Below are 144,179 nucleotides of genomic sequence, written 5' to 3' on the forward strand. Positions count from 1 at the left end.
GGATAAAATCACTGCATAGGGCAATATACAAAAAGGTGACCAAAACTGTCCGAAAACTAAAAGTGCAGATAGGAGCAAATTATCACTCATCCTAAAGATAACTGGGGACCCGGAATGCAGCACTGACAGTAAAAAACTTCTACCTGTTGTGGGAATGCTAACCCTAACCCTAGCTAGGGTTTCAAATGTGCATTCCAGCAGGGTGTCTCAGAAGCCCTCCAAACATCAAAGATGAATTTTTTCCTCAAACCAAAAAAATCTTTCTCAAACTATCAAAACGGTTTCTAAAACCTCTAGGAAATGTATCTTCTTTAAAATTCTGTCTGGTTTAGGCAAATTTTCATGAAGCTCAAAAATGTTGTTAAATGGTAGTTAAATCGGCACGCTTTTAATGCCTGGCTAGGGCTAGGGTTACAAGAACCATAGAATTTTGCCCGCTGTTGCACTTTTAGCTGCACTTTAAATGACAAAATGGAGAGAGTTTACCCATTAGAACAGGTATTCCTTACACTTTTCATCTGGCTCAGTTTTGGATAAAATCAATGGATAGGGCAATATTCAAAAAAGTGACCAAAACTTTCCGAAAACTAAAAGTGCAGATAGGAGCAAATTATCACTCATCCTAAAGATAACTGGGGGCCTGGAATGCAGCACTGACAGTAAAAAACTTCTACCTGTTGTGGGAATGCTAACCCTAACCCTAACTAGGGTTTCAAATGTGCATTCCAGCAGGGTGTCTCAGAAGCCCTCCAAACATCAAAGATGAATTTTTTCCTCAAACCAAAAAAAATCAGTCTCAAACTATCAAAACGGTTTTTAAAACCTCTAGGAAAAGTATCTTCTTTAATAATCTGTCTTGTTCAGGCAAATTTTCATGAAGCTGAAAAATGCTGTTAAATGGTAGTTAAATCGGCATGTTTTTAATGCCTGGCTAGGGTTAAGGTTACAAGAACCATAGAATTTTGCCCGCTGTTGCACTTTTAGCTGCACTTTAAATGACAAAATGAAGAGAGTCTACCCATTAGAACAGGTATTCTTCACACTTTTCATCTGGCTCAGTTTTGCATAAAATCACTGGATAGGGCAATATACAAAAAGGTGACCAAAACTGTCCGAAAACAAAAAGTGCAGACAGGAGGAAACTATCACTCATCCTAAAGATAACTGGGGACCCGGAATGCAGCACTGACAGTAAAAAACTTCTACCTGTTGTGGGAATACTAACCCTAACCCTAGCTAGGGTTTCAAATGTGCATTCCAGCAGGGTGTCTCAGAAGCCCTCCAAACATCAAAGTTGAATTTTTTCCTCAAACTCCAAAACGGTTTTTAAAACCTTTAGGAGATTTATCTTCTTTAATATTTTGTCTGGTTTAGGCAAATTTTCATGAAGCTGAAAAATGCTGTTAAATGGTTGTTAAATCGGCATGCTTTTAATGTCTGGCCAGGGTTAGGGTTTCAAGAACCATAGAATTTTGCCTGTTGTTGCACTTTTAGCTGCACTTTAAATGACAAAATAATGAGAGTTTGCCCATTAGAACAGGTATTCTTCACACTTTTCATCTTGCTCAGTTTTGGATAAAATCACTGCATAGGGCAATATACAAAAAGGTGACCAAAACTGTCCGAAAACTAAAAGTGCAGATAGGAGCAAATTATCACTCATCCTAAAGATAACTGGGGACCCGGAATGCAGCACTGACAGTAAAAAACTTCTACCTGTTGTGGGAATGCTAACCCTAACCCTAGCTAGGGTTTCAAATGTGCATTCCAGCAGGGTGTCTCAGAAGCCCTCCAAACATCAAAGATGATTTTTTTCCTCAAACCAAAAAAAATCAGTCTCAAACTATCAAAACGGTTTCTAAAACCTCTAGGAAATGTATCTTCTTTAATATTCTGTCTGGTTTAGGCAAATTTTCATGAAGCTGAAAAATGCTGTTAAATGGTAGTTAAATCGGCACGTTTTTAATGCCTGGCTAGGGTAAGGGTTACAAGAACCATCGAATATTGCCCGCTGTTGCACTTTTAGCTGCACTTTAAATGACAAAATGAAGAGAGTCTACCCATTAGAACAGGTATTCTTCACACTTTTCATCTGGCTCAGTTTTGCATAAAATCACTGGATAGGGCAATATACAAAAAGGTGACCAAAACTGTCCGAAAACTAAAAGTGCAGACAGGAGGAAACTATCACTCATCCTAAAGATAACTGGGGACCCGGAATGCAGCACTGACAGTAAAAAACTTCTACCTGTTGTGGGAATGCTAACCCTAACCCTAGCTGTGGTTTCAAATGTGCATTCCAGCAGGGTGTCTCAGAAGCCCTCCAAACATCAAAGTTGAATTTTTTCCTCAAACTCCAAAAACTCAGTCTCAAACTATCAAAACGTTTTTTAAAACCTTTAGGAGATGTATCTTCTTTAATATTCTGTCTGGTTTAGGCAAATTTTCATGAAGCTGAAAAATGCTGTTAAATGGTAGTTAAATCGGCACGCTTTTAATGCCTGGCTAGGGTTAGGGTTACAAGAACCATAGAATTTTGCCCGCTGTTGCACTTTTAGCTGCACTTTAAATGACAAAATGAAGAGAGTTTACCCATTAGAACAGGTATTCTTCACACTTTTCATCTTGCTCAGTTTTGGATAAAATCACTGCATAGGGCAATATACAAAAAGGTGACCAAAACTGTCCGAAAACTAAAAGTGCAGATAGGAGCAAATTATCACTCATCCTAAAGATAACTGGGGACCCGGAATGCAGCACTGACTGTAAAAAACTTCTACCTGTTGTGGGAATGCTAACCCTAACCCTAGCTAGGGTTTCAAATGTGCATTCCAGCAGGGTGTCTCAGAAGCCCTCCAAACATCAAAGATGATTTTTTTCCTCAAACCAAAAAAAATCAGTCTCAAACTATCAAAACGGTTTCTAAAACCTCTAGGAAATGTATCTTCTTTAATATTCTGTCTGGTTTAGGCAAATTTTCATGAAGCTGAAAAATGCTGTTAAATGGTAGTTAAATCGGCATGTTTTTAATGCCTGGCTAGGGTTAGAGTTACAAGAACCATAGAATTTTTCCCGCTGTTGCACTTTTAGCTGCACTTTAAATGACAAAATGAAGAGAGTCTACCCATTAGAACAGGAATTCTTCACACTTTTCATCTGGCTCAGTTTTGCATAAAATCACTGGATAGGGCAATATACAAAAAGGTGACCAAAACTGTCCGAAAACAAAAAGTGCAGACAGGAGGAAACTATCACTCATCCTAAAGATAACTGGGGACCCGGAATGCAGCACTGACAGTAAAAAACTTCTACCTGTTGTGGGAATACTAACCCTAACCCTAGCTAGGGTTTCAAATGTGAATTCCAGCAGGGTGTCTCAGAAGCCCTCCAAACGTCAAAGTTGAATTTTTTCCTCAAACTCCAAAACGGTTTTTAAAACCTTTAGGAGATTTATCTTCTTTAATATTTTGTCTGGTTTAGGCAAATTTTCATGAAGCTGAAAAATGCTGTTAAATGGTTGTTAAATCGGTATGCTTTTAATGTCTGGCCAGGGTTAGGGTTTCAAGAACCATAGAATTTTGCCTGTTGTTGCACTTTTAGCTGCACTTTAAATGACAAAATAATGAGAGTTTGCCCATTAGAACAGGTATTCTTCACACTTTTCATCTTGCTCAGTTTTGGATAAAATCACTGCATAGGGCAATATACAAAAAGGTGACCAAAACTGTCCGAAAACTAAAAGTGCAGATAGGAGCAAATTATCACTCATCCTAAAGATAACTGGGGACCCGGAATGCAGCACTGACAGTAAAAAACTTCTACCTGTTGTGGGAATGCTAACCCTAACCCTAGCTAGGGTTTCAAATGTGCATTCCAGCAGGGTGTCTCAGAAGCCCTCCAAACATCAAAGATGAATTTTTTCCTCAAACCAAAAAAATCTTTCTCAAACTATCAAAACGGTTTCTAAAACCTCTAGGAAATGTATCTTCTTTAAAATTCTGTCTGGTTTAGGCAAATTTTCATGAAGCTCAAAAATGTTGTTAAATGGTAGTTAAATCGGCACGCTTTTAATGCCTGGCTAGGGCTAGGGTTACAAGAACCATAGAATTTTGCCCGCTGTTGCACTTTTAGCTGCACTTTAAATGACAAAATGGAGAGAGTTTACCCATTAGAACAGGTATTCCTTACACTTTTCATCTGGCTCAGTTTTGGATAAAATCAATGGATAGGGCAATATTCAAAAAAGTGACCAAAACTTTCCGAAAACTAAAAGTGCAGATAGGAGCAAATTATCACTCATCCTAAAGATAACTGGGGGCCTGGAATGCAGCACTGACAGTAAAAAACTTCTACCTGTTGTGGGAATGCTAACCCTAACCCTAACTAGGGTTTCAAATGTGCATTCCAGCAGGGTGTCTCAGAAGCCCTCCAAACATCAAAGATGAATTTTTTCCTCAAACCAAAAAAAATCAGTCTCAAACTATCAAAACGGTTTTTAAAACCTCTAGGAAAAGTATCTTCTTTAATAATCTGTCTTGTTCAGGCAAATTTTCATGAAGCTGAAAAATGCTGTTAAATGGTAGTTAAATCGGCATGTTTTTAATGCCTGGCTAGGGTTAAGGTTACAAGAACCATAGAATTTTGCCCGCTGTTGCACTTTTAGCTGCACTTTAAATGACAAAATGAAGAGAGTCTACCCATTAGAACAGGTATTCTTCACACTTTTCATCTGGCTCAGTTTTGCATAAAATCACTGGATAGGGCAATATACAAAAAGGTGACCAAAACTGTCCGAAAACAAAAAGTGCAGACAGGAGGAAACTATCACTCATCCTAAAGATAACTGGGGACCCGGAATGCAGCACTGACAGTAAAAAACTTCTACCTGTTGTGGGAATACTAACCCTAACCCTAGCTAGGGTTTCAAATGTGCATTCCAGCAGGGTGTCTCAGAAGCCCTCCAAACATCAAAGTTGAATTTTTTCCTCAAACTCCAAAACGGTTTTTAAAACCTTTAGGAGATTTATCTTCTTTAATATTTTGTCTGGTTTAGGCAAATTTTCATGAAGCTGAAAAATGCTGTTAAATGGTTGTTAAATCGGCATGCTTTTAATGTCTGGCCAGGGTTAGGGTTTCAAGAACCATAGAATTTTGCCTGTTGTTGCACTTTTAGCTGCACTTTAAATGACAAAATAATGAGAGTTTGCCCATTAGAACAGGTATTCTTCACACTTTTCATCTTGCTCAGTTTTGGATAAAATCACTGCATAGGGCAATATACAAAAAGGTGACCAAAACTGTCCGAAAACTAAAAGTGCAGATAGGAGCAAATTATCACTCATCCTAAAGATAACTGGGGACCCGGAATGCAGCACTGACAGTAAAAAACTTCTACCTGTTGTGGGAATGCTAACCCTAACCCTAGCTAGGGTTTCAAATGTGCATTCCAGCAGGGTGTCTCAGAAGCCCTCCAAACATCAAAGTTGAATTTTTTCCTCAAACTCCAAAAACTCAGTCTCAAACTATCAAAACATTTTTTAAAACCTTTAGGAGATGTATCTTCTTTAATATTCTGTCTGGTTTAGGCAAATTTTCATGAAGCTGAAAAATGCTGTTAAATGGTAGTTAAATCGGTATGCTTTTAATGCCTGGCTAGGGTTAGGGTTACAAGAACCATAGAATTTTGCCCGCTGTTGCACTTTTAGCTGCACTTTAAATGACAAAATGAAGAGAGTTTACCCATTAGAACAGGTATTCTTCACACTTTTCATCTTGCTCAGTTTTGGATAAAATCACTGCATAGGGCAATATACAAAAAGGTGACCAAAACTGTCCGAAAACTAAAAGTGCAGATAGGAGCAAATTATCACTCATCCTAAAGATAACTGGGGACCCGGAATGCAGCACTGACAGTAAAAAACTTCTACCTGTTGTGGGAATGCTAACCCTAACCCTAGCTAGGGTTTCAAATGTGCATTCCAGCAGGGTGTCTCAGAAGCCCTCCAAACATCAAAGATGAATTTTTTCCTCAAACCAAAAAAAATCAGTCTCAAACTATCAAAACGGTTTCTAAAACCTCTAGGAAATGTATCTTCTTTAAAATTCTGTCTGGTTTAGGCAAATTTTCATGAAGCTCAAAAATGTTGTTAAATGGTAGTTAAATCGGCACGCTTTTAATGCCTGGCTAGGGCTAGGGTTACAAGAACCATAGAATTTTGCCCGCTGTTGCACTTTTAGCTGCACTTTAAATGACAAAATGAAGAGAGTCTACCCATTAGAACAGGTATTCTTCACACTTTTCATCTGGCTCAGTTTTGCATAAAATCACTGGATAGGGCAATATACAAAAAGGTGACCAAAACTGTCCGAAAACTAAAAGTGCAGACAGGAGGAAACTATCACTCATCCTAAAGATAACTGGGGACCCGGAATGCAGCACTGACAGTAAAAAACTTCTACCTGTTGTGGGAATGCTAACCCTAACCCTAGCTGTGGTTTCAAATGTGCATTCCAGCAGGGTGTCTCAGAAGCCCTCCAAACATCAAAGTTGAATTTTTTCCTCAAACTCCAAAAACTCAGTCTCAAACTATCAAAACGTTTTTTAAAACCTTTAGGAGATGTATCTTCTTTAATATTCTGTCTGGTTTAGGCAAATTTTCATGAAGCTGAAAAATGCTGTTAAATGGTAGTTAAATCGGCACGCTTTTAATGCCTGGCTAGGGTTAGGGTTACAAGAACCATAGAATTTTGCCCGCTGTTGCACTTTTAGCTGCACTTTAAATGACAAAATGAAGAGAGTTTACCCATTAGAACAGGTATTCTTCACAGTTTTCATCTTGCTCAGTTTTGGATAAAATCACTGCATAGGGCAATATACAAAAAGGTGACCAAAACTGTCCGAAAACTAAAAGTGCAGATAGGAGCAAATTATCACTCATCCTAAAGATAACTGGGGACCCGGAATGCAGCACTGACAGTAAAAAACTTCTACCTGTTGTGGGAATACTAACCCTAACCCTAGCTAGGGTTTCAAATGTGCATTCCAGCAGGGTGTCTCAGAAGCCCTCCAAACATCAAAGTTGAATTTTTTCCTCAAACTCCAAAACGGTTTTTAAAACCTTTAGGAGATTTATCTTCTTTAATATTTTGTCTGGTTTAGGCAAATTTTCATGAAGCTGAAAAATGCTGTTAAATGGTTGTTAAATCGGCATGCTTTTAATGTCTGGCCAGGGTTAGGGTTTCAAGAACCATAGAATTTTGCCTGTTGTTGCACTTTTAGCTGCACTTTAAATGACAAAATAATGAGAGTTTGCCCATTAGAACAGGTATTCTTCACACTTTTCATCTTGCTCAGTTTTGGATAAAATCACTGCATAGGGCAATATACAAAAAGGTGACCAAAACTGTCCGAAAACTAAAAGTGCAGATAGGAGCAAATTATCACTCATCCTAAAGATAACTGGGGACCCGGAATGCAGCACTGACAGTAAAAAACTTCTACCTGTTGTGGGAATGCTAACCCTAACCCTAGCTAGGGTTTCAAATGTGCATTCCAGCAGGGTGTCTCAGAAGCCCTCCAAACATCAAAGATGATTTTTTTCCTCAAACCAAAAAAAATCAGTCTCAAACTATCAAAACGGTTTCTAAAACCTCTAGGAAATGTATCTTCTTTAATATTCTGTCTGGTTTAGGCAAATTTTCATGAAGCTGAAAAATGCTGTTAAATGGTAGTTAAATCGGCACGTTTTTAATGCCTGGCTAGGGTAAGGGTTACAAGAACCATCGAATATTGCCCGCTGTTGCACTTTTAGCTGCACTTTAAATGACAAAATGAAGAGAGTCTACCCATTAGAACAGGTATTCTTCACACTTTTCATCTGGCTCAGTTTTGCATAAAATCACTGGATAGGGCAATATACAAAAAGGTGACCAAAACTGTCCGAAAACTAAAAGTGCAGACAGGAGGAAACTATCACTCATCCTAAAGATAACTGGGGACCCGGAATGCAGCACTGACAGTAAAAAACTTCTACCTGTTGTGGGAATGCTAACCCTAACCCTAGCTGTGGTTTCAAATGTGCATTCCAGCAGGGTGTCTCAGAAGCCCTCCAAACATCAAAGTTGAATTTTTTCCTCAAACTCCAAAAACTCAGTCTCAAACTATCAAAACGTTTTTTAAAACCTTTAGGAGATGTATCTTCTTTAATATTCTGTCTGGTTTAGGCAAATTTTCATGAAGCTGAAAAATGCTGTTAAATGGTAGTTAAATCGGCACGCTTTTAATGCCTGGCTAGGGTTAGGGTTACAAGAACCATAGAATTTTGCCCGCTGTTGCACTTTTAGCTGCACTTTAAATGACAAAATGAAGAGAGTTTACCCATTAGAACAGGTATTCTTCACACTTTTCATCTTGCTCAGTTTTGGATAAAATCACTGCATAGGGCAATATACAAAAAGGTGACCAAAACTGTCCGAAAACTAAAAGTGCAGATAGGAGCAAATTATCACTCATCCTAAAGATAACTGGGGACCCGGAATGCAGCACTGACTGTAAAAAACTTCTACCTGTTGTGGGAATGCTAACCCTAACCCTAGCTAGGGTTTCAAATGTGCATTCCAGCAGGGTGTCTCAGAAGCCCTCCAAACATCAAAGATGATTTTTTTCCTCAAACCAAAAAAAATCAGTCTCAAACTATCAAAACGGTTTCTAAAACCTCTAGGAAATGTATCTTCTTTAATATTCTGTCTGGTTTAGGCAAATTTTCATGAAGCTGAAAAATGCTGTTAAATGGTAGTTAAATCGGCATGTTTTTAATGCCTGGCTAGGGTTAGAGTTACAAGAACCATAGAATTTTTCCCGCTGTTGCACTTTTAGCTGCACTTTAAATGACAAAATGAAGAGAGTCTACCCATTAGAACAGGAATTCTTCACACTTTTCATCTGGCTCAGTTTTGCATAAAATCACTGGATAGGGCAATATACAAAAAGGTGACCAAAACTGTCCGAAAACAAAAAGTGCAGACAGGAGGAAACTATCACTCATCCTAAAGATAACTGGGGACCCGGAATGCAGCACTGACAGTAAAAAACTTCTACCTGTTGTGGGAATACTAACCCTAACCCTAGCTAGGGTTTCAAATGTGAATTCCAGCAGGGTGTCTCAGAAGCCCTCCAAACGTCAAAGTTGAATTTTTTCCTCAAACTCCAAAACGGTTTTTAAAACCTTTAGGAGATTTATCTTCTTTAATATTTTGTCTGGTTTAGGCAAATTTTCATGAAGCTGAAAAATGCTGTTAAATGGTTGTTAAATCGGTATGCTTTTAATGTCTGGCCAGGGTTAGGGTTTCAAGAACCATAGAATTTTGCCTGTTGTTGCACTTTTAGCTGCACTTTAAATGACAAAATAATGAGAGTTTGCCCATTAGAACAGGTATTCTTCACACTTTTCATCTTGCTCAGTTTTGGATAAAATCACTGCATAGGGCAATATACAAAAAGGTGACCAAAACTGTCCGAAAACTAAAAGTGCAGATAGGAGCAAATTATCACTCATCCTAAAGATAACTGGGGACCCGGAATGCAGCACTGACAGTAAAAAACTTCTACCTGTTGTGGGAATGCTAACCCTAACCCTAGCTAGGGTTTCAAATGTGCATTCCAGCAGGGTGTCTCAGAAGCCCTCCAAACATCAAAGATGAATTTTTTCCTCAAACCAAAAAAATCTTTCTCAAACTATCAAAACGGTTTCTAAAACCTCTAGGAAATGTATCTTCTTTAAAATTCTGTCTGGTTTAGGCAAATTTTCATGAAGCTCAAAAATGTTGTTAAATGGTAGTTAAATCGGCACGCTTTTAATGCCTGGCTAGGGCTAGGGTTACAAGAACCATAGAATTTTGCCCGCTGTTGCACTTTTAGCTGCACTTTAAATGACAAAATGGAGAGAGTTTACCCATTAGAACAGGTATTCCTTACACTTTTCATCTGGCTCAGTTTTGGATAAAATCAATGGATAGGGCAATATTCAAAAAAGTGACCAAAACTTTCCGAAAACTAAAAGTGCAGATAGGAGCAAATTATCACTCATCCTAAAGATAACTGGGGGCCTGGAATGCAGCACTGACAGTAAAAAACTTCTACCTGTTGTGGGAATGCTAACCCTAACCCTAACTAGGGTTTCAAATGTGCATTCCAGCAGGGTGTCTCAGAAGCCCTCCAAACATCAAAGATGAATTTTTTCCTCAAACCAAAAAAAATCAGTCTCAAACTATCAAAACGGTTTTTAAAACCTCTAGGAAAAGTATCTTCTTTAATAATCTGTCTTGTTCAGGCAAATTTTCATGAAGCTGAAAAATGCTGTTAAATGGTAGTTAAATCGGCATGTTTTTAATGCCTGGCTAGGGTTAAGGTTACAAGAACCATAGAATTTTGCCCGCTGTTGCACTTTTAGCTGCACTTTAAATGACAAAATGAAGAGAGTCTACCCATTAGAACAGGTATTCTTCACACTTTTCATCTGGCTCAGTTTTGCATAAAATCACTGGATAGGGCAATATACAAAAAGGTGACCAAAACTGTCCGAAAACAAAAAGTGCAGACAGGAGGAAACTATCACTCATCCTAAAGATAACTGGGGACCCGGAATGCAGCACTGACAGTAAAAAACTTCTACCTGTTGTGGGAATACTAACCCTAACCCTAGCTAGGGTTTCAAATGTGCATTCCAGCAGGGTGTCTCAGAAGCCCTCCAAACATCAAAGTTGAATTTTTTCCTCAAACTCCAAAACGGTTTTTAAAACCTTTAGGAGATTTATCTTCTTTAATATTTTGTCTGGTTTAGGCAAATTTTCATGAAGCTGAAAAATGCTGTTAAATGGTTGTTAAATCGGCATGCTTTTAATGTCTGGCCAGGGTTAGGGTTTCAAGAACCATAGAATTTTGCCTGTTGTTGCACTTTTAGCTGCACTTTAAATGACAAAATAATGAGAGTTTGCCCATTAGAACAGGTATTCTTCACACTTTTCATCTTGCTCAGTTTTGGATAAAATCACTGCATAGGGCAATATACAAAAAGGTGACCAAAACTGTCCGAAAACTAAAAGTGCAGATAGGAGCAAATTATCACTCATCCTAAAGATAACTGGGGACCCGGAATGCAGCACTGACAGTAAAAAACTTCTACCTGTTGTGGGAATGCTAACCCTAACCCTAGCTAGGGTTTCAAATGTGCATTCCAGCAGGGTGTCTCAGAAGCCCTCCAAACATCAAAGTTGAATTTTTTCCTCAAACTCCAAAAACTCAGTCTCAAACTATCAAAACATTTTTTAAAACCTTTAGGAGATGTATCTTCTTTAATATTCTGTCTGGTTTAGGCAAATTTTCATGAAGCTGAAAAATGCTGTTAAATGGTAGTTAAATCGGTATGCTTTTAATGCCTGGCTAGGGTTAGGGTTACAAGAACCATAGAATTTTGCCCGCTGTTGCACTTTTAGCTGCACTTTAAATGACAAAATGAAGAGAGTTTACCCATTAGAACAGGTATTCTTCACACTTTTCATCTTGCTCAGTTTTGGATAAAATCACTGCATAGGGCAATATACAAAAAGGTGACCAAAACTGTCCGAAAACTAAAAGTGCAGATAGGAGCAAATTATCACTCATCCTAAAGATAACTGGGGACCCGGAATGCAGCACTGACAGTAAAAAACTTCTACCTGTTGTGGGAATGCTAACCCTAACCCTAGCTAGGGTTTCAAATGTGCATTCCAGCAGGGTGTCTCAGAAGCCCTCCAAACATCAAAGATGAATTTTTTCCTCAAACCAAAAAAAATCAGTCTCAAACTATCAAAACGGTTTCTAAAACCTCTAGGAAATGTATCTTCTTTAAAATTCTGTCTGGTTTAGGCAAATTTTCATGAAGCTCAAAAATGTTGTTAAATGGTAGTTAAATCGGCACGCTTTTAATGCCTGGCTAGGGCTAGGGTTACAAGAACCATAGAATTTTGCCCGCTGTTGCACTTTTAGCTGCACTTTAAATGACAAAATGAAGAGAGTCTACCCATTAGAACAGGTATTCTTCACACTTTTCATCTGGCTCAGTTTTGCATAAAATCACTGGATAGGGCAATATACAAAAAGGTGACCAAAACTGTCCGAAAACTAAAAGTGCAGACAGGAGGAAACTATCACTCATCCTAAAGATAACTGGGGACCCGGAATGCAGCACTGACAGTAAAAAACTTCTACCTGTTGTGGGAATGCTAACCCTAACCCTAGCTGTGGTTTCAAATGTGCATTCCAGCAGGGTGTCTCAGAAGCCCTCCAAACATCAAAGTTGAATTTTTTCCTCAAACTCCAAAAACTCAGTCTCAAACTATCAAAACGTTTTTTAAAACCTTTAGGAGATGTATCTTCTTTAATATTCTGTCTGGTTTAGGCAAATTTTCATGAAGCTGAAAAATGCTGTTAAATGGTAGTTAAATCGGCACGCTTTTAATGCCTGGCTAGGGTTAGGGTTACAAGAACCATAGAATTTTGCCCGCTGTTGCACTTTTAGCTGCACTTTAAATGACAAAATGAAGAGAGTTTACCCATTAGAACAGGTATTCTTCACAGTTTTCATCTTGCTCAGTTTTGGATAAAATCACTGCATAGGGCAATATACAAAAAGGTGACCAAAACTGTCCGAAAACTAAAAGTGCAGATAGGAGCAAATTATCACTCATCCTAAAGATAACTGGGGACCCGGAATGCAGCACTGACAGTAAAAAACTTCTACCTGTTGTGGGAATGCTAACCCTAACCCTAGCTAGGGTTTCAAATGTGCATTCCAGCAGGGTGTCTCAGAAGCCCTCCAAACATCAAAGATGATTTTTTTCCTCAAACCAAAAAAAATCAGTCTCAAACTATCAAAACGGTTTCTAAAACCTCTAGGAAATGTATCTTCTTTAATATTCTGTCTGGTTTAGGCAAATTTTCATGAAGCTGAAAAATGCTGTTAAATGGTAGTTAAATCGGCATGTTTTTAATGCCTGGCTAGGGTTAGAGTTACAAGAACCATAGAATTTTTCCCGCTGTTGCACTTTTAGCTGCACTTTAAATGACAAAATGAAGAGAGTCTACCCATTAGAACAGGAATTCTTCACACTTTTCATCTGGCTCAGTTTTGCATAAAATCACTGGATAGGGCAATATACAAAAAGGTGACCAAAACTGTCCGAAAACAAAAAGTGCAGACAGGAGGAAACTATCACTCATCCTAAAGATAACTGGGGACCCGGAATGCAGCACTGACAGTAAAAAACTTCTACCTGTTGTGGGAATACTAACCCTAACCCTAGCTAGGGTTTCAAATGTGAATTCCAGCAGGGTGTCTCAGAAGCCCTCCAAACGTCAAAGTTGAATTTTTTCCTCAAACTCCAAAACGGTTTTTAAAACCTTTAGGAGATTTATCTTCTTTAATATTTTGTCTGGTTTAGGCAAATTTTCATGAAGCTGAAAAATGCTGTTAAATGGTTGTTAAATCGGCATGCTTTTAATGTCTGGCCAGGGTTAGGGTTTCAAGAACCATAGAATTTTGCCTGTTGTTGCACTTTTAGCTGCACTTTAAATGACAAAATAATGAGAGTTTGCCCATTAGAACAGGTATTCTTCACACTTTTCATCTTGCTCAGTTTTGGATAAAATCACTGCATAGGGCAATATACAAAAAGGTGACCAAAACTGTCCGAAAACTAAAAGTGCAGATAGGAGCAAATTATCACTCATCCTAAAGATAACTGGGGACCCGGAATGCAGCACTGACAGTAAAAAACTTCTACCTGTTGTGGGAATGCTAACCCTAACCCTAGCTAGGGTTTCAAATGTGCATTCCAGCAGGGTGTCTCAGAAGCCCTCCAAACATCAAAGATGAATTTTTTCCTCAAACCAAAAAAAATCAGTCTCAAACTATCAAAACGGTTTTTAAAACCTCTAGGAAAAGTATCTTCTTTAATAATCTGTCTTGTTCAGGCAAATTTTCATGAAGCTGAAAAATGCTGTTAAATGGTAGTTAAATCGGCATGTTTTTAATGCCTGGCTAGGGTTAAGGTTACAAGAACCATAGAATTTTGCCCGCTGTTGCACTTTTAGCTGCACTTTAAATGACAAAATGAAGAGAGTCTACCCATTAGAACAGGTATTCTTCACACTTTTCATCTGGCTCAGTTTTGCATAAAATCACTGGATAGGGCAATATACAAAAAGGTGACCAAAACTGTCCGAAAACAAAAAGTGCAGACAGGAGGAAACTATCACTCATCCTAAAGATAACTGGGGACCCGGAATGCAGCACTGACAGTAAAAAACTTCTACCTGTTGTGGGAATACTAACCCTAACCCTAGCTAGGGTTTCAAATGTGCATTCCAGCAGGGTGTCTCAGAAGCCCTCCAAACATCAAAGTTGAATTTTTTCCTCAAACTCCAAAACGGTTTTTAAAACCTTTAGGAGATTTATCTTCTTTAATATTTTGTCTGGTTTAGGCAAATTTTCATGAAGCTGAAAAATGCTGTTAAATGGTTGTTAAATCGGCATGCTTTTAATGTCTGGCCAGGGTTAGGGTTTCAAGAACCATAGAATTTTGCCTGTTGTTGCACTTTTAGCTGCACTTTAAATGACAAAATAATGAGAGTTTGCCCATTAGAACAGGTATTCTTCACACTTTTCATCTTGCTCAGTTTTGGATAAAATCACTGCATAGGGCAATATACAAAAAGGTGACCAAAACTGTCCGAAAACTAAAAGTGCAGATAGGAGCAAATTATCACTCATCCTAAAGATAACTGGGGACCCGGAATGCAGCACTGACAGTAAAAAACTTCTACCTGTTGTGGGAATGCTAACCCTAACCCTAGCTAGGGTTTCAAATGTGCATTCCAGCAGGGTGTCTCAGAAGCCCTCCAAACATCAAAGTTGAATTTTTTCCTCAAACTCCAAAAACTCAGACTCAAACTATCAAAACGGTTTTAAAAACCTCTAGGAAATGTATCTTCTTTAATAATCTGTCTTGTTCAGGCGAATTGTCATGAAGCTGAAAAATGCTGTTAAATGGTAGTTAAATCGGCATGCTTTTAATGCCTGACCAGTGTTAGGGTTACAAGAACCATAGAATTTTGCCCGCTGTTGCACTTTTAGCTGCACTTTAAATGACAAAATGAAGAGAGTTTACCCATTAGAACAGGTATTCTTTACAGTTTTCATCTGGCTCAGTTTAGGGTAAAATCACTGGATAGGGCAATATACAAAAAGGTGACCAAAACTGTCCGAAAACTAAAAGTGCAGATAGGAGAAAATTATCACTCATCCTAAAGATAACTGGGGAACCGGAATGCTGCACTGACAGTAAAAAACTTCTACCTGTTGTGGGAATGCTAACCCTAACCCTAGCTAGGGTTTCAAATGTGCATTCCAGCAGGGTGTCTCAGAAGCCCTCCAAACATCAAAGTTGAATTTTTTCCTCAAACTCCAAAAACTCAGTCTCAAACTATCAAAACGGTTTTAAAAACCTCTAGGAAATGTATCTTCTTTAATAATCTGTCTTGTTCAGGCAAATTTTCATGAAGCTGAAAAATGCTGTTAAATTGTAGTTAAATCGGCACGCTTTTAATGCCTGACCAGTGTTAGGGTTACAAGAACCATGGAATTTTGCCCGCTGTTGCACTTTTAGCTGCACTTTAAATGACAAAATGAAGAGAGTTTACCCATTAGAACAGGTATTCTTCACACTTTTCATCTTGCTCAGTTTTGGATAAAATCACTGCATAGGGCAATATACAAAAAGGTGACCAAAACTGTCCGAAACCTAAAAGTGCAGATAAGAGCAAATTATCACTCATCCTAAAGATAACTGGGGACCCGGAATGCAGCACTGATAGTAAAAAACTTCTACCTGTTGTGGGAATGCTAACCCTAACCCTAGCTAGGGTTTCAAATGTGCATTCCAGCAGGGTGTCTCAGAAGCCCTCCAAACATCAAAGATGAATTTTTTCCTCAAACCAAAAAAAATCAGTCTCAAACTATCAAAACGGTTTCTAAAATCTCTAGGAAATGTATCTTCTTTAATATTCTGTCTGGTTTAGGCAAATTTTCATGAAGCTGAAAAATGTTGTTAAATGGTAGTTAAATCGGCATGCTTTTAATGTCTGGCCAGGGTTAGGGTTACAAGAACCATAGAATTTTGCCCGCTGTTGCACTTTTAGCTGCAGTTTAAATGACAAAATGAAGAGAGTCTACACATTAGAACAGGTATTCTTCACACTTTTCATCTGGCTCAGTTTTGCATAAAATCACCGGATAGGGCAATATACAAAAAGGTGACCAAAACTGTCCGAAAACTAAAAGTGCAGACAGGAGGACACTATCACTCATCCTAAATATAACTGGGGACCCGGAATGCAGCACTGACAGTAAAAAACTTCTACCTGTTGTGGGAATGCTAACCCTAACCCTAGCTAGGGTTTCAAATGTGCATTCCAGCAGGGTGTCTCAGAAGCCCTCCAAACATCAACGTTGAATTTTTTCCTCAAACTCCAAAAACTCAGTCTCAAACTATCAAACGGTTTCTAAAACCTCTAGGAAATGTATCTTCTTTAATAATCTGTCTGGTTTAGGCAAATTTTCATGAAGCTGAAAAATGTTGTTAAATGGTAGTTAAATCGGCACGCTTTTAATGCCTGGCTAGGGCTAGGGTTACAAGAACCATAGAATTTTGCCCGCTGTTGCACTTTTAGCTGCACTTTAAATGACAAAATGAAGAGAGTTTACCCATTAGAACAGGTATTCTTTACACTTTTCATCTGGCTCAGTTTTGGATAAAATCAATGGATAGGGCAATATTCAAAAAAGTGACCAAAACTTTCCGAAAACTAAAAGTGCAGATAGGAGAAAATTATCACTCATCCTAAAGATAACTGGGGGCCCGGAATGCAGCACTGACAGTAAAAAACTTCTACCTGTTGTGGGAATGCTAACCCTAACCCTAACTAGGGTTTCAGATGTGCATTACAGCAGGGTGTCTCAGAAGCCCTCCAAACATCAAAGATGATTTTTTTCCTCAAACCAAGAAAAATCAGTCTCAAACTATCAAAACGGTTTCTAAAACCTCTAGGAAATGTATCTTCTTTAATATTCTGTCTGGTTTAGGCAAATTTTCATGAAGCTGAAAAATGCTGTTAAATGGTAGTGAAATCGGCACGCTTTTAATGCCTGGCTAGGGCTAGGGTTACAAGAACCATAGAATTTTGCCCGCTGTTGCACTTTTAGCTGCACTTTAAGTGACAAAATGAAGAGAGTTTACCCATTAGAACAGGTATTCTTTACACTTTTCATCTGGCTCAGTTTTGGATAAAATCAATAGATAGGGCATGTAGCGGCGAGGCTTAATAATAAGGCAGAATTAAGTGTTTCTGAGCTTCCCAAATTAGGCCTCATTTCTCTGTTCATCTCTGTGGTGCAGCCACAGAGAAACCATTCATGCAAGGTGATTTAAGGTCCAAGGACAGCTCCCAAAGAGGGATGCACTTAGCTAAGCCTGGCTATCATGATCAATGGTCACCCATTGGCGCCTATCTGTCTAGGGAGTGCGAGTTGGACATCTGGATTGCATTCCTAAGTGTCAGGACTAAGTGACTCATATCTCACCTTGATCAACCAATCAGGGACCGGTAGGGCCGAGTAACCCACGTGGGACTCTGATGCCCATGGAACTTTCAGCCGATCAATGAGCTGAAGTTCCTCCAGGTAAAAACAGGCAACACAGAGAGCCTGAGAGATTAAACAAGATTCAGACAAGATTCAGAAGGAATTCAAAGGAGAATCCCAAGGGCAGGACATTCTCGCAGCGCGCCTCCTGATCATCCTGAGACTCAGCCCGGACAACCACGGAACGGCCAGTGTGTCCGAGTGCTAGAACTTTCCTTTGTTCTAAGAGTCTAGAGTGGAGGTTGCCAGAGAGTAACCAGCAGCAGGCCTCGTGAACAGGTCGGAACTGTGGACAGCTGAATCACTATTCAGAACAATCTCTTCATCAGGAACGAACCGGTCCTCTTCCTGACTTGCTGGGACTCACAGTCAACTTTTCTCCTGTGCACAAACTTTGCTAGTATAAGCCAACAATGAACATCAGCAGCGCACCGTCGCAAGCCGCACAGCACAGCCTGGCACCGAGCCAGAGAGCGCGGATTGGACAGCAACGGCCTGCAACTGTCTCTTTGTGCCCGCAGGAGATCTGAATCCCCAAAGATTGGATGAGTTTTCAACTTCAATGCATTACAGCTCGAGAATTCAATTGTTATCCCAACCAGTTGATATCAATTTAATTCCTAAGGGTTATGTACTTGTTTCGAGTATCTAATGTAGAAGTTATAACTAAGTTCATTTACAAAACGGTCTTAATGAATGATATACTGAACGTATGTCCTCTTGATATTTGTAACACTTTGTAACTGATTGAATATATATCTTTTGTAGTCTGATAACCCTCTCGATAAGATCTGTTAGGTTTATATTCTATGTATTAATAAATGTATCCTCGTGTATTAGTACCTGTGTGTGCGCGTTGTTTGAGTTATGTCGCATGGTTGGATTCTAAAGCCATCAAAAGAATCAACTTTGTGATTTACTGCTACAATTAATAATTGTCTCAGTAAATGCCCAAACCCTACAGAACTGGTGCCTTCAGAGAGCCACTATGATTACATATTTGGCGTCCCTGAACCGGCATAATCTACAGGCAATATTCAAAAAAGTGACCAAAACTTTCCGAAAACTAAAAGTGCAGACAGGAGGAAACTATCACTCATCCTAAAGATAACTGGGGTCCCGGAATGCAGCACTGACAGTAAAAAACTTCTACCTGTTGTGGGAATGCTAACCCTAACCCTAACTAGGGTTTCAAATGTGCATTCCAGCAGGGTGTCTCAGAAGCCCTCCAAACATCAAAGATGAATTTTTTCCTCAAACCAAAAAAAATCAGTCTCAAACTATCAAAACGGTTTTTAAAACCTCTAGGAAATGTATCTTCTTTAATAATCTGTCTTGTTCAGGCAAATTTTCATGAAGCTGAAAAATGCTGTTAAATGGTAGTTAAATCGGCATGTTTTTAATGCCTGGCTAGGGTTAGGGTTACAAGAACCATAGAATTTTGCCCGCTGTTGCACTTTTAGCTGCAGTTTAAATGACAAAATGAAGAGAGTTTACCCATTAGAACAGGTATTCTTCACACTTTTCATCTTGCTCAGTTTTGGATAAAATCACTGCATAGGGCAATATACAAAAAGGTGACCAAAACTGTCCGAAACCTAAAAGTGCAGATAAGAGCAAATTATCACTCATCCTAAAGATAACTGGGGACCCGGAATGCAGCACTGATAGTAAAAAACTTCTACCTGTTGTGGGAATGCTAACCCTAACCCTAGCTAGGGTTTCAAATGTGCATTCCAGCAGGGTGTCTCAGAAGCCCTCCAAACATCAAAGATGAATTTTTTCCTCAAACCAAAAAAAATCAGTCTCAAACTATCAAAACGGTTTCTAAAATCTCTAGGAAATGTATCTTCTTTAATATTCTGTCTGGTTTAGGCAAATTTTCATGAAGCTGAAAAATGTTGTTAAATGGTAGTTAAATCGGCATGCTTTTAATGTCTGGCCAGGGTTAGGGTTACAAGAACCATAGAATTTTGCCCGCTGTTGCACTTTTAGCTGCAGTTTAAATGACAAAATGAAGAGAGTCTACACATTAGAACAGGTATTCTTCACACTTTTCATCTGGCTCAGTTTTGCATAAAATCACCGGATAGGGCAATATACAAAAAGGTGACCAAAACTGTCCGAAAACTAAAAGTGCAGACAGGAGGACACTATCACTCATCCTAAATATAACTGGGGACCCGGAATGCAGCACTGACAGTAAAAAACTTCTACCTGTTGTGGGAATGCTAACCCTAACCCTAGCTAGGGTTTCAAATGTGCATTCCAGCAGGGTGTCTCAGAAGCCCTCCAAACATCAACGTTGAATTTTTTCCTCAAACTCCAAAAACTCAGTCTCAAACTATCAAACGGTTTCTAAAACCTCTAGGAAATGTATCTTCTTTAATAATCTGTCTGGTTTAGGCAAATTTTCATGAAGCTGAAAAATGTTGTTAAATGGTAGTTAAATCGGCACGCTTTTAATGCCTGGCTAGGGCTAGGGTTACAAGAACCATAGAATTTTGCCCGCTGTTGCACTTTTAGCTGCACTTTAAATGACAAAATGAAGAGAGTTTACCCATTAGAACAGGTATTCTTTACACTTTTCATCTGGCTCAGTTTTGGATAAAATCAATGGATAGGGCAATATTCAAAAAAGTGACCAAAACTTTCCGAAAACTAAAAGTGCAGATAGGAGAAAATTATCACTCATCCTAAAGATAACTGGGGGCCCGGAATGCAGCACTGACAGTAAAAAACTTCTACCTGTTGTGGGAATGCTAACCCTAACCCTAACTAGGGTTTCAGATGTGCATTACAGCAGGGTGTCTCAGAAGCCCTCCAAACATCAAAGATGATTTTTTTCCTCAAACCAAGAAAAATCAGTCTCAAACTATCAAAACGGTTTCTAAAACCTCTAGGAAATGTATCTTCTTTAATATTCTGTCTGGTTTAGGCAAATTTTCATGAAGCTGAAAAATGCTGTTAAATGGTAGTGAAATCGGCACGCTTTTAATGCCTGGCTAGGGCTAGGGTTACAAGAACCATAGAATTTTGCCCGCTGTTGCACTTTTAGCTGCACTTTAAGTGACAAAATGAAGAGAGTTTACCCATTAGAACAGGTATTCTTTACACTTTTCATCTGGCTCAGTTTTGGATAAAATCAATAGATAGGGCATGTAGCGGCGAGGCTTAATAATAAGGCAGAATTAAGTGTTTCTGAGCTTCCCAAATTAGGCCTCATTTCTCTGTTCATCTCTGTGGTGCAGCCACAGAGAAACCATTCATGCAAGGTGATTTAAGGTCCAAGGACAGCTCCCAAAGAGGGATGCACTTAGCTAAGCCTGGCTATCATGATCAATGGTCACCCATTGGCGCCTATCTGTCTAGGGAGTGCGAGTTGGACATCTGGATTGCATTCCTAAGTGTCAGGACTAAGTGACTCATATCTCACCTTGATCAACCAATCAGGGACCGGTAGGGCCGAGTAACCCACGTGGGACTCTGATGCCCATGGAACTTTCAGCCGATCAATGAGCTGAAGTTCCTCCAGGTAAAAACAGGCAACACAGAGAGCCTGAGAGATTAAACAAGATTCAGACAAGATTCAGAAGGAATTCAAAGGAGAATCCCAAGGGCAGGACATTCTCGCAGCGCGCCTCCTGATCATCCTGAGACTCAGCCCGGACAACCACGGAACGGCCAGTGTGTCCGAGTGCTAGAACTTTCCTTTGTTCTAAGAGTCTAGAGTGGAGGTTGCCAGAGAGTAACCAGCAGCAGGCCTCGTGAACAGGTCGGAACTGTGGACAGCTGAATCACTATTCAGAACAATCTCTTCATCAGGAACGAACCGGTCCTCTTCCTGACTTGCTGGGACTCACAGTCAACTTTTCTCCTGTGCACAAACTTTGCTAGTATAAGCCAACAATGAACATCAGCAGCGCACCGTCGCAAGCCGCACAGCACAGCCTGGCACCGAGCCAGAGAGCGCGGATTGGACAGCAACGGCCTGCAACTGTCTCTTTGTGCCCGCAGGAGATCTGAATCCCCAAAGATTGGATGAGTTTTCAACTTCAATGCATTACAGCTCGAGAATTCAATTGTTATCCCAACCAGTTGATATCAATTTAATTCCTAAGGGTTATGTACTTGTTTCGAGTATCTAATGTAGAAGTTATAACTAAGTTCATTTACAAAACGGTCTTAATGAATGATATACTGAACGTATGTCCTCTTGATATTTGTAACACTTTGTAACTGATTGAATATATATCTTTTGTAGTCTGATAACCCTCTCGATAAGATCTGTTAGGTTTATATTCTATGTATTAATAAATGTATCCTCGTGTATTAGTACCTGTGTGTGCGCGTTGTTTGAGTTATGTCGCATGGTTGGATTCTAAAGCCATCAAAAGAATCAACTTTGTGATTTACTGCTACAATTAATAATTGTCTCAGTAAATGCCCAAACCCTACAGAACTGGTGCCTTCAGAGAGCCACTATGATTACATATTTGGCGTCCCTGAACCGGCATAATCTACAGGCAATATTCAAAAAAGTGACCAAAACTTTCCGAAAACTAAAAGTGCAGACAGGAGGAAACTATCACTCATCCTAAAGATAACTGGGGTCCCGGAATGCAGCACTGACAGTAAAAAACTTCTACCTGTTGTGGGAATGCTAACCCTAACCCTAACTAGGGTTTCAAATGTGCATTCCAGCAGGGTGTCTCAGAAGCCCTCCAAACATCAAAGATGAATTTTTTCCTCAAACCAAAAAAAATCAGTCTCAAACTATCAAAACGGTTTTTAAAACCTCTAGGAAATGTATCTTCTTTAATAATCTGTCTTGTTCAGGCAAATTTTCATGAAGCTGAAAAATGCTGTTAAATGGTAGTTAAATCGGCATGTTTTTAATGCCTGGCTAGGGTTAGGGTTACAAGAACCATAGAATTTTGCCCGCTGTTGCACTTTTAGCTGCACTTCAAATGACAAAATGAAGAGAGTCTACCCATTAGAACAGGTATTCTTCACACTTTTCATCTGGCTCAGTTTTGCATAAAATCACTGGATAGGGCAATGTACAAAAAGGTGACCAAAACTGTCCGAAAACTAAAAGTGCAGACAGGAGGAAACTATCACTCATCCTAAAGATAACTGGGGACCCGGAATGCAGCACTGACAGTAAAAAACTTCTACCTGTTGTGGGAATGCTAACACTAACCCTAACTAGGGTTTCAAATGTGCATTCCAGCAGGGTGTCTCAGTAGCCCTCCAAACATCAAAGATGAATTTTTTCCTCAAACCAAAAAAAATCAGTCTCAAACTATCAAAACGGTTTTTAAAACCTCTAGGAAAAGTATCTTCTTTAATAATCTGTCTTGTTCAGGCAAATATTCATGAAGCTGAAAAATGCTGTTAAATGGTAGTTAAATCGGCATGTTTTTAATGCCTGGCTAGGGTTAGGGTTACAAGAACCATAGAATTTTGCCCGCTGTTGCATTTTTAGCTGCACTTTAAATGACAAAATGAAGAGAGTCTACCCATTAGAACAGGTATTCTTCACACTTTTCATCTGGCTCAGTTTTGCATAAAATCACTGGATAGGGCAATATACAAAAAGGTGACCAAAACTGTCCGAATACTAAAAGTGCAGATAGGAGAAAATTATCACTCATCCTAAAGATAACTGGGGACCCGGAATGCAGCACTGACAGTAAAAAACTTCTACCATTTGTGGGAATGCTAACCCTAACCCTAGCTAGGGTTTCAGATGTGCATTACAGCAGGGTGTCTCAGAAGCTCTCCAAACATCAAAGATGATTTTTTTCCTCAAACCAAGAAAAATCAGTCTCAAACTATCAAAACGGTTTCTAAAACCTCTAGGAAATGTATCTTCTTTAATATTCTGTCTGGTTTAGGCAAATTTTCATGAAGCTGAAAAATGCTGTTAAATGGTAGTGAAATCGGCATGCTTTTAATGCCTGGTTAGGGCTAGGGTTACAAGAACCATAGAATTTTGCCCGCTGTTGCACTTTTAGCTGCACTTTAAGTGACAAAATGAAGAGAGTTTACCCATTAGAACAGGTATTCTTTACACTTTTCATCTGGCTCAGTTTTGGATAAAATCAATAGATAGGGCATGTAGCGGCGAGGCTTAATAATAAGGCAGAATTAAGTGTTTCTGAGCTTCCCAAATTAGGCCTCATTTCTCTGTTCATCTCTGTGGTGCAGCCACAGAGAAACCATTCATGCAAGGTGATTTAAGGTCCAAGGACAGCTCCCAAAGGGGGATGCACTTAGCTAAGCCTGGCTATCATGATCAATGGTCACCCATTGGCGCCTATCTGTCTAGGGAGTGCGAGTTGGACATCTGGATTGCATTCCTAAGTGTCAGGACTAAGTGACTCATATCTCACCTTGATCAACCAATCAGGGACCGGTAGGGCCGAGTAACCCACGTGGGACTCTGATGCCCATGGAACTTTCAGCCGATCAATGAGCTGAAGTTCCTCCAGGTAAAAACAGGCAACACAGAGAGCCTGAGAGATTAAACAAGATTCAGACAAGATTCAGAAGGAATTCAAAGGAGAATCCCAAGGGCAGGACATTCTCGCAGCGCGCCTCCTGACCATTCTGAGACTCAGCCCGGACAACCACGGAACGGCCAGTGTGTCCGAGTGCCAGAACTTTCCTTTGTTCTAAGAGTCTAGAGTGGAGGTTGCCAGAGAGTAACCAGCAGCAGGCCTCGTGAACAGGTCGGAACTGTGGACAGTTGAATCACTATTCAGAACAATCTCTTCATCAGGAACGAACCGGTCCTCTTCCTGACTTGCTGGGACTCACAGTCAACTTTTCTCCTGTGCACAAACTTTGCTAGTTAAAGCCAACAATGAACATCAGCAGCGCACCGTCGCAAGCCGCACAGCACAGCCTGGCACCGAGCCAGAGAGCGCGGATTGGACAGCAACGGCCTGCAACTGTCTCTTTGTGCCCGCAGGAGATCTGAATCCCCAAAGATTGGATGAGTATTCAACTTCAATGCATTACAGCTCGAGAATTCAATTGTTATCCCAACCAGTTGATATCAATTTAATTCCTAAGGGTTATGTACTTGTTTCGAGTATCTAATGTAGAAGTTATAACTAAGTTCATTTACGAAACGGTCTTAATGAATGATATACTGAACGTATGTCCTCTTGATATGTGTAACACTTTGTAACTGATTGAATATATATCTTTTGTATTCTGATAACCCTCTCGATAAGATCTGTTAGGTTTATATGCATATTCTATGTATTAATAAATGTATCCTCGTGTATTAGTACCTGTGTGAGCGCGTTGTTTGAGTTATGTCGCATGGTTGGATTCTAAAGCCATCAAAAGAATCAACTTTGTGATTTACTGCTACAATTAATAATTGTCTCAGTAAATGCCCAAACCCTACAGAACTGGTGCCTTCAGAGAGCCACTATGATTACATATTTGGCGTCCCTGAACCGGCATAATCTACAGGCAATATTCAAAAAAGTGACCAAAACTTTCCGAAAACTAAAAGTGCAGACAGGAGGAAACTATCACTCATCCTAAAGATAACTGGGGTCCCGGAATGCAGCACTGACAGTAAAAAACTTCTACCTGTTGTGGGAATGCTAACCCTAACCCTAACTAGGGTTTCAAATGTGCATTCCAGCAGGGTGTCTCAGAAGCCCTCCAAACATCAAAGATGAATTTTTTCCTCAAACCAAAAAAAATCAGTCTCAAACTATCAAAACGGTTTTTAAAACCTCTAGGAAATGTATCCTCTTTAATAATCTGTCTTGTTCAGGCAAATTTTCATGAAGCTGAAAAATGCTGTTAAATGGTAGTTAAATCGGCATGTTTTTAATGCCTGGCTAGGGTTAGGGTTACAAGAACCATAGAATTTTGCCCGCTGTTGCACTTTTAGCTGCACTTTAAATGACAAAATGAAGAGAGTCTACCCATTAGAACAGGTATTCTTCACACTTTTCATCTGGCTCAGTTTTGCATAAAATCACTGGATAGGGCAATATACAAAAAGGTGACCAAAACTGTCCGAAAACTAAAAGTGCAGACAGGAGGAAACTATCACTCATCCTAAAGAAAACTGGGGACCCGGAATGCAGCACTGACAGTAAAAAACTTCTACCTGTTGTGGGAATGCTAACCCTAACCCTAGCTAGGGTTTCATATGTGCATTCCAGCAGGGTGTCTCAGAAGCCCTCCAAACATCAAAGTTGAATTTTTTCCTCAAACTCCAAAAACTCAGACTCAAACTATCAAAACGGTTTTAAAAATCTCTAGGAAATGTATCTTCTTTAATAATCTGTCTTGTTCAGGCGAATTTTCATGAAGCTGAAAAATGCTGTTAAATGGTAGTTAAATCGGCATGCTTTTAATGCCTGACCAGTGTTAGGGTTACAAGAACCATAGAATTTTGCCCGCTGTTGCACTTTTAGCTGCACTTTAAATGACAAAATGAAGAGAGTTTACCCATTAGAACAGGTATTCTTTACAGTTTTCATCTGGCTCAGTTTAGGGTAAAATCACTGGATAGGGCAATATACAAAAAGGTGACCAAAACTGTCCGAAAACTAAAAGTGCAGATAGGAGAAAATTATCACTCATCCTAAAGATAAATGGGGAACCGGAATGCTGCACTGACAGTAAAAAACTTCTACCTGTTGTGGGAATGCTAACCCTAACCCTAGCTAGGGTTTCAAATGTGCATTCCAGCAGGGTGTCTCAGAAGCCCTCCAAACATCAAAGTTGAATTTTTTCCTCAAACTCCAAAAACTCAGTCTCAAACTATCAAAACGGTTTCTAAAACCTCAAGGAAAAGTATCTTCTTTAATAATCTGTCTGGTTTAGGCAAATTTTCATGAAGCTGAAAAATGCTGTTAAATGGTAGTTAAATCGGAATGTTTTTAATGCCTGGCTAGGGTTAGGGTTACAAGAACCATAGAATTGTGCCCGCTGTTGCACTTTTAGCTGCACTTTAAATGATAAAATGAAGAGAGTTTACCCATTAGAACAGGTATTCTTCACACTTTTCATCTGGCTTAGTTTTGGATAAAATCAATGGATCGGGCAATATTCAAAAAAGTGACCAAAACTTTCTGAAAACTAAAAGTGCAGATAGGAGCAAATTATCACTCATCCTAAAGATAACTGGGGACCCGGAATGCAGCACTGACAGTAAAAAACTTCTACCTGTTGTGGGAATGCTAACCCTAACCCTAGCTAGGGTTTCAAATGTGCATTCCAGCAGGGTGTCTCAGAAGCCCTCCAAACATCAAAGATGAATTTTTTCCTCAAACCAAAAAAAATCAGTCTCAAACTATCAAAACGGTTTCTAAAACCTCTAGGAAATGTATGTTCTTTAATATTCTGTCTGTTTAGGCAAATTTTCATGAAGCTGAAAAATGTTGTTAAATGGTAGTTAAATCGGCGTGCTTTTAATGCCTGGCTAGGGCTAGGGTTACAAGAACCATAGAATTTTGCCCGCTGTTGCACTTTTAGCTGCACTTTAAATGACAAAATGAAGAGAGTTTACCCATTAGAACAGGTATTCTTTACACTTTTCATCTGGCTCAGTTTTTGATAAAATCAATGGATAGGGCAATATTCAAAAAAGTGACCAAAACTTTCCGAAAATTAAAAGTGCAGATAGGAGCAAATTATCACTCATCCTAAAGATAACTGGGGAACCGGAATGCAGCACTGACAGTAAAAAACTTCTACCTGTTGTGGGAATGCTAACCCTAACCCTAGCTAGGGTTTCATATGTGCATTCCAGCAGGGTGTCTCAGAAGCCCTCCAAACATTAAAGTTGAATTTTTTCCTCAAACTCCAAAAACTCAGACTCAAACTATCAAAACGGTTTTAAAAACCTCTAGGAAATGTATCTTCTTTAATAATCTGTCTTGTTCAGGCGAATTTTCATGAAGCTGAAAAATGCTGTTAAATGGTAGTTAAATCGGCACGCTTTTAATGTCTGACCAGTGTTAGGGTTACAAGAACCATAGAATTTTGCCCGCTGTTGCACTTTTAGCTGCACTTTAAATGACAAAATGAAGAGAGTTTACCCATTAGAACAGGTATTCTTTACAGTTTTCATCTGGCTCAGTTTAGGGTAAAATCACTGGATAGGGCAATATACAAAAAGGTGACCAAAACTGTCCGAAAACTAAAAGTGCAGATTGGAGAAAATTATCACTCATCCTAAAGATAACTGGGGAACCGGAATGCTGCACTGACAGTAAAAAACTTCTACCTGTTGTGGGAATGCTAACCCTAACCCTAGCTAGGGTTTCAAATGTGCATTCCAGCAGGGTGTCTCAGAAGCCCTCCAAACATCAAAGTTGAATTTTTTCCTCAAACTCCAAAAACTCAGTCTCAAACTATCAAAACGGTTTTAAAAACCTCTAGGAAATGTATCTTCTTTAATAATCTGTCTTGTTCAGGCAAATTTTCATGAAGCTGAAAAATGCTGTTAAATCAGCACGCTTTTAATGCCTGACCAGTGTTAGGGGTTACAAGAACCATAGAATTTTGCCCGCTGTTGCACTTTTAGCTGCACTTTAAATGACAAAATGAAGAGAGTTTACCCATTAGAACAGGTATTCTTTAGACTTTTCATCTGGCTCAGTTTAGGGTAAAATCACTGGATAGGGCAATATACAAAAAGGTGACCAAAACTGTCCGAAAACTAAAAGTGCAGATAGGAGAATATTATCACTCATCCTAAAGATAACTGGGGGCCCGGAATGCAGCACTGACAGTAAAAAACTTCTACCTGTTGTGAGAATGCTAACCCTAACCCTAGCTAGGGTTTCAAATGTGCATTCCAGCAGGGTGTCTCAGAAGCCCTCCAAACATCAAAGATAATTTTTTTCCTCAAACTCCAAAAAATCAGTCTCAAACTATCAAAACGGTTTCAAAACCCTCTAGGAAATGTATCTTCTTTAATATTCTGTCTGGTTTAGGCAAATTTTCATGAAGCTGAAAAATGCTGTTAAATGGTAGTGAAATCGGCATGCTTTTAATGCCTGGTTAGGGCTAGGGTTACAAGAACCATAGAATTTTGCCCGCTGTTGCACTTTTAGCTGCACTTTAAGTGACAAAATGAAGAGAGTTTACCCATTAGAACAGGTATTCTTTACACTTTTCATCTGGCTCAGTTTTGGATAAAATCAATAGATAGGGCATGTAGCGGCGAGGCTTAATAATAAGGCAGAATTAAGTGTTTCTGAGCTTCCCAAATTAGGCCTCATTTCTCTGTTCATCTCTGTGGTGCAGCCACAGAGAAACCATTCATGCAAGGTGATTTAAGGTCCAAGGACAGCTCCCAAAGGGGGATGCACTTAGCTAAGCCTGGCTATCATGATCAATGGTCACCCATTGGCGCCTATCTGTCTAGGGAGTGCGAGTTGGACATCTGGATTGCATTCCTAAGTGTCAGGACTAAGTGACTCATATCTCACCTTGATCAACCAATCAGGGACCGGTAGGGCCGAGTAACCCACGTGGGACTCTGATGCCCATGGAACTTTCAGCCGATCAATGAGCTGAAGTTCCTCCAGGTAAAAACAGGCAACACAGAGAGCCTGAGAGATTAAACAAGATTCAGACAAGATTCAGAAGGAATTCAAAGGAGAATCCCAAGGGCAGGACATTCTCGCAGCGCGCCTCCTGACCATCCTGAGACTCAGCCCGGACAACCACGGAACGGCCAGTGTGTCCGAGTGCCAGAACTTTCCTTTGTTCTAAGAGTCTAGAGTGGAGGTTGCCAGAGAGTAACCAGCAGCAGGCCTCGTGAACAGGTCGGAACTGTGGACAGTTGAATCACTATTCAGAACAATCTCTTCATCAGGAACGAACCGGTCCTCTTCCTGACTTGCTGGGACTCACAGTCAACTTTTCTCCTGTGCACAAACTTTGCTAGTTAAAGCCAACAATGAACATCAGCAGCGCACCGTCGCAAGCCGCACAGCACAGCCTGGCACCGAGCCAGAGAGCGCGGATTGGACAGCAACGGCCTGCAACTGTCTCTTTGTGCCCGCAGGAGATCTGAATCCCCAAAGATTGGATGAGTATTCAACTTCAATGCATTACAGCTCGAGAATTCAATTGTTATCCCAACCAGTTGATATCAATTTAATTCCTAAGGGTTATGTACTTGTTTCGAGTATCTAATGTAGAAGTTATAACTAAGTTCATTTACGAAACGGTCTTAATGAATGATATACTGAACGTATGTCCTCTTGATATGTGTAACACTTTGTAACTGATTGAATATATATCTTTTGTATTCTGATAACCCTCTCGATAAGATCTGTTAGGTTTATATGCATATTCTATGTATTAATAAATGTATCCTCGTGTATTAGTACCTGTGTGAGCGCGTTGTTTGAGTTATGTCGCATGGTTGGATTCTAAAGCCATCAAAAGAATCAACTTTGTGATTTACTGCTACAATTAATAATTGTCTCAGTAAATGCCCAAACCCTACAGAACTGGTGCCTTCAGAGAGCCACTATGATTACATATTTGGCGTCCCTGAACCGGCATAATCTACAGGCAATATTCAAAAAAGTGACCAAAACTTTCCGAAAACTAAAAGTGCAGACAGGAGGAAACTATCACTCATCCTAAAGATAACTGGGGTCCCGGAATGCAGCACTGACAGTAAAAAACTTCTACCTGTTGTGGGAATGCTAACCCTAACCCTAACTAGGGTTTCAAATGTGCATTCCAGCAGGGTGTCTCAGAAGCCCTCCAAACATCAAAGATGAATTTTTTCCTCAAACCAAAAAAAATCAGTCTCAAACTATCAAAACGGTTTTTAAAACCTCTAGGAAATGTATCCTCTTTAATAATCTGTCTTGTTCAGGCAAATTTTCATGAAGCTGAAAAATGCTGTTAAATGGTAGTTAAATCGGCATGTTTTTAATGCCTGGCTAGGGTTAGGGTTACAAGAACCATAGAATTTTGCCCGCTGTTGCACTTTTAGCTGCACTTTAAATGACAAAATGAAGAGAGTCTACCCATTAGAACAGGTATTCTTCACACTTTTCATCTGGCTCAGTTTTGCATAAAATCACTGGATAGGGCAATGTACAAAAAGGTGACCAAAACTGTCCGAAAACTAAAAGTGCAGACAGGAGGAAACTATCACTCATCCTAAAGATAACTGGGGACCCGGAATGCAGCACTGACAGTAAAAAACTTCTACCTGTTGTGGGAATGCTAACCCTAACCCTAACTAGGGTTTCAAATGTGCATTCCAGCAGGGTGTCTCAGAAGCCCTCCAAACATCAAAGATGATTTTTTTCCTCAAACCAAAAAAAATCAGTCTCAAACTATCAAAACGGTTTTTAAAACCTCTAGGAAATGTATCTTCTTTAATATTCTGTCTTGTTCAGGCAAATTTTCATGAAGCTGAAAAATGCTGTTAAATGGTAGTTAAATCGGCATGTTTTTAATGCCTGGCTAGGGTTAGGGTTACAAGAACCATAGAATTCTGCCCGCTGTTGCACTTTTAGCTGCACTTTAAATGACAAAATGAAGAGAGTCTACCCATTAGAACAGGTATTCTTCACACTTTTCATCTGGCTCAGTTTTGCATAAAATCACTGGATAGGGCAATATACAAAAAGGTGACCAAAACTGTCCGAAAACTAAAAGTGCAGACAGGAGGAAACTATCACTCATCCTAAAGAAAACTGGGGACCCGGAATGCAGCACTGACAGTAAAAAACTTCTACCTGTTGTGGGAATGCTAACCCTAACCCTAGCTAGGGTTTCATATGTGCATTCCAGCAGGGTGTCTCAGAAGCCCTCCAAACATCAAAGTTGAATTTTTTCCTCAAACTCCAAAAACTCAGACTCAAACTATCAAAACGGTTTTAAAAACCTCTAGGAAATGTATCTTCTTTAATAATCTGTCTTGTTCAGGCGAATTTTCATGAAGCTGAAAAATGCTGTTAAATGGTAGTTAAATCGGCATGCTTTTAATGCCTGACCAGTGTTAGGGTTACAAGAACCATAGAATTTTGCCCGCTGTTGCACTTTTAGCTGCACTTTAAATGACAAAATGAAGAGAGTTTACCCATTAGAACAGGTATTCTTTACAGTTTTCATCTGGCTCAGTTTAGGGTAAAATCACTGGATAGGGCAATATACAAAAAGGTGACCAAAACTGTCCGAAAACTAAAAGTGCAGATAGGAGAAAATTATCACTCATCCTAAAGATAACTGGGGAACCGGAATGCTGCACTGACAGTAAAAAACTTCTACCTGTTGTGGGAATGCTAACCCTAACCCTAACTAGGGTTTCAAATGTGCATTCCAGCAGGGTGTCTCAGAAGCCCTCCAAACATCAAAGTTGAATTTTTTCCTCAAACTCCAAAAACTCAGTCTCAAACTATCAAAACGGTTTTAAAAACCTCTAGGAAATGTATCTTCTTTAATAATCTGTCTTGTTCAGGCAAATTTTCATGAAGATGAAAAATGCTGTTAAATGGTAGTTAAATCGGCACGCTTTTAATGCCTGACCAGTGTTAGGGTTACAAGAACCATAGAATTTTGCCCGCTGTTGCACTTTTAGCTGCACTTTAAATGACAAAATGAAGAGAGTTTACCCATTAGAACAGGTATTCTTTAGACTTTTCATCTGGCTCAGTTTAGGGTAAAATCACTGGATAGGGCAATATACAAAAAGGTGACCAAAACTGTCAGAAAACTAAAAGTGCAGATAGGAGAAAATTATCACTCATCCGAAAGATAACTGGGGGCCCGGAATGCAGCACTGACAGTAAAAAACTTCTACCTGTTGTGGGAATGCTAACCCTAACCCTAGCTAGGGTTTCAAATATGCATTCCAGCAGGGTGTCTCAGAAGCCCTCCAAACATCAAAGATAATTTTTTTCCTCAAACTCCAAAAAATCAGTCTCAAACTATCAAAACGGTTTCTAAAACCTCAAGGAAAAGTATCTTCTTTAATAATCTGTCTGGTTTAGGCAAATTTTCATGAAGCTGAAAAATGCTGTTAAATGGTAGTTAAATCGGAATGTTTTTAATGCCTGGCTAGGGTTAGGGTTACAAGAACCATAGAATTGTGCCCGCTGTTGCACTTTTAGCTGCACTTTAAATGATAAAATGAAGAGAGTTTACCCATTAGAACAGGTATTCTTCACACTTTTCATCTGGCTTAGTTTTGGATAAAATCAATGGATCGGGCAATATTCAAAAAAGTGACCAAAACTTTCTGAAAACTAAAAGTGCAGATAGGAGCAAATTATCACTCATCCTAAAGATAACTGGGGACCCGGAATGCAGCACTGACAGTAAAAAACTTCTACCTGTTGTGGGAATGCTAACCCTAACCCTAGCTAGGGTTTCAAATGTGCATTCCAGCAGGGTGTCTCAGAAGCCCTCCAAACATCAAAGATGAATTTTTTCCTCAAACCAAAAAAAATCAGTCTCAAACTATCAAAACGGTTTCTAAAACCTCTAGGAAATGTATCTTCTTTAATATTCTGTCTGGTTTAGGCAAATTTTCATGAAGCTGAAAAATGTTGTTAAATGGTAGTTAAATCGGCACGCTTTTAATGCCTGACCAGTGTTAGGGTTACAAGAACCATAGAATTTTGCCCGCTGTTGCACTTTTAGCTGCACTTTAAATGACAAAATGAAGAGAGTTTACCCATTAGAACAGGTATTCTTTACAGTTTTCATCTGGCTCAGTTTAGGGTAAAATCACTGGATAGGGCAATATACAAAAAGGTGACCAAAACTTTCCGAAGACTAAAAGTGCAGATAGGAGAAAATAATGACTCATCCTAAAGATAACTGGGGGCCCGGAATGCAGCACTGACAGTAAAAAACTTCTACCTGTTGTAGGGTTACAAGAACCATAGAATTTTGCCCGCTGTTGCACTTTTAGCTGCACTTTAAATGACAAAATAATGAGAGTTTGCCCATTAGAACAGGTATTCTTCACACTTTTCATCTGGCTCAGTTTTGGATAAAATCACTGGATAGGGCAATATACAAGAAAGTGACCAAAACTGTCCGAAAACTAAAAGTGCAGATAGGACCAAATTATCACTCATCCTAAAGATAACTGGGGGCCCGGAATGCAGCACTGACAGTAAAAAACTTCTACCTGTTGTGGGAATGCTAACCCTAACCCTAACTAGGGATTGAAATGTGCATTCCAGCAGGGTGTCTCAGAAGCCCTCCAAACATCAAAGTTGAATTTTTTCCTCAAACCAAAAAAAATCAGTCTCAAACTATCAAAACGTTTTTAAAACCTCTAGGAAATGTATCTTCTTTAATAATCTGTCTTGTTCAGGCAAATTTTCATGAATCTGAAAAATGCTTTTAAATGGTAGTTAAATCGGCATGCTTTTAATGCCTGACCAGTGTTAGGGTTACAAGAACCATAGAATTTTGCCCGCTGTTGCACTTTTAGCTGCACTTTAAATGACAAAATGAAGAGAGTTTACCCATTAGAACAGGTATTCTTTACAGTTTTCATCTGGCTCAGTTTAGGGTAAAATCACTGGATAGGGCAATATACAAAACGGTGACCAAAACTGTCCGAAAACTAAAAGTGCAGATAGGAGAAAATTATCACTCATCCTAAAGATAACAGGGGAACCGGAATGCTGCACTGACAGTAAAAAACTTCTACCTGTTTTGGGAATGCTAACCCTAACCCTAGCTAGGGTTTCAAATGTGCATTCCAGCAGGGTGTCTCAGAAGCCCTCCAAACATCAAAGTTGAATTTTTTCCTCAAACTCCAAAAACTCAGTCTCAAACTATCAAAACGGTTTTAAAAACCTCTAGGAAATGTATCTTCTTTAATAATCTGTCTTGTTCAGGCAAATTTTCATGAAGCTGAAAAATGCTGTTAAATCGGCACGCTTTTAATGCCTGACCAGTGTTAGGGGTTACAAGAACCTTAGAATTTTGCCCGCTGTTGCACTTTTAGCTGAACTTTAAATGACAAAATGAAGAGAGTTTACCCATTAGAACAGGTATTCTTTAGACTTTTCATCTGGCTCAGTTAAGGGTAAAATCACTGGATAGGGCAATATACAAAAAGGTGACCAAAACTGTCAGAAAACTAAAAGTGCAGATAGGAGAATATTATCACTCATCCTAAAGATAACTGGGGGCCCGGAATGCAGCACTGACAGTAAAAAACTTCTACCTGTTGTGGGAATGCTAACCCTAACCCTAGCTAGGGTTTCAAATGTGCATTCCAGCATGGTGTCTCAGAAGCCCTCCAAACATCAAAGATAATTTTTTTCCTCAAACTCCAAAAAATCAGTCTCAAACTATCAAAACGGTTTCAAAACCCTCTAGGAAAAGTATATTCTTTAATAATCTGTCTGGTTTAGGCAAATTTTCATGAAGCTGAAAAATGCTGTTAAATGGTAGTTAAAGCGGAATGTTTTTTAATGCCTGGCTAGGGATAGGGTTACAAGAACCATAGAATTGTGCCCGCTGTTGCACTTTTAGCTGCACTTTAAATGATAAAATGAAGAGAGTTTACCCATTAGAACAGGTATTCTTCACACATTTCATCTGGCTTAGTTTTGGATAAAATCAATGGATAGGGCAATATTCAAAAAAGTGACCAAAACTTTCCGAAAACTAAAAGTGCAGATAGGAGAAAATAATGACTCATCCTAAAGATAACTGGGGGCCCGGAATGCAGCACTGACAGTAAAAAACTTCTACCTGTTGTAGGGTTACAAGAACCATAGAATTTTGCCCGCTGTTGCACTTTTAGCTGCACTTTAAATGACAAAATAATGAGAGTTTGCCCATTAGAACAGGTATTCTTCACACTTTTCATCTGGCTCAGTTTTGGATAAAATCACTGGATAGGGCAATATACAAGAAAGTGACCAAAACTGTCCGAAAACTAAAAGTGCAGATAGGAGCAAATTATCACTCATCCTAAAGATAACTGGGGGCCCGGAATGCAGCACTGACAGTAAAAAACTTCTACCTGTTGTGGGAATGCTAACCCTAACCCTAACTAGGGATTGAAATGTGCATTCCAGCAGGGTGTCTCAGAAGCCCTCCAAACATCAAAGTTGAATTTTTTCCTCAAACCAAAAAAAATCAGTCTCAAACTGTCAAAACGTTTTTAAAACCTCTAGGAAATGTATCTTCTTTAATAATCTGTCTTGTTCAGGCAAATTTTCATGAATCTGAAAAATGCTGTTAAATGGTAGTTAAATCGGCATGCTTTTAATGCCTGACCAGTGTTAGGGTTACAAGAACCATAGAATTTTGCCCGCTGTTGCACTTTTAGCTGCACTTTAAATGACAAAATGAAGAGAGTTTACCCATTAGAACAGGTATTCTTTACAGTTTTCATCTGCTCAGTTTAGGGTAAAATCACTGGATAGGGCAATATACAAAAAGGTGACCAAAACTGTCCGAAAACTAAAAGTGCAGATAGGAGAAAATTATCACTCATCCTAAAGATAACTGGGGAACCGGAATGCTGCACTGACAGTAAAAAACTTCTACCTGTTGTGGGAATGCTAACCCTAACCCTAGCTAGGGTTTCAAATGTGCATTCCAGCAGGGTGTCTCAGAAGCCCTCCAAACATCAAAGTTGAATTTTTTCCTCAAACTCCAAAAACTCAGTCTCAAACTATCAAAACGGTTTCTAAAACCTCAAGGAAAAGTATCTTCTTTAATAATCTGTCCGGTTTAGGCAAATTTTCATGAAGCTGAAAAATGCTGTTAAATGGTAGTTAAATCGGCGTGCTTTTAATGCCTGGCTAGGGCTAGGGTTACAAGAACCATAGAATTGTGCCCGCTGTTGCACTTTTAGCTGCACTTTAAATGACAAAATGAAGAGAGTTTACCCATTAGAACAGGTATTCTTCACACTTTTCATCTGGCTTAGTTTTGGATAAAATCAATGGATCGGGCAATATTCAAAAAAGTGACCAAAACTTTCTGAAAACTAAAAGTGCAGATAGGAGCAAATTATCACTCATCCTAAAGATAACTGGGGACCCGGAATGCAGCACTGACAGTAAAAAACTTCTACCTGTTGTGGGAATGCTAACCCTAACCCTAGCTAGGGTTTCAAATGTGCATTCCAGCAGGGTGTCTCAGAAGCCCTCCAAACATCAAAGATGAATTTTTTCCTCAAACCAAAAAAAATCAGTCTCAAACTATCAAAACGGTTTCTAAAACCTCTAGGAAATGTATCTTCTTTAATATTCTGTCTGGTTTAGGCAAATTTTCATGAAGCTGAAAAATGTTGTTAAATGGTAGTTAAATCGGCGTGCTTTTAATGCCTGGCTAGGGCTAGGGTTACAAGAACCATAGAATTTTGCCCGCTGTTGCACTTTTAGCTGCACTTTAAATGACAAAATGAAGAGAGTTTACCCATTAGAACAGGTATTCTTTACACTTTTCATCTGGCTCAGTTTTTGATAAAATCAATGGATAGGGCAATATTCAAAAAAGTGACCAAAACTTTCCGAAAATTAAAAGTGCAGATATGAGCAAATTATCACTCATCCTAATGATAACTGGGGAACCGGAATGCAGCACTGACAGTAAAAAACTTCTACCTGTTGTGGGAATGCTAACCCTAACCCTAGCTAGGGTTTCATATGTGCATTCCAGCAGGGTGTCTCAGAAGCCCTCCAAACATTAAAGTTGAATTTTTTCCTCAAACTCCAAAAACTCAGACTCAAACTATCAAAACGGTTTTAAAAACCTCTAGGAAATGTATCTTCTTTAATAATCTGTCTTGTTCAGGCGAATTTTCATGAAGCTGAAAAATGCTGTTAAATGGTAGTTAAATCGGCACGCTTTTAATGCCTGACCAGTGTTAGGGTTACAAGAACCATAGAATTTTGCCCGCTGTTGCACTTTTAGCTGCACTTTAAATGACAAAATGAAGAGAGTTTACCCATTAGAACAGGTATTCTTTACAGTTTTCATCTGGCTCAGTTTAGGGTAAAATCACTGGATAGGGCAATATACAAAAAGGTGACCAAAACTGTCCGAAAACTAAAAGTGCAGATAGGAGAAAATTATCACTCATCCTAAAGATAACTGGGGAACCGGAATGCTGCACTGACAGTAAAAAACTTCTACCTGTTGTGGGAATGCTAACCCTAACAATAGCTAGGGTTTCAAATGTGCATTCCAGCAGGGTGTCTCAGAAGCCCTCCAAACATCAAAGTTGAATTTTTTCCTCAAACTCCAAAAACTCAGTCTCAAACTATCAAAACGGTTTTAAAAACCTCTAGGAAATGTATCTTCTTTAATAATCTGTCTTGTTCAGGCAAATTTTCATGAAGCTGAAAAATGCTGTTAAATGGTAGTTAAATCGGCACGCTTTTAATGCCTGACCAGTGTTAGGGGTTACAAGAACCATAGAATTTTGTCCGCTGTTGCACTTTTAGCTGCACTTTAAATGACAAAATGAAGAGAGTTTACCCATTAGAACAGGTATTCTTTAGACTTTTCATCTGGCTCAGTTTAGGGTAAAATCACTGGATAGGGCAATATACAAAAAGGTGACCAAAACTGTCAGAAAACTAAAAGTGCAGATAGGAGAATATTATCACTCATCCTAAAGATAACTGGGGGCCCGGAATGCAGCACTGACAGTAAAAAACTTCTACCTGTTGTGGGAATGCTAACCCTAACCCTAGCTAGGGTTTCAAATGTGCATTCCAGCATGGTGTCTCAGAAGCCCTCCAAACATCAAAGATAATTTTTTTCCTCAAACTCCAAAAAATCAGTCTCAAACTATCAAAACGGTTTCAAAACCCTCTAGGAAAAGTATATTCTTTAATAATCTGTCTGGTTTAGGCAAATTTTCATGAAGCTGAAAAATGCTGTTAAATGGTAGTTAAATCGGAATGTTTTTTAATGCCTGGCTAGGGTTAGGGTTACAAGAACCATAGAATTGTGCCCGCTGTTGCACTTTTAGCTGCACTTTAAATGATAAAATGAAGAGAGTTTACCCATTAGAACAGGTATTCTTCACACTTTTCATCTGGCTTAGTTTTGGATAAAATCAATGGATAGGGCAATATTCAAAAAAGTGACCAAAACTTTCCGAAAACTAAAAGTGCAGATAGGAGCAAATAATGACTCATCCTAAAGATAACTGGGGGCCCGGAATGCAGCACTGACAGTAAAAAACTTCTACCTGTTGTAGGGTTACAAGAACCATAGAATTTTGCCCGCTGTTGCACTTTTAGCTGCACTTTAAATGACAAAATAATGAGAGTTTGCCCATTAGAACAGGTATTCTTCACACTTTTCATCTGGCTCAGTTTTGGATAAAATCACTGGATAGGGCAATATACAAGAAAGTGACCAAAACTGTCCGAAAACTAAAAGTGCAGATAGGACCAAATTATCACTCATCCTAAAGATAACTGGGGGCCCGGAATGCAGCACTGACAGTAAAAAACTTCTACCTGTTGTGGGAATGCTAACCCTAACCCTAACTAGGGATTGAAATGTGCATTCCAGCAGGGTGTCTCAGAAGCCCTCCAAACATCAAAGTTGAATTTTTTCCTCAAACCAAAAAAAATCAGTCTCAAACTATCAAAACGTTTTTAAAACCTCTAGGAAATGTATCTTCTTTAATAATCTGTCTTGTTCAGGCAAATTTTCATGAATCTGAAAAATGCTGTTAAATGGTAGTTAAATCGGCATGTTTTTAATGCCTGGCTAGGGTTAGGGTTACAAGAACAATAGAATTTTGCCCGCTGTTGCACTTTTAGCTGCACTTTAAATGACAAAATGAAGAGAGTCTACCCATTAGAACAGGTATTCTTCACACTTTTCATCTGGCTCAGTTTTGCATAAAATCACTGGATAGGGCAATATACAAAAAGGTGACCAAAACTGTCCGAAAACTAAAAGTGCAGACAGGAGAAAACTATCACTCATCCTAAAGATAACTGGGGACCCGGAATGCAGCACTGACAGTAAAAAACTTCTACCTGTTGTGGGAATGCTAACCCTAACCCTAGCTAGGGTTTCAAATGTGCATTCCAGCAGGGTGTCTCAGAAGCCCTCCAAACATCAATGATGAATTTTTTCCTAAAACCAAAAAAAATCAGTCTCAAACTATCAAAACGGTTTTAAAAACCTCTAGGAAATGTATCTTCTTTAATAATCTGTCTTGTTCAGGCAAATTTTCAAGAAGCTGAAAAATGCTGTTAAATGGTAGTTAAATCGACATGTTTTTAATGCCTGGCTAGGGTTAGGGTTACAAGAACCATAGAATTGTGCCCGCTGTTGCACTTTTAGCTGCACTTTAAATGACAAAATGAAGAGAGTTTACCCATTAGAACAGGTATTCTTCACACTTTTCATCTTGCTCAGTTTTGGATAAAATCACTGCATAGGGCAATATACAAAAAGGTGACCAAAACTGTCCGAAAACTAAAAGTGCAGCTAGGAGCAAATTATCACTCATCCTAAAGATAACTGGGGAACCGGAATGCAGCACTGACAGTAAAAAACTTCTACCTGTTGTGGGAATGCTAACCCTAACCCTAGCTAGGGTTTCAAATGTGCATTCCAGCAGGGTGTCTCAGAAGCCCTCCAAACATCAAAGATGAATTTTTTCCTCAAACCAAAAAAAATCAGTCTCAAACTATCAAAACGGTTTCTAAAACCTCTAGGAAATGTATCTTCTTTAATATTCTGTCTGGTTTAGGCAAATTTTCATGAAGCTGAAAAATGCTGTTAAATGGTAGTTAAATCGGCATGTTTTTAATGCCTAGCTAGGGTTAGGGTTACAAGAACCATAGAATTTTGCCCGCTGTTGCACTTTTAGCTGCACTTTAAATGACAAAATGAAGAGAGTTGACCCATTAGAACAGGTATTCTTCACAGTTTTCATCTTGCTCAGTTTTGGATAAAATCACTGCATAGGGCAATATACAAAAAGGTGACCAAAACTGTCCGAAAACTAAAAGTGCAGATAGGAGCAAATTGTCACTCATCCTAAAGATAACTGGGGACCCGGAATGCAGCACTGACAGTAAAAAACTTCTACCTGTTGTGGGAATGCTAACCCTAACCCTAGCTAGGGTTTCAAATGTGCATTCCAGCAGGGTGTCTCAGAAGCCCTCCAAACATCAAAGATAATTTTTTTCCTCAAAGTCCAAAAAATCAGTCTCAAACTATCAAAACGATTTCTAAAACCTCTAGGAAATGTATCTTTTTTAGTATTCTGTCTGGTTTAGGCAAATTTTCATGAAGCTGAAAAATGCTGGTAAATGGTAGTTAAATCGGCATGCTTTTAATGTCTGGCTAGGTTTAGGTTTACAAGAACCATAGAATTTTGCCCGCTGTTGCACTTTTAGCTGCACTTTAAATAACAAAATAATGAGAGTTTGCCCATTAGAACAGGTATTCTTCACACTTTTCATCTGGCTCAGTTTTGGATAAAATCACTGCATAGGGCAATATACAAAAAGGTGACCAAAACTGTCCGAAAACTAAAAGTGCAGATAGGAGCAAATTGTCACTCATCCTAAAGATAACTGGGGACCCGGAATGCAGCACTGACAGTAAAAAACTTCTACCTGTTGTGGGAATGCTAACCCTAACCCTAACTAGGGTTTCAAATGTGCATTCCAGCAGGGTGTCTCAGAAGCCCTCCAAACATCAAAGATGAATTTTTTCCTCAAACCAAAAAAAATTAGGCTCAAACTATCAAAACGGTTTTAAAAACCTCTAGGAAATGTATCTTCTTTAATAATCTGTCTTGTTCAGGCAAATTTTCAAGAAGCTGAAAAATGCTGTTAAATGGTAGTTAAATCGGCATGTTTTTAATGCCTGGCTAGGGTTAGGGTTACAAGAACCATAGAATTTTGCCCGCTGTTGCACTTTTAGCTGCACTTTAAATGACAAAATGAAGAGAGTTTACCCATTAGAACAGGTATTCGTCACACTTTTCATCTTGCTCAGTTTTGGATAAAATCACTGCATAGGGCAATATACAAAAAGGTGACCAAAACTGTCCGAAAACTAAAAGTGCAGACAGGAGGAAACTATAACTCATCCAAAAGATAACTGGGGACCCGGAATGCAGCACTGACAGTAAAAAACTTCTACCTGTTGTGGGAATGCTAACCCTAAACCTAGCTAGGGTTTCAAATGTGCATTCCAGCAGGGTGTCTCAGAAGCCCTCCAAAAATCAAAGTTGAATTTTTTCCTCAAACTCCAAAAACTCAGTCTCAAACTATCAAAACGGTTTTTAAAACCTTTAGGAGATTTATCTTCTTTAATATTCTGTCTGGTTTAGGCAAATTTTCATGAAGCTGAAAAATGCTGTTAAATGGTAGTTAAATCGGCACGCTTTTAATGTCTGGCCAGGGTTAGGGTTTCAAGAACCATAGAATTTTGCCCGTTGTTGCACTTTTAGCTGCACTTTAAATGACAAAATGAAGAGAGTTTACCCATTAGAACAGGTATTCGTCACACTTTTCATCTTGCTCAGTTTTGGATAAAATCACTGGATAGGGCAATATACAAAAAGGTGACCAAAACTGTCCGAAAACTAAAAGTGCAGATAGGAGAAAATTATCATATCCTAAAGATAACTGCGGACCCGGAATGCAGCACTGATAGTAAAAAACTTCTACCTGTTGTGGGAATGCTAACCCTAACCCTAACTAGGGTTTCAAATGTGCATTCCAGCAAGGTGTCTCAGAAGCCCTCCAAACATCAAAGATGAATTTTTTCCTCAAACCAAAAAAAATCAGTCTCAAACTATCAACACGTTTTTAAAAATCTCTAGGAAATGTATCTTCTTTAATAATCTGTCTTGTTCAGGCAAATTTTCATGAAGCTGAAAAATGCTGTTAAATGGTAGCTAAATCGGTATGTTTTTAATGCCTGGCTAGGGTTAGGGTTACAAGAACCATAGAATTTTGCCCGCTGTTGCACTTTTAGCTGCACTTTAAATGACAAAATGAAGAGAGTCTACCCATTAGAACAGGTATTCTTCACAGTTTTCATCTGGCTCAGTTTTGCATAAAATCAATGGATAGGGCAATATACAAAAAGGTGACCAAAACTGTCCGAAAACTAAAAGTGCAGATAGGAGCAAATTGTCACTCATCCTAAAGATAACTGGGGACCCGGAATGCAGCACTGACAGTAAAAAACTTCTACCTGTTGTGGGAATGCTAACCCTAACCCTAGCTAGGGTTTCAAATGTGCATTCCAGCAGGGTGTCTCAGAAGCCCTCCAAACATCAAAGATGAATTTTTTCCTCAAACCAAAAAAAATCAGGCTCAAACTATCAAAACGGTTTTAAAAACCTCTAGGAAATGTATCTTCTTTAATAATCTGTCTTGTTCAGGGAAATTTTCAAGAAGCTGAAAAATGCTGTTAAATGGTAGTTAAATCGGCATGTTTTTAATGCCTGGCTAGGGTTAGGGTTACAAGAACCATAGAATTTTGCCCGCTGTTGCACTTTTAGCTGCACTTTAAATGACAAAATGAAGAGAGTTTACCCATTAGAACAGGTATTCGTCACACTTTTCATCTTGCTCAGTTTTGGATAAAATCACTGCATAGGGCAATATACAAAAAGGTGACCAAAACTGTCCGAAAACTAAAAGTGCAGACAGGAGGAAACTATAACTCATCCAAAAGATAACTGGGGACCCGGAATGCAGCACTGACAGTAAAAAACTTCTACCTGTTGTGGGAATGCTAACCCTAAACCTAGCTAGGGTTTCAAATGTGCATTCCAGCAGGGTGTCTCAGAAGCCCTCCAAACATCAAAGTTGAATTTTTTCCTCAAACTCCAAAAACTCAGTCTCAAACTATCAAAACGGTTTTTAAAACCTTTAGGAGATTTATCTTCTTTAATATTCTGTCTGGTTTAGGCAAATTTTCATGAAGCTGAAAAATGCTGTTAAATGGTAGTTAAATCGGCACGCTTTTAATGTCTGGCCAGGGTTAGGGTTTCAAGAACCATAGAATTTTGCCCGCTGTTGCACTTTTAGCTGCACTTTAAATGACAAAATGAAGAGAGTTTACCCATTAGAACAGGTATTCGTCACACTTTTCATCTTGCTCAGTTTTGGATAAAATCACTGGATAGGGCAATATACAAAAAGGTGACCAAAACTGTCCGAAAACTAAAAGTGCAGATAGGAGAAAATTATCATATCCTAAAGATAACTGCGGACCCGGAATGCAGCACTGATAGTAAAAAACTTCTACCTGTTGTGGGAATGCTAACCCTAACCCTAACTAGGGTTTCAAATGTGCATTCCAGCAAGGTGTCTCAGAAGCCCTCCAAACATCAAAGATGAATTTTTTCCTCAAACCAAAAAAAATCAGTCTCAAACTATCAACACGTTTTTAAAAACCTCTAGGAAATGTATCTTCTTTAATAATCTGTCTTGTTCAGGCAAATTTTCATGAAGCTGAAAAATGCTGTTAAATGGTAGCTAAATCGGTATGTTTTTAATGCCTGGCTAGGGTTAGGCTTACAAGAACCATAGAATTTTGCCCGCTGTTGCACTTTTAGCTGCACTTTAAATGACAAAATGAAGAGAGTCTACCCATTAGAACAGGTATTCTTCACACTTTTCATCTGGCTCAGTTTTGCATAAAATCACTGGATAGGGCAATATACAAAAAGGTGACCAAAACTGTCCGAAAACTAAAAGTGCAGATAGGAGAAAATTATCACTCATCCTAAAGATAACTGGGGACCCGGAATGCAGCACTGACAGTAAAAAACTTCTACCTGTTGTGGGAATGCTAACCCTAACCCTAGCTAGGGTTTCAAATGTGCATTCCAGCAGGGTGTCTCAGAAGCCCTCCAAACATCAAAGATGAATTTTTTCCTCAAACCAAAAAAAATCAGTCTCAAACTATCAAAACGGTTTTAAAAACATCTAGGAAATGTATCTTCTTTAATAATCTGTCTTGTTCAGGCAAATTTTCAAGAAGCTGAAAAATGCTGTTAAATGGTAGTTAAATCGGCATGTTTTTAATGCCTGGCTAGGGTTAGGGTTACAAGAACCATAGAATTTTGGCCGCTGTTGCACTTTTAGCTGCACTTTAAATGACAAAATGAAGAGAGTCTACCCATTAGAACAGGTATTCTTCACACTTCTCATCTTGCTCAGTTTTGGATAAAATCACTGCATAGGGCAATATACAAAAAGGTGACCAAAACTGTCCGAAAACTAAAAGTGCAGACAGGAGCAAATTATCACTCATCCTAAAGATAACTGGGGACCCGGAATGCAGCACTGACAGTAAAAAACTTCTACCTGTTGTGGGAATGCTAACCCTAACCCTAGCTAGGGTTTCAAATGTGCATTCCAGCAGGGTGTCTCAGAAGCCCTCCAAACATCAAAGATGAATTTTTTCCTCAAACCAAAAAAAATCAGTCTCAAACTATCAAAACGGTTTTTAAAACCTCTAGGAAAAGTATCTTCTTTAATAATCTGTCTTGTTCAGGCAAATTTTCAAAAAGCTGAAAAATGCTGTTAAATGGTAGTTAAATCGGCATGTTTTTAATGCCTGGCTAGGGTTAGGGTTACAAGAACCATAGAATTTTGCCCGCTGTTGCACTTTTAGCTGCACTTTAAATGACAAAATGAAGAGAGTTTACCCATTAGAACAGGTATTCTTCACACTTTTCATCTTGCTCAGTTTTGGATAAAATCACTGCATAGGGCAATATACAAAAAGGTGACCAAAACTGTCCGAAAACTAAAAGTGCAGATAGGAGCAAATTATCACTCATCCTAAAGATAACTGGGGACCCGGAATGCAGCACTGACAGTAAAAAACTTCTACCTGTTGTGGGAATGCTAACCCTAACCCTAGCTAGGGTTTCAAATGTGCATTCCAGCAGGGTGTCTCAGAAGCCCTCCAAACATCAAAGTTGAATTTTTTCCTCAAACTCCAAAAACTCAGTCTCAAACTATCAAAACGGTTTTTAAAACCTTTAGGAGATGTATCTTCTTTAATATTCTGTCTGGTTTAAGCAAATTTTCATGAAGCTGAAAAATGTTGTTAAATGGTAGTTAAATCGGCACGCTTTTAATGCCTGGCTAGGGCTAGGGTTACAAGAACCATAGAATTTTGCCCGCTGTTGCACTTTTATCTGCACTTTAAATGACAAAATGAAGAGAGTCTACCCATTAGAACAGGTATTCTTCACACTTTTCATCTGGCTCAGTTTTGCATAAAATCACTGGATAGGGCAATATACAAAAAGGTGACCAAAACTGTCCGAAAACTAAAAGTGCAGACAGGAGGAAACTATAACTCATCCAAAAGATAACTGGGGACCCGGAATGCAGCACTGACAGTAAAAAACTTCTACCTGTTGTGGGAATGCTAACCCTAACCCTAGCTAGGATTTCAAATGTGCATTCCAGCAGGGTGTCTCAGAAGCCCTCCAAACATCAAAAATGAATTTTTTCCTCAAACCAAAAAAAATCAGTCTCAAACTATCAAAACGGTTTTAAAAACCTCTAGGAAATGTATCTTCTTTAATAATCTGTCTTGTTCAGGCAAATTTTCAAGAAGCTGAAAAATGCTGTTAAATGGTAGTTAAATCGGCATGTTTTTAATGCCTGGCTAGGGTTAGGGTTACAAGAACCATAGAATTTTGCCCGCTGTTGCACTTTTAGCTGCACTTTAAATGACAAAATGAAGAGAGTTTACCCATTAGAACAGGTATTCTTTACACTTTTCATCTGGCTCAGTTTTGCATAAAATCACTGGATAGGGCAATATACAAAAAGGTGACCAAAACTGTCCGAAAACTAAAAGTGCAGATAGGAGAAAATTATCACTCATCCTAAAGATAACTGGGGACCCGGAATGCAGCACTGACAGTAAAAAACTTCTACCTGTTGTGGGAATGCTAACCCTAACCCTAGCTAGGGTTTCAAATGTGCATTCCAGCAGGGTGTCTCAGAAGCCCTCCAAACATCAAAGTTGAATTTTTTCCTCAAACTCCAAAAACTCAGTCTCAAACTATGAAAACGGGTTTTAAAACCTTTAGGAGATGTATCTTCTTTAATATTCTGTCTGGTTTAGGCAAATTTTCATGAAGCTGAAAAATGTTGTTAAATGGTAGTTAAATCGGCATGTTTTTAATGCCTGGCTAGAGTTAGGGTTACAAGAACCATAGAATTTTGCCCGCTGTTGCACTTTTAGCTGCACTTTAAATGACAAAATGAAGAGAGTCTACCCATTAGAACAGGTATTCTTCACACTTTTCATCTTGCTCAGTTTTGGATAAAATCACTGCATAGGGCAATATACAAAAAGGTGACCAAAACTGTCCGAATACTAAAAGTGCAGATAGGAGAAAATTATCACTCATCCTAAAGATAACTGGGGACCCGGAATGCAGCACTGACAGTAAAAAACTTCTACCATTTGTGGGAATGCTGACCCTAACCCTAGCTAGGGTTTCAGATGTGCATTACAGCAGGGTGTCTCAGAAGCCCTCCAAACATCAAAGATGATTTTTTTCCTCAAACCAAGAAAAATCAGTCTCAAACTATCAAAACAGTTTCTAAAACCTCTAAGAAATGTATCTTCTTTAATATTCTGTCTGGTTTAGGCAAATTTTCATGAAGCTGAAAAATGCTGTTAAATGGTAGTTAAATCGGCATTCTTTTAATGTCTGGCCAGGGTTAGGGTTTCAAGAACCATAGAATTTTGCCTGTTGTTGCACTTTTAGCTGCACTTTAAATGACAAAATGAAGAGAGTTTACCCATTAGAACAGGTATTCTTTACACTTTTCATCTGGCTCAGTTTAGGGTAAAATCACTGGATAGGGCAATATACAAAAAGGTGACCAAAACTGTCAGAAAACTAAAAGTGCAGATAGGAGAAAATTATCACTCATCCTAAAGATAACTGGGGGCCCGGAATGCAGCACTGACAGTAAAAAACTTCTACCTGTTGTGGGAATGCTAACCCTAACCCTAGCTAGGGTTTCAAATGTGCATTCCAGCAGGGTGTCTCAGAAGCCCTCCAAACATCAAAGATAATTTTTTTCCTCAAACTCCAAAAAATCAGTCTCAAACTATCAAAACGGTTTCTAAAACCTCTAGGAAAAGTAACTTCTTTAATAATCTGTCTGGTTTAGGCAAATTTTCATGAAGCTGAAAAATGCTGCAAAATGGTAGTTAAATCGGAATGTTTTTAATGCCTGGCTAGGGTTAGGGTTACAAGAACCATAGAATTTTGCCCGCTGTTGCACTTTTAGCTGCACTTTAAATGACAAAATAAAGAGAGTTTACCCATTAGAACAGGTATTCTTCACACTTTTCATCTGGCTCAGTTTAGGGTAAAATCACTGGATAGGGCAATATACAAAAAGGTGACCAAAACTGTCCGAAAACTAAAAGTGCAGATAGGAGAAAATTATCACTCATCCTAAAGATAACTGGGGAACCGGAATGCAGCACTGACAGTAAAAAACTTCTACCTGTTGTGGGAATGCTAACCCTAACCCTAGCTAGGGTTTCATATGTGCATTCCAGCAGGGTGTCTCAGAAGCCCTCCAAACATCAAAGTTGAATTTTTTCCTCAAACTCCAAAAACTCAGACTCAAACTATCAAAACGGTTTTAAAAACCTCTAGGAAATGTATCTTCTTTAATAATCTGTCTTGTTCAGGCAAATTTTCATGAAGCTGAAAAATGCTGTTAAATGGTAGTTAAATCGGCATGCTTTTAATGCCTGACCAGTGTTAGGGTTACAAGAACCATAGAATTTTGACCGCTGTTGCACTTTTAGCTGCACTTTAAATGACAAAATGAAGAGAGTTTACCCATTAGAACAGGTATTCTTTACAGTTTTCATCTGGCTCAGTTTAGGGTAAAATCACTGGATAGGGCAATATACAAAAAGGTGACCAAAACTGTCCGAAAACTAAAAGTGCAGATAGGAGAAAATTATCACTCATCCTAAAGATAACTGGGGAACCGGAATGCAGCACTGACAGTAAAAAACTTCTACCTGTTGTGGGAATGCTAACCCTAACCCTAGCTAGGGTTTCAAATGTGCATTCCAGCAGGGTGTCTCAGAAGCCCTCCAAACATCAAAGATGAATTTTTTCCTCAAACTTCAAAAAATCAGTCTCAAACTATCAAAACGGTTTTAAAAACCTCTAGGAAATGTATCTTCTTTAATATTCTGTCTGGTTTAGGCAAATTTTCATGAAGCTGAAAAATGCTGTTAAATGGTAGTTAAATCGCCATGCTTTTAATGTCTGGCCAGGGTTAGGGTTTCAAGAACCATAGAATTTTGCCCGCTGTTGCACTTTTAGCTGCACTTTAAATGACAAAATGAAGAGAGTTTACCCATTAGAACAGGTATTCTTCACACTTTTCATCTGGCTCAGTTTTGCATAAAATCACTGGATAGGGCAATATACAAAAAGGTGACCAAAACTGTCCGAAAACTAAAAGTGCAGATAGGAGAAAATTATCACTCATCCTAAAGATAACTGGGGGCCCGGAATGCAGCACTGACAGTAAAAAACTTCTACCTGTTGTGGGAATGCTAACCCTAACCCTAGCTAGGGTTTCATATGTGCATTCCAGCAGGGTGTCTCAGAAGCCCTCCAAACATTAAAGTTGAATTTTTTTCTCAAACTCCAAAAACTCAGACTCAAACTATCAAAACGGTTTTAAAAACCTCTAGGAAATGTATCTTCTTTAATAATCTGTCTGGTTTAGGCAAATTTTCATGAAGCTGAAAAATGCTGTTAAATGGTAGTTAAATCGGAATGTTTTTAATGCCTGGCTAGGGTTAGGGTTACAAGAACCATAGAATTGTGCCCGCTGTTGCACTTTTAGCTGCACTTTAAATGTTAAAATGAAGAGAGTTTACCCATTAGAACAGGTATTCTTCACACTTTTCATCTGGCTTAATTTTGGATAAAATCAATGGATAGGGCAATATTCAAAAAAGTGACCAAAACTTTCCGAAAACTAAAAGTGCAGATAGGAGCAAATTATCAATCATCCTAAAGATAACTGGGGGCCCGGAATGCAGCACTGACAGTAAAAAACTTCTACCTGTTGTGGGAATGCTAACCCTAACCCTAACTAGGGCTTCAAATGTGCATTCCAGCAGGGTGTCTCAGAAGCCCTCCAAACATCAAAGATGATTTTTTTCCTCAAACCAAAAAAAATCAGTCTCAAACTATCAAAACGGTTTCTAAAACCTCTAGGAGATGTATCTTCTTTAATATTCTGTCCGGTTTAGGCAAATTTTCATGAAGCTGAAAAATGCTGTTAAATGGTAGTTAAATCGGCATGCTTTTAATGTCTGGCTAGGGTTAGGTTTACAAGAACCATAGAATTTTGCCCGCTGTTGCACTTTTAGCTGCACTTTAAATAACAAAATAATGAGAGTTTGCCCATTAGAACAGGTATTCTTCACACTTTTCATCTGCCTCAGTTTAGGGTAAAATCACTGGATAGGGCAATATACAAAAAGGTGACCAAAACTGTCCGAAAACTAAAAGTGCAGATAGGAGAAAATTGTCACTCATCCTAAAGATAACTGGGGAACCGGAATGCTGCACTGACAGTAAAAAACTTCCACCTGTTGTGGGAATGCTAACCCTAACCCTAGCTAGGGTTTCATATGTGCATTCCAGCAGTGTGTATCAGAAGCCCAACAAACATCAAAGATGAATTTTTTCCTCAAACCAAGAAAAATCAGTCTCAAACTATCAAAACGGTTTCTAAAACCTCTAGGAAATGTATCTTCTTTAATATTCTGTCTGGTTTAGGCAAATTTTCATGAAGCTGAAAAATGCTGTTAAATGGTAGTTAAATCGGCATGCTTTTAATGCCTGGCTAGGGTTAGGGTTACAAGAACCATAGAATTTTGCCTGCTGTTGCACTTTTAGCTGCACTTTAAATGACAAAATGAAGAGAGTTTACCCATTAGAACAGGTATTCTTCACACTCTTCATCTTGCTCAGTTTTGGATAAAATCACTGCATAGGGCAATATACAAAAAGGTGACCAAAACTGTCCGAAAACTAAAAGTGCAGATAGGAGCAAATTGTCACTCATCCTAAAGATAACTGGGGACCCGGAATGCAGCACTGACAGTAAAAAACTTCTACCTGTTGTGGGAATGCTAACCCTAACCCTAGCTAGGGTTTCAAATGTGCATTCCAGCAGGGTGTCTCAGAAGCCCTCCAAACATCAAAGATAATTTTTTTCCTCAAAGTCCAAAAAATCAGTCTCAAACTATCAAAACGGTTTATAAAACCTCTAGGAAATGTATCTTTTTTAGTATTCTGTCTGGTTTAGGCAAATTTTCATGAAGCTGAAAAATGCTGGTAAATGGTAGTTAAATCGGCATGCTTTTAATGTCTGGCTAGGGTTAGGTTTAGAAGAACCATAGAATTTTGCCCGCTGTTGCACTTTTAGCTGCACTTTAAATAACAAAATAATGAGAGTTTGCCCATTAGAACAGGTATTCTTCACACTTTTCATCTGGCTTAATTTTGGATAAAATCAATGGATAGGGCAATATTCAAAAAAGTGACCAAAACTTTCCGAAAACTAAAAGTGCAGATAGGAGCAAATTATCAATCATCCTAAAGATAACTGGGGGCCCGGAATGCAGCACTGACAGTAAAAAACTTCCACCTGTTGTGGGAATGCTAACCCTAACCCTAGCTAGGGTTTCAAATGAGCATTCCAGCAGTGTGTCTCAGAAGCCCTCCAAACATCAAACAAGATTTTTTCCTCAAACCAAGAAAAATCAGTCTCAAACTATCAAAATGGTTTCTAAAACCTCTAAGAAATGTATCTTCTTTAATATTCTGTCTGGTTTAGGAAAATTTTCATGAAGCTGAAAAATGCTGTTAAATGGTAGTTATATCGGCATGCTTTTAATGTCTGGCCAGGGTTAGGGTTTCAAGAACCATGGAATTTTGCCCGCTGTTGCACTTTTAGCTGCACTTTAAATGACAAAATGAAGAGAGTCTACCCATTAGAACAGGTATTCTTCACACTTTTCATCTGGCTCAGTTTTGGATAAAATCAATGGATAGGGCAATATTCAAAAAAGTGACCAAAACTTTCCGAAAACTAAAAGTGCAGATAGGAGCAAATTATGACTCATCCTAAAGATAACTGGGGGCCCGGAATGCACCACTGACAGTAAAAAACTTCTACCTGTTGTGGGAATGCTAACCCTAACCCTAACTAGGGTTTGAAATGTGCATTCCAGCAGGGTGTCTCAGAAGCCCTCCAAACATCAAAGATGAATTTTTTCCTCAAACCAAAAAAAATCAGTCTCAAACTATCAAAACGTTTTTAAAACCTCTAGGAAATGTATCTTCTTTAATAATCTGTCTTGTTCAGGCAAATTTTCATGAATCTGAAAAATGCTGTTAAATGGTAGTTAAATCGGCATGTTTTTAATGCCTGGCTAGGGTTAGGGTTACAAGAACCATAGAATTTTGCCCGCTGTTGCACTTTTAGCTGCACTTTAAATGACAAAATGAAGAGAGTCTACCCATTAGAACAGGTATTCTTCACACTTTTCATCTGGCTCAGTTTTGCATAAAATCACTGGATAGGGCAATATACAAAAAGGTGACCAAAACTGTCCGAAAACTAAAAGTGCAGATAGGAGAAAATTATCACTCATCCTAAAGATAACTGGGGACCCGGAATGCAGCACTGACAGTAAAAAACTTCTACCTGTTGTGGGAATGCTATCCCTAACCCTAGCTAGGGCTTCAAATGTGCATTCCAGCAGGGTGTCTCAGAAGCCCTCCAAACATCAAAGATGAATTTTTTCCTCAAACCAAAAAAAATCAGTCTCAAACTATCAAAACGGTTTCTAAAACCTCTAGTAGATGTATCTTCTTTAATATTCTGTCTGGTTTAGGCAAATTTTCATGAAGCTGAAAAATGCTGTTAAATGGTAGTTAAATCGGCATGCTTTTAATGCCTGACCAGTGTTAGGGTTACAAGAACCATAGAATTTTGCCCGCTGTTGCACTTTTAGCTGCACTTTAAATGACAAAATAAAGAGAATTTACCCATTAGAACAGGTATTCTTCAAACTTTTCATCTGGCTCAGTTTTGGATAAAATCACTGGATAGGGCAATATACAAAAAGGTGACCAAAACTGTCCGAAAACTAAAAGTGCAGATAGGAGCAAATTATCACTCATACTAAAGATAACTGGGGACCCGGAATGCAGCACTGACAGTAAAAAACCTCTACCTGTTGTGGGAATGCTAACCCTAACCCTAGCTAGGGTTTCAAATGTGCATTCCAGCAGGGTGTCTCAGAAACCCACCAAACATCAAAGATGAATTTTTTCCTCAAACCAAGAAAAATCAGTCTCAAACTATCAAAATGGTTTCTAAAACCTCTAGGAAATGTATCTTTTTTAGTATTCTGTCTGGTTTAGGCAAATTTTCATGAAGCTGAAAAATGCTGGTAAATGGTAGTTAAATCGGCATGCTTTTAATGTCTGGCTAGGGTTAGGTTTACAAGTACCATAGAATTTTGCCCGCTGTTGCACTTTTAGCTGCACTTTAAATAACAAAATAATGAGAGTTTGCCCATTAGAACAGGTATTCTTCACACTTTTCATCTGGCTCAGTTTTGGATAAAATCACTGCATAGGGCAATATACAAAAAGGTGACCAAAACTGTCCGAAAACTAAAAGTGCAGATAGGAGCAAATTATGACTCATCCTAAAGATAACTGGGGACCCGGAATGCAGCACTGACAGTAAAAAACTTCTACCTGTTGTGGGAATGCTAACCCTAACCCTAGCTAGGGTTTCAAATGTGCATTCCAGCAGTGTGTCTCAGAAGCCCTCCAAACATCAAACATAATTTTTTCCTCAAACCAAGAAAAATCAGTCTCAAACTATCAAAATGGTTTCTAAAACCTCTAGGAAATGTATCTTCTTTAATATTCGTTCTGGTTTAGGAAAATTTTCATGAAGCTGAAAAATGCTGTTAAATGGTAGTTATATCGGCATGCTTTTAATGTCTGGCCAGGGTTAGGGTTTCAAGAACCATAGAATTTTGCCCGCTGTTGCACTTTTAGCTGCACTTTAAATGACAAAATGAAGAGAGTTTACCCATTAGAACAGGTATTCTTTACAGTTTTCATCTGGCTCAGTTTTGGATAAAATCAATGGATAGGGCAATATTCAAAAAAGTGACCAAAACTTTCCGAAAACTAAAAGTGCAGATAGGAGCAAATTATGACTCATCCTAAAGATAACTGGGGGCCCGGAATGCACCACTGACAGTAAAAAACTTCTACCTGTTGTGGGAATGCTAACCCTAACCCTAACTAGGGTTTGAAATGTGCATTCCAGCAGGGTGTCTCAGAAGCCCTCCAAACATCAAAGATGAATTTTTTCCTCAAACCAAAAAAAATCAGTCTCAAACTATCAAAACGTTTTTAAAACCTCTAGGAAATGTATCTTCTTTAATAATCTGTCTTGTTCAGGCAAATTTTCATGAATCTGAAAAATGCTGTTAAATGGTAGTTAAATCGGCATGCTTTTAATGTCTGGCTAGGGTTAGGTTTACAAGAACCATAGAATTTTGCCCGCTGTTGCACTTTTAGCTGCACTTTAAATAACAAAATAATGAGAGTTTGCCCATTAGAACAGGTATTCTTCACACTTTTCATCTGGCTCAGTTTTGGATAAAATCACTGCATAGGGCAATATACAAAAAGGTGACCAAAACTGTCCGAAAACTAAAAGTGCAGATAGGAGCAAATTATGACTCATCCTAAAGATAACTGGGGACCCGGAATGCAGCACTGACAGTAAAAAACTTCTACCTGTTGTGGGAATGCTAACCCTAACCCTAGCTAGGGTTTCAAATGTGCATTCCAGCAGTGTGTCTCAGAAGCCCTCCAAACATCAAACATGATTTTTTCCTCAAACCAAGAAAAATCAGTCTCAAACTATCAAAATGGTTTCTAAAACCTCTAGGAAATGTATCTTCTTTAATATTCTGTCTGGTTTAGGAAAATTTTCATGAAGCTGAAAAATGCTGTTAAATGGTAGTTATATCGGCATGCTTTTAATGTCTGGCCAGGGTTAGGGTTTCAAGAACCATAGAATTTTGCCCGCTGTTGCACTTTTAGCTGCACTTTAAATGACAAAATGAAGAGAGTTTACCCATTAGAACAGGTATTCTTTACAGTTTTCATCTGGCTCAGTTTTGGATAAAATCAATGGATAGGGCAATATTCAAAAAAGTGACCAAAACTTTCCGAAAACTAAAAGTGCAGAAAGGAGCAAATTATGACTCATCCTAAAGATAACTGGGGGCCCGGAATGCACCACTGACAGTAAAAAACTTCTACCTGTTGTGGGAATGCTAACCCTAACCCTAACTAGGGTTTGAAATGTGCATTCCAGCAGGGTGTCTCAGAAGCCCTCCAAACATCAAACATGATTTTTTCCTCAAACCAAAAAAAAATCAGGCTCAAACTATCAAAACGTTTTTAAAACCTCTAGGAAATGTATCTTCTTTAATAATCTGTCTTGTTCAGGCAAATTTTCATGAATCTGAAAAATGCTGTTAAATGGTAGTTAAATCGGCATGTTTTTAATGCCTGGCTAGGGTTAGGGTTACAAGAACCATAGAATTTTGCCCGCTGTTGCACTTTTAGCTGCACTTTAAATGACAAAATGAAGAGAGTTTACCCATTAGAACAGGTATTCTTCACACTTTTCATCTGGCTCAGTTTTGCATAAAATCACTGGATAGGGCAATATACAAAAAGGTGACCAAAACTGTACGAAAACTAAAAGTGCAGACAGGAGAAAACTATCACTCATCCTAAAGATAACTGGGGACCCGGAATGCAGCACTGACAGTAAAAAACTTCTACCTGTTGTGGGAATGCTAACCCTAACCCTAGCTAGGGTTTCAAATGTGCATTCCAGCAGGGTGTCTCAAAAGCCCTCCAAACATCAAAGAAGAATTTTTTCCTCAAACCAAAAGAAAATCAGTCTCAAACTATCAAAACGGTTTTAAAAACCTCTAGGAAATGTATCTTCTTTAATAATCTGTCTTGTTCAGGCAAATTTTCAAGAAGCTGAAAAATGCTGTTAAATGGTAGTTAAATCGGCATGTTTTTAATGCCTGGCTAGGGTTAGGGTTACAAGAACCATAGAATTTTGCCCGCTGTTGCACTTTTAGCTGGACTTTAAATGACAAAATGAAGAGAGTTTACCCATTAGAACAGGTATTCTTCACACTTTTCATCTTGCTCAGTTTTGGATAAAATCACTGCATAGGGAATATACAAAAAGGTGACCAAAACTGTCCGAAAACTAAAAGTGCAGATAGGAGCAAATTATCGCTCATCCTAAAGATAACTGGGGACCCGGAATGCAGCACTGACAGTAAAAAACTTCTACCTGTTGTGGGAATGCTAACCCTAACCCTAGCTAGGGTTTCAAATGTGCATTCCAGCAGGGTGTCTCAGAAGCCCTCCAAAAATCAGAGATGAATTTTTTCCTCAAACCAAGAAAAATCAGTCTCAAACTATCAAAACGGTTTTAAAAACCTCTAGGAAATAAATCTTCTTTAATAATCTGTCTGGTTTAGGCCAGTTTTCATGAAGCTGAAAAATGTTGTTTAAATGGTAGTTAAATCGGCATGTTTTTAATGCCTGGCTAGGGTTAGGGTTACAAGAACCATAGAATTTTGCCCGCTGTTGCACTTTTAGCTACACTTTAAATGACAAAATGAAGAGAGTTTACCCATTAGAACAGGTATTCTTCACACTTTTCATCTTTCTCAGTTTTGGATAAAATCACTGCATAGGGCAATATACAAAAAGGTGACCAAAACTGTACGAAAACTAAAAGTGCAGATAGGAGCAAATTATCACTCATCCTAAAGATAACTGGGGACCCGGAATGCAGCACTGACAGTAAAAAACTTCTACCTGTTGAGGGAATGCTAACCCTAACCCTAGCTAGGGTTTCAAATGTGCATTCCAGCAGGGTGTCTCAGAAGCCCTCCAAACATCAAAGATATTTTTTTTCCTCAAACCAAAAAAAATCAGTCTCAAACTATCAAAACGGTTTCTATAACCTCTAGGAAGTGTATCTTCTTTAATATTCTGTCTGGTTTAGGCCAATTTTCATGTAGCTGAAAAATGCTGTTAAATGGTAGTTAAATCGGCATGCTTTTAATGTCTGGCCAGGGTTAGGGTTTCAAGAACCATAGAATTTTGCCTGTTGTTGCACTTTTAGCTGCACTTTAAATGACAAAATAATGAGAGTTTGCCCATTAGAACAGGTATTCTTCACACTTTTCATCTGGCTCAGTTTTGGATAAAATCACTGGATAGGGCAATATACAAAAAGGTGACGAAAACTGTCCGAAAACTAAAAGTGCAGATAGGAGAAAATTATCACTCATCCTAAAGATAACTGCGGACCCGGAATGCAGCACTGACAGTAAAAAACTTCTACCTGTTGTGGGAATGCTAACCCTAACCCTAACTAGGGTTTCAAATGTGCATTCCAGCAGGGTGTCTCAGAAGCCCTCCAAACATCAATGATGAATTTTTTCCTCAAACTCCAAAAAATCAGTCTCAAACTATCAAAACGGTTTTAAAAACCTCTAGGAAATGTATCTTCTTTAATAATCTATCTTGTTCAGGCAAATTTTCATGAAGCTGAAAAATGCTGTTAAATGGTAGTTAAATCGGCATGTTTTTAATGCCTAGCTAGGGTTAGGGTTACAAGAACCATAGAATTTTGCCCGCTGTTGCACTTTTAGCTGCACTTTAAATGACAAAATGAAGAGAGTTTACCCATTAGAACAGGTATTCTTCACACTTTTCATCTTGCTCAGTTTTGGATGAAATCACTGCATAGGGCAATATACAAAAAGGTTTCCAAAACTGTCCGAAAACTAAAAGTGCAGATAGGAGCAAATTGTCACTCATCCTAAAGATAACTGGGGACCCGGAATGCAGCACTGACAGTAAAAAACTTCTACCTGTTGTGGGAATGCTAACCCTAACCCTAGCTAGGGTTTCAAATGTGCATTCCAGCAGGGTGTCTCAGAAGCCCTCCAAACATCAAAGATAATTTATTTCCTCAAAGTCCAAAAAATCAGTCTCAAACTATCAAAACGGTTTCTAAAACCTCTAGGAAATGTATCTTTTTTAGTATTCTGTCTGGTTTAGGCAAATTTTCATGAAGCTGAAAAATGCTGGTAAATGGTAGTTAAATCGGCATGCTTTTAATGTCTGGCTAGGGTTAGGTTTACAAGAACCATAGAATTTTGCCCGCTGTTGCACTTTTAGCTGCACTTTAAATAACAAAATAATGAGAGTTTGCCCATTAGAACAGGTATTCTTCACACTTTTCATCTGGCTCAGTTCTGGATAAAATCACTGCATAGGGCAATATACAAAAAGGTGACCAAAACTGTCCGAAAACTAAAAGTGCAGATAGGAGCAAATTATCACTCATCCTAAAGATAACTGGGGACCCGGAATGCAGCACTGACAGTAAAAAACTTCTACCTGTTGTGGGAATGCTAACCCTAAACCTAACTAGGGTTTCAAATGTGCATTCCAGCAGGGTGTCTCAGAAGCCCTCCAAACATCAATGATGAATTTTTTCCTCAAACTCCAAAACGTTTTTTAAAACCTTTAGGAGACTTATCTTCTTTAATATTTTGTCTGGTTTAGGCAAATTTTCATGAAGCTGAAAAATGCTGTTAAATGGTTGTTAAATCGGCATGCTTTTAATGTCTGGCCAGGGTTAGGGTTTCAAGAACCATAGAATTTTGCCTGTTTTTGCACTTTTAGCTGCACTTTAAATGACAAAATAATGAGAGTTTGCCCATTAGAACAGGTATTCTTCACACTTTTCATCTTGCTCAGTTTTGGATAAAATCACTGCATAGGGCAATATACAAAAAGGTGACGAAAACTGTCCGAAAACTAAAAGTGCAGATAGGAGCAAATTATCACTCATCCTAAAGATAACTGGGGACCCGGAATGCAGCACTGACAGTAAAAAACTTCTACCTGTTGTGGGAATGCTAACCCTAACCCTAGCTAGGGTTTCAAATGTGCATTCCAGCAGGGTGTCTCAGAAGCCCTCCTAACATCAAAGATGATTTTTTTCCTCAAACCAAAAAAAAGCAGTCTCAAACTATCAAAACGGTTTCTAAAACCTCTAGGAAATGTATCTTCTTTAATGTTCTGTCTGGTTTAGGCAAATTTTCATGAAGCTGAAAAATGCTGTTAAATGGTAGTTAAATCGGCATGCTTTTAATGTCTGGCCAGGGTTAGGGTTTCAAGAACCATAGAATTTTGCCTGTTGTTGCACTTTTAGCTGCACTTTAAATGACAAAATGAAGAGAGTTTACCCATTAGAACAGGTATTCTTCACACTTTTCATCTTGCTCAGTTTTGGATAAAATCACTGCATAGGGCAATATACAAAAAGGTGACCAAAACTGTCCGAAAACTAAAAGTGCAGATAGGAGCAAATTATCACTCATCCTAAAGATAACTGGGGACCCGGAATGCAGCACTGACAGTAAAAAACTTCTACCTGTTGTGGGAATGCTAACCCTAACCCTAGCTAGGGTTTCAAATGTGCATTCCAGCAGGGTGTCTCAGAAGCCCTCCAAACATCAAAGATGAATTTTTTCCTCAAACCAAAAAAAATCTTTCTCAAACTATCAAAACGGTTTCTAAAACCTCTAGGAAATGTATCTTCTTTAAAATTCTGTCTGGTTTAGGCAAATTTTCATGAAGCTCAAAAATGTTGTTAAATGGTAGTTAAATCGGCACGCTTTTAATGCCTGGCTAGGGCTAGGGTTACAAGAACCATAGAATTTTGCCCGCTGTTGCACTTTTAGCTGCACTTTAAATGACAAAACGGAGAGAGTTTACCCATTAGAACAGGTATTCTTTACACTTTTCATCTGGCTCAGTTTTGGATAAAATCAATGGATAGGGCAATATTCAAAAAAGTGACCAAAACTTTCCGAAAACTAAAAGTGCAGATAGGAGCAAATTATCACTCATCCTAAAGATAACTGGGGGCCCGGAATGCAGCACTGACAGTAAAAAACTTCTACCTGTTGTGGGAATGCTAACCCTAACCCTAACTAGGGTTTCAAATGTGCATTCCAGCAGGGTGTCTCAGAAGCCCTCCAGACATCAAAGATGAATTTTTTCCTCAAACCAAAAAAAATCAGTCTCAAACTATCAAAACGGTTTTAAAACCTCTAGGAAATGTATCTTCTTTAATAATCTGTCTTGTTCAGGCAAATTTTCATGAAGCTGAAAAATGCTGTTAAATGGAAGTTAAATCGGCATGTTTTTAATGCCTGGCTAGGGTAAGGGTTACAAGAACCATAGAATATTGCCCGCTGTTGCACTTTTAGCTGCACTTTAAATGACAAAATGAAGAGAGTCTACCCATTAGAACAGGTATTCTTCACACTTTTCATCTGGCTCAGTTTTGCATAAAATCACTGGATAGGGCAATATACAAAAAGGTGACCAAAACTGTCCGAAAACTAAAAGTGCAGACAGGAGGAAACTATCACTCATCCTAAAGATAACTGGGGACCCGGAATGCAGCACTGACAGTAAAAAACTTCTACCTGTTGTGGGAATGCTAACCCTAACCCTAGCTGTGGTTTCAAATGTGCATTCCAGCAGGGTGTCTCAGAAGCCCTCCAAACATCAAAGTTGAATTTTTTCCTCAAACTCCAAAAACTCAGTCTCAAACTATCAAAACGTTTTTTAAAACCTTTAGGAGATGTATCTTCTTTAATATTCTGTCTGGTTTAGGCAAATTTTCATGAAGCTGAAAAATGCTGTTAAATGGTAGTTAAATCGGCATGCTTTTAATGCCTGGCTAGGGTTAGGGTTACAAGAACCATAGAATTTTGCCCGCTGTTGCACTTTTAGCTGCACTTTAAATGACAAAATGAAGAGAGTTTACCCATTAGAACAGGTATTCTTCACACTTTTCATCTTGCTCAGTTTTGGATAAAATCACTGCATAGGGCAATATACAAAAAGGTGACCAAAACTGTCCGAAAACTAAAAGTGCAGATAGGAGCAAATTATCACTCATCCTAAAGATAACTGGGGACCCGGAATGCAGCACTGACAGTAAAAAACTTCTACCTGTTGTGGGAATGCTAACCCTAACCCTAGCTAGGGTTTCAAATGTGCATTCCAGCAGGGTGTCTCAGAAGCCCTCCAAACATCAAAGATGAATTTTTTCCTCAAACCAAAAAAAATCAGTCTCAAACTATCAAAACGGTTTCTAAAACCTCTAGGAAATGTATCTTCTTTAATATTCTTCTGGTTTAGGCAAATTTTCATGAAGCTGAAAAATGCTGTTAAATGGTAGTTAAATCGGCATGTTTTTAATGCCTGGCTAGGGTTAGAGTTACAAGAACCATAGAATTTTTCCCGCTGTTGCACTTTTAGCTGCACTTTAAATGACAAAATGAAGAGAGTCTACCCATTAGAACAGGAATTCTTCACACTTTTCATCTGGCTCAGTTTTGCATAAAATCACTGGATAGGGCAATATACAAAAAGGTGACCAAAACTGTCCGAAAACAAAAAGTGCAGACAGGAGGAAACTATCACTCATCCTAAAGATAACTGGGGACCCGGAATGCAGCACTGACAGTAAAAAACTTCTACCTGTTGTGGGAATACTAACCCTAACCCTAGCTAGGGTTTCAAATGTGAATTCCAGCAGGGTGTCTCAGAAGCCCTCCAAACGTCAAAGTTGAATTTTTTCCTCAAACTCCAAAACGGTTTTTAAAACCTTTAGGAGATTTATCTTCTTTAATATTTTGTCTGGTTTAGGCAAATTTTCATGAAGCTGAAAAATGCTGTTAAATGGTTGTTAAATCGGCATGCTTTTAATGTCTGGCCAGGGTTAGGGTTTCAAGAACCATAGAATTTTGCCTGTTGTTGCACTTTTAGCTGCACTTTAAATGACAAAATAATGAGAGTTTGCCCATTAGAACAGGTATTCTTCACACTTTTCATCTTGCTCAGTTTTGGATAAAATCACTGCATAGGGCAATATACAAAAAGGTGACCAAAACTGTCCGAAAACTAAAAGTGCAGATAGGAGCAAATTATCACTCATCCTAAAGATAACTGGGGACCCGGAATGCAGCACTGACAGTAAAAAACTTCTACCTGTTGTGGGAATGCTAACCCTAACCCTAGCTAGGGTTTCAAATGTGCATTCCAGCAGGGTGTCTCAGAAGCCCTCCAAACATCAAAGATGAATTTTTTCCTCAAACCAAAAAAAATCTTTCTCAAACTATCAAAACGGTTTCTAAAACCTCTAGGAAATGTATCTTCTTTAAAATTCTGTCTGGTTTAGGCAAATTTTCATGAAGCTCAAAAATGTTGTTAAATGGTAGTTAAATCGGCACGCTTTTAATGCCTGGCTAGGGCTAGGGTTACAAGAACCATAGAATTTTGCCCGCTGTTGCACTTTTAGCTGCACTTTAAATGACAAAATGGAGAGAGTTTACCCATTAGAACAGGTATTCTTTACACTTTTCATCTGGCTCAGTTTTGGATAAAATCAATGGATAGGGCAATATTCAAAAAAGTGACCAAAACTTTCCGAAAACTAAAAGTGCAGATAGGAGCAAATTATCACTCATCCTAAAGATAACTGGGGGCCTGGAATGCAGCACTGACAGTAAAAAACTTCTACCTGTTGTGGGAATGCTAACCCTAACCCTAACTAGGGTTTCAAATGTGCATTCCAGCAGGGTGTCTCAGAAGCCCTCCAAACATCAAAGATGAATTTTTTCCTCAAACCAAAAAAAATCAGTCTCAAACTATCAAAACGGTTTTTAAAACCTCTAGAAAAAGTATCTTCTTTAATAATCTGTCTTGTTCAGGCAAATTTTCATGAAGCTGAAAAATGCTGTTAAATGGTAGTTAAATCGGCATGTTTTTAATGCCTGGCTAGGGTTAAGGTTACAAGAACCATAGAATTTTGCCCGCTGTTGCACTTTTAGCTGCACTTTAAATGACAAAATGAAGAGAGTCTACCCATTAGAACAGGTATTCTTCACACTTTTCATCTGGCTCAGTTTTGCATAAAATCACTGGATAGGGCAATATACAAAAAGGTGACCAAAACTGTCCGAAAACAAAAAGTGCAGACAGGAGGAAACTATCACTCATCCTAAAGATAACTGGGGACCCGGAATGCAGCACTGACAGTAAAAAACTTCTACCTGTTGTGGGAATACAAACCCTAACCCTAGCTAGGGTTTCAAATGTGCATTCCAGCAGGGTGTCTCAGAAGCCCTCCAAACATCAAAGTTGAATTTTTTCCTCAAACTCCAAAACGGTTTTTAAAACCTTTAGGAGATTTATCTTCTTTAATATTTTGTCTGGTTTAGGCAAATTTTCATGAAGCTGAAAAATGCTGTTAAATGGTTCTTAAATCGGCATGCTTTTAATGTCTGGCCAGGGTTAGGGTTTCAAGAACCATAGAATTTTGCCTGTTGTTGCACTTTTAGCTGCACTTTAAATGACAAAATAATGAGAGTTTGCCCATTAGAACAGGTATTCTTCACACTTTTCATCTTGCTCAGTTTTGGATAAAATCACTGCATAGGGCAATATACAAAAAGGTGACCAAAACTGTCCGAAAACTAAAAGTGCAGATAGGAGCAAATTATCACTCATCCTAAAGATAACTGGGGACCCGGAATGCAGCACTGACAGTAAAAAACTTCTACCTGTTGTGGGAATGCTAACCCTAACCCTAGCTAGGGTTTCAAAAGTGCATTCCAGCAGGGTGTCTCAGAAGCCCTCCAAACATCAAAGTTGAATTTTTTCCTCAAACTCCAAAAACTCAGTCTCAAACTATCAAAACATTTTTTAAAACCTTTAGGAGATGTATCTTCTTTAATATTCTGTCTGGTTTAGGCAAATTTTCATGAAGCTGAAAAATGCTGTTAAATGGTAGTTAAATCGGTATGCTTTTAATGCCTGGCTAGGGTTAGGGTTACAAGAACCATAGAATTTTGCCCGCTGTTGCACTTTTAGCTGCACTTTAAATGACAAAATGAAGAGAGTTTACCCATTAGAACAGGTATTCTTCACACTTTTCATCTTGCTCAGTTTTGGATAAAATCACTGCATAGGGCAATATACAAAAAGGTGACCAAAACTGTCCGAAAACTAAAAGTGCAGATAGGAGCAAATTATCACTCATCCTAAAGATAACTGGGGACCCGGAATGCAGCACTGACAGTAAAAAACTTCTACCTGTTGTGGGAATGCTAACCCTAACCCTAGCTAGGGTTTCAAATGTGCATTCCAGCAGGGTGTCTCAGAAGCCTTCCAAACATCAAAGTTGAATTTTTTCCTCAAACTCCAAAAACTCAGTCTCAAACTATCAAAACGGTTTTTAAAACCTTTAGGAGATGTATCTTCTTTAATATTCTGTCTGGTTTAGGCAAATTTTCATGAAGCTGAAAAATGCTGTTAAATGGTAGTTAAATCGGTATGCTTTTAATGCCTGGCTAGGGTTAGGGTTACAAGAACCATAGAATTTTGCCCGCTGTTGCACTTTTAGCTGCACTTTAAATGACAAAATGAAGAGAGTTTACCCATTAGAACAGGTATTCTTCACACTTTTCATCTTGCTCAGTTTTGGATAAAATCTCTGCATAGGGCAATATACAAAAAGGTGACCAAAACTGTCCGAAAACTAAAAGTGCAGATAGGAGCAAATTATCACTCATCCTAAAGATAACTGGGGACCCGGAATGCAGCACTGACAGTAAAAAACTTCTACCTGTTGTGGGAATGCTAACCCTAACCCTAGCTAGGGTTTCAAATGTGCATTCCAGCAGGGTGTCTCAGAAGCCCTCCAGACATCAAAGATGAATTTTTTCCTCAAACCAAAAAAAATCAGTCTCAAACTATCAAAACGGTTTTAAAACCTCTAGGAAATGTATCTTCTTTAATAATCTGTCTTGTTCAGGCAAATTTTCATGAAGCTGAAAAATGCTGTTAAATGGAAGTTAAATCGGCATGTTTTTAATGCCTGGCTAGGGTAAGGGTTACAAGAACCATAGAATATTGCCCGCTGTTGCACTTTTAGCTGCACTTTAAATGACAAAATGAAGAGAGTCTACCCATTAGAACAGGTATTCTTCACACTTTTCATCTGGCTCAGTTTTGCATAAAATCACTGGATAGGGCAATATACAAAAAGGTGACCAAAACTGTCCGAAAACTAAAAGTGCAGACAGGAGGAAACTATCACTCATCCTAAAGATAACTGGGGACCCGGAATGCAGCACTGACAGTAAAAAACTTCTACCTGTTGTGGGAATGCTAACCCTAACCCTAGCTGTGGTTTCAAATGTGCATTCCAGCAGGGTGTCTCAGAAGCCCTCCAAACATCAAAGTTGAATTTTTTCCTCAAACTCCAAAAACTCAGTCTCAAACTATCAAAACGTTTTTTAAAACCTTTAGGAGATGTATCTTCTTTAATATTCTGTCTGGTTTAGGCAAATTTTCATGAAGCTGAAAAATGCTGTTAAATGGTAGTTAAATCGGCATGCTTTTAATGCCTGGCTAGGGTTAGGGTTACAAGAACCATAGAATTTTGCCCGCTGTTGCACTTTTAGCTGCACTTTAAATGACAAAATGAAGAGAGTTTACCCATTAGAACAGGTATTCTTCACACTTTTCATCTTGCTCAGTTTTGGATAAAATCACTGCATAGGGCAATATACAAAAAGGTGACCAAAACTGTCCGAAAACTAAAAGTGCAGATAGGAGCAAATTATCACTCATCCTAAAGATAACTGGGGACCCGGAATGCAGCACTGACAGTAAAAAACTTCTACCTGTTGTGGGAATGCTAACCCTAACCCTAGCTAGGGTTTCAAATGTGCATTCCAGCAGGGTGTCTCAGAAGCCCTCCAAACATCAAAGATGAATTTTTTCCTCAAACCAAAAAAAATCAGTCTCAAACTATCAAAACGGTTTCTAAAATCTCTAGGAAATGTATCTTCTTTAATATTCTTCTGGTTTAGGCAAATTTTCATGAAGCTGAAAAATGCTGTTAAATGGTAGTTAAATCGGCATGTTTTTAATGCCTGGCTAGGGTTAGAGTTACAAGAACCATAGAATTTTTCCCGCTGTTGCACTTTTAGCTGCACTTTAAATGACAAAATGAAGAGAGTCTACCCATTAGAACAGGAATTCTTCACACTTTTCATCTGGCTCAGTTTTGCATAAAATCACTGGATAGGGCAATATACAAAAAGGTGACCAAAACTGTCCGAAAACAAAAAGTGCAGACAGGAGGAAACTATCACTCATCCTAAAGATAACTGGGGACCCGGAATGCAGCACTGACAGTAAAAAACTTCTACCTGTTGTGGGAATACTAACCCTAACCCTAGCTAGGGTTTCAAATGTGAATTCCAGCAGGGTGTCTCAGAAGCCCTCCAAACGTCAAAGTTGAATTTTTTCCTCAAACTCCAAAACGGTTTTTAAAACCTTTAGGAGATTTATCTTCTTTAATATTTTGTCTGGTTTAGGCAAATTTTCATGAAGCTGAAAAATGCTGTTAAATGGTTGTTAAATCGGCATGCTTTTAATGTCTGGCCAGGGTTAGGGTTTCAAGAACCATAGAATTTTGCCTGTTGTTGCACTTTTAGCTGCACTTTAAATGACAAAATAATGAGAGTTTGCCCATTAGAACAGGTATTCTTCACACTTTTCATCTTGCTCAGTTTTGGATAAAATCACTGCATAGGGCAATATACAAAAAGGTGACCAAAACTGTCCGAAAACTAAAAGTGCAGATAGGAGCAAATTATCACTCATCCTAAAGATAACTGGGGACCCGGAATGCAGCACTGACAGTAAAAAACTTCTACCTGTTGTGGGAATGCTAACCCTAACCCTAGCTAGGGTTTCAAATGTGCATTCCAGCAGGGTGTCTCAGAAGCCCTCCAAACATCAAAGATGAATTTTTTCCTCAAACCAAAAAAAATCTTTCTCAAACTATCAAAACGGTTTCTAAAACCTCTAGGAAATGTATCTTCTTTAAAATTCTGTCTGGTTTAGGCAAATTTTCATGAAGCTCAAAAATGTTGTTAAATGGTAGTTAAATCGGCACGCTTTTAATGCCTGGCTAGGGCTAGGGTTACAAGAACCATAGAATTTTGCCCGCTGTTGCACTTTTAGCTGCACTTTAAATGACAAAATGGAGAGAGTTTACCCATTAGAACAGGTATTCTTTACACTTTTCATCTGGCTCAGTTTTGGATAAAATCAATGGATAGGGCAATATTCAAAAAAGTGACCAAAACTTTCCGAAAACTAAAAGTGCAGATAGGAGCAAATTATCACTCATCCTAAAGATAACTGGGGGCCTGGAATGCAGCACTGACAGTAAAAAACTTCTACCTGTTGTGGGAATGCTAACCCTAACCCTAACTAGGGTTTCAAATGTGCATTCCAGCAGGGTGTCTCAGAAGCCCTCCAAACATCAAAGATGAATTTTTTCCTCAAACCAAAAAAAATCAGTCTCAAACTATCAAAACGGTTTTTAAAACCTCTAGGAAAAGTATCTTCTTTAATAATCTGTCTTGTTCAGGCAAATTTTCATGAAGCTGAAAAATGCTGTTAAATGGTAGTTAAATCGGCATGTTTTTAATGCCTGGCTAGGGTTAAGGTTACAAGAACCATAGAATTTTGCCCGCTGTTGCACTTTTAGCTGCACTTTAAATGACAAAATGAAGAGAGTCTACCCATTAGAACAGGTATTCTTCACACTTTTCATCTGGCTCAGTTTTGCATAAAATCACTGGATAGGGCAATATACAAAAAGGTGACCAAAACTGTCCGAAAACAAAAAGTGCAGACAGGAGGAAACTATCACTCATCCTAAAGATAACTGGGGACCCGGAATGCAGCACTGACAGTAAAAAACTTCTACCTGTTGTGGGAATACAAACCCTAACCCTAGCTAGGGTTTCAAATGTGCATTCCAGCAGGGTGTCTCAGAAGCCCTCCAAACATCAAAGTTGAATTTTTTCCTCAAACTCCAAAACGGTTTTTAAAACCTTTAGGAGATTTATCTTCTTTAATATTTTGTCTGGTTTAGGCAAATTTTCATGAAGCTGAAAAATGCTGTTAAATGGTTCTTAAATCGGCATGCTTTTAATGTCTGGCCAGGGTTAGGGTTTCAAGAACCATAGAATTTTGCCTGTTGTTGCACTTTTAGCTGCACTTTAAATGACAAAATAATGAGAGTTTGCCCATTAGAACAGGTATTCTTCACACTTTTCATCTTGCTCAGTTTTGGATAAAATCACTGCATAGGGCAATATACAAAAAGGTGACCAAAACTGTCCGAAAACTAAAAGTGCAGATAGGAGCAAATTATCACTCATCCTAAAGATAACTGGGGACCCGGAATGCAGCACTGACAGTAAAAAACTTCTACCTGTTGTGGGAATGCTAACCCTAACCCTAGCTAGGGTTTCAAAAGTGCATTCCAGCAGGGTGTCTCAGAAGCCCTCCAAACATCAAAGTTGAATTTTTTCCTCAAACTCCAAAAACTCAGTCTCAAACTATCAAAACATTTTTTAAAACCTTTAGGAGATGTATCTTCTTTAATATTCTGTCTGGTTTAGGCAAATTTTCATGAAGCTGAAAAATGCTGTTAAATGGTAGTTAAATCGGTATGCTTTTAATGCCTGGCTAGGGTTAGGGTTACAAGAACCATAGAATTTTGCCCGCTGTTGCACTTTTAGCTGCACTTTAAATGACAAAATGAAGAGAGTCTACCCATTAGAACAGGTATTCTTCACACTTTTCATCTGGCTCAGTTTTGCATAAAATCACTGGATAGGGCAATATACAAAAAGGTGACCAAAACTGTCCGAAAACAAAAAGTGCAGACAGGAGGAAACTATCACTCATCCTAAAGATAACTGGGGACCCGGAATGCAGCACTGACAGTAAAAAACTTCTACCTGTTGTGGGAATACAAACCCTAACCCTAGCTAGGGTTTCAAATGTGCATTCCAGCAGGGTGTCTCAGAAGCCCTCCAAACATCAAAGTTGAATTTTTTCCTCAAACTCCAAAACGGTTTTTAAAACCTTTAGGAGATTTATCTTCTTTAATATTTTGTCTGGTTTAGGCAAATTTTCATGAAGCTGAAAAATGCTGTTAAATGGTTCTTAAATCGGCATGCTTTTAATGTCTGGCCAGGGTTAGGGTTTCAAGAACCATAGAATTTTGCCTGTTGTTGCACTTTTAGCTGCACTTTAAATGACAAAATAATGAGAGTTTGCCCATTAGAACAGGTATTTTTCACACTTTTCATCTTGCTCAGTTTTGGATAAAATCACTGCATAGGGCAATATACAAAAAGGTGACCAAAACTGTCCGAAAACTAAAAGTGCAGATAGGAGCAAATTATCACTCATCCTAAAGATAACTGGGGACCCGGAATGCAGCACTGACAGTAAAAAACTTCTACCTGTTGTGGGAATGCTAACCCTAACCCTAGCTAGGGTTTCAAAAGTGCATTCCAGCAGGGTGTCTCAGAAGCCCTCCAAACATCAAAGTTGAATTTTTTCCTCAAACTCCAAAAACTCAGTCTCAAACTATCAAAACATTTTTTAAAACCTTTAGGAGATGTATCTTCTTTAATATTCTGTCTGGTTTAGGCAAATTTTCATGAAGCTGAAAAATGCTGTTAAATGGTAGTTAAATCGGTATGCTTTTAATGCCTGGCTAGGGTTAGGGTTACAAGAACCATAGAATTTTGCCCGCTGTTGCACTTTTAGCTGCACTTTAAATGACAAAATGAAGAGAGTCTACCCATTAGAACAGGTATTCTTCACACTTTTCATCTGGCTCAGTTTTGCATAAAATCACTGGATAGGGCAATATACAAAAAGGTGACCAAAACTGTCCGAAAACTAAAAGTGCAGACAGGAGGAAACTATAACTCATCCTAAAGATAACTGGGGACCCGGAATGCAGCACTGACAGTAAAAAACTTCTACCTGTTGTGGGAATGCTAACCCTAACCGTAGCTAGGGTTTCAAATGTGCATTCCAGCAGGGTGTCTCAGAAGCCCTCCAAACATCAAAGATAATTTTTTTCCTCAAACTCCAAAAAATCAGTCTCAAACTATCAAAACGGTTTCTAAAACCTCTAGGAAAAGTATCTTCTTTAATAATCTGTCTGGTTTAGGCAAATTTTCATGAAGCTGAAAAATGCTGTTAAATGGTAGTTAAATCGGCATGCTTTTAATGTCTGGCCAGGGTTAGTTTTTCAAGAACCATAGAATTTTGCCTGTTGTTGCACTTTTAGCTGCACTTTAAATGACAAAATAATGAGAGTTTACCCATTAGAACAGGTATTCTTCACACTTTTCATCTGGCTCAGTTTTGGATAAAATCACTGGATAGGGCAATATACAAAAAGGTGACCAAAACTGTCCGAAAACTAAAAGTGCAGATAAGAGAAAATTATCACATCCTAAAGATAACTGCGGACCCGGAATGCAGCACTGACAGTAAAAAACTTCTACCTGTTGTGGGAATGCTAACCCTAACCCTAACTAGGGTTTCAAATGTGCATTCCAAGAGGGTGTCTCAGAAGCCCTCCAAACATCAAAGATGAATTTTTTCCTCAAACTCCAAAAACTCAGTCTCAAACTATCAAAACGTTTTTTAAAACCTTTAGGAGATGTATCTTCTTTAATATTCTGTCTGGTTTAGGCAAATTTTCATGAAGCTGAAAAATGCTGTTAAATGGTAGTTAAATCGGCATGCTTTTAATGCCTGGCTAGGGTTAGGGTTACAAGAACCATAGAATTTTGCCCGCTGTTGCACTTTTAGCTGCACTTTAAATGACAAAATGAAGAGAGTTTACCCATTAGAACAGGTATTCTTCACACTTTTCATCTTGCTCAGTTTTGGATAAAATCACTGCATAGGGCAATATACAAAAAGGTGACCAAAACTGTCCGAAAACTAAAAGTGCAGATAGGAGCAAATTATCACTCATCCTAAAGATAACTGGGGACCCGGAATGCAGCACTGACAGTAAAAAACTTCTACCATTTGTGGGAATGCTAACCCTAACCCTAGCTAGGGTTTCAGATGTGCATTACAGCAGGGTGTCTCAGAGGTCCTCCAAACATCAAAGATGATTTTTTTCCTCAAACCAAGAAAAATCAGTGTCAAACTATCAAAACAGTTTCTAAAACCTCTAGGAAATGTATCTTCTTTAATATTCTGTCTGGTTTAGGCAAATTTTCATGAAGCTGAAAAATGCTGTTAAATGGTTGTTAAATTGGCATGCTTTTAATATCTGGCCAGGGTTAGGGTTTCAAGAACCATAGAATTTTGCCAGTTGTTGCACTTTTAGCTGCACTTAAAATAACAAAATGAAGAGAGTTTACCCATTAGAACAGGTATTGTTTACACTTTTCATCTGGCTCAGTTTTGGATAAAATCAATGGATAGGGCAATATTCAAAAAAGTGACCAAAACTTTCCGAAAACTAAAAGTGCAGATAGGAGCAAATTATCACTCATCCTAAAGATAACTGGGGGCCCGGAATGCAGCACTGACAGTAAAAAACTTCTACCATTTGTGGGAATGCTAACCCTAACCCTAGCTAGGGTTTAAGATGTGCATTACAGCAGGGTGTCTCAGAAGCCCTCCAAACATCAAAGTTGAATTTTTTCCTCAAACTCCAAAAAATCAGTCTCAAACTATCAAAACGGTTTCTAATACCTTTAGGAAATGTATCTTCTTTAATATTCCGTCTGGTTTAGGCAAATTTTCATGAAGCTGAAAAATGCTGTTAAATGGTAGTTAAATCGGCATGCTTTTAATGCCTGGCTAGGGTTAGGGTTACAAGAACCGTAGATATTTGCCCGCTGTTGCACTTTTAGCTGCACTTTAAATGACAAAATGAAGAGAGTTTACCCATTAGAACAGGTATTCTTCACACTTTTCATCTGGCTCAGTTTTGCATAAAATCACTGGATAGGGCAATATACAAAAAGGTGACCAAAACTGTCCGAAAACTAAAAGTGCAGACAGGAGCAAATTATCACTCATCCTAAAGATAACTGGGGACCCGGAATGCAGCACTGACAGTAAAAAACTTCTACCTGTTGTGGGAATGCTAACCCTAACTCTAGCTAGGGTTTCAAATGTGCATTCCAGCAGGGTGTCTCAGAAGCCCTCCAAACATCAAAGTTGAATTTCTTCCTCAAACTCCAAAAAATCAGTCTCAAACTATCAAAACGGTTTCTAAAACCTCTAGGAAATGTATCTTCTTTAATATTCTGTCTGGTTTAGGCAAATTTTCATGAAGCTGAAAGATGCTGTTAAATGGTAGTTAAATCGGCATGCTTTTAATGTCTGGCTAGGCTTAGGTTTACAAGAACCATAGCATTTTGCCCGCTGTTGCACTTATAGCTGCACTTTAAATGACAAAATAAGGAGAGTTTACCCATTAGAACAGGTATTCTTCAAACTTTTCATCTGGCTCAGTTTTGGATAAAATCACTGGATAGGGCAATATACAAAAAGGTGACCAAAACTGTCCAAAAACTAAAAGTGCAGATAGGAGCAAATTATCACTCATCCTAAAGATAACTGGGGACCCGGAATGCAGCACTGACAGTAAAAAACTTCTACCATTTGTGGGAATGCTAACCCTAACCCTAGCTAGGGTTTCAGATGTGCATTACAGCAGGGTGTCTCAGAAGCCCTCCAAACATCAAAGATGATTTTTTTCCTCAAACCAAGAAAAATCAGTCTCAAACTATCAAAACAGTTTCTAAAACCTCTAGGAAATGTATCTTCTTTAATATTCTTTCTGGTTTAGGCAAATTTTCATGAAGCTGAAAAATGCTGTTAAATGGTAGTTAAATCGGCATGCTTTTAATGTCTGGCCAGGGTTAGGGTTTCAAGAACCATAGAATTTTGCCTGTTGTTGGACTTTTAGCTGCACTTTAAATGACAAAATGAAGAGAGTTTACCCATTAGAACAGGTATTCTTTACACTTTTCATCTGGCTCAGTTTTGCATAAAATCACTGGATAGGGCAATATACAAAAAGGTGACCAAAACTGTCCGAAAACTAAAAGTGCAGATAGGAGCAAATTATCACTCATCCTAAAGATAACTGGGGACCCGGAATGCAGCACTGACAGTAAAAAACTTCTACCTGTTGTGGGAATGCTAACCCTAACCCTAGCTAGGGTTTCAAATGTGCATTCCAGCAGGGTGTCTCAGAAGCCCTCCAAACATCAAAGTTGAATTTCTTCCTCAAACTCCAAAAAATCAGTCTCAAACTATCAAAACGGTTTCTAAAACCTCTAGGAAATGTATCTTTTTTAGTATTCTGTCTGGTATAGGCAAATTTTCATGAAGCTGAAAAATGCTGGTAAATGGTAGTTAAATCGGCATGCTTTTAATGTCTGGCTAGGGTTAGGTTTACAAGAACCATAGAATTTTGCCCGCTGTTGCACTTTTAGCTGCACTTTAAATAACAAAATAATGAGAGTTTGCCCATTAGAACAGGTATTCTTCACACTTTTCATCTGGCTCAGTTTTGGATAAAATCACTGCATAGGGCAATATACACAAAGGTGACCAAAACTGTCCGAAAACTAAAAGTGCAGATAGGAGCAAATTATCACTCATCCTAAAGATAACTGGGGACCCGGAATGCAGCACTGACAGTAAAAAACTTCTACCTGTTGTGGGAATGCTAACCCTAACCCTACCTAGGGTTTCAAATGTGCATTCCAGCAGTGTGTCTCAGAAGCCCTCCAAACATCAAAGATGATTTTTTCCTCAAACCAAGAAAAATCAGTCTCAAACTATCAAAATGGTTTCTAAAACCTCTAGGAAATGTATCTTCTTTAATATTCGTTCTGGTTTAGGAAAATTTTCATGAATCTGAAAAATGCTGTTAAATGGTAGTTATATCGGCATGCTTTTAATGTCTGGCCAGGGTTAGGGTTTCAAGAACCATAGAATTTTGCCCGCTGTTGCACTTTTAGCTGCACTTTAAATGACAAAATGAAGAGAGTTTACCCATTAGAACAGGTATTCTTTACACTTTTCATCTGGCTCAGTTTTGGATAAAATCAATGGATAGGGCAATATTCAAAAAAGTGACCAAAACTTTCCGAAAACTAAAAGTGCCGATAGGAGCAAATTATGACTCATCCTAAAGATAACTGGGGGCCCGGAATGCACCACTGACAGTAAAAAACTTCTACCTGTTGTGGGAATGCTAACCCTAACCCTAACTAGGGTTTGAAATGTGCATTCCAGCAGGGTGTCTCAGAAGCCCTCCAAACATCAAAGATGAATTTTTTCCTCAAACCAAAAAAAATCAGTCTCAAACTATCAAAACGTTTTTAAAACCTCTAGGAAATGTATCTTCTTTAATAATCTGTCTTGTTCAGGCAAATTTTCATGAATCTGAAAAATGCTGTTAAATGGTAGTTAAATCGGCATGTTTTTAATGCCTGGCTAGGGTTAGGGTTACAAGAACCATAGAATTTTGCCCGCTGTTGCACTTTTAGCTGCACTTTAAATGACAAAATGAAGAGAGTCTACCCATTAGAACAGGTATTCTTCACACTTTTCATCTGGCTCAGTTTTGCATAAAATCACTGGATAGGGCAATATACAAAAAGGTGACCAAAACTGTCCGAAAACTAAAAGTGCAGATAGGAGAAAATTATCACTCATCCTAAAGATAACTGAGGACCCGGAATGCAGCACTGACAGTAAAAAACTTCTACCTGTTGTGGGAATGCTATCCCTGACCCTAGCTAGGGCTTCAAATGTGCATTCCAGCAGGGTGTCTCAGAAGCCCTCCAAACATCAAAGATGAATTTTTTCCTCAAACCAAAAAAAATCAGTCTCAAACTATCAAAATGGTTTCTAAAACCTCTAGGAAATGTATCTTTTTTAGTATTCTGTCTGGTTTAGGCAAATTTTCATGAAGCTGAAAAATGCTGGTAAATGGTAGTTAAATCGGCATGCTTTTAATGTCTGGCTAGGGTTAGGTTTACAAGTACCATAGAATTTTGCCCGCTGTTGCACTTTTAGCTGCACTTTAAATAACAAAATAATGAGAGTTTGCCCAATAGAACAGGTATTCTTCACACTTTTCATCTGGCTCAGTTTTGGATAAAATCACTGCATAGGGCAATATACAAAAAGGTGACCAAAACTGTCCGAAAACTAAAAGTGCAGATAGGAGCAAATTATGACTCATCCTAAAGATAACTGGGGACCCGGAATGCAGCACTGACAGTAAAAAACTTCTACCTGTTGTGGGAATGCTAACCCTAACCCTAGCTAGGGTTTCAAATGTGCATTCCAGCAGTGTGTCTCAGAAGCCCTCCAAACATCAAACATGATTTTTTCCTCAAACCAAGAAAAATCAGTCTCAAACTATCAAAATGGTTTCTAAAACCTCTAGGAAATGTATCTTCTTTAATATTCTGTCTGGTTTAGGAAAATTTTCATGAAGCTGAAAAATGCTGTTAAATGGTAGTTATATCGGCATGCTTTTAATGTCTGGCCAGGGTTAGGGTTTCAAGAACCATAGAATTTTGCCCGCTGTTGCACTTTTAGCTGCACTTTAAATGACAAAATGAAGAGAGTTTACCCATTAGAAAAGGTATTCTTTACAGTTTTCATCTGGCTCAGTTTTGGATAAAATCAATGGATAGGGCAATATTCAAAAAAGTGACCAAAACTTTCCGAAATCTAAAAGTGCAGATAGGAGCAAATTATGACTCATCCTAAAGATAACTGGGGGCCCGGAATGCACCACTGACAGTAAAAAACTTCTACCTGTTGTGGGAATGCTAACCCTAACCCTAACTAGGGTTTGAAATGTGCATTCCAGCAGGGTGTCTCAGAAGCCCTCCAAACATCAAAGATGAATTTTTTCCTCAAACCAAAAAAAATCAGTCTCAAACTATCAAAACGTTTTTAAAACCTCTAGGAAATGTATCTTCTTTAATTGTCTTGTTCAGGCAAATTTTCATGAATCTGAAAAATGCTGTTAAATGGTAGTTAAATCGGCATGCTTTTAATGTCTGGCTAGGGTTAGGGTTACAAGAACCATAGAATTTTGCCCGCTGTTGCACTTTTAGCTGCACTTTAAATGACAAAATGAAGAGAGTTTACCCATTAGAACAGGTATTCTTTACACTTTTCATCTGGCTCAGTTTAGGGTAAAATCACTGGATAGGGCAATATACAAAAAGGTGACCAAAACTGTCAGAAAACTAAAAGTGCAGATAGGAGAAAATTATCACTCATCCTAAAGATAACTGGGGAACCGGAATTCAGCACTGACAGTAAAAAACTTCTACTTGTTGTGGGAATGCTAACCCTAACCCTAGCTAGGGTTTCAAATGTGCATTCCAGCAGGGTGTCTCAGAAGCCCTCCAAACATCAAAGATAATTTTTTTCCTCAAAGTCCAACAAATCAGTCTCAAACTATCAAAACGGTTTCTAAAACCTCTAGGAAATGTATCTTCTTTAATATTCTGTCTGGTTTAGGCAAATTTTCATGAAGCTGAAAGATGCTGTTAAATGGTAGTTAAATCGGCATGCTTTTAATGTCTGGCTAGGCGTAGGTTTACAAGAACCATAGAATTTTGCCCGCTGTTGCACTTTTAGCTGCACTTTAAATGACAAAATAAAGAGAGTTTACCCATTAGAACAGGTATTCTTCAAACTTTTCATCTGGCTCAGTTTTGGATAAAATCACTGGATAGGGCAATATACAAAAAGGTGACCAAAACTGTCCGAAAACTAAAAGTGCAGATAGGAGCAAATTATCACTCATCCTAAAGATAACTGGGGACCCGGAATGCAGCAGTGACAGTAAAAAACTTCTACCATTTGTGGGAATGCTAACCCTCACCCTAGCTACGGTTTCAGATGTGCATTACAGCAGGGTGTCTCAGAAGCCCTCCAAACATCAAAGTTGAATTTTTTCCTCAAACTCCAAAAATTCAGTCTCAACCTATCAAAACGGTTTCTAAAACCTCTAGGAAATGTATCTTCTTTAATATTCTGTCTGGTTTAGACAAATTTTCATTAAGCTGAAAAATGCTGTTAAATGGTAGTTAAATCGGCATGCTTTCAATGCCTGGCTAGGGTTAGGGTTACAAGAACCATAGAATTTTGCCCGCTGTTGCACTTTTAGCTGCACTTTAAATGACAAAATGAAGAGAGTTTACCTATTTAGAACAGGTATTCTTTACACTTTTCATCTGGCTCAGTTTTGGATAAAATCAATGGATAGGGCAATATTCAAAAAAGTGACCAAAACTTTCCAAGAACTAAAAGTGCAGATAGGAGAAAATTATCACTCATCCTGAAGATAACTGGGGACCTGGAATGCAGCACTGACAGTAAAAAACTTCTACCTGTTGTGGGAATGCTAACCCTAACCCTAGCTAGGGTTTCAAATGTACATTCCGGCAGGGTGTCTCAGAAGCCCTCCAAACATCAAAGTTGAATTTCTTCCTCAAACTCCAAAAAATCAGTCTCAAACTATCAAAACGGTTTCTAAAACCTCTAGGAAAAGTATGTTCTTTAATAATCTTTCTGGTTTAGGCAAATTTTCATGAAGCTGAAAAATGCTGCTAAATGGTAGTTAAATCGTAATGCTTTTAATGTCTGGCTAGGGTTAGGGTTACAAGAACCATAGAATTTTGCCCGCTCTTGCAATTTTAGCTGCACTTTAAATGTCAAAATGAAGAGAGTTTACCCATTAGAACAGGTATTCTTCACACTGTTCATCTGGCTCAGTTTTGGATAAAATCACTGGATAGGGCAATATACAAAAAGGTGACCAAAACTGTCCGAAAACTAAAAGTGCAGATAGGAGAAAATTATCACTCATCCTAAAGATAACTGGGGGCCCGGAATGCAGCACTGACAGTAAAAAACTTCTACCTGTTGTGGGAAAGCTAACCCTAACCCTAGCTAGGGTTTCAAATGTGGATTCCAGCAGGGTGTCTCAGAAGCCCTCCAAACATCAAAGTTGAATTTTTTCCTCAAACCAAAAAAAATCAGTCTCAAACTATCAAAACGGTTTTTAAAATCTCTAGGAAATGTATCTTCTTTAATAATCTTTCTGGTTTAGGCAAATTTTCATGAAGCTGAAAAATGCTGTCAAATGGTAGTTAAATCGGAAGGCTTTTAATGTTTGGCTACGGTTAGAGTTACAAGAACCATAGGATTTTGCCCTCTGTTGCACTTTTAGCTGCACTTTAAATGACAAAATCAAGAGAGTTTACCCATTAGAACAGATATTCTTCATACTTTTCATCTGGCTCAGTTTTTGATAAAATCACTGCATAGGGCAATATACAAAAAGGTGACCAAAACTGTCCGAAAACTAAAAGTGCAGATAGGAGCAAATTATCACTCATCCTAAAGATAACTGGGGGCCCGGAATGCAGCACTGACAGTAAAAAACTTCCACCTGTTGTGGGAATGCTAACCCTTACCCTAGCTAAGGTTTCAAATGTACATTCCGGCAGGGTGTCTCAGAAGCCCTCCAAACATCAAAGATGACTTTTTTCCTCAAACTCCAAAAAATCAGTCTCAACCTATGAAAACCGTTTCTAAAACCTCTAGGAAATGTATCTTCTTTAATAATCTGTCTGGTTTAGACAAATTTTCATGAAGCTGAAAAATGCTGTTAAATGGTAGTTAAATCGGCATGCTTTTAATGCCTGGCTAGGGTTAGGGTTACAAGAACCATAGAATTGTGCCCGCTGTTGCACTTTTAGCTCCACTTTAAATGACAAAATGAAGAGAGTTTACCCATTAGAACAGGTATTCTTCACAATTTTCATATGGCTCAGTTTTGGATAAAATCACTGCATAGGGCAATATACAAAAAGGTGACCAAAACTGTCCGAAACCTAAAAGTGCAGATAGGAGCAAATTATCACTCATCCTAAAGATAACTGGGGACCCGGAATGCAGCACTGACAGTAAAAAACTTCTACCTGTTGTGGGAATGCTAAACCTAACCCTAGCTATGGTTTCAAATGTGCATTCCGGCAGGGTGTCTCAGAAGCCCTCCAAACATCAAAGTTGAATTTTTTCCTCAAACTCCAAAAAATCAGTCTCAACCTATCAAAACGGTTTCTAAAACCTCTAGGAAATGTATCTTCTTTAATAATCTGTCTTGTTCAGGCAAATTTTCATGAAGCTGAAAAATACTGTTAAATGGTAGTTAAATCGGCATGCTTTTAATGTCTGGCTTGGGTTAGGGTTACAAGAACCATAGAATTGTGCCCGCTGTTGCACTTTTAGCTGCACTTTAAATGACAAAATGAAGAGAGTTTACCCATTAGAACAGGTATTCTTCACAATTTTCATATGGCTCAGTTTTGGATAAAATCACTGCATAGGGCAATATACAAAAAGGTGACCAAAACTGTCCGAAACCTAAAAGTGCAGATAGGAGGAAATTATCACTCATCCTAAAGATAACTGGGGACCCGGAATGCAGCACTGACAGTAAAAAACTTCTACCTGTTGTGGGAATGCTAACCCTAACCCTAGCTATGGTTTCAAACGTACATTCCGGCAGGGTGTCTCAGAAGCCCTCCAAACATCAAAGTTGAATTTTTTCCTCAAACCAAAAAAAATCAGTCTCAAACTATCAAAATGGTTTTTAAAATCTCTAGGAAATGTATCTTCTTTAATAATCTGTCTTGTTCAGGCAAATTTTCATGAAGCTGAAAAATGCTGTTAAATGGTAGTTAAATCGGCAAGCTTTTAATGTCTGGCTTGGGTTAGAGTTACAAGAACCATAGAATTGTGCCCGCTGTTGCACTTTTAGCTGCACTTTAAATGACAAAATGAAGAGAGTTTACCCATTAGAACAGGTATTCTTTACACTTTTCATCTGGCTCAGTTTAGGGTAAAATCACTGGATAGGGCAATATACAAAAAGGTGACCAAAACTGTCAGAAAACTAAAAGTGCAGATAGGAGAAAATTATCACTCATCCTAAAGATAACTGGGGAACCGGAATTCAGCACTGACAGTAAAAAACTTCTACTTGTTGTGGGAATGCTAACCCTAACCCTAGCTAGGGTTTCAAATGTGCATTCCAGCAGGGTGTCTCAGAAGCCCTCCAAACATCAAAGATAATTTTTTTCCTCAAAGTCCAACAAATCAGTCTCAAACTATCAAAACGGTTTCTAAAACCTCTAGGAAATGTATCTTCTTTAATATTCTGTCTGGTTTAGGCAAATTTTCATGAAGCTGAAAGATGCTGTTAAATGGTAGTTAAATCGGCATGCTTTTAATGTCTGGCTAGGCGTAGGTTTACAAGAACCATAGAATTTTGCCCGCTGTTGCACTTTTAGCTGCACTTTAAATGACAAAATAAAGAGAGTTTACCCATTAGAACAGGTATTCTTCAAACTTTTCATCTGGCTCAGTTTTGGATAAAATCACTGGATAGGGCAATATACAAAAAGGTGACCAAAACTGTCCGAAAACTAAAAGTGCAGATAGGAGCAAATTATCACTCATCCTAAAGATAACTGGGGACCCGGAATGCAGCAGTGACAGTAAAAAACTTCTACCATTTGTGGGAATGCTAACCCTCACCCTAGCTACGGTTTCAGATGTGCATTACAGCAGGGTGTCTCAGAAGCCCTCCAAACATCAAAGTTGAATTTTTTCCTCAAACTCCAAAAATTCAGTCTCAACCTATCAAAACGGTTTCTAAAACCTCTAGGAAATGTATCTTCTTTAATATTCTGTCTGGTTTAGACAAATTTTCATTAAGCTGAAAAATGCTGTTAAATGGTAGTTAAATCGGCATGCTTTCAATGCCTGGCTAGGGTTAGGGTTACAAGAACCATAGAATTTTGCCCGCTGTTGCACTTTTAGCTGCACTTTAAATGACAAAATGAAGAGAGTTTACCTATTTAGAACAGGTATTCTTCACACTGTTCATCTGGCTCAGTTTTGGATAAAATCACTGGATAGGGCAATATACAAAAAGGTGACCAAAACTGTCCGAAAACTAAAAGTGCAGATAGGAGAAAATTATCACTCATCCTAAAGATAACTGGGGGCCCGGAATGCAGCACTGACAGTAAAAAACTTCTACCTGTTGTGGGAAAGCTAACCCTAACCCTAGCTAGGGTTTCAAATGTGGATTCCAGCAGGGTGTCTCAGAAGCCCTCCAAACATCAAAGTTGAATTTTTTCCTCAAACCAAAAAAAATCAGTCTCAAACTATCAAAACGGTTTTTAAAATCTCTAGGAAATGTATCTTCTTTAATAATCTTTCTGGTTTAGGCAAATTTTCATGAAGCTGAAAAATGCTGTCAAATGGTAGTTAAATCGGAAGGCTTTTAATGTTTGGCTACGGTTAGAGTTACAAGAACCATAGGATTTTGCCCTCTGTTGCACTTTTAGCTGCACTTTAAATGACAAAATCAAGAGAGTTTACCCATTAGAACAGATATTCTTCATACTTTTCATCTGGCTCAGTTTTTGATAAAATCACTGCATAGGGCAATATACAAAAAGGTGACCAAAACTGTCCGAAAACTAAAAGTGCAGATAGGAGCAAATTATCACTCATCCTAAAGATAACTGGGGGCCCGGAATGCAGCACTGACAGTAAAAAACTTCCACCTGTTGTGGGAATGCTAACCCTTACCCTAGCTAAGGTTTCAAATGTACATTCCGGCAGGGTGTCTCAGAAGCCCTCCAAACATCAAAGATGACTTTTTTCCTCAAACTCCAAAAAATCAGTCTCAACCTATGAAAACCGTTTCTAAAACCTCTAGGAAATGTATCTTCTTTAATAATCTGTCTGGTTTAGACAAATTTTCATGAAGCTGAAAAATGCTGTTAAATGGTAGTTAAATCGGCATGCTTTTAATGCCTGGCTAGGGTTAGGATTACAAGAACCATAGAATTGTGCCCGCTGTTGCACTTTTAGCTCCACTTTAAATGACAAAATGAAGAGAGTTTACCCATTAGAACAGGTATTCTTCACAATTTTCATATGGCCCAGTTTTGGATAAAATCACTGCATAGGGCAATATACAAAAAGGTGACCAAAACTGTCCGAAACCTAAAAGTGCAGATAGGAGCAAATTATCACTCATCCTAAAGATAACTGGGGACCCGGAATGCAGCACTGACAGTAAAAAACTTCTACCTGTTGTGGGAATGCTAAACCTAACCCTAGCTATGGTTTCAAATGTGCATTCCGGCAGGGTGTCTCAGAAGCCCTCCAAACATCAAAGTTGAATTTTTTCCTCAAACTCCAAAAAATCAGTCTCAACCTATCAAAACGGTTTCTAAAACCTCTAGGAAATGTATCTTCTTTAATAATCTGTCTTGTTCAGGCAAATTTTCATGAAGCTGAAAAATGCTGTTAAATGGTAGTTAAATCGGCAAGCTTTTAATGTCTGGCTTGGGTTAGAGTTACAAGAACCATAGAATTGTGCCCGCTGTTGCACTTTTAGCTGCACTTTAAATGACAAAATGAAGAGAGTTTACCCATTAGAACAGGTATTCTTCACAATTTTCATATGGCTCATTTTTGGATAAAATCACTGCATAGGGCAATATACAAAAAGGTGACCAAAACTGTCCGAAACCTAAAAGTGCAGATAGGAGCAAATTATCACTCATCCTAAAGATAACTGGGGACCCGGAATGCAGCACTGACAGTAAAAAACTTCTACCTGTTGTGGGAATGCTAAACCTAACCCTAGCTATTGTTTCAAATGTGCATTCCGGCAGGGTGTCTCAGAAGCCCTCCAAATATCAAAGTTGAATTTTGTCCTCAAACTCCAAAAAATCAGTCTCAAACTAACAAAACGGTTTCTAAAACCTCTAGGAAATTTATCTTCTTTAATAATCTGTCTTGTTCAGGAAAATTTTCATGAAGCTGAAAAATGCTGTTAAATGGTAGTTAAATCGGCATGCTTTTAATGTCTGGCTTGGGTTAGGGTTACAAGAACCATAGAACTTTCCCCGCTGTTGCACTTTTAGCTGCACTTTAAATGTCAATATGAAGAGAGTTTACCCATTAGAACAGGTGTTCTTCACACTTTTCATCTGGCTCAGTTTTGGATAAAATCACTGGATAGGGCAATATACAAAAAGGTGACCAAAACTGTCAGAAAACTAAAAGTGCAGATAGGAGCAAATTATCACTCATCCTAAAGATAACTGGGGGCCCGGAATACAGCACTGACAGTAAAAAACTTCTACCTGTTGTGGGAATGCTAACCCTAACCCTAGCTAGGGTTTCAAATGTACATTCCGGCAGGGTGTCTCAGAAGCCCTCCAAACATCAAAGATGAATTTTTTCCTCAAACTCCAAAAAATCAGTCTCAACCTATCAAAACGGTTTCTAAAACCTCTAGGAAATGTATCTTCTTTAATAATCTGTCTGGTTTAGACAAATTGTCATGAAGCTGAAAAATGCTGTCAAATGGTAGTTAAATCGGAAGGCTTTTAATGTTTGGCTACGGTTAGAGTTACAAGAACCATAGGATTTTGCCCTCTGTTGCACTTTTAGCTGCACTTTAAATGACAAAATCAAGAGAGTTTACCCATTAGAACAGATATTCTTCATACTTTTCATCTGGCTCAGTTTTTGATAAAATCACTGCATAGGGCAATATACAAAAAGGTGACCAAAACTGTCCGAAAACTAAAAGTGCAGATAGAAGCAAATTATCACTCATCCTAAAGATAACTGGGGGCCCGGAATGCAGCACTGACAGTAAAAAACTTCTACCTGTTGTGGGAATGCTAACCCTTACCCTAGCTAGGGTTTCAAATGTACATTCCGGCAGGGTGTCTCAGAAGCCCTCCAAACATCAAAGTTGAATTTTTTCCTCAAACTCCAAAAAATCAGTCTCAAACTATCAAAATGGTTTTTAAAATCTCTAGGAAATGTATCTTCTTTAATAATCTGTCTTGTTCAGGCAAATTTTCATGAAGCTGAAAAATGCTGTTAAATGGTAGTTAAATCGGCACGCTTTTAATGCCTGGCTAGGGTTAGGGTTACAAGAACCATAGAATTGTGCCCGCTGTTGCACTTTTAGCTGCACTTTAAATGACAAAATGAAGAGAGTTTACCCATTAGAACAGGTATTCTTCACAATTTTCATATGGCTCATTTTTGGATAAAATCACTGCATAGGGCAATATACAAAAAGGTGACCAAAACTGTCCGAAACCTAAAAGTGCAGATAGGAGCAAATTATCACTCATCCTAAAGATAACTGGGGACCCGGAATGCAGCACTGACAGTAAAAAACTTCTACCTGTTGTGGGAATGCTAACCCTTACCCTAGCTAGGGTTTCAAATGTACATTCCGGCAGGGTGTCTCAGAAGCCCTCCAAACATCAAAGTTGAATTTTTTCCTCAAACTCCAAAAAATCAGTCTCAAACTAACAAAACGGTTTCTAAAACCTCTAGGAAATGTATCTTCTTTAATAATCTGTCTGGTTTAGACAAATTGTCATGAAGCTGAAAAATGCTGTCAAATGGTAGTTAAATCGGAAGGCTTTTAATGTTTGGCTACGGTTAGAGTTACAAGAACCATAGGATTTTGCCCTCTGTTGCACTTTTAGCTGCACTTTAAATGACAAAATGAAGAGAGTTTACCCATTAGAACAGATATTCTTCATACTTTTCATCTGGCTCAGTTTTTGATAAAATCACTGCATAGGGCAATATACAAAAAGGTGACCAAAACTGTCCGAAAACTAAAAGTGCAGATAGAAGCAAATTATCACTCATCCTAAAGATAACTGGGGGCCCGGAATGCAGCACTGACTGTAAAAAACTTCTACCTGTTGTGGGAATGCTAACCCTAACTCTAGCTAGGGTTTCAAATGTACATTCCGGCAGGGTGTCTCAGAAGCCCTCCAAACATCAAAGTTGAATTTTTTCCTCAAACTCCAAAAAAACAGTCTCAAACTAACAAAACGGTTTCTAAAACCTCTAGGAAATGTATCTTCTTTAATAATCTGTCTTGTTCAGGAAAATTTTCATGAAGCTGAAAAATGCTGTTAAATGGTAGTTAAATCGGCATGCTTTTAATGTCTGGCTTGGGTTAGAGTTACAAGAACCATAGAATTTTGCCCGCTGTTGCACTTTTAGCTGCACTTTAAATGACAAAATGAAGAGAGTTTACCCATTAGAACAGGTATTCTTCACAATTTTCACATGGCTCAGTTTTGGATAAAATCACTGCATAGGGCAATATACAAAAAGGTGACCAAAACTGTCCGAAACCTAAAAATGCAGATAGGAGCAAATTATCACTCATCCTAAAGATAACTGGGGACCCGGAATGCAGCACTGACAGTAAAAAACTTCTACCTGTTGTGGGAATGCTAAACCTAACCCTAGCTATGGTTTCAAATGTGCATTCCGGCAGGGTGTCTCAGAAGCCCTCCAAACATCAAAGTTGAATTTTTTCCTCAAACTCCAAAAAATCAGTCTCAAACTATAAAAACGGTTTCTAAAACCTCTAGGAAATGTATCTTCTTTAATAATCTGTCTTGTTCAGGCAAATTTTCATGAAGCTGAAAAATGCTGTTAAATGGTAGTTAAATCGGCATGCTTTTAATGTCTGGCTTGGGTTAGGGTTACAAGAACCATAGAATTGTGCCCGCTGTTGCACTTTTAGCTGCACTTTAAATGACAAAATGAAGAGAGTTTACCCATTAGAACAGGTATTCTTCACAATTTTCATATGGCTCAGTTTTGGATAAAATCACTGCATAGGGCAATATACAAACAGGTGACCAAAACTGTTCGAAACCTAAAAGTGCAGATAGGAGCAAATTATCACTCATCCTAAAGATAACTGGGGACCTGGAATGCAGCACTGACAGTAAAAAACTTCTACCTGTTGTGGGAATGCTAATCCTAACCCTAGCTAGGGTTTCAAATGTACATTCCGGCAGGGTGTCTCAGAAGCCCTCCAAACATCAAAGATGAATTTTTTCCTCAAACCAAAAAAAATCAGTCTCAACTTATCAAAACGGTTTCTAAAACCTCTAGGAAATGTATCTTCTTTAATATTCTGTCTGGTTTAGGCAAATTTTCATGAAGCTGAAAAATGCTGCTAAATGGTAGTTAAATCGGCATGCTTTTAATGCCTGGCTAGGGTTAGGGTTACAAGAACCATAGAATTGTGCCCGCTGTTGCACTTTTAGCTGCACTTTAAATGACAAAATGAAGAGAGTTTACCCATTAGAACAGGTATTCTTCACAATTTTCATATGGCTCATTTTTGGATAAAATCACTGCATAGGGCAATATACAAAAAGGTGACCAAAACTGTCCGAAACCTAAAAGTGCAGATAGGAGCAAATTATCACTCATCCTAAAGATAACTGGGGACCCGGAATGCAGCACTGACAGTAAAAAACTTCTACCTGTTGTGGGAATGCTAACCCTAACCCTAGCTAGGGTTTCAAATGTACATTCCGGCAGGGTGTCTCAGAAGCTCTCCAAACATCAAAGTTGAATTTTTTCCTCAAACTCCAAAAAATCAGTCTCAAACTAACAAAACGGTTTCTAAAACCTCTAGGAAATGTATCTTCTTTAATAATCTGTCTTGTTCAGGAAAATTTTCATGAAGCTGAAAAATGCTCTTAAATGGTAGTTAAATCGGCATGCTTTTAATGTCTGGCTTGGGTTAGAGTTACAAGAACCATAGAATTTTGCCCGCTGTTGCACTTTTAGCTGCACTTTAAATGACAAAATGAAGAGAGTTTACCCATTAGAACAGGTATTCTTCACAATTTTCACATGGCTCAGTTTTGGATAAAATCACTGCATAGGGCAATATACAAAAAGGTGACCAAAACTGTCCGAAACCTAAAAGTGCAGATAGGAGCAAATTATCACTCATCCTAAAGATAACTGGGGACCCGGAATGCAGCACTGACATTAAAAAACTTCTACCTGTTGTGGGAATGCTAAACCTAACCCTAGCTATGGTTTCAAATGTGCATTCCGGCAGGGTGTCTCAGAAGCCCTCCAAACATCAAAGTTGAATTTTTTCCTCAAAGTCCAAAAAATCAGTCTCAAACTATAAAAACGGTTTCTAAAACCTCTAGGAAATGTATCTTCTTTAATAATCTGTCTTGTTCAGGCAAATTTTCATGAAGCTGAAAAATGCTGTTAAATGGTAGTTAAATCGGCATGCTTTTAATGTCTGGCTTGGGTTAGGGTTACAAGAACCATAGAATTGTGCCCGCTGTTGCACTTTTAGCTGCACTTTAAATGACAAAATGAAGAGAGTTTACCCATTAGAACAGGTATTCTTCACAATTTTCATATGGCTCAGTTTTGGATAAAATCACTGCATAGGGCAATATACAAAAAGGTGACCAAAACTGTTCGAAACCTAAAAGTGCAGATAGGAGCAAATTATCACTCATCCTAAAGATAACTGGGGACCCGGAATGCAGCACTGACAGTAAAAAACTTCTACCTGTTGTGTGAATGCTAACCCTAACCCTAGCTAGGGTTTCAAATGTACATTCCGGCAGGGTGTCTCAGAAGCCCTCCAAACATCAAAGTTGAATTTTTTCCTCAAACCAAAAAAAATCAGTCTCAAACTATCAAAATGGTTTTTAAAATCTCTAGGAAATGTATCTTCTTTAATAATCTGTCTTGTTCAGGCAAATTTTCATGAAGCTGAAAAATGCTGTTAAATGGTAGTTAAATCGGCACGCTTTTAATGCCTGGCTAGGGTTAGGGTTACAAGAACCATAGAATTGTGCCCGCTGTTGCACTTTTAGCTGCACTTTAAATGACAAAATGAAGAGAGTTTACCCATTAGAACAGGTATTCTTCACAATTTTCATATGGCTCATTTTTGGATAAAATCACTGCATAGGGCAATATACAAAAAGGTGACCAGAACTGTCCGAAACCTAAAAGTGCAGATAGGAGCAAATTATCACTCATCCTAAAGATAACTGGGGACCCGGAATGCAGCACTGACAGAAAAAACTTCTACCTGTTGTGGGAATGCTAACCCTAACCCTAGCTTTGGTTTCAAACGTACATTCCGGCAGGGTGTCTCAGAAGCCCTCCAAACATCAAAGTTGAATTTTTTCCTCAAACCAAAAAAAATCAGTCTCAAACTATCAAAATGGTTTTTAAAATCTCTAGGAAATGTATCTTCTTTAATAATCTGTCTTGTTCAGGCAAATTTTCATGAAGCTGAAAAATGCTGTTAAATGGTAGTTAAATCGGCACGCTTTTAATGCCTGGCTAGGGTTAGGGTTACAAGAACCATAGAATTGTGCCCGCTGTTGCACTTTTAGCTGCACTTTAAATGACAAAATGAAGAGAGTTTACCCATTAGAACAGGTATTCTTCACAATTTTCATATGGCTCAGTTTTGGATAAAATCACTGCATAGGGCAATATACAAAAAGGTGACCAAAACTGTCCGAAACCTAAAAGTGCAGATAGGAGCAAATTATCACTCATCCTAAAGATAACTGGGGACCCGGAATGCAGCACTGACAGTAAAAAACTTCTACCTGTTGTGGGAATGCTAAACCTAACCCTAGCTATGGTTTCAAATGTGCATTCCGGCAGGGTGTCTCAGAAGCCCTCCAAACATCAAAGTTGAATTTTTTCCTCAAACTCCAAAAAATCAGTCTCAAACTAACAAAACGGTTTCTAAAACCTCTAGGAAATGTATCTTCTTTAATAATCTGTCTTGTTCAGGCAAATTTTCATGAAGCTGAAAAATGCTGTTAAATGGTAGTTAAATCGGCATGCTTTTAATGTCTGGCTTGGGTTAGGGTTACAAGAACCATAGAGGTTTGCCCACTGTTGCACTTTTAGCTGCACTTTAAATGACAAAATGAAGAGAGTTTACCCATTAGAACAGGTATTCTTCACAATTTTCATCTGGCTCAGTTTTGGATAAAATCAATGCATTGGGCAATATACAAAAAAGTGACCAAAACTGTCCAAAAACTAAAAGTGCAGATAGGAGCAAATTATCACTCATCCTAAAGATAACTGGGGGCCCGGAATGCAGCACTGACAGTAAAAAACTTCTACCTGTTGTGGGAATGCTAACCCTAACCCTAGCTAGGGTTTTAAATGTACATTCCGGCAGGGTGTCTCAGAAGCCCTCCAAACATCAAAGATGAATTTTTTCCTCAAACTTCAAGAAATCAGTCTCAACCTATGAAACCTGTTTCTAAAACCTCTAGGAAATGTATCTTCTTTAATAATCTGTCTGGTTTAGGCAAATTTTCATGAAGCTGCAAAATGCTGTTAAATGGTAGTTAAATCGGCATGCTTTTAATGCCTGGCTAGGGTTAGGGTTACAAGAACCATAGGATTTTGCGCTCTGTTGCAGTTTTAGCTGCACTTTAAATGACAAGATCAAGAGAGTTTACCCATTAGAACAGGTATTCTTCATACTTTTCATCTGCCTCAGTTTTTGATAAAATCACTGGATAGGGCAATATACAAAAAGGTGTCCAAAACTGTCCGAAAACTAAAAGTGCAGATAGGAGAAAATTATCACTCATCCTAAAGATAACTGGGGGCCCGGAATGCAGCACTGACAGTAAAAAACTTCTACCTGTTGTGGGAATGCTAACCCTAACCCTAGCTAGGGTTTCAAATGTACATTCCGGCAGGGTGTCTCAGAAGCCCTCCAAACATCAAAGATGAATTTTTTCCTCAAACCAAAAAAAATCAGTCTCAAACTATCAAAACGGTTTCTAAAACCTCTAGGAAATGTATCTTCTTTAATAATCTGTCTTGTTCAGGCAAATTTTCATGAAGCTGAAAAATGCTGTTAAATGGTAGTTAAATCGGCATGCTTTTAATGTCTGGCTTGGGTTAGGGTTACAAGAACCATAGAATTGTGCCCGATGTTGCACTTTTAGCTGCACTTTAAATGACAAAATGAAGAGAGTTTACCCATTAGAACAGGTATTCTTCACAATTTTCATATGGCTCAGTTTTGGATAAAATCACTGCATAGGGCAATATACAAAAAGGTGACCAAAACTGTTCGAAACCTAAAAGTGCAGATAGGAGCAAATTATCACTCATCCTAAAGATAACTGGGGACCTGGAATGCAGCACTGACAGTAAAAAACTTCTACCTGTTGTGGGAATGCTAACCCTAACCCTAGCTAGGGTTTCAAATGTACATTCCGGCAGGGTGTCTCAGACGCCCTCCAAACATCAAAGATGAATTTTTTCCTCAAACCAAAAAAAATCAGTCTCAACTTATCAAAACGGTTTCTAAAACCTCTAGGAAATGTATCTTCTTTAATATTCTGTCTGGTTTAGGCAAATTTTCATGAAGCTGAAAAATGCTGCTAAATGGTAGTTAAATCGGCATGCTTTTAATGCCTGGCTAGGGTTAGGGTTACAAGAACCATAGAATTGTGCCCGCTGTTGCACTTTTAGCTGCACTTTAAATGACAAAATGAAGAGAGTTTACCCATTAGAACAGGTATTCTTCACAATTTTCATATGGCTCATTTTTGGATAAAATCACTGCATAGGGCAATATACAAAAAGGTGACCAAAACTGTCCGAAACCTAAAAGTGCAGATAGGAGCAAATTATCACTCATCCTAAAGATAACTGGGGACCCGGAATGCAGCACTGACAGTAAAAAACTTCTACCTGTTGTGGGAATGCTAACCCTAACCCTAGCTAGGGTTTCAAATGTACATTCCGGCAGGGTGTCTCAGAAGCTCTCCAAACATCAAAGTTGAATTTTTTCCTCAAACTCCAAAAAATCAGTCTCAAACTAACAAAACGGTTTCTAAAACCTCTAGGAAATGTATCTTCTTTAATAATCTGTCTTGTTCAGGCAAATTTTCATGAAGCTGAAAAATGCTCTTAAATGGTAGTTAAATCGGCATGGTTTTAATGTCTGGCTTGGGTTAGAGTTACAAGAACCATAGAATTTTGCCCGCTGTTGCACTTTTAGCTGCACTTTAAATGACAAAATGAAGAGAGTTTACCCATTAGAACAGGTATTCTTCACAATTTTCATATGGCTCAGTTTTGGATAAAATCACTGCATAGGGCAATATACAAAAAGGTGACCAAAACTGTCCGAAACCTAAAAGTGCAGATAGGAGGAAATTATCACTCATCCTAAAGATAACTGGGGACCCGGAATGCAGCACTGTTAGAAAAAACTTCTACCTGTTGTGGAAATGCTAACCCTAACCCTAGCTTTGGTTTCAAACGTACATTCCGGCAGGGTGTCTCAGAAGCCCTCCAAACATCAAAGTTGAATTTTTTCCTCAAACCAAAAAAAATCAGTCTCAAACTATCAAAATGGTTTTTAAAATCTCTAGGAAATGTATCTTCTTTAATAATCTGTCTTGTTCAGGCAAATTTTCATGAAGCTGAAAAATGCTGTTAAATGGTAGTTAAATCGGCACGCTTTTAATGCCTGGCTAGGGTTAGGGTTACAAGAACCATAGAATTGTGCCCGCTGTTGCACTTTTAGCTGCACTTTAAATGACAAAATGAAGAGAGTTTACCCATTAGAACAGGTATTCTTCACAATTTTCATATGGCTCAGTTTTGGATAAAATCACTGCATAGGGCAATATACAAAAAGGTGACCAAAACTGTCCGAAACCTAAAAGTGCAGATAGGAGCAAATTATCACTCATCCTAAAGATAACTGGGGACCCGGAATGCAGCACTGACAGTAAAAAACTTCTACCTGTTGTGGGAATGCTAAACCTAACCCTAGCTATGGTTTCAAATGTGCATTCCGGCAGGGTGTCTCAGAAGCCCTCCAAACATCAAAGTTGAATTTTTTCCTCAAACTCCAAAAAATCAGTCTCAAACTAACAAAACGGTTTCTAAAACCTCTAGGAAATGTATCTTCTTTAATAATCTGTCTTGTTCAGGCAAATTTTCATGAAGCTGAAAAATGCTGTTAAATGGTAGTTAAATCGGCATGCTTTTAATGTCTGGCTTGGGTTAGGGTTACAAGAACCATAGAGGTTTGCCCACTGTTGCACTTTTAGCTGCACTTTAAATGACAAAATGAAGAGAGTTTACCCATTAGAACAGGTATTCTTCACAATTTTCATCTGGCTCAGTTTTGGATAAAATCAATGCATTGGGCAATATACAAAAAAGTGACCAAAACTGTCCAAAAACTAAAAGTGCAGATAGGAGCAAATTATCACTCATCCTAAAGATAACTGGGGGCCCGGAATGCAGCACTGACAGTAAAAAACTTCTACCTGTTGTGGGAATGCTAACCCTAACCCTAGCTAGGGTTTTAAATGTACATTCCGGCAGGGTGTCTCAGAAGCCCTCCAAACATCAAAGATGAATTTTTTCCTCAAACTTCAAGAAATCAGTCTCAACCTATGAAACCTGTTTCTAAAACCTCTAGGAAATGTATCTTCTTTAATAATCTGTCTGGTTTAGGCAAATTTTCATGAAGCTGCAAAATGCTGTTAAATGGTAGTTAAATCGGCATGCTTTTAATGCCTGGCTAGGGTTAGGGTTACAAGAACCATAGGATTTTGCGCTCTGTTGCAGTTTTAGCTGCACTTTAAATGACAAGATCAAGAGAGTTTACCCATTAGAACAGGTATTCTTCATACTTTTCATCTGCCTCAGTTTTTGATAAAATCACTGGATAGGGCAATATACAAAAAGGTGTCCAAAACTGTCCGAAAACTAAAAGTGCAGATAGGAGAAAATTATCACTCATCCTAAAGATAACTGGGGGCCCGGAATGCAGCACTGACAGTAAAAAACTTCTACCTGTTGTGGGAATGCTAACCCTAACCCTAGCTAGGGTTTCAAATGTACATTCCGGCAGGGTGTCTCAGAAGCCCTCCAAACATCAAAGATGAATTTTTTCCTCAAACCAAAAAAAATCAGTCTCAAACTATCAAAACGGTTTCTAAAACCTCTAGGAAATGTATCTTCTTTAATAATCTGTCTTGTTCAGGCAAATTTTCATGAAGCTGAAAAATGCTGTTAAATGGTAGTTAAATCGGCATGCTTTTAATGTCTGGCTTGGGTTAGGGTTACAAGAACCATAGAATTGTGCCCGATGTTGCACTTTTAGCTGCACTTTAAATGACAAAATGAAGAGAGTTTACCCATTAGAACAGGTATTCTTCACAATTTTCATATGGCTCAGTTTTGGATAAAATCACTGCATAGGGCAATATACAAAAAGGTGACCAAAACTGTTCGAAACCTAAAAGTGCAGATAGGAGCAAATTATCACTCATCCTAAAGATAACTGGGGACCTGGAATGCAGCACTGACAGTAAAAAACTTCTACCTGTTGTGGGAATGCTAACCCTAACCCTAGCTAGGGTTTCAAATGTACATTCCGGCAGGGTGTCTCAGACGCCCTCCAAACATCAAAGATGAATTTTTTCCTCAAACCAAAAAAAATCAGTCTCAACTTATCAAAACGGTTTCTAAAACCTCTAGGAAATGTATCTTCTTTAATATTCTGTCTGGTTTAGGCAAATTTTCATGAAGCTGAAAAATGCTGCTAAATGGTAGTTAAATCGGCATGCTTTTAATGCCTGGCTAGGGTTAGGGTTACAAGAACCATAGAATTGTGCCCGCTGTTGCACTTTTAGCTGCACTTTAAATGACAAAATGAAGAGAGTTTACCCATTAGAACAGGTATTCTTCACAATTTTCATATGGCTCATTTTTGGATAAAATCACTGCATAGGGCAATATACAAAAAGGTGACCAAAACTGTCCGAAACCTAAAAGTGCAGATAGGAGCAAATTATCACTCATCCTAAAGATAACTGGGGACCCGGAATGCAGCACTGACAGTAAAAAACTTCTACCTGTTGTGGGAATGCTAACCCTAACCCTAGCTAGGGTTTCAAATGTACATTCCGGCAGGGTGTCTCAGAAGCTCTCCAAACATCAAAGTTGAATTTTTTCCTCAAACTCCAAAAAATCAGTCTCAAACTAACAAAACGGTTTCTAAAACCTCTAGGAAATGTATCTTCTTTAATAATCTGTCTTGTTCAGGCAAATTTTCATGAAGCTGAAAAATGCTCTTAAATGGTAGTTAAATCGGCATGGTTTTAATGTCTGGCTTGGGTTAGAGTTACAAGAACCATAGAATTTTGCCCGCTGTTGCACTTTTAGCTGCACTTTAAATGACAAAATGAAGAGAGTTTACCCATTAGAACAGGTATTCTTCACAATTTTCATATGGCTCAGTTTTGGATAAAATCACTGCATAGGGCAATATACAAAAAGGTGACCAAAACTGTCCGAAACCTAAAAGTGCAGATAGGAGGAAATTATCACTCATCCTAAAGATAACTGGGGACCCGGAATGCAGCACTGTTAGAAAAAACTTCTACCTGTTGTGGAAATGCTAACCCTAACCCTAGCTTTGGTTTCAAACGTACATTCCGGCAGGGTGTCTCAGAAGCCCTCCAAACATCAAAGTTGAATTTTTTCCTCAAACCAAAAAAAATCAGTCTCAAACTATCAAAATGGTTTTTAAAATCTCTAGGAAATGTATCTTCTTTAATAATCTGTCTTGTTCAGGCAAATTTTCATGAAGCTGAAAAATGCTGTTAAATGGTAGTTAAATCGGCACGCTTTTAATGCCTGGCTAGGGTTAGGGTTACAAGAACCATAGAATTGTGCCCGCTGTTGCACTTTTAGCTGCACTTTAAATGACAAAATGAAGAGAGTTTACCCATTAGAACAGGTATTCTTCACAATTTTCATATGGCTCAGTTTTGGATAAAATCACTGCATAGGGCAATATACAAAAAGGTGACCAAAACTGTCCGAAACCTAAAAGTGCAGATAGGAGCAAATTATCACTCATCCTAAAGATAACTGGGGACCCGGAATGCAGCACTGACAGTAAAAAACTTCTACCTGTTGTGGGAATGCTAAACCTAACCCTAGCTATGGTTTCAAATGTGCATTCCGGCAGGGTGTCTCAGAAGCCCTCCAAACATCAAAGTTGAATTTTTTCCTCAAACTCCAAAAAATCAGTCTCAAACTAACAAAACGGTTTCTAAAACCTCTAGGAAATGTATCTTCTTTAATAATCTGTCTTGTTCAGGCAAATTTTCATGAAGCTGAAAAATGCTGTTAAATGGTAGTTAAATCGGCATGCTTTTAATGTCTGGCTTGGGTTAGGGTTACAAGAACCATAGAGGTTTGCCCACTGTTGCACTTTTAGCTGCACTTTAAATGACAAAATGAAGAGAGTTTACCCATTAGAACAGGTATTCTTCACAATTTTCATCTGGCTCAGTTTTGGATAAAATCAATGCATTGGGCAATATACAAAAAAGTGACCAAAACTGTCCAAAAACTAAAAGTGCAGATAGGAGCAAATTATCACTCATCCTAAAGATAACTGGGGGCCCGGAATGCAGCACTGACAGTAAAAAACTTCTACCTGTTGTGGGAATGCTAACCCTAACCCTAGCTAGGGTTTTAAATGTACATTCCGGCAGGGTGTCTCAGAAGCCCTCCAAACATCAAAGATGAATTTTTTCCTCAAACTTCAAGAAATCAGTCTCAACCTATGAAACCTGTTTCTAAAACCTCTAGGAAATGTATCTTCTTTAATAATCTGTCTGGTTTAGGCAAATTTTCATGAAGCTGCAAAATGCTGTTAAATGGTAGTTAAATCGGCATGCTTTTAATGCCTGGCTAGGGTTAGGGTTACAAGAACCATAGGATTTTGCGCTCTGTTGCAGTTTTAGCTGCACTTTAAATGACAAGATCAAGAGAGTTTACCCATTAGAACAGGTATTCTTCATACTTTTCATCTGCCTCAGTTTTTGATAAAATCACTGGATAGGGCAATATACAAAAAGGTGTCCAAAACTGTCCGAAAACTAAAAGTGCAGATAGGAGAAAATTATCACTCATCCTAAAGATAACTGGGGGCCCGGAATGCAGCACTGACAGTAAAAAACTTCTACCTGTTTTGGGAATGCTAACCCTAACCCTAGCTAGGGTTTCAAATGTACATTCCGGCAGGGTGTCTCAGAAGCCCTCCAAACATCAAAGATTAATTTTTTCCTCAAACCAAAAAAAATCAGTCTCAAACTATCAAAACGGTTTCTAAAACCTATAGGAAATGTATCTTCTTTAATATTCTGTCTGGTTTAGGCAAATTGTCATGAAGCTGAAAAATGCTGTTAAATGGTAGTTAAATCGGCATGCTTTTAATGTCTGGCTAGGGTTAGGGTTACAAGAACCATAGGATATTGCCCGCTGTTGCACTTTTAGCTGCACTTTAAAGGACAAAATCAAGAGAGTTTACCCATTAGAACATATATTCTTCATACTTTTCATCTGGCTCAGTTTTGGATAAAATCACTGGATAGGGCAATATACAAAAAGGTGACCAAAACTGTCCGAAACCTAAAAGTGCAGATAGGACCAAATTATCACTCATCCTAAAGATAACTGAGGGCCCGGAATGCAGCACTGACAGTAAAAAACTTCTACCTGTTGTGGGAATGCTAACCCTAACCCTAGAAAGGGTTTCAAATATACATTCCGGCAGGGTGTCTCAGAAGCCCTCCAAACATCAAAGTTGAATTTTTTCCTCAAACTCCAAGAAATCAGTCTCAAACTAACAAAACTGTTTCTAAAACCTCTAGGAAATGTATCTTCTTTAATAATCTGTCTTGTTCAGGCAAATTTTCATGAAGCTGAAAAATGCTGTTAAATGGTAGTTAAATCTGCATGCTTTTAATGCCTGGCTAGGGTTAGGGTTACAAGAACCATAGAATTGTGCCCGCTGTTGCACTTTTAGCTGCACTTTAAATGACAAAATGAAGAGAGTTTACCCATTAGTACAGGTATTCTTCACACTTTTCATCTGGCTCAGTTTTGGATAAAATCAATGGATTGGGCAATATACAAAAAAGTGACCAAAACTGTCCAAAAACTAAAAGTGCAGATAGGAGCAAATTATCACTCATCCGAAAGATAACTGGGGGCCCGGAATGCAGCACTGACAGTAAAAAACTTCTACCTGTTGTGGGAATGCTAACCCTAACCCTAGCTAGGGTTTCAAATGTTCATTCCGGCAGGGTGTCTCAGAAGTCCTCCAAACATCAAAGATGAATTTTTTCCTCAAACCAAAAAAAATCAGTCTCAAACTATCAAAACGGTTTCTAAAACCTCTAGGAAATGTATCTTCTTTAATAATCTGTCTTGTTCAGGCAGATTTTCATGAAGCTGAAAAATGCTGTTAAATGGTAGTTAAATCTGCATGCTTTTAATGCCTGGCTAGGGTTAGGGTTACAAGAACCATAGAATTGTGCCCGCTTTTGCACTTTTAGCTGCACTTTAAATGACAAAATGAAGAGAGTTTACCCATTAGAACAGGTATTCTTCACACTTTTCATCTGATGAAAGATGAATTTTTTCCTCAATCCAAAAAACTACTGAAAAACACGTTTTGACACTTTCAGCACACGGGGTTTAAGAGCTGAGTGTGTGGGCTCTTCTGAGCCTTGCAGTTACATAGGGATAAAGCTGTCTGAAAAAACGTGTTTATTTCGGGCTGAAAAACACGTTTTGAAAAGTGTGCTGTTACTGCCCCATAACTTACATGGGGTTGACCAAACTTGCAGAAACATGTTTATTTCTGCTGAAAAACACATTTTGACACTTTCAGCACACTGGGGTTAAGAGCTGAGTGTGTGGGCTCTTCTGAGCCTTGCAGTCACATTGGGATACAGCTGTCTGAAAAAACACGTTTATTTCGGACTGAAAAACACGTTTTGAAAAGTGTGCTGTTACTGCCCCATAACTTACATGGGGTTGACCAAACTTGCAGAAACATGTTTATTTCTGCTGAAAAACACATTTTGACACTTTCAGCACACTGGGGTTAAGAGCTGAGTGTGTGGGCTCTTCTGAGACTTGCAGTTACATAGGGATACAGCTGTCTGAAAAAACGCGTTTATTTCGGGCTGATAAACACGTTTTGAAAAGTGTGCTGTTACTGCCCCGTAACTTACATGGGGTTGACCAAACTTTCAGAAACATGTTTATTTCTGCTGAAAAACACGATTTGACACTTTCATCACACTGGGGTTAAGACCTGAGTGTGTGGGCTCTTCTGAGCCTTGCAGTTACATAGGGATACAGCTGTCTGAAAAAACGTGTTTATTTCGGGCTGAAAAATACGTTTTGAAAAGTGTGCTGTTACTGCCCCATAACTTACATGGGGTTGACCAAACTTGCCGAAACATGTTTATTTCTGCTGAAAAATACGTTCTGACACTTTCAGCACACTGGGGTTAAGAGCTGAGTGTGTGGGCTCTTCTGAGCCTTGCAGTTACATTGGAATTCTGAAATCTGAAAAAACGCGTTTATTTCGGGCTGAAAAACACGTTTTGAAAAGTGTGCTGTTACTGCCCCATAACTTACATGGGGTTGACCAAACTTGCAGAAACATGTTTATTTCTGCTGAAAAACACGTTTTGACACTTTCAGCACACTGGGGTTAAGAGCTGAGTGTGTGGGCTCTACTGAGCCTTGCAGTTACATAGGGATACAGCTGTCTGAAAAAACGCGTTTATTTCGGGCTGAAAAACACGTTTTGAAAAGTGTGCTGTTACTGCCCCGTAACTTACATGGGGTTGACCAAACTTTCAGAAACATGTTTATTTCTGCTGAAAAACACGATTTGACACTTTCATCACACTGGGGTTTAGACCTGAGTGTGTACGCTCCTCTGAGACTTGCAGTTACATAGGGATACAGCTGTCTGAAAAAACGCGTTTATTTCGGGCTGAAAAACACGTTTTGAAAAGTGTGCTGTTACTGCCCCATAACTTACATGGGGTTGACCAAACTTGCAGAAACATGTTTATTTCTGCTGAAAAACACGTTTTGGCACTTTCTGCACACTGGGGTTAAGAGCTGAGTGTGTGGGCTCTTCTGAGCCTTGCAGTTACATAGGGATACAGCTGTCTGAAAAAACGTGTTTATTTCGGGCTGAAAAACACGTTTTGAAAAGTGTGCTGTTACTGCCCCATAACTTACATGGGGTTGACCAAACTTGCAGAAACATGTTTATTTCTGCTGAAAAACACATTTTGACACTTTCAGCACACTGGGGTTAAGAGCTGAGTGTGTGGGCTCTTCTGAGCCTTGCAGTTACATAGGGATACAGCTGTCTGAAAAAACGCATTTATTTCGGGCTGAAAAACACGTTTTGAAAAGTGTGCTGTTACTGCCCCATAACTTACATGGGGTTGACCAAACTTGCAGAAACATGTTTATTTCTGCTGAAAAACACGTTTTGGCACTTTCTGCACACTGGGGTTAAGAGCTGAGTGTGTGGGCTCTTCTGAGCCTTGCAGTTACATAGGGATACAGCTGTCTGAAAAAACGTGTTTATTTCGGGCTGAAAAACACGTTTTGAAAAGTGTGCTGTTACTGCCCCATAACTTACATGGGGTTGACCAAACTTGCAGAAACATGTTTATTTCTGCTGAAAAATACGTTCTGACACTTTCAGCACACTGGGGTTAAGAGCTGAGTGTGTGGGCTCTTCTGAGCCTTGCATTTACATAGCGATACAGCTGTCTGAAAAAATGCATTTATTTCGGGCTGAAAAACACGTTTTGAAAAGTGTGCTGTTACTGCCCCATAACTTACATGGGGTTGACCAAACTTGCAGAAACATGTTTATTTCTGCTGAAAAACACGTTTTGGCACTTTCTGCTCACTGGGGTTAAAAGCTGAGTGTGCGGGCTCTTCTGAGCCTTGCAGTTACATAGGGATACAGCTGTCTGAAAAAACATGTTTATTTCGGGCTGAAAAACACGTTTTGAAAAGTGTGCTGTTACTGTCCCATAACTTACATGGGGTTGACCAAACTTGCAGAAACATGTTTATTTCTGCTGAAAAACACATTTTGACACTTTCAGCACACTGGGGTTAAGAGCTGAATGTGTGGGCTCTTCTGAGCCTTGCAGTTACCTTGGAATTCTGAAGTCTGAAAAAACGCGTTTATTTCAAGCTGAAAAGCACGTTTTGAAAAGTGAGCTGTTACTGCCCCATAACTTACATGGGGTTGACCAAACTTGCAGAAATATGCTTATTTCTGCTGAAAAACACGTTTTGGCACTTTCTGCACACTGGGGTTATGACCTGAGTGTGTGGGCTCTTCTGAGCCTTGCAGTTACATGGAGATTGTGAAGTCTGAAAAAACGCGTTTATTTCGGGCTGAAAAACACGTTTTTAAAAGTGTGCTGTTACTGCCCCATAACTTACATGGGGTTGACCAAACTTGCAGAAACATGTTTATTTCTGCTAAAAAACACGTTTTGGCACTTTCTGCACACTGGGGTTATGACCTGAGTGTGTGGGCTCTTCTGAGCCTTGCAGTTACATAGGGATACAGCTGTCTGAAAAGACGTGTTTATTTCGGGCTGAAAAACACGTTTTGAAAAGTGTGCTGTTACTGCCCCATAAGTTACATGGGGTTGACCAAACTTGCAGAAACATGTTTATTTCTGCTGAAAAACACGTTTTGACACTTTCAGCACACTGGGGTTAAGACCTGAGTGTGTGGGCTCTTCTGAGCCTTGCAGTTACATAGGGATACAGCTGTCTGAAAAAACGTGTTTATTTCGGGCTGAAAAACACATTTGAAAAGTGTGCTGTTACTGCCCCATAACTTACATGGGGTTGACCAAACTTGCAGAAACATGTTTATTTCTGCTGAAAAACACGTTTTGGCACTTTCTGCACACTGGGGTTAAGAGCTGAGTGTGTGGGCTCTTCTGAGCCTTGCAGTTACATAGGGATACAGCTGTCTGAAAAAACGTGTTTATTTCGGGCTGAAAAACACGTTTTGAAAAGTGTGCTGTTACTGCCCCATAACTTACATGGGGTTGACCAAACTTGCAGAAACATGTTTATTTCTGCTGAAAAACACATTTTGACACTTTCAGCACACTGGGGTTAAGAGCTGAGTGTGTGGAATCTTCTGAGCCTTGCAGTTACATAGGGATACAGCTGTCTGAAAAAACGCATTTATTTCGGGCTGAAAAACACGTTTTGAAAAGTGTGCTGTTACTGCCCCATAACTTACATGGGGTTGACCAAACTTGCAGAAACATGTTTATTTCTGCTGAAAAACACGTTTTGGCACTTTCTGCACACTGGGGTTAAGAGCTGAGTGTGTGGGCTCTTCTGAGCCTTGCAGTTACATAGGGATACAGCTGTCTAAAAAAACGTGTTTATTTCGGGCTGAAAAACACGTTTTGAAAAGTGTGCTGTTACTGCCCCATAACTTACATGGGGTTGACCAAACTTGCAGAAACATGTTTATTTCTGCTGAAAAACACATTCTGACACTTTCAGCACACTGGGGTTAAGAGCTGAGTGTGTGGGCTCTTCTGAGCCTTGCAGTTACATTGGAATTCTGAAGACTGAAAAAACGCGTTTATTTCGGGCTGAAAAACACGTTTTGAAAAGTGAGCTGTTCTTGCCCCATAAGTTACATGGGGTTGACCAAACTTGCAGAAACATGTTTATTTCTGCTGAAAAACACGTTTTGACACTTTCAGCACACTGGGGTTAAGACCTGAGTGTGTGGGCTCTTCTGAGCCTTGCAGTTACATAGGGATACAGCTGTCTGAAAAAACGTGTTTATTTCGGGCTGAAAAACACATTTGAAAAGTGTGCTGTTACTGCCCCATAACTTACATGGGGTTGACCAAACTTGCAGAAACATGTTTATTTCTGCTGAAAAACACGTTTTGGCACTTTCTGCTCACTGGGGTTAAGAGCTGAGTGTGTGGGCTCTTCTGAGCCTTGCAGTTAGATAAGGATACAGCTGTCTGAAAAAACGCGTTTATTTCGGGCTGAAAAAAACTTTTTGAAAAGTGTGCTGTTACTGCCCCATAACTTACATGGGGTTGACCAAACTTGCAGAAACATGTTTATTTCTGCTGAAAAACACGTTCTGACACTTTCAGCACACTGGTGTTAAGACCTGAGTGTGTGGGCTCTTCTGAGCCTTGCAGTTACATAGGGATACAGCTGTCTGAAAAAACGCGTTTATTTCGGGCTGAAAAACACGTTTTGAAAAGTGTGCTGTTACTGCCCCATAACTTACATGGGGTTCACCAAACTTGCCGAAACATGTTTATTTCTGCTGAAAAATACGTTCTGACACTTTCAGCACACTGGGGTTAAGAGCTGAGTGTGTGGGCTCTTCTGAGCCTTGCAGTTACATTGGGATTCTGAAGTCTGAAAAACGCGTTTATTTCGGGCTGAAAAACACGTTTTTAAAAGTGTGCTGTTACTGCCCCATAACTTACATGGGGTTGACCAAACTTGCAGAAACATGTTTATTTCTGCTGAAAAACACATTTTGACACTTTCAGCACACTGGGGTTAAGACCTGAGTGTGTGGGCTCTTCTGAGCCTTGCAGTTACATAGGGTTACAGCTGTCTGAAAAAATGCATTTATTTCGGGCTGAAAAACACGTTTTGAAAAGTGTGCTGTTACTGCCCCATAACTTACATGGGGTTGACCAAACTTGCAGAAACATGTTTATTTCTGCTGAAAAACACGTTTTGGCACTTTCTGCTCACTGGGGTTAAGAGCTGAGTGTGTGGGCTCTTCTGAGCCTTGCAGTTAGATAAGGATACAGCTGTCTGAAAAAACGCGTTTATTTCGGGCTGAAAAAAACTTTTTGAAAAGTGTGCTGTTACTGCCCCATAACTTACATGGGGTTGACCAAACTTGCAGAAACATGTTTATTTCTGCTGAAAAACACGTTCTGACACTTTCAGCACACTGGTGTTAAGACCTGAGTGTGTGGGCTCTTCTGAGCCTTGCAGTTACATAGGGATACAGCTGTCTGAAAAAACGCGTTTATTTCGGGCTGAAAAACACGTTTTGAAAAGTGTGCTGTTACTGCCCCATAACTTACATGGGGTTCACCAAACTTGCCGAAACATGTTTATTTCTGCTGAAAAATACGTTCTGACACTTTCAGCACACTGGGGTTAAGAGCTGAGTGTGTGGGCTCTTCTGAGCCTTGCAGTTACATTGGGATTCTGAAGTCTGAAAAACGCGTTTATTTCGGGCTGAAAAACACGTTTTTAAAAGTGTGCTGTTACTGCCCCATAACTTACATGGGGTTGACCAAACTTGCAGAAACATGTTTATTTCTGCTGAAAAACACATTTTGACACTTTCAGCACACTGGGGTTAAGACCTGAGTGTGTGGGCTCTTCTGAGCCTTGCAGTTACATAGGGTTACAGCTGTCTGAAAAAATGCATTTATTTCGGGCTGAAAAACACGTTTTGAAAAGTGTGCTGTTACTGCCCCATAACTTACATGGGGTTGACCAAACTTGCAGAAACATGTTTATTTCTGCTGAAAAACACGTTTTGGCACTTTCTGCAAACTGGGGTTAAGAGCTGAGTGTGTGGGCTCTTCTGAGCCTTGCAGTTACATAGGGATACAGCTGTCTGAAAAAACGTGTTTATTTCGGGCTGAAAAACACGTTTTGAAAAGTGTGCTGTTACTGCCCCATAACTTACATGGGGTTGACCAAACTTACAGAAACATGTTTATTTCTGCTGAAAAACACATTTTGACACTTTCAGCACACTGGGGTTAAGAGCTGAGTGTGTGGGCTCTTCTGAGCCTTGCAGTTACATTGGAATTCTGAAGTCTGAAAAAACGCGTTTATTTCGGGCTGAAAAACACGTTTTGAAAAGTGAGCTGTTCTTGCCCCATAAGTTACATGGGGTTGACCAAACTTGCAGAAACATGTTTATTTCTGCTGAAAAACACGTTTTGACACTTTCAGCACACTGGGGTTAAGACCTGAGTGTGTGGGCTCTTCTGAGCCTTGCAGTTACATAGGGATACAGCTGTCTGAAAAAACGTGTTTATTTCGGGCTGAAAAACACATTTGAAAAGTGTGCTGTTACTGCCCCATAACTTACATGGGGTTGACCAAACTTGCAGAAACATGTTTATTTCTGCTGAAAAACACGTTTTGGCACTTTCTGCTCACTGGGGTTAAGAGCTGAGTGTGTGGGCTCTTCTGAGCCTTGCAGTTAGATAAGGATACAGCTGTCTGAAAAAACGCGTTTATTTCGGGCTGAAAAACACTTTTTGAAAAGTGTGCTGTTACTGCCCCATAACTTACATGGGGTTGACCAAACTTGCAGAAACATGTTTATTTCTGCTGAAAAACACGTTCTGACACTTTCAGCACACTGGTGTTAAGACCTGAGTGTGTGGGCTCTTCTGAGCCTTGCAGTTACATAGGGATACAGCTGTCTGAAAAAACGCGTTTATTTCGGGCTGAAAAACACGTTTTGAAAAGTGTGCTGTTACTGCCCCATAACTTACATGGGGTTCACCAAACTTGCCGAAACATGTTTATTTCTGCTGAAAAATACGTTCTGACACTTTCAGCACACTGGGGTTAAGAGCTGAGTGTGTGGGCTCTTCTGAGCCTTGCAGTTACATTGGGATTCTGAAGTCTGAAAAACGCGTTTATTTCGGGCTGAAAAACACGTTTTTAAAAGTGTGCTGTTACTGCCCCATAACTTACATGGGGTTGACCAAACTTGCAGAAACATGTTTATTTCTGCTGAAAAACACATTTTGACACTTTCAGCACACTGGGGTTAAGACCTGAGTGTGTGGGCTCTTCTGAGCCTTGCAGTTACATAGGGTTACAGCTGTCTGAAAAAATGCATTTATTTCGGGCTGAAAAACACGTTTTGAAAAGTGTGCTGTTACTGCCCCATAACTTACATGGGGTTGACCAAACTTGCAGAAACATGTTTATTTCTGCTGAAAAACACGTTTTGGCACTTTCTGCACACTGGGGTTAAGAGCTGAGTGTGTGGGCTCTTCTGAGCCTTGCAGTTACATAGGGATACAGCTGTCTGAAAAAACGTGTTTATTTCGGGCTGAAAAACACGTTTTGAAAAGTGTGCTGTTACTGCCCCATAACTTACATGGGGTTGACCAAACTTGCAGAAACATGTTTATTTCTGCTGAAAAACACGTTTTGGCACTTTCTGCAAACTGGGGTTAAGAGCTGAGTGTGTGGGCTCTTCTGAGCCTTGCAGTTACATAGGGATACAGCTGTCTGAAAAAACGTGTTTATTTCGGGCTGAAAAACACGTTTTGAAAAGTGTGCTGTTACTGCCCCATAACTTACATGGGGTTGACCAAACTTACAGAAACATGTTTATTTCTGCTGAAAAACACATTTTGACACTTTCAGCACACTGGGGTTAAGAGCTGAGTGTGTGGGCTCTTCTGAGCCTTGCAGTTACATTGGAATTCTGAAGTCTGAAAAAACGCGTTTATTTCAAGCTGAAAAGCACGTTTTGAAAAATGAGCTGTTACTGCCCCATAACTTACATGGGGTTGACCAAACTTGCAGAAATATGCTTATTTCTGCTGAAAAACACGTTTTGACACTTTCAGCACACTGGGGTTAAGACCTGAGTGTGTGGGCTCTTCTGAGCCTTGCAGTTACATGGAGATTGTGAAGTCTGAAAAAACGTGATTCTTTCTGGCTGAAAAATACGTTTTGAAAAGTGTGCTGTTACTGCCCCATAACTTACATGGGGTTGACCAAACTTGCAGAAACATGTTTATTTCTGCTAAAAAACACGTTTTGGCACTTTCTGCACACTGGGGTTATGACCTGAGTGTGTGGGCTCTTCTGAGCCTTGCAGTTACATAGGGATACAGCTGTCTGAAAAAACGTGTTTATTTCGGGCTGAAAAACACGTTTTGAAAAGTGTGTTGTTACTGCCCCATAACTTACATGGGGTTGACCAAACTTGCAGAAACATGTTTATTTCTGCTGAAAAACACATTCTGACATTTTCAGCACACTGGGGTTAAGAGCTGAGTGTGTGGGCTCTTCTGAGCCTTGTAGTTACATAGGGATACTGCTGTCTGAAAAAACGTGTTTATTTCGGGCTGAAAAACACATTTGAAAAGTGTGCTGTTACTGCCCCATAACTTACATGGGGTTGACCAAACTTGCAGAAACATGTTTATTTCTGCTGAAAAACACGTTTTGACACTTTCAGCACACTGGGGTTAAGACCTGAGTGTGTGGGCTCTTCTGAGCCTTGCAGTTACATAGGGATAAAGCTGTCTGAAAAAACGTGTTTATTTCGGGCTGAAAAACACGTTTTGAAAAGTGTGCTGTTACTGCCCCATAACTTACATGGGGTTGACCAAACTTGCAGAAACATGTTTATTTCTGCTGAAAAACACATTTTGACACTTTCAGCACACTGGGGTTAAGAGCTGAGTGTGTGGGCTCTTCTGAGCCTTGCAGTTACCTTGGAATTCTGAAGTCTGAAAAAACGCGTTTATTTCAAGCTGAAAAACACGTTTTGAAAAGTGAGCTGTTACTGCCCCATAACTTACATGGGGTTGACCAAACTTGCAGAAATATGCTTATTTCTGCTGAAAAACAAGTTTTGACACTTTCAGCACACTGGGGTTAAGACCTGAGTGTGTGGGCTCTTCTGAGCCTTGCAGTTACATTGGGATTCTGAAGTCTGAAAAACGCGTTTATTTCGGGCTGAAAAACACGTTTTTAAAAGTGTGCTGTTACTGCCCCATAACTTACATGGGGTTGACCCAACTTGCAGAAACATGTTTATTTCTGATGAAAAACACATTTTGACACTTTCAGCACACTGGGGTTAAGACCTGAGTGTGTGGGCTCTTCTGAGCCTTGCAGTTACATAGGGATACAGCTGTCTGAAAAAATGCATTTATTTCGGGCTGAAAAACACATTTTGAAAAGTGTGCTGTTACTGCCCCATAACTTACATGGGGTTGACCAAACTTGCAGAAACATGTTTATTTCTGCTGAAAAACACGTTTTGGCACTTTCTGCACACTGGGGTTAAGAGCTGAGTGTGTGGGCTCTTCTGAGCCTTGCAGTTACATAGGGATACAGCTGTCTGAAAAAACGTGTTCATTTCGGGCTGAAAAACACGTTTTGAAAAGTGTGCTGTTACTGCCCCATAACTTACATGGGGTTGACCAAACTTGCAGAAACATGTTTATTTCTGCTGAAAAACACGTTTTGGCACTTTCTGCAAACTGGGGTTAAGAGCTGAGTGTGTGGGCTCTTCTGAGCCTTGCAGTTACATAGGGATACAGCTGTCTGAAAAAACGTGTTTATTTCGGGCTGAAAAACACGTTTTGAAAAGTGTGCTGTTACTGCCCCATAACTTACATGGGGTTGACCAAACTTACAGAAACATGCTTATTTCTGCTGAAAAACATATTTTGACACTTTCAGCACACTGGGGTTAAGAGCTGAGTGTGTGGGCTCTTCTGAGACTTGCAGTTACATTGGAATTCTGAAGTCTGAAAAAACGCGTTTATTTCAAGCTGAAAAGCACGTTTTGAAAAGTGTGCTGTTACTGCCCCATAACTTACATGGGGTTGACCAAACTTGCAGAAATATGCTTATTTCTGCTGAAAAACACGTTTTGACACTTTCAGCACACTGGGTTTAAGACCTGAGTGTGTGGGCTCTTCTGAGTCTTGCAGTTACATGGAGATTGTGAAGTCTGAAAAAACGTGTTTCTTTCGGGCTGAAAAATACGTTTTGAAAAGTGTGCTGTTACTGCCCCATAACTTACATGGGGTTGACCAAACTTGCAGAAACATGTTTATTTCTGCTAAAAAACACGTTTTGGCACTTTCTGCACACTGGGGTTATGACCTGAGTGTGTGGGCTCTTCTGAGCCTTGCAGTTACATAGGGATACAGCTGTCTGAAAAAACGTGTTTATTTCGGGCTGAAAAACACGTTTTGAAAAGTGTTCTGTTACTGCCCCATAACTTACATGGGGTTGACCAAACTTGCAGAAACATGTTTATTTCTGCTGAAAAACACGTTTTGGCACTTTCTGCACACTGGGGTTAAGAGCTGAGTGTGTGGGCTCTTCTGAGCCTTGCAGTTATATAGGGATACAGCTGTCTAAAAAAACGTGTTTATTTCGGGCTGAAAAACACGTTTTGAAAAGTGTGCTGTTACTGCCCCATAACTTACATGGGGTTGACCAAACTTGCAGAAACATGTTTATTTCTGCTGAAAAACACGTTTTGACACTTTCAGCACACTGGTGTTAAGACCTGAGTGTGTGGGCTCTTCTGAGCCTTGCAGTTACATAGGGATACAGCTGTCTGAAAAAACGCGTTTATTTCGGGCTGAAAAACACGTTTTGAAAAGTGTGCTGTTACTGCCCCATAACTTACATGGGGTTCACCAAACTTGCCGAAACATGTTTATTTCTGCTGAAAAATACGTTGTGACACTTTCAGCACACTGGGGTTAAGAGCTGAGTGTGTGGGCTCTTCTGAGCCTTGCAGTTACATTGGGATTCTGAAGTCTGAAAAACGCGTTTATTTCGGGCTGAAAAACACATTTGAAAAGTGTGCTGTTACTGCCCCATAACTTACATGGGGTTGACCAAACTTGCAGAAACATGTTTATTTCTGCTGAAAAACACGTTTTGACACTTTCAGCACACTGGGGTTAAGACCTGAGTGTGTGGGCTCTTCTGAGCCTTGCAGTTACATAGGGATACAGCTGTCTGAAAAAACGTGTTTATTTCGGGCTGAAAAACACGTTTTGAAAAGTGTGCTGTTACTGCCCCATAACTTACATGGGGTTGACCAAACTTGCAGAAACATGTTTATTTCTGCTGAAAAACACATTTTGACACTTTCAGCACACTGGGGTTAAGAGCTGAGTGTGTGGGCTCTTCTGAGCCTTGCAGTTACCTTGGAATTCTGAAGTCTGAAAAAACGCGTTTATTTCAAGCTGAAAAACACGTTTTGAAAAGTGAGCTGTTACTGCCCCATAACTTACATGGGGTTGACCAAACTTGCAGAAATATGCTTATTTCTGCTGAAAAACACGTTTTGACACTTTCAGCACACTGGGGTTAAGACCTGAGTGTGTGGGCTCTTCTGAGCCTTGCAGTTACATGGAGATTGTGAAGTCTGAAAAAACGTGTTTCTTTCGGGCTGAAAAATACGTTTTGAAAAGTGTGCTGTTACTGCCCCATAACTTACATGGGGTTGACCAAACTTGCAGAAACATGTTTATTTCTGCTAAAAAACAGGTTTTGGCACTTTCTGCACACTGGGGTTATGACCTGAGTGTGTGGGCTCTTCTGAGCCTTGCAGTTACATAGGAATTCTGAAGTCTGAAAAAACGCGTTTATTTCGGGCTGAAAAACACGTTTTGAAAAGTGAGCTGTTCTTGCCCCATAAGTTACATGGGGTTGACCAAACTTGCAGAAACATGTTTATTTCTGCTGAAAAACACGTTTTGACACTTTCAGCACACTGGGTTTAAGATCTGAGTGTGTGGGCTCTTCTGAGCCTTGCAGTTACATAGGGATACAGCTGTCTGAAAAAACGTGTTTATTTCGGGCTGAAAAACACGTTTTGAAAAGTGTGCTGTTACTGCCCCATAACTTACATGGGGTTGACCAAACTTGCAGAAACATGTTTATTTCTGCTGAAAAACACGTTTTGGCACTTTCTGCTCACTGGGGTTAAAAGCTGAGTGTGCGGGCTCTTCTGAGCCTTGCAGTTACATAGGGATACAGCTGTCTGAAAAAACATGTTTATTTCGGGCTGAAAAACACGTTTTGAAAAGTGTGCTGTTACTGCCCCATAACTTACATGGGGTTGACCAAACTTGCAGAAACATGTTTATTTCTGCTGAAAAACACATTTTGACACTTTCAGCACACTGGGGTTAAGAGCTGAATGTGTGGGCTCTTCTGAGCCTTGCAGTTACCTTGGAATTCTGAAGTCTGAAAAAACGCGTTTATTTCAAGCTGAAAAGCACGTTTTGAAAAGTGAGCTGTTACTGCCCCATAACTTACATGGGGTTGACCAAACTTGCAGAAATATGCTTATTTCTGCTGAAAAACACGTTTTGGCACTTTCTGCACACTGGGGTTATGACCTGAGTGTGTGGGCTCTTCTGAGCCTTGCAGTTACATGGAGATTGTGAAGTCTGAAAAAACGCGTTTATTTCGGGCTGAAAAACACGTTTTTAAAAGTGTGCTGTTACTGCCCCATAACTTACATGGGGTTGACCAAACTTGCAGAAACATGTTTATTTCTGCTAAAAAACACGTTTTGGCACTTTCTGCACACTGGGGTTATGACCTGAGTGTGTGGGCTCTTCTGAGCCTTGCAGTTACATAGGGATACAGCTGTCTGAAAAGACGTGTTTATTTCGGGCTGAAAAACACGTTTTGAAAAGTGTGCTGTTACTGCCCCATAAGTTACATGGGGTTGACCAAACTTGCAGAAACATGTTTATTTCTGCTGAAAAACACGTTTTGACACTTTCAGCACACTGGGGTTAAGACCTGAGTGTGTGGGCTCTTCTGAGCCTTGCAGTTACATAGGGATACAGCTGTCTGAAAAAACGTGTTTATTTCGGGCTGAAAAACACATTTGAAAAGTGTGCTGTTACTGCCCCATAACTTACATGGGGTTGACCAAACTTGCAGAAACATGTTTATTTCTGCTGAAAAACACGTTTTGGCACTTTCTGCACACTGGGGTTAAGAGCTGAGTGTGTGGGCTCTTCTGAGCCTTGCAGTTACATAGGGATACAGCTGTCTGAAAAAACGTGTTTATTTCGGGCTGAAAAACACGTTTTGAAAAGTGTGCTGTTACTGCCCCATAACTTACATGGGGTTGACCAAACTTGCAGAAACATGTTTATTTCTGCTGAAAAACACATTTTGACACTTTCAGCACACTGGGGTTAAGAGCTGAGTGTGTGGAATCTTCTGAGCCTTGCAGTTACATAGGGATACAGCTGTCTGAAAAAACGCATTTATTTCGGGCTGAAAAACACGTTTTGAAAAGTGTGCTGTTACTGCCCCATAACTTACATGGGGTTGACCAAACTTGCAGAAACATGTTTATTTCTGCTGAAAAACACGTTTTGGCACTTTCTGCACACTGGGGTTAAGAGCTGAGTGTGTGGGCTCTTCTGAGCCTTGCAGTTACATAGGGATACAGCTGTCTAAAAAAACGTGTTTATTTCGGGCTGAAAAACACGTTTTGAAAAGTGTGCTGTTACTGCCCCATAACTTACATGGGGTTGACCAAACTTGCAGAAACATGTTTATTTCTGCTGAAAAACACATTCTGACACTTTCAGCACACTGGGGTTAAGAGCTGAGTGTGTGGGCTCTTCTGAGCCTTGCAGTTACATTGGAATTCTGAAGTCTGAAAAAACGCGTTTATTTCGGGCTGAAAAACACGTTTTGAAAAGTGAGCTGTTCTTGCCCCATAAGTTACATGGGGTTGACCAAACTTGCAGAAACATGTTTATTTCTGCTGAAAAACACGTTTTGACACTTTCAGCACACTGGGGTTAAGACCTGAGTGTGTGGGCTCTTCTGAGCCTTGCAGTTACATAGGGATACAGCTGTCTGAAAAAACGTGTTTATTTCGGGCTGAAAAACACATTTGAAAAGTGTGCTGTTACTGCCCCATAACTTACATGGGGTTGACCAAACTTGCAGAAACATGTTTATTTCTGCTGAAAAACACGTTTTGGCACTTTCTGCTCACTGGGGTTAAGAGCTGAGTGTGTGGGCTCTTCTGAGCCTTGCAGTTAGATAAGGATACAGCTGTCTGAAAAAACGCGTTTATTTCGGGCTGAAAAACACTTTTTGAAAAGTGTGCTGTTACTGCCCCATAACTTACATGGGGTTGACCAAACTTGCAGAAACATGTTTATTTCTGCTGAAAAACACGTTCTGACACTTTCAGCACACTGGTGTTAAGACCTGAGTGTGTGGGCTCTTCTGAGCCTTGCAGTTACATAGGGATACAGCTGTCTGAAAAAACCGCGTTTATTTCGGGCTGAAAAACACGTTTTGAAAAGTGTGCTGTTACTGCCCCATAACTTACATGGGGTTCACCAAACTTGCCGAAACATGTTTATTTCTGCTGAAAAATACGTTCTGACACTTTCAGCACACTGGGGTTAAGAGCTGAGTGTGTGGGCTCTTCTGAGCCTTGCAGTTACATTGGGATTCTGAAGTCTGAAAAACGCGTTTATTTCGGGCTGAAAAACACGTTTTTAAAAGTGTGCTGTTACTGCCCCATAACTTACATGGGGTTGACCAAACTTGCAGAAACATGTTTATTTCTGCTGAAAAACACATTTTGACACTTTCAGCACACTGGGGTTAAGACCTGAGTGTGTGGGCTCTTCTGAGCCTTGCAGTTACATAGGGTTACAGCTGTCTGAAAAAATGCATTTATTTCGGGCTGAAAAACACGTTTTGAAAAGTGTGCTGTTACTGCCCCATAACTTACATGGGGTTGACCAAACTTGCAGAAACATGTTTATTTCTGCTGAAAAACACGTTTTGGCACTTTCTGCACACTGGGGTTAAGAGCTGAGTGTGTGGGCTCTTCTGAGCCTTGCAGTTACATAGGGATACAGCTGTCTGAAAAAACGTGTTTATTTCGGGCTGAAAAACACGTTTTGAAAAGTGTGCTGTTACTGCCCCATAACTTACATGGGGTTGACCAAACTTGCAGAAACATGTTTATTTCTGCTGAAAAACACGTTTTGGCACTTTCTGCAAACTGGGGTTAAGAGCTGAGTGTGTGGGCTCTTCTGAGCCTTGCAGTTACATAGGGATACAGCTGTCTGAAAAAACGTGTTTATTTCGGGCTGAAAAACACGTTTTGAAAAGTGTGCTGTTACTGCCCCATAACTTACATGGGGTTGACCAAACTTACAGAAACATGTTTATTTCTGCTGAAAAACACATTTTGACACTTTCAGCACACTGGGGTTAAGAGCTGAGTGTGTGGGCTCTTCTGAGCCTTGCAGTTACATTGGAATTCTGAAGTCTGAAAAAACGCGTTTATTTCAAGCTGAAAAGCACGTTTTGAAAAATGAGCTGTTACTGCCCCATAACTTACATGGGGTTGACCAAACTTGCAGAAATATGCTTATTTCTGCTGAAAAACACGTTTTGACACTTTCAGCACACTGGGGTTAAGACCTGAGTGTGTGGGCTCTTCTGAGCCTTGCAGTTACATGGAGATTGTGAAGTCTGAAAAAACGTGTTTCTTTCTGGCTGAAAAATACGTTTTGAAAAGTGTGCTGTTACTGCCCCATAACTTACATGGGGTTGACCAAACTTGCAGAAACATGTTTATTTCTGCTAAAAAACACGTTTTGGCACTTTCTGCACACTGGGGTTATGACCTGAGTGTGTGGGCTCTTCTGAGCCTTGCAGTTACATAGGGATACAGCTGTCTGAAAAAACGTGTTTATTTCGGGCTGAAAAACACGTTTTGAAAAGTGTGTTGTTACTGCCCCATAACTTACATGGGGTTGACCAAACTTGCAGAAACATGTTTATTTCTGCTGAAAAACACATTCTGACATTTTCAGCACACTGGGGTTAAGAGCTGAGTGTGTGGGCTCTTCTGAGCCTTGTAGTTACATAGGGATACTGCTGTCTGAAAAAACGTGTTTATTTCGGGCTGAAAAACACATTTGAAAAGTGTGCTGTTACTGCCCCATAACTTACATGGGGTTGACCAAACTTGCAGAAACATGTTTATTTCTGCTGAAAAACACGTTTTGACACTTTCAGCACACTGGGGTTAAGACCTGAGTGTGTGGGCTCTTCTGAGCCTTGCAGTTACATAGGGATAAAGCTGTCTGAAAAAACGTGTTTATTTCGGGCTGAAAAACACGTTTTGAAAAGTGTGCTGTTACTGCCCCATAACTTACATGGGGTTGACCAAACTTGCAGAAACATGTTTATTTCTGCTGAAAAACACATTTTGACACTTTCAGCACACTGGGGTTAAGACCTGAGTGTGTGGGCTCTTCTGAGCCTTGCAGTTACCTTGGAATTCTGAAGTCTGAAAAAACGCGTTTATTTCAAGCTGAAAAACACGTTTTGAAAAGTGAGCTGTTACTGCCCCATAACTTACATGGGGTTGACCAAACTTGCAGAAATATGCTAATTTCTGCTGAAAAACAAGTTTTGACACTTTCAGCACACTGGGGTTAAGACCTGAGTGTGTGGGCTCTTCTGAGCCTTGCAGTTACATTGGGATTCTGAAGTCTGAAAAACGCGTTTATTTCGGGCTGAAAAACACGTTTTTAAAAGTGTGCTGTTACTGCCCCATAACTTACATGGGGTTGACCCAACTTGCAGAAACATGTTTATTTCTGATGAAAAACACATTTTGACACTTTCAGCACACTGGGGTTAAGACCTGAGTGTGTGGGCTCTTCTGAGCCTTGCAGTTACATAGGGATACAGCTGTCTGAAAAAATGCATTTATTTCGGGCTGAAAAACACATTTTGAAAAGTGTGCTGTTACTGCCCCATAACTTACATGGGGTTGACCAAACTTGCAGAAACATGTTTATTTCTGCTGAAAAACACGTTTTGGCACTTTCTGCACACTTTAGTTAAGAGCTGAGTGTGTGGGCTCTTCTGAGCCTTGCAGTTACATAGGGATACAGCTGTCTGAAAAAACGTGTTCATTTCGGGCTGAAAAACACGTTTTGAAAAGTGTGCTGTTACTGCCCCATAACTTACATGGGGTTGACCAAACTTGCAGAAACATGTTTATTTCTGCTGAAAAACACGTTTTGGCACTTTCTGCAAACTGGGGTTAAGAGCTGAGTGTGTGGGCTCTTCTGAGCCTTGCAGTTACATAGGGATACAGCTGTCTGAAAAAACGTGTTTATTTCGGGCTGAAAAACACGTTTTGAAAAGTGTGCTGTTACTGCCCCATAACTTACATGGGGTTGACCAAACTTACAGAAACATGCTTATTTCTGCTGAAAAACACATTTTGACACTTTCAGCACACTGGGGTTAAGAGCTGAGTGTGTGGGCTCTTCTGAGACTTGCAGTTACATTGGAATTCTGAAGTCTGAAAAAACGCGTTTATTTCAAGCTGAAAAGCACGTTTTGAAAAGTGTGCTGTTACTGCCCCATAACTTACATGGGGTTGACCAAACTTGCAGAAATATGCTTATTTCTGCTGAAAAACACGTTTTGACACTTTCAGCACACTGGGTTTAAGACCTGAGTGTGTGGGCTCTTCTGAGTCTTGCAGTTACATGGAGATTGTGAAGTCTGAAAAAACGTGTTTCTTTCGGGCTGAAAAATACGTTTTGAAAAGTGTGCTGTTACTGCCCCATAACTTACATGGGGTTGACCAAACTTGCAGAAACATGTTTATTTCTGCTAAAAAACACGTTTTGGCACTTTCTGCACACTGGGGTTATGACCTGAGTGTGTGGGCTCTTCTGAGCCTTGCAGTTACATAGGGATACAGCTGTCTGAAAAAACGTGTTTATTTCGGGCTGAAAAACACGTTTTGAAAAGTGTTCTGTTACTGCCCCATAACTTACATGGGGTTGACCAAACTTGCAGAAACATGTTTATTTCTGCTGAAAAACACGTTTTGGCACTTTCTGCACACTGGGGTTAAGAGCTGAGTGTGTGGGCTCTTCTGAGCCTTGCAGTTATATAGGGATACAGCTGTCTAAAAAAACATGTTTATTTCGGGCTGAAAAACACGTTTTGAAAAGTGTGCTGTTACTGCCCCATAACTTACATGGGGTTGACCAAACTTGCAGAAACATGTTTATTTCTGCTGAAAAACACGTTTTGACACTTTCAGCACACTGGTGTTAAGACCTGAGTGTGTGGGCTCTTCTGAGCCTTGCAGTTACATAGGGATACAGCTGTCTGAAAAAACGCGTTTATTTCGGGCTGAAAAACACGTTTTGAAAAGTGTGCTGTTACTGCCCCATAACTTACATGGGGTTCACCAAACTTGCCGAAACATGTTTATTTCTGCTGAAAAATACGTTCTGACACTTTCAGCACACTGGGGTTAAGAGCTGAGTGTGTGGGCTCTTCTGAGCCTTGCAGTTATATAGGGATACAGCTGTCTAAAAAAACATGTTTATTTCGGGCTGAAAAACACGTTTTGAAAAGTGTGCTGTTACTGCCCCATAACTTACATGGGGTTGACCAAACTTGCAGAAACATGTTTATTTCTGCTGAAAAACACGTTTTGACACTTTCAGCACACTGGGGTTAAGACCTGAGTGTGTGGGCTCTTCTGAGCCTTGCAGTTACATAGGGATACAGCTGTCTGAAAAAACGTGTTTATTTCGGGCTGAAAAACACGTTTTGAAAAGTGTGCTGTTACTGCCCCATAACTTACATGGGGTTGACCAAACTTGCAGAAACATGTTTATTTCTGCTGAAAAACACATTTTGACACTTTCAGCACACTGGGGTTAAGAGCTGAGTGTGTGGGCTCTTCTGAGCCTTGCAGTTACCTTGGAATTCTGAAGTCTGAAAAAACGCGTTTATTTCAAGCTGAAAAACACGTTTTGAAAAGTGAGCTGTTACTGCCCCATAACTTACATGGGGTTGACCAAACTTGCAGAAATATGCTTATTTCTGCTGAAAAACAAGTTTTGACACTTTCAGCACACTGGGGTTAAGACCTGAGTGTGTGGGCTCTTCTGAGCCTTGCAGTTACATTGGGATTCTGAAGTCTGAAAAACGCGTTTATTTCGGGCTGAAAAACACGTTTTTAAAAGTGTGCTGTTACTGCCCCATAACTTACATGGGGTTGACCCAACTTGCAGAAACATGTTTATTTCTGATGAAAAACACATTTTGACACTTTCAGCACACTGGGGTTAAGACCTGAGTGTGTGGGCTCTTCTGAGCCTTGCAGTTACATAGGGATACAGCTGTCTGAAAAAATGCATTTATTTCGGGCTGAAAAACACGTTTTGAAAAGTGTGCTGTTACTGCCCCATAACTTACATGGGGTTGACCAAACTTACAGAAACATGCTTATTTCTGCTGAAAAACACATTTTGACACTTTCAGCACACTGGGGTTAAGAGCTGAGTGTGTGGGCTCTTCTGAGACTTGCAGTTACATTGGAATTCTGAAGTCTGAAAAAACGCGTTTATTTCAAGCTGAAAAGCACGTTTTGAAAAGTGTGCTGTTACTGCCCCATAACTTACCTGGGGTTGACCAAACTTGCAGAAATATGCTTATTTCTGCTGAAAAACACGTTTTGACACTTTCAGCACACTGGGTTTAAGACCTGAGTGTGTGGGCTCTTCTGAGTCTTGCAGTTACATGGAGATTGTGAAGTCTGAAAAAACGTGTTTCTTTCGGGCTGAAAAATACGTTTTGAAAAGTGTGCTGTTACTGCCCCATAACTTACATGGGGTTGACCAAACTTGCAGAAACATGTTTATTTCTGCTAAAAAACACGTTTTGGCACTTTCTGCACACTGGGGTTATGACCTGAGTGTGTGGGCTCTTCTGAGCCTTGCAGTTACATAGGGATACAGCTGTCTGAAAAAACGTGTTTATTTCGGGCTGAAAAACACGTTTTGAAAAGTGTGCTGTTACTGCCCCATAACTTACATGGGGTTGACCAAACTTGCAGAAACATGTTTATTTCTGCTGAAAAACACGTTTTGGCACTTTCTGCACACTGGGGTTAAGAGCTGAGTGTGTGGGCTCTTCTGAGCCTTGCAGTTATATAGGGATACAGCTGTCTAAAAAAACGTGTTTATTTCGGGCTGAAAAACACGTTTTGAAAAGTGTGCTGTTACTGCCCCATAACTTACATGGGGTTGACCAAACTTGCAGAAACATGTTTATTTCTGCTGAAAAACACGTTTTGGCACTTTCTGCAAACTGGGGTTAAGAGCTGAGTGTGTGGGCTCTTCTGAGCCTTGCAGTTACATAGGGATACAGCTGTCTGAAAAAACGTGTTTATTTCGGGCTGAAAAACACGTTTTGAAAAGTGTGCTGTTACTGCCCCATAACTTACATGGGGTTGACCAAACTTACAGAAACATGCTTATTTCTGCTGAAAAACACATTTTGACACTTTCAGCACACTGGGGTTAAGAGCTGAGTGTGTGGGCTCTTCTGAGACTTGCAGTTACATTGGAATTCTGAAGTCTGAAAAAACGCGTTTATTTCAAGCTGAAAAGCACGTTTTGAAAAGTGTGCTGTTACTGCCCCATAACTTACATGGGGTTGACCAAACTTGCAGAAATATGCTTATTTCTGCTGAAAAACACGTTTTGACACTTTCAGCACACTGGGTTTAAGACCTGAGTGTGTGGGCTCTTCTGAGTCTTGCAGTTACATGGAGATTGTGAAGTCTGAAAAAACGTGTTTCTTTCGGGCTGAAAAATACGTTTTGAAAAGTGTGCTGTTACTGCCCCATAACTTACATGGGGTTGACCAAACTTGCAGAAACATGTTTATTTCTGCTAAAAAACACGTTTTGGCACTTTCTGCACACTGGGGTTATGACCTGAGTGTGTGGGCTCTTCTGAGCCTTGCAGTTACATAGGGATACAGCTGTCTGAAAAAACGTGTTTATTTCGGGCTGAAAAACACGTTTTGAAAAGTGTTCTGTTACTGCCCCATAACTTACATGGGGTTGACCAAACTTGCAGAAACATGTTTATTTCTGCTGAAAAACACGTTTTGGCACTTTCTGCACACTGGGGTTAAGAGCTGAGTGTGTGGGCTCTTCTGAGCCTTGCAGTTATATAGGGATACAGCTGTCTAAAAAAACGTGTTTATTTCGGGCTGAAAAACACGTTTTGAAAAGTGTGCTGTTACTGCCCCATAACTTACATGGGGTTGACCAAACTTGCAGAAACATGTTTATTTCTGCTGAAAAACACGTTTTGACACTTTCAGCACACTGGTGTTAAGACCTGAGTGTGTGGGCTCTTCTGAGCCTTGCAGTTACATAGGGATACAGCTGTCTGAAAAAACGCGTTTATTTCGGGCTGAAAAACACGTTTTGAAAAGTGTGCTGTTACTGCCCCATAACTTACATGGGGTTCACCAAACTTGCCGAAACATGTTTATTTCTGCTGAAAAATACGTTCTGACACTTTCAGCACACTGGGGTTAAGAGCTGAGTGTGTGGGCTCTTCTGAGCCTTGCAGTTACATTGGGATTCTGAAGTCTGAAAAACGCGTTTATTTCGGGCTGAAAAACACATTTGAAAAGTGTGCTGTTACTGCCCCATAACTTACATGGGGTTGACCAAACTTGCAGAAACATGTTTATTTCTGCTGAAAAACACGTTTTGACACTTTCAGCACACTGGGGTTAAGACCTGAGTGTGTGGGCTCTTCTGAGCCTTGCAGTTACATAGGGATACAGCTGTCTGAAAAAACGTGTTTATTTCGGGCTGAAAAACACGTTTTGAAAAGTGTGCTGTTACTGCCCCATAACTTACATGGGGTTGACCAAACTTGCAGAAACATGTTTATTTCTGCTGAAAAACACATTTTGACACTTTCAGCACACTGGGGTTAAGAGCTGAGTGTGTGGGCTCTTCTGAGCCTTGCAGTTACCTTGGAATTCTGAAGTCTGAAAAAACGCGTTTATTTCAAGCTGAAAAACACGTTTTGAAAAGTGAGCTGTTACTGCCCCATAACTTACATGGGGTTGACCAAACTTGCAGAAATATGCTTATTTCTGCTGAAAAACACGTTTTGACACTTTCAGCACACTGGGGTTAAGACCTGAGTGTGTGGGCTCTTCTGAGCCTTGCAGTTACATTGGGATTCTGAAGTCTGAAAAACGCGTTTATTTCGGGCTGAAAAACACGTTTTTAAAAGTGTGCTGTTACTGCCCCATAACTTACATGGGGTTGACCCAACTTGCAGAAACATGTTTATTTCTGATGAAAAACACATTTTGACACTTTCAGCACACTGGGGTTAAGACCTGAGTGTGTGGGCTCTTCTGAGCCTTGCAGTTACATAGGGATACAGCTGTCTGAAAAAATGCATTTATTTCGGGCTGAAAAACACGTTTTGAAAAGTGTGCTGTTACTGCCCCATAACTTACATGGGGTTGACCAAACTTGCAGAAACATGTTTATTTCTGCTGAAAAACACGTTTTGGCACTTTCTGCACACTGGGGTTAAGAGCTGAGTTTGTGGGCTCTTCTGAGCCTTGCAGTTACATAGGGATACAGCTGTCTGAAAAAACGTGTTTATTTCGGGCTGAAAAACACGTTTTGAAAAGTGTGCTGTTACTGCCCCATAACTTACATGGGGTTGACCAAACTTGCAGAAACATGTTTATTTCTGCTGAAAAACACGTTTTGGCACTTTCTGCAAACTGGGGTTAAGAGCTGAGTGTGTGGGCTCTTCTGAGCCTTGCAGATACATAGGGATACAGCTGTCTGAAAAAACGTGTTTATTTCGGGCTGAAAAACACGTTTTGAAAAGTGTGCTGTTACTGCCCCATAACTTACATGGGGTTGACCAAACTTACAGAAACATGTTTATTTCTGCTGAAAAACATATTTTGACACTTTCAGCACACTGGGGTTAAGAGCTGAGTGTGTGGGCTCTTCTGAGCCTTGCAGATACATAGGGATACAGCTGTCTGAAAAAACGTGTTTATTTCGGGCTGAAAAACACGTTTTGAAAAGTGTGCTGTTACTGCCCCATAACTTACATGGGGTTGACCAAACTTACAGAAACATGTTTATTTCTGCTGAAAAACATATTTTGACACTTTCAGCACACTGGGGTTAAGACCTGAGTGTGTGGGCTCTTCTGAGCCTTGCAGTTACATTGGGATTCTGAAGTCTGAAAAACGCGTTTATTTCGGGCTGAAAAACACGTTTTTAAAAGTGTGCTGTTACTGCCCCATAACTTACATGGGGTTGACCCAACTTGCAGAAACATGTTTATTTCTGATGAAAAACACATTTTGACACTTTCAGCACACTGGGGTTAAGACCTGAGTGTGTGGGCTCTTCTGAGCCTTGCAGTTAGATAGGGATACAGCTGTCTGAAAAAATGCATTTATTTCGGGCTGAAAAACACGTTTTGAAAAGTGTGCTGTTACTGCCCCATAACTTACATGGGGTTGACCAAACTTGCAGAAACATGTTTATTTCTGCTGAAAAACACGTTTTGGCACTTTCTGCACACTGGGGTTAAGAGCTGAGTGTGTGGGCTCTTCTGAGCCTTGCAGTTACATAGGGATACAGCTGTCTGAAAAAACGTGTTTATTTCGGGCTGAAAAACACGTTTTGAAAAGTGTGCTGTTACTGCCCCATAACTTACATGGGGTTGACCAAACTTGCAGAAACATGTTTATTTCTGCTGAAAAACACGTTTTGGCACTTTCTGCAAACTGGGGTTAAGAGCTGAGTGTGTGGGCTCTTCTGAGCCTTGCAGATACATAGGGATACAGCTGTCTGAAAAAACGTGTTTATTTCGGGCTGAAAAACACGTTTTGAAAAGTGTGCTGTTACTGCCCCATAACTTACATGGGGTTGACCAAACTTACAGAAACATGTTTATTTCTGCTGAAAAACATATTTTGACACTTTCAGCACACTGGGGTTAAGAGCTGAGTGTGTGGGCTCTTCTGAGACTTGCAGTTACATTGGAATTCTGAAGTCTGAAAAAACGCGTTTATTTCAAGCTGAAAAGCACGTTTTGAAAAGTGTGCTGTTACTGCCCCATAACTTACATGGGGTTGACCAAACTTGCAGAAATATGCTTATTTCTGCTGAAAAACACGTTTTGACACTTTCAGCACACTGGGTTTAAGACCTGAGTGTGTGGGCTCTTCTGAGCCTTGCAGTTACATGGAGATTGTGAAGTCTGAAAAAACGTGTTTCTTTCGGGCTGAAAAATACGTTTTGAAAAGTGTGCTGTTACTGCCCCATAACTTACATGGGGTTGACCAAACTTGCAGAAACATGTTTATTTCTGCTAAAAAACACGTTTTGGCACTTTCTGCACACTGGGGTTATGACCTGAGTGTGTGGGCTCTTCTGAGCCTTGCAGTTACATAGGGATACAGCTGTCTGAAAAAACGTGTTTATTTCGGGCTGAAAAACACGTTTTGAAAAGTGTGCTGTTACTGCCCCATAACTTACATGGGGTTGACCAAACTTGCAGAAACATGTTTATTTCTGCTGAAAAACACGTTTTGGCACTTTCTGCACACTGGGGTTAAGAGCTGAGTGTGTGGGCTCTTCTGAGCCTTGCAGTTATATAGGGATACAGCTGTCTAAAAAAACGTGTTTATTTCGGGCTGAAAAACACGTTTTGAAAAGTGTGCTGTTACTGCCCCATAACTTACATGGGGTTGACCAAACTTGCAGAAACATGTTTATTTCTGCTGAAAAACACATTCTGACACTTTCAGCACACTGGGGTTAAGAGCTGAGTGTGTGGGCTCTTCTGAGCCTTGTAGTTACATAGGGATACTGCTGTCTGAAAAAACGTGTTTATTTCGGGCTGAAAAACACATTTGAAAAGTGTGCTGTTACTGCCCCATAACTTACATGGGGTTGACCAAACTTGCAGAAACATGTTTATTTCTGCTGAAAAACACGTTTTGACACTTTCAGCACACTGGGGTTAAGACCTGAGTGTGTGGGCTCTTCTGAGCCTTGCAGTTACATAGGGATACAGCTGTCTGAAAAAACGTGTTTATTTCGGGCTGAAAAACACGTTTTGAAAAGTGTGCTGTTACTGCCCCATAACTTACATGGGGTTGACCAAACTTGCAGAAACATGTTTATTTCTGCTGAAAAACACATTTTGACACTTTCAGCACACTGGGGTTAAGAGCTGAGTGTGTGGGCTCTTCTGAGCCTTGCAGTTACCTTGGAATTCTGAAGTCTGAAAAAACGCGTTTATTTCAAGCTGAAAAACACGTTTTGAAAAGTGAGCTGTTACTGCCCCATAACTTACATGGGGTTGACCAAACTTGCAGAAATATGCTTATTTCTGCTGAAAAACACGTTTTGACACTTTCAGCACACTGGGGTTAAGACCTGAGTGTGTGGGCTCTTCTGAGCCTTGCAGTTACATTGGGATTCTGAAGTCTGAAAAACGCGTTTATTTCGGGCTGAAAAACACGTTTTTAAAAGTGTGCTGTTACTGCCCCATAACTTACATGGGGTTGACCAAACTTGCAGAAACATGTTTATTTCTGCTGAAAAACACGTTTTGGCACTTTCTGCACACTGGGGTTAAGAGCTGAGTGTGTGGGCTCTTCTGAGCCTTGCAGTTACATAGGGATACAGCTGTCTGAAAAAACGTGTTTATTTCGGGCTGAAAAACACGTTTTGAAAAGTGTGCTGTTACTGCCCCATAACTTACATGGGGTTGACCAAACTTGCAGAAACATGTTTATTTCTGCTGAAAAACACATTTTGACACTTTCAGCACAAAGGGGTTAAGAGCTGAGTGTGTGGGCTCTTCTGAGACTTGCAGTTACATTGGAATTCTGAAGTCTGAAAAAACGCGTTTATTTCAAGCTGAAAAGCACGTTTTGAAAAGTGTGCTGTTACTGCCCCATAACTTACATGGGGTTGACCAAACTTGCAGAAATATGCTTATTTCTGCTGAAAAACACGTTTTGACACTTTCAGCACACTGGGGTTAAGACCTGAGTGTGTGGGCTCTTCTGAGCCTTGCAGTTACATGGAGATTGTGAAGTCTGAAAAAACGTGTTTCTTTCGGGCTGAAAAATACGTTTTGAAAAGTGTGCTGTTACTGCCCCATAACTTACATGGGGTTGACCAAACTTGCAGAAACATGTTTATTTCTGCTAAAAAACACGTTTTGGCACTTTCTGCACACTGGGGTTATGACCTGAGTGTGTGGGCTCTTCTGAGCCTTGCAGTTACATAGGGATACAGCTGTCTGAAAAAACATGTTTATTTCGGGCTGAAAAACACGTTTTGAAAAGTGTGCTGTTACTGCCCCATAACTTACATGGGGTTGACCAAACTTGCAGAAACATGTTTATTTCTGCTGAAAAACACGTTTTGGCACTTTCTGCACACTGGGGTTAAGAGCTGAGTGTGAGGGCTCTTCTGAGCCTTGCAGTTATATAGGGATACAGCTGTCTAAAAAAACGTGTTTATTTCGGGCTGAAAAACACGTTTTGAAAAGTGTGCTGTTACTGCCCCATAACTTACATGGGGTTGACCAAACTTGCAGAAACATGTTTATTTCTGCTGAAAAACACATTCTGACACTTTCAGCACACTGGGGTTAAGACCTGAGTGTGTACGCTCCTCTGAGACTTGCAGTTACATAGGGATACAGCTGTCTGAAAAAACGTGTTTATTTCAAGCTGAAAAACACGTTTTGAAAAGTGAGCTGTTACTGCCCCATAACTTACATGGGGTTGACCAAACTTGCAGAAATATGCTTATTTCTGCTGAAAAACACGTTTTGACACTTTCAGCACACTGGGGTTAAGACCTGAGTGTGTGGGCTCTTCTGAGCCTTGCAGTTACATTGGGATTCTGAAGTCTGAAAAACGCGTTTATTTCGGGCTGAAAAACACGTTTTTAAAAGTGTGCTGTTACTGCCCCATAACTTACATGGGGTTGACCAAACTTGCAGAAACATGTTTATTTCTGCTGAAAAACACATTTTGACACTTTCAGCACACTGGGGTTAAGACCTGAGTGTGTGGGCTCTTCTGAGCCTTGTAGTTACATAGGGATACAGCTGTCTGAAAAAACGTGTTTATTTCGGGCTGAAAAACACGTTTTGAAAAGTGTGCTGTTACTGCCCCATCACTTACATGGGGTTGACCAAACTTGCAGAAACATGTTTATTTCTGCTGAAAAACACGTTTTGGCACTTTCTGCACACTGGGGTTAAGAGCTGAGTGTGTGGGCTCTTCTGAGCCTTGCAGTTACATAGGGATACAGCTGTCTAAAAAAACGTGTTAATTTCGGGCTGAAAAACACATTTGAAAAGTGTGCTGTTACTGCCCCATAACTTACATGGGGTTGACCAAACTTGCAGAAACATGTTTATTTCTGCTGAAAAACACATTCTGACACTTTCAGCACACTGGGGTTAAGAGCTGAGTGTGTGGGCTCTTCTGAGCCTTGCAGTTACATAGGGATACAGCTGTCTGAAAAAACGTGTTTATTTCGGGCTGAAAAACACATTTGAAAAGTGTGCTGTTACTGCCCCATAACTTACATGGGGTTGACCAAACTTGCAGAAACGTTTATTTCTGCTGAAAAACACGTTTTGGCACTTTCTGCTCACTGGGGTTAAGAGCTGAGTGTGTGGGCTCTTCTGAGCCTTGCAGTTACATAGGGATACAGCTGTCTGAAAAAACGTGTTTATTTCGGGCTGAAAAACACATTTGAAAAGTGTGCTGTTACTGCCCCATAACTTACATGGGGTTGACCAAACTTGCAGAAACATGTTTATTTCTGCTGAAAAACACGTTTTGGCACTTTCTGCACACTGGGGTTAAGAGCTGAGTGTGTGGGCTCTTCTGAGCCTTGCAGTTACATAGGGATACAGCTGTCTGAAAAAACGTGTTTATTTCGGGCTGAAAAACACGTTTTGAAAAGTGTGCTGTTACTGCCCCATAACTTACATGGGGTTGACCAAACTTGCAGAAACATGTTTATTTCTGCTGAAAAACACATTTTGACACTTTCAGCACACTGGGGTTAAGAGCTGAGTGTGTGGGCTCTTCTGAGCCTTGCAGTTACATAGGGATACAGCTGTCTGAAAAAACGCATTTATTTCGGGCTGAAAAACACGTTTTGAAAAGTGTGCTGTTACTGCCCCATAACTTACATGGGGTTGATCAAACTTGCAGAAACATGTTTATTTCTGCTGAAAAACACGTTTTGGCACTTTCTGCACACTGGGGTTAAGAGCTGAGTGTGTGGGCTCTTCTGAGCCTTGCAGTTACATAGGGATACAGCTGTCTGAAAAAACGTGTTTATTTCGGGCTGAAAAACACGTTTTGAAAAGTGTGCTGTTACTGCCCCATAACTTACATGGGGTTGACCAAACTTGCAGAAACATGTTTATTTCTGCTGAAAAACACGTTTTGGCACTTTCTGCAAACTGGGGTTAAGAGCTGAGTGTGTGGGCTCTTCTGAGCCTTGCAGATACATAGGGATACAGCTGTCTGAAAAAACGTGTTTATTTCGGGCTGAAAAACACGTTTTGAAAAGTGTGCTGTTACTGCCCCATAACTTACATGGGGTTGACCAAACTTACAGAAACATGTTTATTTCTGCTGAAAAACATATTTTGACACTTTCAGCACACTGGGGTTAAGAGCTGAGTGTGTGGGCTCTTCTGAGCCTTGCAGATACATAGGGATACAGCTGTCTGAAAAAACGTGTTTATTTCGGGCTGAAAAACACGTTTTGAAAAGTGTGCTGTTACTGCCCCATAACTTACATGGGGTTGACCAAACTTACAGAAACATGTTTATTTCTGCTGAAAAACATATTTTGACACTTTCAGCACACTGGGGTTAAGACCTGAGTGTGTGGGCTCTTCTGAGCCTTGCAGTTACATTGGGATTCTGAAGTCTGAAAAACGCGTTTATTTCGGGCTGAAAAACACGTTTTTAAAAGTGTGCTGTTACTGCCCCATAACTTACATGGGGTTGACCCAACTTGCAGAAACATGTTTATTTCTGATGAAAAACACATTTTGACACTTTCAGCACACTGGGGTTAAGACCTGAGTGTGTGGGCTCTTCTGAGCCTTGCAGTTAGATAGGGATACAGCTGTCTGAAAAAATGCATTTATTTCGGGCTGAAAAACACGTTTTGAAAAGTGTGCTGTTACTGCCCCATAACTTACATGGGGTTGACCAAACTTGCAGAAACATGTTTATTTCTGCTGAAAAACACGTTTTGGCACTTTCTGCACACTGGGGTTAAGAGCTGAGTGTGTGGGCTCTTCTGAGCCTTGCAGTTACATAGGGATACAGCTGTCTGAAAAAACGTGTTTATTTCGGGCTGAAAAACACGTTTTGAAAAGTGTGCTGTTACTGCCCCATAACTTACATGGGGTTGACCAAACTTGCAGAAACATGTTTATTTCTGCTGAAAAACACGTTTTGGCACTTTCTACAAACTGGGGTTAAGAGCTGAGTGTGTGGGCTCTTCTGAGCCTTGCAGATACATAGGGATACAGCTGTCTGAAAAAACGTGTTTATTTCGGGCTGAAAAACACGTTTTGAAAAGTGTGCTGTTACTGCCCCATAACTTACATGGGGTTGACCAAACTTACAGAAACATGTTTATTTCTGCTGAAAAACATATTTTGACACTTTCAGCACACTGGGGTTAAGAGCTGAGTGTGTGGGCTCTTCTGAGACTTGCAGTTACATTGGAATTCTGAAGTCTGAAAAAACGCGTTTATTTCAAGCTGAAAAGCACGTTTTGAAAAGTGTGCTGTTACTGCCGCATAACTTACATGGGGTTGACCAAACTTGCAGAAATATGCTTATTTCTGCTGAAAAACACGTTTTGACACTTTCAGCACACTGGGTTTAAGACCTGAGTGTGTGGGCTCTTCTGAGCCTTGCAGTTACATGGAGATTGTGAAGTCTGAAAAAACGTGTTTCTTTCGGGCTGAAAAATACGTTTTGAAAAGTGTGCTGTTACTGCCCCATAACTTACATGGGGTTGACCAAACTTGCAGAAACATGTTTATTTCTGCTAAAAAACACGTTTTGGCACTTTCTGCACACTGGGGTTATGACCTGAGTGTGTGGGCTCTTCTGAGCCTTGCAGTTACATAGGGATACAGCTGTCTGAAAAAACGTGTTTATTTCGGGCTGAAAAACACGTTTTGAAAAGTGTGCTGTTACTGCCCCATAACTTACATGGGGTTGACCAAACTTGCAGAAACATGTTTATTTCTGCTGAAAAACACGTTTTGGCACTTTCTGCACACTGGGGTTAAGAGCTGAGTGTGTGGGCTCTTCTGAGCCTTGCAGTTATATAGGGATACAGCTGTCTAAAAAAACGTGTTTATTTCGGGCTGAAAAACACGTTTTGAAAAGTGTGCTGTTACTGCCCCATAACTTACATGGGGTTGACCAAACTTGCAGAAACATGTTTATTTCTGCTGAAAAACACATTCTGACACTTTCAGCACACTGGGGTTAAGAGCTGAGTGTGTGGGCTCTTCTGAGCCTTGTAGTTACATAGGGATACTGCTGTCTGAAAAAACGTGTTTATTTCGGGCTGAAAAACACATTTGAAAAGTGTGCTGTTACTGCCCCATAACTTACATGGGGTTGACCAAACTTGCAGAAACATGTTTATTTCTGCTGAAAAACACGTTTTGACACTTTCAGCACACTGGGGTTAAGACCTGAGTGTGTGGGCTCTTCTGAGCCTTGCAGTTACATAGGGATACAGCTGTCTGAAAAAACGTGTTTATTTCGGGCTGAAAAACACGTTTTGAAAAGTGTGCTGTTACTGCCCCATAACTTACATGGGGTTGACCAAACTTGCAGAAACATGTTTATTTCTGCTGAAAAACACATTTTGACACTTTCAGCACACTGGGGTTAAGAGCTGAGTGTGTGGGCTCTTCTGAGCCTTGCAGTTACCTTGGAATTCTGAAGTCTGAAAAAACGCGTTTATTTCAAGCTGAAAAACACGTTTTGAAAAGTGAGCTGTTACTGCCCCATAACTTACATGGGGTTGACCAAACTTGCAGAAATATGCTTATTTCTGCTGAAAAACACGTTTTGACACTTTCAGCACACTGGGGTTAAGACCTGAGTGTGTGGGCTCTTCTGAGCCTTGCAGTTACATTGGGATTCTGAAGTCTGAAAAACGCGTTTATTTCGGGCTGAAAAACACGTTTTTAAAAGTGTGCTGTTACTGCCCCATAACTTACATGGGGTTGACCAAACTTGCAGAAACATGTTTATTTCTGCTGAAAAACACGTTTTGGCACTTTCTGCACACTGGGGTTAAGAGCTGAGTGTGTGGGCTCTTCTGAGCCTTGCAGTTACATAGGGATACAGCTGTCTGAAAAAACGTGTTTATTTCGGGCTGAAAAACACGTTTTGAAAAGTGTGCTGTTACTGCCCCATAACTTACATGGGGTTGACCAAACTTGCAGAAACATGTTTATTTCTGCTGAAAAACACATTTTGACACTTTCAGCACAAAGGGGTTAAGAGCTGAGTGTGTGGGCTCTTCTGAGACTTGCAGTTACATTGGAATTCTGAAGTCTGAAAAAACGCGTTTATTTCAAGCTGAAAAGCACGTTTTGAAAAGTGTGCTGTTACTGCCCCATAACTTACATGGGGTTGACCAAACTTGCAGAAATATGCTTATTTCTGCTGAAAAACACGTTTTGACACTTTCAGCACACTGGGGTTAAGACCTGAGTGTGTGGGCTCTTCTGAGCCTTGCAGTTACATGGAGATTGTGAAGTCTGAAAAAACGTGTTTCTTTCGGGCTGAAAAATACGTTTTGAAAAGTGTGCTGTTACTGCCCCATAACTTACATGGGGTTGACCAAACTTGCAGAAACATGTTTATTTCTGCTAAAAAACACGTTTTGGCACTTTCTGCACACTGGGGTTATGACCTGAGTGTGTGGGCTCTTCTGAGCCTTGCAGTTACATAGGGATACAGCTGTCTGAAAAAACATGTTTATTTCGGGCTGAAAAACACGTTTTGAAAAGTGTGCTGTTACTGCCCCATAACTTACATGGGGTTGACCAAACTTGCAGAAACATGTTTATTTCTGCTGAAAAACACGTTTTGGCACTTTCTGCACACTGGGGTTAAGAGCTGAGTGTGAGGGCTCTTCTGAGCCTTGCAGTTATATAGGGATACAGCTGTCTGAAAAAACGTGTTTATTTCGGGCTGAAAAACACGTTTTGAAAAGTGTGCTGTTACTGCCCCATAACTTACATGGGGTTGACCAAACTTGCAGAAACATGTTTATTTCTGCTGAAAAACACATTCTGACACTTTCAGCACACTGGGGTTAAGACCTGAGTGTGTACGCTCCTCTGAGACTTGCAGTTACATAGGGATACAGCTGTCTGAAAAAACGTGTTTATTTCAAGGCTGAAAAACACGTTTTGAAAAGTGAGCTGTTACTGCCCCATAACTTACATGGGGTTGACCAAACTTGCAGAAAATATGCTTATTTCTGCTGAAAAACACGTTTTGACACTTTCAGCACACTGGGGTTAAGACCTGAGTGTGTGGGCTCTTCTGAGCCTTGCAGTTACATTGGGATTCTGAAGTCTGAAAAACGCGTTTATTTCGGGCTGAAAAACACGTTTTTAAAAGTGTGCTGTTACTGCCCCATAACTTACATGGGGTTGACCAAACTTGCAGAAACATGTTTATTTCTGCTGAAAAACACATTTTGACACTTTCAGCACACTGGGGTTAAGACCTGAGTGTGTGGGCTCTTCTGAGCCTTGTAGTTACATAGGGATACAGCTGTCTGAAAAAACGTGTTTATTTCGGGCTGAAAAACACGTTTTGAAAAGTGTGCTGTTACTGCCCCATCACTTACATGGGGTTGACCAAACTTGCAGAAACATGTTTATTTCTGCTGAAAAACACGTTTTGGCACTTTCTGCACACTGGGGTTAAGAGCTGAGTGTGTGGGCTCTTCTGAGCCTTGCAGTTACATAGGGATACAGCTGTCTAAAAAAACGTGTTAATTTCGGGCTGAAAAACACATTTGAAAAGTGTGCTGTTACTGCCCCATAACTTACATGGGGTTGACCAAACTTGCAGAAACATGTTTATTTCTGCTGAAAAACACATTCTGACACTTTCAGCACACTGGGGTTAAGAGCTGAGTGTGTGGGCTCTTCTGAGCCTTGCAGTTACATAGGGATACAGCTGTCTGAAAAAACGTGTTTATTTCGGGCTGAAAAACACATTTGAAAAGTGTGCTGTTACTGCCCCATAACTTACATGGGGTTGACCAAACTTGCAGAAACGTTTATTTCTGCTGAAAAACACGTTTTGGCACTTTCTGCTCACTGGGGTTAAGAGCTGAGTGTGTGGGCTCTTCTGAGCCTTGCAGTTACATAGGGATACAGCTGTCTGAAAAAACGTGTTTATTTCGGGCTGAAAAACACATTTGAAAAGTGTGCTGTTACTGCCCCATAACTTACATGGGGTTGACCAAACTTGCAGAAACATGTTTATTTCTGCTGAAAAACACGTTTTGGCACTTTCTGCACACTGGGGTTAAGAGCTGAGTGTGTGGGCTCTTCTGAGCCTTGCAGTTACATAGGGATACAGCTGTCTGAAAAAACGTGTTTATTTCGGGCTGAAAAACACGTTTTGAAAAGTGTGCTGTTACTGCCCCATAACTTACATGGGGTTGACCAAACTTGCAGAAACATGTTTATTTCTGCTGAAAAACACATTTTGACACTTTCAGCACACTGGGGTTAAGAGCTGAGTGTGTGGGCTCTTCTGAGCCTTGCAGTTACATAGGGATACAGCTGTCTGAAAAAACGCATTTATTTCGGGCTGAAAAACACGTTTTGAAAAGTGTGCTGTTACTGCCCCATAACTTACATGGGGTTGATCAAACTTGCAGAAACATGTTTATTTCTGCTGAAAAACACGTTTTGGCACTTTCTGCACACTGGGGTTAAGAGCTGAGTGTGTGGGCTCTTCTGAGCCTTGCAGTTACATAGGGATACAGCTGTCTGAAAAAACGTGTTTATTTCGGGCTGAAAAACACGTTTTGAAAAGTGTGCTGTTACTGCCCCATAACTTACATGGGGTTGACCAAACTTGCAGAAACATGTTTATTTCTGCTGAAAAACACGTTTTGGCACTTTCTGCACACTGGGGTTAAGAGCCGAGTGTGTGGGCTCTTCTGAGCCTTGCAGTTACATAGGGATACAGCTGTTTGAAAAAACGTGTTTATTTCGGGCTGAAAAACACGTTTTGAAAAGTGTGCTGTTCCTGCCCTATAACTTACATGGGGTTGACCAAACTTGCAGAAACATGTTTATTTCTGCTGAAAAACACGTTTTGGCACTTTCTGCACACTGGGGTTAAGAGCTGAGTGTGTGGGCTCTTCTGAGCCTTGCAGTTACATTGGAATTCTGAAGTCTGAAAAAACGCGTTTATTTCGGGCTGAAAAACACGTTTTGAAAAGTGAGCTGTTCTTGCCCCATAAGTTACATGGGGTTGACCAAACTTGCAGAAACATGTTTATTTCTGCTGAAAAACACGTTTTGACACTTTCAGCACACTGGGGTTAAGACCTGAGTGTGTGGGCTCTTCTGAGCCTTGCAGTTACATAGGGATACAGCTGTCTGAAAATACGTGTTTATTTCGGGCTGAAAAACACATTTGAAAAGTGTGCTGTTACTGCCCCATAACTTAGATGGGGTTGACCAAACTTGCAGAAACGTTTATTTCTGCTGAAAAACACGTTTTGGCACTTTCTGCTCACTGGGGTTAAGACCTGAGTGTGTGGGCTCTTCTGAGCCCTGCAGTTACATAGGGATACAGCTGTCTGAAAAAACGTGTTTATTTCGGGCTGAAAAACACATTTGAAAAGTGTGCTGTTACTGCCCCATAACTTACATGGGGTTGACCAAACTTGCAGAAACATGTTTATTTCTGCTGAAAAACACGTTTTGGCACTTTCTGCACACTGGGGTTAAGAGCTGAGTGTGTGGGCTCTTCTGAGCCTTGTAGTTACATAGGGATACAGCTGTCTGAAAAAACGTGTTTATTTCGGGCTGAAAAACACGTTTTGAAAAGTGTGCTGTTACTGCCCCATCACTTACATGGGGTTGACCAAACTTGCAGAAACATGTTTATTTCTGCTGAAAAACACGTTTTGGCACTTTCTGCACACTGGGGTTAAGAGCTGAGTGTGTGGGCTCTTCTGAGCCTTGCAGTTACATAGGGATACAGCTGTCTAAAAAAACGTGTTAATTTCGGGCTGAAAAACACATTTGAAAAGTGTGCTGTTACTGCCCCATAACTTACATGGGGTTGACCAAACTTGCAGAAACATGTTTATTTCTGCTGAAAAACACATTCTGACACTTTCAGCACACTGGGGTTAAGAGCTGAGTGTGTGGGCTCTTCTGAGCCTTGCAGTTACATAGGGATACAGCTGTCTGAAAAAACGTGTTTATTTCGGGCTGAAAAACACATTTGAAAAGTGTGCTGTTACTGCCCCATAACTTACATGGGGTTGACCAAACTTGCAGAAACGTTTATTTCTGCTGAAAAACACGTTTTGGCACTTTCTGCTCACTGGGGTTAAGAGCTGAGTGTGTGGGCTCTTCTGAGCCTTGCAGTTACATAGGGATACAGCTGTCTGAAAAAACGTGTTTATTTCGGGCTGAAAAACACATTTGAAAAGTGTGCTGTTACTGCCCCATAACTTACATGGGGTTGACCAAACTTGCAGAAACATGTTTATTTCTGCTGAAAAACACGTTTTGGCACTTTCTGCACACTGGGGTTAAGAGCTGAGTGTGTGGGCTCTTCTGAGCCTTGCAGTTACATAGGGATACAGCTGTCTGAAAAAACGTGTTTATTTCGGGCTGAAAAACACGTTTTGAAAAGTGTGCTGTTACTGCCCCATAACTTACATGGGGTTGACCAAACTTGCAGAAACATGTTTATTTCTGCTGAAAAACACATTTTGACACTTTCAGCACACTGGGGTTAAGAGCTGAGTGTGTGGGCTCTTCTGAGCCTTGCAGTTACATAGGGATACAGCTGTCTGAAAAAACGCATTTATTTCGGGCTGAAAAACACGTTTTGAAAAGTGTGCTGTTACTGCCCCATAACTTACATGGGGTTGATCAAACTTGCAGAAACATGTTTATTTCTGCTGAAAAACACGTTTTGGCACTTTCTGCACACTGGGGTTAAGAGCTGAGTGTGTGGGCTCTTCTGAGCCTTGCAGTTACATAGGGATACAGCTGTCTGAAAAAACGTGTTTATTTCGGGCTGAAAAACACGTTTTGAAAAGTGTGCTGTTACTGCCCCATAACTTACATGGGGTTGACCAAACTTGCAGAAACATGTTTATTTCTGCTGAAAAACACGTTTTGGCACTTTCTGCACACTGGGGTTAAGAGCCGAGTGTGTGGGCTCTTCTGAGCCTTGCAGTTACATAGGGATACAGCTGTTTGAAAAAACGTGTTTATTTCGGGCTGAAAAACACGTTTTGAAAAGTGTGCTGTTCCTGCCCTATAACTTACATGGGGTTGACCAAACTTGCAGAAACATGTTTATTTCTGCTGAAAAACACGTTTTGGCACTTTCTGCACACTGGGGTTAAGAGCTGAGTGTGTGGGCTCTTCTGAGCCTTGCAGTTACATTGGAATTCTGAAGTCTGAAAAAACGCGTTTATTTCGGGCTGAAAAACACGTTTTGAAAAGTGAGCTGTTCTTGCCCCATAAGTTACATGGGGTTGACCAAACTTGCAGAAACATGTTTATTTCTGCTGAAAAACACGTTTTGACACTTTCAGCACACTGGGGTTAAGACCTGAGTGTGTGGGCTCTTCTGAGCCTTGCAGTTACATAGGGATACAGCTGTCTGAAAATACGTGTTTATTTCGGGCTGAAAAACACATTTGAAAAGTGTGCTGTTACTGCCCCATAACTTAGATGGGGTTGACCAAACTTGCAGAAACGTTTATTTCTGCTGAAAAACACGTTTTGGCACTTTCTGCTCACTGGGGTTAAGACCTGAGTGTGTGGGCTCTTCTGAGCCCTGCAGTTACATAGGGATACAGCTGTCTGAAAAAACGTGTTTATTTCGGGCTGAAAAACACATTTGAAAAGTGTGCTGTTACTGCCCCATAACTTACATGGGGTTGACCAAACTTGCAGAAACATGTTTATTTCTGCTGAAAAACACGTTTTGGCACTTTCTGCACACTGGGGTTAAGAGCTGAGTGTGTGGGCTCTTCTGAGCCTTGCAGTTACATAGGGATACAGCTGTCTGAAAAAACGTGTTTATTTCGGGCTGAAAAACACGTTTTGAAAAGTGTGCTGTTACTGCCCCATAACTTACATGGGGTTGACCAAACTTGCAGAAACATGTTTATTTCTGCTGAAAAACACATTTTGACACTTTCAGCACACTGGGGTTAAGAGCTGAGTGTGTGGGCTCTTCTGAGCCTTGCAGTTACATAGGGATACAGCTGTCTGAAAAAACGCATTTATTTCGGGCTGAAAAACACGTTTTGAAAAGTGTGCTGTTACTGTCCCATAACTTACATGGGGTTGACCAAACTTGCAGAAACATGTTTATTTCTGCTGAAAAACACGTTTTGGCACTTTCTGCACACTGGGGTTAAGAGCCGAGTGTGTGGGCTCTTCTGAGCCTTGCAGTTACATAGGGATACAGCTGTTTGAAAAAACGTGTTTATTTCGGGCTGAAAAACACGTTTTGAAAAGTGTGCTGTTCCTGCCCCATAACTTACATGGGGTTGACCAAACTTGCAGAAACATGTTTATTTCTGCTGAAAAACACGTTTTGGCACTTTCTGCACACTGGGGTTAAGAGCTGAGAGTGTGGGCTCTTCTGAGCCTTGCAGTTAGATAAGGATACAGCTGTCTGAAAAAACGCGTTTATTTCGGGCTGAAAAACACGTTTTGAAAAGTGAGCTGTTCTTGCCCCATAAGTTACATGGGGTTGACCAAACTTGCAGAAACATGTTTATTTCTGCTGAAAAACACGTTTTGACACTTTCAGCACACTGGGGTTAAGACCTGAGTGTGTGGGCTCTTCTGAGCCTTGCAGTTACATAGGGATACAGCTGTCTGAAAAAACGTGTTTATTTCGGGCTGAAAAACACATTTGAAAAGTGTGCTGTTACTGCCCCATAACTTAGATGGGGTTGACCAAACTTGCAGAAACGTTTATTTCTGCTGAAAAACACGTTTTGGCACTTTCTGCTCACTGGGGTTAAGACCTGAGTGTGTGGGCTCTTCTGAGCCCTGCAGTTACATAGGGATACAGCTGTCTGAAAAAACGTGTTTATTTCGGGCTGAAAAACACATTTGAAAAGTGTGCTGTTACTGCCCCATAACTTACATGGGGTTGACCAAACTTGCAGAAACATGTTTATTTCTGCTGAAAAACACGTTTTGGCACTTTCTGCACACTGGGGTTAAGAGCTGAGTGTGTGGGCTCTTCTGAGCCTTGCAGTTACATAGGGATACAGCTGTCTGAAAAAACGCATTTATTTCGGGCTGAAAAACACGTTTTGAAAAGTGTGCTGTTACTGCCCCATAACTTACATGGGGTTGACCAAACTTGCAGAAACATGTTTATTTCTGCTGAAAAACACGTTTTGGCACTTTCTGCACACTGGGGTTAAGAGCCGAGTGTGTGGGCTCTTCTGAGCCTTGCAGTTACATAGGGATACAGCTGTTTGAAAAAACGTGTTTATTTCGGGCTGAAAAACACGTTTTGAAAAGTGTGCTGTTCCTGCCCCATAACTTACATGGGGTTGACCAAACTTGCAGAAACATGTTTATTTCTGCTGAAAAACACGTTTTGGCACTTTCTGCACACTGGGGTTAAGAGCTGAGTGTGTGGGCTCTTCTGAGCCTTGCAGTTACATTGGAATTCTGAAGTCTGAAAAAACGTGTTTATTTCGGGCTGAAAAACACGTTTTGAAAAGTGAGCTGTTCTTGCCCCATAAGTTACATGGGGTTGACCAAACTTGCAGAAACATGTTTATTTCTGCTGAAAAACACGTTTTGACACTTTCAGCACACTGGGGTTAAGACCTGAGTGTGTGGGCTCTTCTGAGCCTTGCAGTTACATAGGGATACAGCTGTCTGAAAAAACGTGTTTATTTCGGGCTGAAAAACACATTTGAAAAGTGTGCTGTTACTGCCCCATAACTTAGATGGGGTTGACCAAACTTGCAGAAACGTTTATTTCTGCTGAAAAACACGTTTTGGCACTTTCTGCTCACTGGGGTTAAGAGCTGAGTGTGTGGTCTCTTCTGAGCCTTGCAGTTAGATAAGGATACAGCTGTCTGAAAAAACGCGTTTATTTCGGGCTGAAAAACACGTTTTGAAAAGTGTGCTGTTACTGCCCCATAACTTACATGGGGTTGACCAAACTTGCAGAAACATGTTTATTTCTGCTAAAAAACACGTTTTGGCACTTTCTGCACACTGGGGTTAAGAGCTGAGTGTGTGGGCTCTTCTGAGCCTTGCAGTTAGATAAGGATACAGCTGTCTGAAAAAACGTGTTTATTTCGGGCTGAAAAACACGTTTTGAAAAGTGTGCTGTTACTGCCCCATAACTTACATGGGGTTGACCAAACTTGCAGAAACATGTTTATTTCTGCTGAAAAACACATTTTGACACTTTCAGCACACTGGGGTTAAGACCTGAGTGTGTGGGCTCTTCTGAGCCTTGCAGTTACATAGGGATACAGCTGTCTGAAAAAATGCATTTATTTCGGGCTGAAAAACACGTTTTGAAAAGTGTGCTGTTACTGCCCCATAACTTACATGGGGTTGACCAAACTTGAGAAACATGTTTATTTCTGCTGAAAAACACGTTTTGGCACTTTCTGCACACTGGGGTTAAGAGCTGAGTGTGTGGGCTCTTCTGAGCCTTGCAGTTACATAGGGATACAGCTGTCTGAAAAAACGTGTTTATTTCGGGCTGAAAAACACGTTTTGAAAAGTGTGCTGTTACTGCCCCATAACTTACATGGGGTTGACCAAACTTGCAGAAACATGTTTATTTCTGCTGAAAAACACGTTTTGGCACTTTCTGCAAACTGGGGTTAAGAGCTGAGTGTGTGGGCTCTTCTGAGCCTTGCAGTTACATAGGGATTCAGCTGTCTGAAAAAACGTGTTTATTTCGGGCTGAAAAACACGTTTTGAAAAATGTGCTGTTACTGCCCCATAACTTACATGGGGTTGACCAAACTTACAGAAACATGTTTATTTCTGCTAAAAAACACGTTTTGGCACTTTCTGCACACTGGGGTTATGAACTGAGTGTGTGGGCTCTTCTGAGCCTTGCAGTTACATAGGGATACAGCTGTCTGAAAAAACGCGTTTATTTCGGGCTGAAAAAAACGTTTTGAAAAGTGAGCTGTTACTGCCCCATAACTTACATGGGGTTGACCAAACTTACAGAAACATGTTTATTTCTGCTGAAAAACACATTTTGACACTTTCAGCACACTGGGGTTAAGAGCTGAGTGTGTGGGCTCTTCTGAGCCTTGCAGTTACATTGGAATTCTGAAGTCTGAAAAAACGCGTTTATTTCAAGCTGAAAAGCACGTTTTGAAAAGTGAGCTGTTACTGCCCCATAACTTACATGGGGTTGACCAAACTTGCAGAAACATGTTTATTTCTGCTAAAAAACACGTTTTGGCACTTTCTGCACACTGGGGTTAAGACCTGAGTGTGTGGGCTCTTTTGAGCCTTGCAGTTACATAGGGATACAGCTGTCTGAAAAAACGTGTTTATTTCGGGCTGAAAAACACGTTTTGAAAAGTGAGCTGTTACTGCCCCATAACTTACATGGGGTTGACCAAACTTGCAGAAACATGTTTATTTCTGCTAAAAAACACGTTTCGGCACTTTCTGCACACTGGGGTTAAGAGCTGAGTGTGTGGGCTCTTCTGAGCCTTGCAGTTAGATAAGGATACAGCTGTCTGAAAAAACGTGTTTATTTCGGGCTGAAAAACACGTTTTGAAAAGTGTGCTGTTACTGCCCCATAACTTACATGGGGTTGACCAAACTTGCAGAAACATGTTTATTTCTGCTGAAAAACACGTTTTGACACTTTCAGCACACTGGTGTTAAGACCTGAGTGTGTGGGCTCTTCTGAGCCTTGCAGTTACATTGGGATTCTGAAGACTGAAAAAATGCATTTATTTCGGGCTGAAAAACACGTTTTGAAAAGTGTGCTGTTACTGCCCCATAACTTACATGGGGTTGACCAAACTTACAGAAACATGTTTATTTCTGCTGAAAAACACATTTTGACACTTTCAGCACACTGGGGTTAAGAGCTGAGTGTGTGGGCTCTTCTGAGCCTTGCAGTTACATTGGAATTCTGAAGTCTGAAAAAATGCGTTTATTTCAAGCTGAAAAGCACGTTTTGAAAAGTGAGCTGTTAATGCCCCATAACTTACATGGGGTTGACCAAACTTGCAGAAACATGTTTATTTCTGCTAAAAAACACGTTTTGACACTTTCAGCACACTGGTGTTAAGACCTGAGTGTGTGGGCTCTTCTGAGCCTTGCAGTTACATAGGGATACAGCTGTCTGAAAAAACGCGTTTATTTCGGGCTGAAAAACACGTTTTGAAAAGTGTGCTGTTACTGCCCCATAACTTACATGGGGTTGACCAAACTTGCCGAAACATGTTTATTTCTGCTGAAAAATACGTTCTGACACTTTCAGCACACTGGGGTTAAGAGCTGAGTGTGTGGGCTCTTCTGAGCCTTGCAGTTACATTGGGATTCTGAAGTCTGAAAAACGCATTTATTTCGGGCTGAAAAACACGTTTTGAAAAGTGTGCTGTTACTGCCCCATAACTTACATGGGGTTGACCAAACTTGCAGAAACATGTTTATTTCTGCTGAAAAACACGTTTTGGCACTTTCAGCACACTGGGGTTAAGAGCTGAGTGTGTGGGCTCTTCTGAGCCTTGCAGTTACATAGGGATACAGCTGTCTGAAAAAACGTGTTTATTTCGGGCTGAAAAACACGTTTTGAAAAGTGTGCTGTTACTGCCCCATAACTTACATGGGGTTGACCAAACTTGCAGAAACATGTTTATTTCTGCTGAAAAACACGTTTTGGCACTTTCTGCAAACTGGGGTTAAGAGCTGAGTGTGTGGGCTCTTCTGAGCCTTGCAGTTACATAGGGATACAGCTGTCTGAAAAAACGTGTTTATTTCGGGCTGAAAAACACGTTTTGAAAAGTGTGCTGTTACTGCCCCATAACTTACATGGGGTTGACCAAACTTACAGAAACATGTTTATTTCTGCTGAAAAACACATTTTGACACTTTCAGCACACTGGGGTTAAGAGCTGAGTGTGTGGGCTCTTCTGAGCCTTGCAGTTACATTGGAATTCTGAAGTCTGAAAAAACGCGTTTATTTCAAGCTGAAAAGCACGTTTTGAAAAGTGAGCTGTTACTGCCCCATAACTTACATGGGGTTGACCAAACTTGCAGAAACATGTTTATTTCTGCTAAAAAACACGTTTTGGCACTTTCTGCACACTGGGGTTAAGACCTGAGTGTGTGGGCTCTTTTGAGCCTTGCAGTTACATAGGGATACAGCTGTCTGAAAAAACGTGTTTATTTCGGGCTGAAAAACACGTTTTGAAAAGTGAGCTGTTACTGCCCCATAACTTACATGGGGTTGACCAAACTTGCAGAAACATGTTTATTTCTGCTAAAAAACACGTTTCGGCACTTTCTGCACACTGGGGTTAAGAGCTGAGTGTGTGGGCTCTTCTGAGCCTTGCAGTTAGATAAGGATACAGCTGTCTGAAAAAACGTGTTTATTTCGGGCTGAAAAACACGTTTTGAAAAGTGTGCTGTTACTGCCCCATAACTTAGATGGGGTTGACCAAACTTGCAGAAACATGTTTATTTCTGCTGAAAAACACGTTTTGACACTTTCAGCACACTGGTGTTAAGACCTGAGTGTGTGGGCTCTTCTGAGCCTTGCAGTTACATTGGGATTCTGAAGTCTGAAAAAATGCATTTATTTCGGGCTGAAAAACACGTTTTGAAAAGTGTGCTGTTACTGCCCCATAACTTACATGGGGTTGACCAAACTTACAGAAACATGTTTATTTCTGCTGAAAAACACATTTTGACACTTTCAGCACACTGGGGTTAAGAGCTGAGTGTGTGGGCTCTTCTGAGCCTTGCAGTTACATTGGAATTCTGAAGTCTGAAAAAACGCGTTTATTTCAAGCTGAAAAGCACGTTTTGAAAAGTGAGCTGTTACTGCCCCATAACTTACATGGGGTTGACCAAACTTGCAGAAACATGTTTATTTCTGCTAAAAAACACGTTTTGACACTTTCAGCACACTGGTGTTAAGACCTGAGTGTGTGGGCTCTTCTGAGCCTTGCAGTTACATAGGGATACAGCTGTCTGAAAAAACGTGTTTATTTCGGGCTGAAAAACACATTTGAAAAGTGTGCTGTTACTGCCCCATAACTTAGATGGGGTTGACCAAACTTGCAGAAACGTTTATTTCTGCTGAAAAACACGTTTTGGCACTTTCTGCTCACTGGGGTTAAGAGCTGAGTGTGTGGGCTCTTCTGAGCCTTGCAGTTAGATAAGGATACAGCTGTCTGAAAAAACGCGTTTATTTCGGGCTGAAAAACACGTTTTGAAAAGTGAGCTGTTCTTGCCCCATAAGTTACATGGGGTTGACCAAACTTGCAGAAACATGTTTATTTCTGCTGAAAAACACGTTTTGACACTTTCAGCACACTGGGGTTAAGACCTGAGTGTGTGGGCTCTTCTGAGCCTTGCAGTTACATAGGGATACAGCTGTCTGAAAAAACGTGTTTATTTCGGGCTGAAAAACACATTTGAAAAGTGTGCTGTTACTGCCCCATAACTTAGATGGGGTTGACCAAACTTGCAGAAACGTTTATTTCTGCTGAAAAACACGTTTTGGCACTTTCTGCTCACTGGGGTTAAGACCTGAGTGTGTGGGCTCTTCTGAGCCCTGCAGTTACATAGGGATACAGCTGTCTGAAAAAACGTGTTTATTTCGGGCTGAAAAACACATTTGAAAAGTGTGCTGTTACTGCCCCATAACTTACATGGGGTTGACCAAACTTGCAGAAACATGTTTATTTCTGCTGAAAAACACGTTTTGGCACTTTCTGCACACTGGGGTTAAGAGCTGAGTGTGTGGGCTCTTCTGAGCCTTGCAGTTACATAGGGATACAGCTGTCTGAAAAAACGTGTTTATTTCGGGCTGAAAAACACGTTTTGAAAAGTGTGCTGTTACTGCCCCATAACTTACATGGGGTTGACCAAACTTGCAGAAACATGTTTATTTCTGCTGAAAAACACATTTTGACACTTTCAGCACACTGGGGTTAAGAGCTGAGTGTGTGGGCTCTTCTGAGCCTTGCAGTTACATAGGGATACAGCTGTCTGAAAAAACGCATTTATTTCGGGCTGAAAAACACGTTTTGAAAAGTGTGCTGTTACTGCCCCATAACTTACATGGGGTTGACCAAACTTGCAGAAACATGTTTATTTCTGCTGAAAAACACGTTTTGGCACTTTCTGCACACTGGGGTTAAGAGCCGAGTGTGTGGGCTCTTCTGAGCCTTGCAGTTACATAGGGATACAGCTGTTTGAAAAAACGTGTTTATTTCGGGCTGAAAAACACGTTTTGAAAAGTGTGCTGTTCCTGCCCCATAACTTACATGGGGTTGACCAAACTTGCAGAAACATGTTTATTTCTGCTGAAAAACACGTTTTGGCACTTTCTGCACACTGGGGTTAAGAGCTGAGTGTGTGGGCTCTTCTGAGCCTTGCAGTTACATTGGAATTCTGAAGTCTGAAAAAACGTGTTTATTTCGGGCTGAAAAACACGTTTTGAAAAGTGAGCTGTTCTTGCCCCATAAGTTACATGGGGTTGACCAAACTTGCAGAAACATGTTTATTTCTGCTGAAAAACACGTTTTGACACTTTCAGCACACTGGGGTTAAGACCTGAGTGTGTGGGCTCTTCTGAGCCTTGCAGTTACATTGGGATTCTGAAGTCTGAAAAACGCATTTATTTCGGGCTGAAAAACACGTTTTGAAAAGTGTGCTGTTACTGCCCCATAACTTACATGGGGTTGACCAAACTTGCAGAAACATGTTTATTTCTGCTGAAAAACACGTTTTGGCACTTTCTGCAAACTGGGGTTAAGAGCTGAGTGTGTGGGCTCTTCTGAGCCTTGCAGTTACATAGGGATTCAGCTGTCTGAAAAAACGTGTTTATTTCGGGCTGAAAAACACGTTTTGAAAAATGTGCTGTTACTGCCCCATAACTTACATGGGGTTGACCAAACTTACAGAAACATGTTTATTTCTGCTAAAAAACACGTTTTGGCACTTTCTGCACACTGGGGTTATGAACTGAGTGTGTGGGCTCTTCTGAGCCTTGCAGTTACATAGGGATACAGCTGTCTGAAAAAACGCGTTTATTTCGGGCTGAAAAAAACGTTTTGAAAAGTGAGCTGTTACTGCCCCATAACTTACATGGGGTTGACCAAACTTACAGAAACATGTTTATTTCTGCTGAAAAACACATTTTGACACTTTCAGCACACTGGGGTTAAGAGCTGAGTGTGTGGGCTCTTCTGAGCCTTGCAGTTACATTGGAATTCTGAAGTCTGAAAAAACGCGTTTATTTCAAGCTGAAAAGCACGTTTTGAAAAGTGAGCTGTTACTGCCCCATAACTTACATGGGGTTGACCAAACTTGCAGAAACATGTTTATTTCTGCTAAAAAACACGTTTTGGCACTTTCTGCACACTGGGGTTAAGACCTGAGTGTGTGGGCTCTTTTGAGCCTTGCAGTTACATAGGGATACAGCTGTCTGAAAAAACGTGTTTATTTCGGGCTGAAAAACACGTTTTGAAAAGTGAGCTGTTACTGCCCCATAACTTACATGGGGTTGACCAAACTTGCAGAAACATGTTTATTTCTGCTAAAAAACACGTTTCGGCACTTTCTGCACACTGGGGTTAAGAGCTGAGTGTGTGGGCTCTTCTGAGCCTTGCAGTTAGATAAGGATACAGCTGTCTGAAAAAACGTGTTTATTTCGGGCTGAAAAACACGTTTTGAAAAGTGTGCTGTTACTGCCCCATAACTTACATGGGGTTGACCAAACTTGCAGAAACATGTTTATTTCTGCTGAAAAACACGTTTTGACACTTTCAGCACACTGGTGTTAAGACCTGAGTGTGTGGGCTCTTCTGAGCCTTGCAGTTACATTGGGATTCTGAAGTCTGAAAAAATGCATTTATTTCGGGCTGAAAAACACGTTTTGAAAAGTGTGCTGTTACTGCCCCATAACTTACATGGGGTTGACCAAACTTACAGAAACATGTTTATTTCTG

This window comes from Lepisosteus oculatus, unplaced genomic scaffold, assembly GCF_040954835.1.
Source record: "Lepisosteus oculatus isolate fLepOcu1 unplaced genomic scaffold, fLepOcu1.hap2 HAP2_SCAFFOLD_53, whole genome shotgun sequence".
In the NCBI taxonomy this organism is placed as follows: Eukaryota; Metazoa; Chordata; class Actinopteri; order Semionotiformes; family Lepisosteidae; genus Lepisosteus; species Lepisosteus oculatus.